This window comes from Hyaloscypha bicolor (genome assembly GCF_002865645.1).
Source record: "Hyaloscypha bicolor E unplaced genomic scaffold K444scaffold_10, whole genome shotgun sequence".
NCBI classification, from domain to species: domain Eukaryota; kingdom Fungi; phylum Ascomycota; class Leotiomycetes; order Helotiales; family Hyaloscyphaceae; genus Hyaloscypha; species Hyaloscypha bicolor.
This window is the reverse complement of record NW_020194512.1, coordinates 3,421,757-3,543,652: the sequence shown is the minus strand read 5'-3', so window position 1 is coordinate 3,543,652 and position 121,896 is coordinate 3,421,757. Positions and strand designations below refer to the sequence as shown.

The window sequence follows — 121,896 nt, the reverse complement described above, 5'->3', positions numbered from 1 at the left end:
TCCGCGATATGGGTATTCCGAAGCACGTGCTCTCCGTACATTACAAATCAGCTAATAAAACAAATGACTATATTAGTGAGCGTAAATAAGCGCCGCAAGTGAAGCATTAGAAATGAGAGTGAAGAAGACTAAATTAGTGGTTGAACCTAGTGCTGGAAGGAATGGTAGGCTAGCCAGGCCAGTATACCACCAATTCAATAATACCTCAGAGTTCAGATGTTCTTGCTTACGGACGCTTCCGTTTGATTTTCAACTGAACTACATCTCTTGCAACCTCAAAATGTCAGAGAAACCAAACAAACAAATGCAAAATAGCTGGGAGGAATCCCATGTGATGTAATCCAAAACTGTTCTTAAACTCCACTGTTCCCGAAAATATTTTTGAACCGAAAAGTCTCGTCCCTGTTGTAGATATAGGGGAGTGCTTTTTGCAGTAACCCATCTATTCTTCTAGTGATACTAATGGTATATATATTCGCATTAATAGTCTGAGGGACTAAATGAGATACCGCTGTTTGACCTGATGCTCAATTATCACGTGGCTCATCGTGACTCCTCGTTCCAACCCGGGCCCGTCAATTTAAGTGTGCGGGAGCTAGTGTTGTAGAACAACCCTCTGTGGCACTAAACACCCACCCGACTGTCTTCGGTTAGAATTTAAACTGCGAACACTGCATTTTTCAACTCTTGAAGTATGTGTTCGCTTAGTATTGTGGTGTGGTGTGAATAGCCCAATTCTTGCTATTGTCGTGAACTATTGTCCCAAACTAAGGACTCGTCGCCATAAATTCGACAACTCCCTACAATTTTGAACCAAACTAAAATCATAACTCTGCACCAAACACCTTCGAAAACCCCGCTGTCTTCTACCTGGTTACTTCCCCGAACACCACGCAGAAACAAGCGAGAGCTTCCCCAGCATTCTACTTCACGGCAAAAGTTTACTCAGATTGCCTGCCCTCGATATCCAATCTACCCATTTTAAGCACCTTTGAGCACTTCGTCTGATCCGCCTTCGCAATCAGACACAATAAACAAGATGGCCAAGCCAAGCAACCCACATCTCCGAACCTTCACTTGCTTCCCGAGGCTCCCACTCGAACTGCAGCGCATGGTCTGGGGCTTCGCACTTCCCGCTCCACGCACAATCACCATAACTTCCACAGACTTCACAATTCGAGACGCCAAAGGCTGGACCGTCCGGAAATATTGCGTCGCCCACAACGCACGGTCCGTTCCCTCCTTGCTACATGCCTGCCAGGAATCTCGAAAAGTAGCCCTGAAGACCTACCATCTTGCATTCGGGCCGCAGCTCCGAGGAAACCCAATCTATTTTGACTTTCAATCCGACACCCTCTGCCTGAAAGATGAGAACGCTCTCCTCTCCTTTTTCGGTGGTTACAGCAATTTCGACGCAACTGGGATGGTTGGAGACGCCAAAGAGAAGGTCTGTCACTTGGCAATTGGTGGGTTCTATGGCAGAGGAAAGACTTGGGACGAACTGGGAGAGCTGGAGGAGGTGAAAAGCTTGATTCTCCAAAAGCCGAGACGAGGAAGCCTCACGATGGAACGGAAGGTGGAAGCGTTGGAGACTAAGTGGTTGTCCCGAATGGAGCAGGAGAATTTCGACCATCAAGGACCAGCAGAAGGAGCAAGCACCATAGGTGTTCAGGCTGAACCCAATAGAGTTTTCAAGAAAGGTTTGCCTGAGATTATGTGGTTCACCGAGGCCAAATTGAGACAGAAGTCAAACCGCGAACGAGTGAGTCGAGCCCCGCCCCTACAACAAAGAACGAGCTAACAAACAGCAGCAACCAAGACCGAAGGGCATGAAGAAAGTTCCAAAGGCACTTGAGCCTGAGCCTTACCAAGCTCCGACTCTGCGAGCGACCGCCCACATCTATTATGTTGAACTAGCTAAAGCAATATAGCTAGGGTCACGTGCTTGCAATGTAAACCAAGTAAACGATACTGAATTGACTGCTGTTCTACAGTGGTAAGTAGCCCGTATATATAGCCCTGAACCCCCTAAGTCACATGTACTAAATCCCTATGCCAGCTGAACCGATTACAGCTATACAGGGTATTCCAGCCGTACAGGGTATTCCAGCTATACAGGGTATTCCAGCTGGACAGGGTATTAAGCTAGTGCACAGCCCCATGGCGTTCGGTTCCAGGGCTTACTAAGCCTATTAGGGGCCTCAGGCCCCTAATTTCAACATATTACGGAGCATGATGCTTTCACGTGACATTTGATGAATTCTTCTGAGAGCAGCATGTACATAGCAGATCACATTTCAAATTCCACAAGGAACTCTACACTGCATAATGATGCCTTCTGGTTGATTTATTGTGTCCTTTATGCAAGATCACCACGCTCCGCCCCTGATCTTCACCAGTGATCAAACTACTTGCCGCCAAATTTGGAGATTAGTTCGCTTGGGAAGTTTTGAAGCATCACTAATTCAATCCATGCTCAAAAGAGCTATTTTTTCGTCAATGGCGAGTTGGTGGGCCCGGTAACACCCATTCTATGCAAACAGAAAACATCAACCTCAGTAGACTCACGGACACCTCGCTTAAGCCCCTTTCCCAGCAGCCCCACACATCAGGTGATTTACAAAGTTGCGGGAGAATTCAGTCACTGCAAAACGAGACCATTGCAATTGAGAGTTATTTGGATTGTCTCGCAGGCAGGAAGCGGAATCGGTCCCTCCACTACCTAGCCTTCGGCCTCCCCTGCTGCAGCGCAGAAATGATATACGAAGGCGGGCGGCATTAAAAATCGTCAATCTGCTAAAACGCCAGGAACACCAAAATCGCTACATTTGGAAAATCGCACCAAATCTCGACGCAACATCCAAAATTCTTTAAAATAGCTTTGTATAATAGAAAAGAAGCAGATCTAACTTTTGTAGAATTTTCTCGATAATTAAGTATAGTGCGGAATTACGAGAATTTCTGTATTGCGAGGATTAATATTGCTCCCGCCCTCGCTTAGCGAATTAGACGAATTTTAATGCCGCCCGCCTTCGTAATTGTCCATGGTATATCCTATCCCTACACATTTCCCTCTCCCTAATCCTCTCCCTCACTCTCCAATCTTACTTCCCTCCTTGGCACGCTACCATGTCGACTGCTTCGGAATTATCCCACGTGCCTCCTTCGTTTGGGGGAGAGGCACAGAGGGGCTAAGAGGAGATAGGTCGACCGACTGCGAAGGGGTTGGTCAAGGAAATATTTGGACTGCAGAAGAAAGCTAAAGAGGAAGAAGAAGGTGAGGATGTGGTATAGTAAATAGGAAAGATCAATGTTACGAATAGAGGACCGCCATTGCAAGAGTCACTACATGCTATTTGGGGTGATTGCTCTGCCTTGCAGAGTATAATTATTGCTATTGAAGCAGCATTTCAGGTAGTCCAAATTCCTCCGGCTATCTTCTCTGGGTAAAAAGATAATGATCTGCGTGACGCCAGTCTAACGGTGCTGAATGTACGGGATACTTTCCATGTACTAACGCTAGCTTGGGGAGTGCAAAAAAGGAAGCCTTTGACTCGGGGAGATGGGAGGTTCGCTAGACTGTGGGATTGTGGGAGGTTGAGGGAGCTCGTCGGAAGTCTAAGAAGGGCGTTGATGCTCAGGGAAGAGAACTAGATCGCCCGTGGAAGTCATTGCTTTTTGCGGCGGAAGAAAGATATGAAATGGTCCGAAGGGGGAAATCTTGATGCAGCTCGAGGAGAACGAGGCCGTTGTCTGGGGATCGAAGTCCTGAAGGTTGTATGGAGTCGGCCGATGCTTGGTTCGGCGACGAAAGGGATTAAGTTCGATCTTGTTGAGTATACAGCAGAACCTTGATATAACGATTCTCGATTTAGCGATATCCTTGACAGTGCGATACAGCCGTGAGGTCCCACTGTTTTTTGGCCCTAGGCTTACGATATACCCCCCATAACGATTATCGTAAGGATTTATGGTCCGGAGATTATTATTTTGGTGTAATATCGTTCTAATCATCGAACCCAATAGATTAATTCCTCTCTTCTATAGGGCCTTCTACCCCCCAAATCCCGGTAATTCGGAGTCGCGGACCATCGATCTCACTATTTCACAGCCTGTAGTATTTACCACTGATTCTACAGGCCCTTAGCAGCCTAAAAAGCGTCGAGGAGCTATTACTGAAGAGATTCTTTATATATCTTTAATTTTTATTATCTTTACGTGGATGCACGTGATTCTTGATACAACGATACCTCGGTGTATCGTTAGAAAAAGGCGCTAAAATCGATATCGTTATATCGAGTTTCTGCTGTAGTTGAAAGTTTGTGGGAACGCGAAGCCAAATTTTTATTGTGCGGTTTCTTCTGTAATTTTTGAAAGTAGATTCCGGTAAAGATGCTTCTTTGAAGATAAATTTTCGTCCTGTGCGGGTGAATTGGGTTTAACTATTCACTTGAGCTTAAGGGTGGAGATCGCCTTGGACCCAAAGTAAAAGTCGAGTGAGGTGAGTAATGCAAAGCCCTATCTGGAAGTGAGTGATGGTTATTGTATGGACTCTTAACACCTTTTTTTTGTTCATTAAGGATCAGTCAATGTTAGCACATTTCACACCTCCCTGGACCCGAAACTTGGGAACTCCCAAAACATTCATTCGTTGAGAAAAACCGAAGACATCGAACTCACAGATCGTCTAACAGCAGCTTAACATAATACTTAGAGGTCTGCCGTCAGAAATTGAACGCGCTACCAGTCCCCAGATGTGTGTGCTGTTACCTCCCGAACCTGGTATTCTGAGAGAATCTGCTAAATTTCATCTCAATGGGGAGGTGTAGAGGGCCCATTGAGGTAACGAATTATTGCCAGCAAATATTGGTGATTGGGTAGGCCAAAGAGGGTATCCACACACACGTGACGAGGAAGGTTTGGACCTGTGTTCTGACCACTTCGAGAAAGAGGAGCTTCTAATGAACAGCAAACCAACATTCAAGCACGATCGATGTGTTCCATTGGTCAGTCATATGACATATCTGCACAGTGGCGATCTCCTGGGTGTGCTGACGGCTGTCCTGGGAAGTAGTGCACCTGACAGGAACACTGACCAGTGAAGTCATCTCAAGGTCCGGAGACTGTTCGCCAAATTTGAGGCCAAAAGTGTAATTGGTTTGCGTCCCGCTTCCCGCGCCTTTGCGCTGCTCAAATCAAGCCCTGTACTTGCATTGGACGCTGTGTTCAGACAGCCACGTTGACCACGTCGAACTCTGCCGCTTTTGCGTTAACGAAACGCGGGAAGCTCGGGGATTCGTTTATGACTTTGCGATCAGCACCTCGAATTTCCAACGCATAATTGTCAGTCATTCAAAGCAGTTTCCTGTTCAGAATACTCAGACTTTCAACCACCGGGTCCTCGATACATACAAAGCTTTCGGCCCAAAGGCCCAGATCATCGTCCGCGATGTCATTTCCATCTAGGTCCAACACGGGAGATCGCTCTAGGGGACTTTCTACTGTCAGTAAAGTTATTCTGTCAAAATTTCATATCACGTCTTTAAAATTTATTCATCGTTTAACAGCTCCCATCCATTTCGCATTATTCTGAAACTTCAATCTAATTTCTCCTGCGCCGAGAAACTCATTATAACAACAACTTTAAAAATAGATCGTGTCCCAAGGCATTGCAGGTCTCCTTGTGAAGATCATCACCCTCCCTTACTACCGCTTCTTCAATTTCAACACCCTTAAGCCAATTCAACAGATAGGACAACAGACCGTACGGCGAGAACACCACACCGCGATCCTTGCGTCGCTTGCTCGATGGCGAGAGCGAAAGATCGAGGAACTGCAATTCATTTCCATCGCCGTGAGTCGCACCCCCCGAGCAAGCGCACTGTTCCCAAACCCCAAATCTTGAAGCCAACTTTAACATTGCCCCAGTGCGTCACAATCACAGCAGTCATCACTGCATCTTTCTCGTGGAACACCGTAGCATCAGCCCACTGGACCGCTCCCGGCTTCTGGTACGCCTCCCTCACCTTCTCCATCTGCGGTATTCTACTCGCAGCCCAACAAGTCGCCGCATTCAGCTTACTTGGCCCCTTTCCTGAGAATCCCTCGGCGGACGGAGCTCGTAAAGCGATTCTGCGGTACTTGCCACATATGTTGCAGAAGACCTCCAGGCAGGTTTCGCAGAATGAGGCGAGAAATTCCGAGTACGATTTGGGAGAGTGGACCGTGAGGTGGAAAATGGTGTTCACGTGGCAAGTGCCCATGATGTTTATGGCCTACTCGTTCTTGTGTTACATCATTGGGTTGACGGTCATGGCTTGCTCGCCGTTGCTTCAGAGGCAGCCGTGGGGGCCGGAGTCGAATGTGAGTGGCTGTGCCTCTTCTTTCCACACCGGAGCAAGAGAATGCTTGATTCATCAGCACAACGAACTGATGTACCTTTCTAGGTTGCGATTGCATACTTGTCTACGTTTGGGGTTGGGTACGGTATCTTTATATACTGTTCGCTCATGGGATATGAACAGATGGACGTGGACGCTGGATTTGGGATAAGAGACGATGATACTCCCCATGTAGTGCCACCGAAAGGAGAAGGGTCTGGAGCTTGGCGTAGTGTGTAAAGCCCCGGATCTTGGGGATGAGACTGACACAAACCTTTTCCACAAATGAAACAGTCGCCACCGTTGCACTGCAGAAAAGCTCAGTACGAAATATCTTCAACCGGATCGATCATCCAGGAATACCATACAAGACATAATTGTAACCCAGAGCGAGCAAACCGTGCCCACAATCTCCAATACCCTGACAACTGTCCCGCACTAATCTGCAAATATGCAGTCGCATGTTGCATAAGGCTGAGGCTGGCAGCCATCAGGATACCGGTACATCAATAAGTAATAAGATATATTAATATTGTTTTTATTAAGTAAATAATTTAATATTATCAAAAGTAGACTGAAAAGCTTTCAATAATGATTTAATATGTCTCGCTCTGTTTAATGAGCTTATTTTCATTCCAAAATTCTCAAGTGTGGCCTGAGCCCTAGGACCTACGATACCACCAGAAAGACCTTTCCACCGAATTGCGACAATTTAGATGACATTTCTGATAACACCCATGATGTAATCCTTAGGACCTTTTTTCTTCTCCGCTTCAAGCATTTCGGCGACGCTAGCGCGTCTCTGCTCCTCCGGGACATCTGCACCACTAATGGATAGCTGATTCTCTCTCATACCAGTGTAGATATCAATATCCTTTATTTTGACGTATAGTGGGCGATCTTCTGGTCGGACGAACCAGCTGTAGACCTTCCAGAGTAAGTATAGGAAGATAAGGAAAGGACCGGCGAGGTATAGTTCGAAGAACGTTTTGGGATCCAAGTTGGGACCCCCGACTGGGTACAGCGCGACATAGAATTGTGCGATAAGGCAGAGGACGTTGATGATCAAGCACACCCAGGAGCCCCAAACACCGAATGCGGCCTTGAAGGGCAGTTCGTCTACGGTATGACCATTGGCGGCCCTACAAGTAGTTAGTCACCGAGTAGCCAGCCGATAGTGCAGTTTGGAGCTTACCAGGCCTGGCGGAAGCGGATATGAGCCATAGCAATACTGCCATAAATAAAGAGTATAGAAAGACCTGACAATGATAAAAGCCAAGTAAAAATAACTCCACCATCCGGCGCCAAGTTGATAAAAGCTAAGCATCCAAAGAGGAGTTGAAGGAGCACCACGGTAACAGGGCGTCCCTTTTTGTCAACATAAGCAAACAACTTGGGACCCATGCCTGTGTACGAAGTTAGCGTTATGTGAAAGTTATGGAATGGTGTATGCACCATTTGCGGCCAGAGCCTGCATCGTACGAGTCGAGCCGAAAGTGCAGGAGTTGGCGACACTCATGACAGAAATCAAGATAACAGCGTTGAAAATCGATGGGAGGACCTTGATGCCAGCGAGCTGAATGGCGATGACGAAAGGTGAGTGACGGGATTCGGAGCCTTCGCCACTATACAATGGACTGTTGGCTGGTACTATCAACCCAATAAGGAAGAGGTTGACGATATAGAAAATGGCGAGACGCCAAACAACCTGCTTGGAAGCTCTTGGAATTTCCTTTCTGGGGTTAGCAGTCTCGGCAGCAGCTAGTCCAGTGAGCTCAGTGCCAGTATACGCGAACGACGCTGTAACGAAAACAGTACAGAAGCCGTGGAAGCCGTTGAGGAATGCAGTGTAAGGCGAGTGCCTGTATTGCGTTATTAGCCTCGCCAATAGCCACACCGAAAGTTTGAGCATACCAGTATCTTGCACCAATATAACCTCTGGTGTCTGTTGGGACGCCGCCGCAGTCAATAATTATTCCGAGAATCATGAAGCCTAGGCAAGCGGTGATCTTAATAACACTGAGGACAAACTCGACCTGTTCCAATTAACTCGGTCCTTATATTAGCTTCGGTAAACTCGCCTCGCCATAGCCCTTCACCCCAAAGATCTGGATAGCAACCAAAGCGACAAGTAGCGGGACGATCCAAGCACTGTTGTTGATGCCCTCCGATCCGGGCCAGTAGTGGATGATGTTGCAAGCAGCTGAGATCTCAAAAGGAAGGACAGTCAGCCAGCTGATAGCATACTGCCAGCCGCAAGCGAAACCCCACGAGGGATCTACGAAGCGGCAGATGTACATAGTGAAGGCTCCGTTGACCGGGTACATGACAGCCATTTCTGCGAGAGCTTGCATCACGAGGTAACTAAATGACTAAGTTAGATGAGGACAAAACCTTTCAGCATCAAAGAAGCATACATCATGCCGCCTAAACTCATGTCAATTACCATGCAATTCTAATAGCATATAACGTACCAACAATCATGAAACCAAGAAGCACAGAAGCGGGTCCACCAGTCTGGAAGGCACCGCCAGAGCTAACAAACAGGCCAGCACCAATTGCACCACCACTACATGCATACGTTAGTATACAGATGACGATTCAGGGTGCTGAACTTGCATGGCAATCATCTGCATGTGTCTGCCTTTCAGGTCTTGGTGAAGCAAGTTCTCGCTTGCCACGACCATATTTTCCGGGTCACTACTGAAGTTCCCATCACGTGTGGGCTCATAGCCCGGAGCAGCGATGGCATGCTTCTCAGCAAGGTCACCATTTTCGGGTTTAAGACTCATTGTTGCGGAGGAGAGAATGAAGAAGCAAGCAAGCAGGCCGTGAGATTTTTTGAATAAATAGCTACGACCCCGTCTTTTAGAGTTTCAAGCACCTCAAGCTTCGACGCTAGTCGTTGGCGCCAAGAATCGCCCGTGTACAGTACGTAAAGTGGTTGCGGCGGGTCGTGGATAAGATAAGCTTCTCGATTTGTGAATGGTTGTGGACGAACAGATCATAATTACATCCCGCACTTGGGGAAGGTGACCTCGTGTCAGCCTACGTTTAATTGGCGAAGCTGACCGGGTTCTCCGGAAAATTGGGGCATTTCTGTGGTGATGCGGCGGCAGGTGACCAATGTGGCGCCACGTTCGTGGTCCCACTGGTCGATCTTTGCCTTCCTTATCGATACTAGTCCGTTACTGTCTAAAGTCATTCACGGCAAGTCCGACCACAACGTACGAAAGGTACGGTCTCTCCGGACGATGATGAGAACGGGAAGGTGGTATGCGCGCCAAATATGGTGACTAGGCTGGCGAGTAGATCAGGCCGTCAGGCCGTCAAGCCTAGCCTGGGAGTTCCTGTAGGCTGGATAGCTTGGTAAAGCATTAGTAAGGCGAGGCTTTGGGTCTTTCGACTTGAATTACTTGCTATCTAACAAGAGGTAGTTGGATTTGAGCTTGAGCAACTGTTATTGAGCTTGAGTTGGCCGTGACGTGTATGAGTAGGGTGCGACGGTGGGATCACTGCAGTGGTTGAAGCACAAAGTTCAGAGAATTTTATGTATTGAAAATACTAAGCTAGAGAGTAAAGGAGAAGGGAATGGCTCGACCTTTAGTAGTCCTTCACCGATCTCTAGCTTACTTGCTCGTTTTAGCCACGTTTCCTTTCATATAATATTTGCGGCAAATCATGCGGGTTTACTAGCCATTGTACTAAGAGTAATTAAAGGGCGAGGTATTACTTGACTTTTGATATAGTATAGCAATATAAGCTTAAGCCTCCAGCTTCTTTTATTTAAGCTTCTTCTTAATAATATTACTTTCCTTTTTCTCAAGTGAGTATTAATAAGCTTATAGCATAGTGCTTTAGTAAGTAAGTCTCTCTTTCCTCCTTCTCTTACTTTGCTACTTTACTAATTACTCTAGATCCTTTTATCTAAGATGCCAAAGAAACCAATTAAGAAGGGTACAAGTTATACGGAATTGCGGATGACGAATACGTATATAACTAACTTTGGAGCTCCCAGAAAAAGGGACCACAAGATATAATTCTTTACCTAACCCTTACAAGTACCGGCTCTCTCGTACGAAACCTTGCACTTTCCCTCCCACGCCGTTACCTTGCAATATATCTTAATGACTACTTCACATCTATACTAGTTTAAGCTAAGAGATATTGGCGCAACTTAAAATTAGGTACCACAAGACTATACAGATTCCATCCAAATTCCAGCCCACAGGCCCAAAGCCATATGTTTCCCCTTGCCATTAAACGTTGCTGTCTAGGGCAAGGCGACTCGTTATCGTATAGCCTGCTGCACTTTTGCCGCCCTTCTCACTGTTAACTTGGACTTGTAATATTGGTAAAACCTCTTCGGATAGTGGACGAGCATTAAACAGGTCGTAACTTCCACCAAGTTCGGGCGCAAACAAGTTGAGCCCTTTCTCTTTGGTATCTTTCCACGCCTCCCTCTCGCTTACAGTTAAGTATATACTCCTCTCGATACATCTAGACAATTCATTAACGCACCTCCTAGTGGCCGCTCTCTGGCACTGGCGTCCAAAACGCATATGTGGTCTTGACGCCTTTTCTTCCAGCTCTGAACTTCTCGCTATCGAGTTGCTGAGGATCCCCCTTTCATCCAGCTAGAGCTCTCTAAGCACTAGCTAACCCATCCCCTCGAAGAGTATTAGTAAAGCTATCTATGGGTTACTATCGTCTAGCAGCAGATGTGGGATTATAATGTGGAGGGCGCTTAAGTGAAAAGATTTATTATGGGAGAGAAGGCTGATTAAAGTTTCGATGAGAAAAGGCTTGCTTTCCAAGAAAGCTGTAGCAGAGATTGCCGCATTTATTTTAGGACTAGTACAGGGCACCAGAGTAAATGCGAATGACTCACTAGCCTTCGACTTGATACCGAGATTACAGGACCTAAATTATTGGCTGTACGTCCTTTCCTATTAGCCGGCCGGAGCTATGGTTCAACCCCCATGCAGAGGATCTCGACGTTTTTTAGGGCGTTTGCGGGCATCCGCAGTGGGTGAAGCAAGTCACGACCACTGGGTACGACAAGAATGTTTTCTGGAACGCGTCACTCGGCTCGATTAAGATGAGCCAAATGCAACTGCCTTCGCGCAGCAATCCGAACTACGAGCTCTTAAATACGTAAGGGGCCCCTGCTCCCCTATTACCTAGACACAGTTCATAGCACGTTCACTTATTTACCATAGACAAGATTACTCTCCCTAAAGCAGTAGCAGAGGAGAATAGTCGTGGATTAATTACGCCAGTCCAGAAGGTTAGCAGGGCATCTGAGACGGCAAAGAAGAGGGCAAGCTATTGAAGAAGCACGTGGGAATAAAGAATAAGCTAATCAAGAGGTTACGATGGCAGCAAAAATGGTTAGGGTGACTATCGAAGCACCTGGATGTAGTGGGAGGCATATGTAGTAAAGCTTGATTTGAGTGAAGTATGCAATATATACTGATTTTGCTATCCCCGAGACCTCAATATTGTCCGATTAACCAATCGGGGCCCAGTGTGGAGCCCGAATCGTAATCCCCTGCGATCGATTAATCGTAGGTCCCGATTTTCAATCGCTCATATTGACGAATGGCGGGGGGAACATATCGACAAAGTTAAGTACGTAGTCGGCAAAATATGTGTTGCAGATAAAGAATCGACTGGATTCAGAAGCTCTCTTTGGCGACACCACCTCTCCGCGATTGCAGTCTCTTGGGCTGAAAGGCTTGAATGTCACTGCAAAATCTATGGAAAAGTTGTTAAACAGGCATCGAAAGAGTCTTCGGGGACTGAGCCTTGAAGTTCGATATCTTACATCCTCTGAGGAAGCAGGCTCAGCCAGGATCTTTACTGAGTCTGCGACTACTACAGCGGATGAGCAAAAACTCTTTGCTCGGTTCCTTAGCGAGCTGGCTAAAAGCCTGGTGGGCGGGATGGAATTGGTGTCGGACATTTACCTAGGAATATCAGACGATGGTATTCATGTGACGTTTATTTGGGGAAATATATTTGGTGCATCCGGATGATATTGAGTTGAGAAATGATGGGTGGACGCTAGATACAAAAACCGCTATCTAATATCATTCTTCTCGTCGGAAGATCTCATGAGCACGACTAGTGCATTCCACACATCTGTTCCCTAGACTGAGTGAGATCTCTTCAAACAGATAAAGCGCTCTCTTTCTCATCCACCAGAACCGTTCTGACCTCAATCTTGTTATTGCAGCAAACATATAAAGTAGTAAGGTTTGCGCCCTCCCATCGTTCATCTTGACGAGCCGTATGAACCCATCCGGAAGCCAATTTGGCAAGTTAAACAAGTACCTTGCAGCAGGAAGCTCAAGATCCAAATTAGCAGACCCGTTGCGGTCAGGGTCTAGGGCCCAGAGGATGGAATTGAGCCTCTCGATCGGATCGAGAAAGTCACTCGGGTTCTCAGGTTGAATATTTGAAATTTTCGTGCAAGAGAGGACGTGTAACAGAACGCCGTCGACCTTGTATGCCGTGCCCGCGATTCTCATACGTTGCTCGATGTGGAGTCGTGGACTGTATGTTAACATTGGAGAGAGGGATCCTTCCCTGACTTCATCTAGACACGAGAGTGTGATAGCCATCAAGCCGCGGTAAAGTCCAGTCAGGCTTTCATCGCGGTTCCAGACTTCGCTATCGAAGTTCCAAGAGTACTGTAGAAGGAGCAACGAGCATGCTATCAGTGCTTCTGCCATCTCCATGGGATATTCTCTGCTGCCAGATAGATTATCGATAGCATTGCGGAAGCCGGGCAGGGCTTGAGAAAGGTTCTGTAGGGCTACAATGCGATGTCTTGTCTCGTGTGGCTGGAGGTGTTGAAGATGTGTCGCTGTAACAAGGAAGATAGTATGCATGAGGAACTCATTCTGTGCGAGATTAGCTCGAAACTTGGGAGAAGAAGTGCAGGAAAGGCTGGCTGAGAGTAATTCTAGATGAAATGGGGATGAAAACTGTAAAAGGGTGTTAGCCATACTTGCAGTGCTAACTTGATAACAGCATGTTTCCAGGTTTCCGGTTCCATGATGAAGGTTTTAGAAGTGAAGGCTTCGAAGTGATGCAATAAGCGCAAATGTTCTTTATTCATTGGGGCTACCTCAAGAGCCAGGCTTGGCGGTGAGCTGTTAGCGACTCTCGGGGGATGTTGGTGTTGGGTATGTATTGACGAGTTCGGTTTTCGCAAGGCCTTACAGCACCGAATACATTCTTGATTTCGCCTCACGCAGCTTCGACATGGCTGTTCCTCATCGCACTGTGAGAAGAGTCACCCGGTGTCCATGGCAGAATGATGTGAAGCCATTATACCTTCACCTTGCGGGCCTTGCACCCGGCACATCCCAATCTGGACTTCGTATGAACTTTGCGTTTTCGAGCAGGCTGTCCATCTTGGCCAACATCAGACAGAAAGACAGTTCCTGCAGGGGAGGCTTGCTGCAAAGTAAAACAGCCGAATTGCGGATTCTCGGCGGGCATATTGTCGAGGAAGGAACGTGATGAAGATGAGAAGCGAAAGGAGAACTCGTTACGTGAGAAGAATTGTGGGAACTGATTTATGCCTGAGCGAGAGAGAGGGATGTGGGAAGTGGGGTGACGCCCAAATGAGGATTCTCGTATTCCAAATCGGGAAATCATGGGAGAATCCTTGCTTGATCTGCTTTCGTTGCATCAACCGTGGCATACCCAGTGGTACCTGGGTCATCTTCCGAGGAGGGTATTTGAGAAAGTATCCCTTGTAGGCACGTGATGCTGTAAGCTGGAGCAACTCTTTCCGAACCTTCACGTCCGAGGAGCGTGATATGCTTTTGCGAAACTGTAACGCGCTTTGAATAGAGTATAGGGTATCTCATTTTATGGTGAAGTGTCTAACTAGAAGGGGATCCAAGTAGCAAACCATCGACTCATGTAGTTGTCCACCGCACTTTCCCCCAAATTTCTCGCGGACTTGGAACTCTCGAAGACAAATTCTGAGTTCTTAGTAGGAGGTTCTTTCTCCATGTGCCTCCACCAAGATCTCTTAACGGTGGTAGTCCCCTAAATGGCCTCCTGACTTTCGAAGAAAAACGCTTGATACTGAGTTTTCCCCGTATATTGCTCCAACTTGGAAGCCGATCGAATGGACGTACCAGTAGAATTCTCAGTCGGTCCGGGAGTGACCTTTTCTCTGAGCTGCTTCTTTCTTCCATCCTCCATTTCACCCCAAACATCCACTGCATCGCTAAAATCGGAGTGACAGCTAATGTCACCATTGCAAAGACCAAAAACACAAACCCGGCATCAAGACGATCAAATAGCAACTGCACAACACCAACGGCCAAAGCACCCATACAGAACCGAACAAGATTAATAACAGCAGTAACAGACGCCAAATTCTCGGGACACAGATCGGAGATCAAAACTCCATTGGCTAGCAAAATAGCAGTTGCGCCAAAGGCAACTAGGAATTGCATGATCAAGGGGATGGCAATATGTTTGGTGGACAGAGAGAAGCCGTACCCAATTGTTGCGCCGATGAAAGAAAAAGTTATCCACCAAATATTCCTGAGCCTTGCGCGCTCGATAGGGAAGTCGGAGTTATGCTTCAAGCTTAAAGTTGTGTCTTCTTTGATGTTGTGGGTTGTCTTGTACCGGGTCTCGATGAATTTATAATCGCGATCCAACAGGTAGCTAATGAAAAAGAACCCCAGAAGGGTACCTGCAGCACTGGGCAGGAACGCAAGACCGACAAGGAGCGTGGAGAGGCGATAGTAAGTTTCCAAACACAATGCTGTGGTGGCAATCACGACAACGGCGGTGGCGAAAGCAATAGCCCCGAAGATAATGGAACCCAGAATGTCCATATGTGAAAGCAAATCCAGAGGCTCAACGAAAGAAATAAATGTAGGTGGCAGTGTGATGGTCTCAGGATTGGAGTTAAAGCGTGCATCCGGGGATGACTTTACACAAGCGAGCAATGGTTGTTGGTAAGTCTTTAATCTGATAGTGCCGTTACCTGCAATGTTCCGAAGAGTCTCGGGAAGAAATAGGGTGACGAGAGCGAGGGAAAGGCCTCCAAGAGCAAGTTGGAACCAGAATATAGACCGGAATTCAAAGAATTGAGTAAGGACTCCTCCAAGAACAGGACTGATCAAATGACCAAGCATAAGTACTACCATTGTTAGCACGTCTCAGTTAGATGCGTTCCTCTTCATCTTACTTGATCCATAGATGCGGATGAGAGCTCCTCTCTCTATGCCGGTCGATATATCACCAATGACAGCGGCCCCTAGATTTCCGATCAGCACATTGAACTTGTTTGATATCAGGGGGGAAAGTGTCTCACCGATTATTGGTAGATCCGCACTTCCAAAAGCTTGAGCAGCTCTCAGAAGCATCAAGGAAAGAAAACTGTTTGAGAAAAGTAACCCTGTGTTGGCGCCCACGAAGATTGCCAATGTGGTAATGAGGGCGAACCTTCTACCAAAGTAGTCTCCAAGCGGCATCCATACAAACGGTGCGATGCCTTGGACCACCATATGGACAGCAATAGTGAGAACGACAAATTCTGAACTTAGGTGAAATGCCTAGAAGGGTCAGTCAAGGTAGAACGACGGCGACGAGGGAATACTTACCCTGGAGATGTCGCCCAATACTGGAAAGTAAATGAAGGTAGATAGTGGTGTCAATACACCTACAATCGCCATCAAATACATTATTCCTTTCTTCTTCCTCTTGTCGAAGGCGTGGTATGGCGGTGGCGGCAAGGACTTGTCGAAAAAGACAGGTCGTTTGTCATGACATATCTCTGGAAACACCGTAGCAAAGTTAAGTAACCCTTTACTTGGAGGGCGTGGGAAGGACTCGTAGAGTTTTTGTTGCTTTGTCGTGGTACTTTTTGAACGCCAGACAGAACAAAAGGAAGTTTGGCGGGGAAGGGTCTGCCTAATATTGACGCTTTGGTCGATAAGTCCATCCGCTGAAGCCTGAACATGGCCATATACCGGCTTGGGAGCCGCCACATCAAACCCAAAGCTGGTAATGCTGTCAATAGAGTCACAACTCCGTCTCTTGAAAGTTATTTCGGGTGTGCTATCCTTCGTGTCAATGTTTGCTTCCTCGGACTTGCTGTGTTGACTGCCGCGACGGCTTGGAAGATCTTTGACGTCTGCGAAGACTGTGATGCTTTGGCTTGAAATCGTAACGAATGAATTCCTCGGTATTCCGGTCGAGGTACGACAACTGATGTAGCTTTTTGGCTTTCCCCAGGATCTCGCCTTCTGTGTTGTAAATTGAGTTGCTGCTTCGGAGATAGGAGACACTGGAGATTGTGGGGCAAAGTTGGGAGGCCCCATGGTGTAGAATATCGCCACGAACTCAAATGCAATGGGTGGGAAATATCATAAGGTCCAGATGTGGAGTTTTCTGCGAGTGGACATCGTATTATAGCCACTGATCAGGAACACCTTGCGGCTAACAGAACAGGAATCCGGACCAACTTCGTCCGCCCAGACCAACCCGGCGTCGATCATCATCTGCACAGGAGGCCTCAAAAGAGGTTTCTGGGGCACCATTTTTTCGGTGTGGTTGCCTGCAGAGCGCACGGCTGGAGCCCTATCTGCCGATCTGCATCCCGAGATGCTTCAGATCAGGGCGCTTGAACTCACGCCTGGACAACAAAGCCCACCCCCATTAGATAGTCCACGAGTTCTTACCATCCGCAAGCACCTGCCGAAGAGGGGGTGGCGGGCGGAAATGTATTAGATCGGGAACGATGAAGTGTTGTTCCTGTAGGGTAAGAATGAGTGCACTCCAGGAGTTCGAGGTTGCATCTGTCAATCGTTTCTTCATGCGTTCGTCAATTATCAACTCACCATTGGAGAGTGAGGGACCAAGAGCGCGCACAGCCGGAGAGTCATACATTCGAAACGTTCTTTGTTCAGATCTCGAATGGCGTTGAAGGTTGAAAACCGTCGCTTAGCCTCTGCACGTACCACAAGATGGACCGTGCCGCTCCTCGTCCCCCCCTTTTTACTCGCCTGACACAGACCAATTCATGCCCTAGATGCAAGAACGACGATGGCGAAAAATACAGAGCTTTTATTGGCACATCTCATTTTGAGATCGGAAGGCTTCCAAAACCTTAGCAAGCCAGACTAGAATCGAGCCTCACTTGAATCAGATCTTGTGATCGATTGTTAGCAAGGAAATCCCGGTACGTCAAACGTCAGTCAAACACAGACTCATCCATTCTAAATCGCTTGAATACTCGGCCATTCTTTTGAATATCCCATAAGATGTCGGCTCAAACGTCTCGCATCAATTCCTCTTGATGAGTTAGTGTCGGTTGGGGAATTTCCTGCGACAAATTAGAGTGGGATTAAGATCTGGGAATGCGCTGTGTAGCAGTTCTGACAACAATACGAAAAGTTTGAGAGAATCCTGACTGAAGGTATCTCCATCTGCAAGGTGGCTTACATAATGGGCTACTTGCCGCAAAACGACGTCAGCTGGTGCTGCAAATTCTCGGAGGAGGTGTTCCCGATCAATATGCGCCTCGACTGACCTCTCCACTTTTCTTGTTTAAGTAGCTAAGTAGCTAACACCTGTATCTCACATCTTCAGGCAACGCGGATGGGACAAGATGCTAAATCCACCAAGGAAGTAAACTACCCGTGCAGTCTCATATGACCTTTTATTTTCTCACTAGTGCTTGCACAAGCCCTCGGAACAACTCCACAGTTTCATTCGCCAGCGCAGTTACTAATACCACAGTAGAAAGATTCTCCTTCCTGATCTTAATTCCTATATTATGAATTATTACAGCCTATCTACTTAGGCCCGTCAAGCAAACTATCCTTTGATTCGTGAGTTCACTCAGCTGACTGTTCCGTTATCTTTCTGCTTCACTTCTCCATTCTCGACAACAGCCGGCTTCTTCCTGACCACCCCCCTCAGGCAATCCCAAATCACCAGCGCAAACCATATGCTCCCAAGAATACCCAGGATCACAAAATTCCTAACCAAAGAATGAGTGTGCACAACTGTTCCAATGCCAACAAGCTGAAACCCAAGGCCCTGGTTTATCATACCAAGTATGATAGCGATTCGCCCAGTCCAGCGATGAATGTAACCATATATGCTCTTCCCACCAGTCTTTCGGAAGTGCAAATGCTGAAGAGCACCCATGGCGGGTTGGATAAGAATGATCATGCTGGTAGCCAGCAAGCCAATAACTACATGTGCCGGGACTGGGACGCTCCCCGAGAGGAAGTCCAGTTCTCTGGCAAGGTTGATACCCAGACACATAGCGCCTATCATCATCGATAAGCCGAGAATCTGGATGGGAACGTGGACTGATGGGACGATTCGGATCTTTTTGAGGAAAGGGGGGAGAGGCAGATGGAGAGATATGGCGCCGAGAGGGTAGAGGACCAGGAACACGATGGACATCATGCATGCATGTGCATTGCGTTTGCGGTTGAAGATCTTGATGGAGTCGTAGAATTCACGTTCTAGCAGCCTGGAGCCCTCCTCCCTCTTCTCAGTGAGGAGGAGTATTGACACTGGATAAGTTAGGTTGGCCATCCTTCGGGAGGGGCTTGCGTACCGAAAGACACAATTGTGAGGATGATTAAGAGGGGGCAAAATCTAGCCATCGTTCTAGAGGGCGAACGTGAGTACGCGCGCCCGGCGGATAGTGGTTTTGTGCAAAAGGTATTTCAGTTCGATGAGTGCCAGTTCAAGTATCCATTTCTTAAAGAGGGCAGCCGTTTTATATTTAGAAGATTCGCTTCGTAATGACTATTTGGAATTTCGGGAAACTGAAACCTGCTTGCTGACAGAAGCTGCACACCGTCGCCACAGCCACCACACGGATCACTCCGTATCATCCTTTCACACGGAATCTTAAGCCAGTGGGAAGCGCTTGAGCAATGTCCTAACCAATCATGTTCAGAAGTAATGTCTGACCTCCACGAATGAGCAATGAGGGAGAGAGTATTATGACGGTCGCCTCAGGGGCGGGAAGCGGCGGGGAAGGTCTCGGATCCTGAGGTCTCCGTTAGTATTTGAAATGTGAGCCTGCAGGAAGTTTACTTCCTGCAGATTTTACGGTGCTCAATTAGTCATGTGCGTATTGGACACGTGACCAACGAATACGTGAACCCACCACACTTGAAACCAGGAATTGACATTAGAGCCTTTTTAATATATAATATTATAAGAGGCGACCCTGCGAAAGGCAAGGCCGTGTTAGGGAACGGCGTAACAAAATCAGACTATTCATATAGCTACAAAAGCGGGTAAGTCCTGCTTTTGTACTCCTTAGTATTAAAAATGACGTCACGTGGTCAGCAATGCAAATCTCTAAGAACGGTACTGAAATGACTGATGTTCTATAGTTGTAAATCCAGGGACCTTAGGCACCTAATTGCAACACTTGCCTATGATTTTGGGATTGATACAACTCTGGGTTCGCTAGGATTGCAGAAAAGTATAACTTGATAAGTTACATAGTGGCGGCTTTCTCTGACTACGATACTGAAATATCTTCTATTCATAGGATTCTTTTAACAGCCCAGGTACGCTCCAAATCTAGCAGGGATGCTGGCGTGATCGCAATATCTTGATTAGTCCCTGCCTCCTCTCAACTAGTGAATACCCTTTCCTAATTCTATGAATAACAGTGGGTGTAATATCCGGCTGCATAGGAGCGCACGAGCGCAAGTGGTGTCGTACGTTGAATCCAACTCCCCAAGCGTCCAATTTCTATTCGTCCAATGCGTAGAATTACAAACCAGATTAACCATTCCACTACTGACCCCCAAATATGTTTCCATACACACAAAAGCACATACATCAGCACAGACTCAAACACCGGTGCCGAAACCCCCAATAATAGCAGATTAGAAGAAAAAAAGAACTCGCTTCTCATCCTCTGCATCATAGGGATAAGTATAATTCGGCTCAATTTTCCCATCCCGGTCAAAAACGTGAAGTTGGTACTCGCTCCCTTCCCCGCTCCTTCTGATACCTTACAAGAAAAGACTTGGCTCCCGTAGAAGAACGTTGGCATTTGCAGCTACTAATGTATGCACTGCATTGTTTCGTGTAGCTCCTAGCCGGGTTAGTAAGGTTGATTTGGACGGTAGCGCTGCTAGCGCCTGCTGTTGCGAGGGGCGCGGGTGTTGAGTATACCGTATTGTCGGCAGTGTGTCAAAAAAGTATTCAAGGTATTCAAGGTATTCATGAATATTCATGAATATCTTGAATAGAATATGAGTAGCGTAATTCTCAAAAAATTAGAGTAGAGTAGAATATATATTCATGAATATTCATGAATACTGGTGATTGTTGGTCACGTGACTATAGAAAATCAAGCTTTACTTAATAATTATTAAATAACTAAGGCGCCTGTTAGTGGCTCTAGCCAAACTAAGCTAAGACTTATATAATACTAGCTAAGTACTAATTTTCTATAATAATAAACTAATTATCCTCCTCGAAATCTTGTGCTTTGGTTCGCTTACCAAGCCTCGCTATCGCATAATTGAGTAGCGAGGTGGAGCTAGAGCGGAAGCGGGCGGGAGCTTTACCTAATATAGCTAGCTTTTCACGTGCTTGCTACTCAAAGTATTCATGAATATTCATGAATACCTTGATTAGAATATGAATAGAATATGAGTAGTGGGTAAATTTTGATGAATAGAATAGAGTAGTGGCCACTACTCTACTCCATTCTATTCATTTGACACACTGATTGTCGGAGTATGTGATGTTGTAAAGTTTGAATATTGGGTGCCTGCTGCAATGAGGTCTGTGGTCGGCGATAGGCGTGGAAAAGGATAAAGTGGCTTGGAGGAGAGCACGGAATGCTTCATTGTTCTGAGTTCGAAATCTGGAGAAAGGAGCCTGGAATGGACCCAGGATATTTGATTGAATACTCTGGTCTATGAGTTCTCTTATTTTGAAGGCATTGGCAAGATTTTTATCGATTTAGAAGTAAGAGCAACTCGCATTATGTCGATCGTTACACAACACCGGTTCGTAGTTCTTCGGGAATTTGCATCTCAGGCGACACAAGGAAATATGAAATCAGTTAGTAGGTTTTGTTAGAATGTGACTTCAACTAACATGACACCGAAAGCGAGAAGTTATGTCGGCGCCCGTTTTGAGGTTGAGGTGAGTTTGAGCCCTAGGATGCCGCCGTGGTTACTCAACCGACAAGCGTCCTTGTAGCGAGACCCAGACCCCAGTCCTACCCGTGTTACAAGATTCGTGCACTCCGAAGCACATGAACAAGTTCCCTTCATTGGGTGGGTGAATCGGCTTGTGCTCCTTTCTTACGTGATAGTATAATCAAGTCTCGACTATCAAACGTAAGATCTTACTACCTGAGCGTCAGTAGTGTCACATCTAAATACCGAGAGCGCCGGCTCTTGATTTCACCCTCTAACCATTTCCAAGTTCTAATATTATCTGTAATGTATAATACGGGCTCTGGTCCAGCAGTGTCCACCTTGCAATGTAGACTGTCGGCCTGAAGAGAAGAATATCTAAGTCAAAATTTAAAACCCGGAATGGCACAGCGTACATGGATGAAGTTTTTACCCACCGTAAATGGAGACTGAGATAAGAGAAAAGGGCTACATCAAACTCTGGAAGCCATCACCCAAGGCTGACGCCAAGTCACGCGGCAGAAACCTACTAGGCCGACTTCACAACACGAAGCAGCTACTAGACGTAACCAATTGTGCTTAACTCTTTTAAGGTAAAGACGACATTGAGGAATGTTAGGGTTTCGCCTGACGCCATGAAGGAAGGCTGTAGCCTCACATTCAGTGGGTTTAGCCTTCCAGGGGGATTGTTTCGGGGGTCTAAGTATGGCTGGAAAAATAGTTGTTCAACTGCAGCCACCAAATATTCGTGGCGTTTGGGGTGTTTCATTTCCATTAGACTTACTTGGGCGTCAGTGTAAAACAACAACGACCGCGCTGCATTATGCATTGCCGACCAAGGGCGCCAATTCAGAATTCGGACCCGTTAACAAGCAAGCCGGCTTATCAGCCAGCTTATAAGCCAAAGTCATAAGCCAGTCGGTTAATAGCTAGGATGTGACTAAATCAGTTAGCTGAGATTTTCTAGCTTATAAGCAACTTATAAGCTAGTTTAGGACTTCTTACCTAAGAAAATAATACAAATTAGCTAAAATTTTAGATTAACTCAAGCTTTCACGTAATAAATAAAGAGGAAGTATAAATTAAATTAAAGTATAATATAAACGTAAAGACTTATACAGCTAAGAAAAGTATGAGAAGGCTTATAATATTAGATTAATTTAAATATAAACTTAATTTTAGACCTCTCTATATACTTGAGTTTTTTGTGTAATAAATTATATATAAATTTTAGCTAGTTAGCAGCTTATTAGCTCTTAAATTAAGTTGATTAGCTGGCAGGTAGGTAATAAGCTAAATAGCTAGGAAATATCTTTAGCTGATGAGTGACTGAACCGTCTTATTGACCAGCCTGTCAGAATTGTTACCAACAGGGCTGGCAATATCCAGAGGCATATTACCACTTTATGTGTCTGAACTTTGCTTGTGCTTCCTCGCTCATCTCACACAAGCTTTGGGCGCTGAAACACAGCACATTGTTGCTTCCATATTAGCCTGAATGTATTGAGAACCACAAGCCGTCCGCCAAATGCCGAAAATATGTCCATCCAGGCTGTGTTAGTAATTTCCCTTGGGAGTAGTACACAAGTTTACACCCGCTTCGACATGGCCTGCACGGTTCCAAGCACCCCTATCAACTTCATGTCTTCTCCAGACATCCGTGGTACACTTGATATCCTCTGGAGTTGTCTGTTCACTATCATCGCATGTACTTGAACTATTCAACATCTCAATATTCCCGAAGAGCGAAACAATCTGTCAGAGAAAATGGAGCACCGCCGATACAGGTTTCTAGTTCGCAAAATGGAGCCTCGCTTCCTTTCTTGACTTTGGTACAACATGAGAAACGGGGCGGGAGAGTTTTGGTCGGACTTTGTGTGGGGTGTCGGGCCCCTTTGGACGAATCTCAAGTGGATGCTTTTTACAACCTTGGCAGCAGAATTCATCCTTGGAAAGGCCATAGGAGACTTCGTTGCCGTGTGGAATTTACAGCAGGAGATGGAACAATATGTCATCGAATATACTGTTGAATGGGGCCTTGGCCATGGATTCTTCGCACTTATGGGAGTTCTGAGGCTCTCGCCCTCGAACAAACCAAGCACAAAACAAAACAATTATTCCCTCCTCCTAGTACACGAAGGATCTGGAACTAGAGAAAAATAGACATAGCCGACAGGTCCCGGGTATAGAGAATGAAATAGAGGATCAACAGCGCCGGCAGTCTCTGAGTCGAGAAAACGAAGGCCGTCCTCCCGCCCCGACCAGTTTCCAGCTACAAAATAGATAGACAGGATAATATTGACTCTTATATTCTTTCCGGGCTGACCATCATTGAGTTCCATGAGTCTGGATCAATCGAGAGACTACGTGGAATCACGACGGGAGAAATTCCCAATAAAGGCCAGAGTAACATATTCGTCGGGGTAGTGGCAGCCGTTTAGGTATTATGGATGGCGGTGCAAGTCGTCGTTCGAGGCGTCAAGTTTCGGCCATTTATCAGCTGGGGCTGATGGCGGCTGCGTTCTCGCTATGCGCCATTATCACGTAACTCTTCTTACTTTAGAAGCCTCGGTGTGTTCAAACTCCAGAGCGACCAAACAAAATCAAGACAAACAAAATCAACGCCTGCTTGTTAAAGCGACGTGGGATTGCTTAATGGATTCCTTTATCCCTACACTAGAAATCCGGTCTATAAAGAACCCACCGAGAGCCAGAGTTGCGAACAACGTTATCGAGGTTGGCGACCAGCAAGCCCAGGTTTTAGGTATGGCTCCAAGGAGTGCGGCTTTCGAAGCAATTCATATTACAGGATGGAATCTGAGCTTTCTAGCCTCAATTCACCGAGAACTATGGCATATTTCAAGCATCCTCACGACATGTTTGTTACCAATTGCTTGTCTTCCACTCATCTTCAATTCCGTCTTCCCGCGCTTTGTCAGTAGACACATTGCACGTTTATGAGACAAAAAGAGGACTATCAATGCCTGGGGATTTATATCGGTCTACTTTACCTAGTTACGTGGCTGGTTCTCCTGGCGGAGACCTTCAGGACATTGATGTTTCTTCCACCGGATGCATTTGTTCCAACTTGGGTTTTCAACATACCAGATGTGAGCAGAATGTCAGGGATGAGGCCAAGCTCTCAAAAGAGGTTCTCATCTTTAAGCTTTGATTTTCACCTCTCTGTGGCATTTGATGAGCTTCTCTGATCGATGGACAGGAGTTTGGAGAAGACATATGAGAACATGCACTTTGGTGGAAACGATACTCAAGATCATTATCTCATGCTTGGAGGAAGGATGATAAATTATGGCTCAGCCTCGAAACTTAACTCGTCAAATTGTTCTAACTTTACAGTTTTGAAGCTTCTCAAATTGCTGCCTCTTTTGAAGGTATCACCAAGTAATCTTATAACTCTTTGGCAAGATTAATTTTGTCCAAGAGATCCCTGCTAAATCCCAAAATTACTTCGCCCACTCGTTCCTATACGTCTCAGAAGCAACATCAACCACAATCTTCCCTCTCGCCCTCCCAGTCTTCAGCTTCGCAAAGGCGTTCGGTGCCTCCTCAAATGGAAACTTTTCGCCAATCACGGCTTTAACCTTCCCCTCCTTCATCCACGTCCCAATCTGCTTCAGGTCCTCAATTTTTGCTGCTGGCCAAAATCCAGAATAGCTCCTCTTCCCGCCTCCCAAGAACCCCGGAAGACTCTTCGCCTTGAATCTCTCAGCCGCAGAACCTACTCCCGGCCCGCTACCCACCATCACATACCCTGCCTCTGGCTTGGTAAACTCTTGACAATGCCAGTAAAACTCCATAGTTGTCCCCACATTATCAACCACATGATCGAACTTGACTTGACTAGCCTTCAAAGCTTCCACCACGCTGCCTTTCTTGTAATCTATAACCTCGTCTGCCCCAAGATTTCGACATAATTCCACATTTGCAGTCGAGCACGAAGTCGCCACATAACAGCCCACCGCCTTCGCGATCTGAATTCCGAACACACCACAACCGCCCGAGCCACCATTGATGAATACACTATCGCCTTTCTTGACATGCGGTACAATGGATTGGTAGGCCGTGACGCCAGCAATACCGATACTCGCAGCGTCGACTGGGTCCACGCCTTCCGGAAGTGCCGCCGAAGTTCCGGCTTCCACGAGGGAAAACTCTCCCAGAGCACCATTTGTCCAGGGTTTTTTCCCTACTAGCCCGTAGATGAGCTGTCCTGGTTTCAACGTTGACCCGGCTGCGGGCGTAACGATACAGCCAGCGAAGTCGACACCCGGAGTCGCTACTCTTGGGTAGAGTAACCGGCGCATGATTGCAACCTCGGCGATTTTGTAGTCGGCGGGGTTTAGTGCGGTGGCGATTATTTGTACTAGGTGTTGGGACCCTTTCGCGACGGGAAGTACTGCTGAGGGGTTGAGTTTGAGGTTCTTTTCGAGCCCGCCAGAGGTGGTCGTGTGTTGCCATGCCTTCATAGTCAGGGGAGGAAAGGTTTTGGTGGCCATTGCCGTTTGGGCCCGCTCCAAGTTTTATGATGAAGTGTTGCTGCTTAGAGATTCAATAGCGTGGAATTCGAGTCAGCGGTTCCGTTCGATGGATTGGTCTGCCCTTATGTGTGCTTTCATCGAGCCAACGGACAAACAAAAAGACCGAACGATTTGGGCGATGCTATCAGTTTCGCGTTGGCGTTTCAAACATGGAAAACATGACGCAGGGTGGGGCTGCCTGGAAGGAGTATGATAGCCGGTTAGCGAGAAAGTTCTTTCTCATGTGAAATTGTATGTGCGGTTGAAATAAATGGCGCACCTGCATTTGGCTATGAAGAAGTCTGTTGCAAAGGGAGACATAAATCGGTAAAGAGTATTCAGGAAGTAGTCGATGTTGAAAAATATTAAGAACTGACAGAATGTTTGACCTCGCAAAAATAAGGTTCGGCCGTGGAATGCCGAGTTTAGCGAATGCGAAGCTCCAATCATCCCCTGGGGAAGACCAAAAATCGCCCCACTAAATGCCATAGGCGCGGCCGATCTTAAGGTGGACCATCCTATGTTGAGGCTTCAACATGTAAATTATTATAATACGAAATTTGCCATATACTAGTATATCTTGCTGACACGAAATAAGTCTTCCCAACTCGGAATTATAGTATGTATCATGCATTGAGGGGGCAACACAAAAGTTCGTCTCCTGAATTAAGCGAAATACAAAAAGGAGGGAGGGGTTCGCTAACAGCATTCCCAAAGTATACTAAAGTATGTACATATCTCAGTTGATTCTTTCAAAGAATACTCTATTGGTTTTCCCCAGCTACCGCGAATGCGCAGCATGCTCCTCAACTGTCGAAGTGTGCCCGCAGCGACCCTCATTCAATACCTTCTTTGCTTTTCCCGCCCCCATCCCGGCCCATGTCTCAGCGGCTCGAGGGGTGATGAAATGATATAGATCCTGACGATAAAATGAAGGAGCTCCGGCCGGCAGGCTACCCTTTCTGTTTAAGAATTATGTCCCTGTTACCTTCTTGTTTCCCGAGATAAATAACTACTTATTATAAAGGGGTAAATAATTATCTAAATATAGGGAGTAAAAGCAAGTATAAATAGCCAAGGAGCTAAAATACTAAGCTAGCTAAAGGGACTAGCTTTACACCGTTGGTTTGGATCACGTGCCGACATCCACGTGATCCCTCCTATACTCTCTATCCCAAGCTCTAGTGCTTGTTTTAACAGTAGAAGGTATAGTAGCAAATGCTTATAGTACTTGAAAAGCCGTGAGTGAAAAAGATTAAACCTTTGCAAGTCTTTGGGCCGCCGCGATATCCTTGGTGAAAGAGGGGCGGATCGTCTAGTTTCGGTGCTGCTGTCCGGGAGGGGTAACAGCTTCGGGCCGACCAAAACTACTAGTCGCCGAGGCCGCCGTGCCCGTTCTTCATCTCCACATTCCGTGTTATTATTATTATTATTATCGCTCAATTGGACCTTTGCAGACTTCAGTGCGTCCCTTGAAACACTGTAGGTGATAAAGCTCAAACGCGCAAACTCCTAACAACCAAATTTCATGACTCAAAGATAATCTCTTTCGGGTGCCGAAACAAAACAAAGAATGGGTTGCTTCGCAAAAGTAGGGCTCGCGGTGGGCACCGAGAGTGTGTCCAATTCCACCCCGCCACGAATCTAATTTACGTCGCACCCCTCGAATATATGTAGAATATCATCAGTTTCTTACCAAAAAAAGGTGCATTAAATTCGAATAACTTTTGATCGAGTTTTCAGAGATCGGGGGTTTTCGGTGGGTGCTCGTGGGCAACCTTACCTGGTAGGCCTGTTACAGCGCAGGTTCCCCAGCCCCCCGACGCTACTCGTTACTAGCCTTGTTAAAAGGCCTGTGCCGATTCTTCTGCGTCATTTTGCTCTCCGCTTTTCTTAAAAGTTAGGTAGTGTGCAGAGTTCTTCTATTATCTCTGTAGCAGCTGGGTGATCACGAACGAGTGCAAGAGGGATTTTCTACTATTCATGATCACAGAAGAATGGCAGCAGCTAATTACCAAGATGACGACTTCAGCGATCCCGGTTATGGAGGCTCACTGTCTGCCCCTCTTTTCCTTCCCCCGCCCAGGCGGGCTGCAAATCTTGCCCTCACACCCTAACAATCTCCAGATCCGACACCACTACGATCGAATCCGCCGCGCTCAACTATCCCTTTGAATATGGGCGCCGCTACCACGCGTACATGGCTGAAAAACGTTCGTTATAAAATAAGTTCGCCCGAGTGCACGACTGACGAACAAAGGGTATGGGCTTCCGAACGATATCGCGCAACAAGATCGCCTTTTGAGGCATCATGACTTGATCAAGACCCGTCTTGGTGGTAGGCTGATACTAGCCCCCATCCAGGAGCATCCGCAGCGGATATTGGATCTGGGGACAGGGATTGGGCTGTGGGCAATCGAGATGGGTAAGAGTGCTTCTTTGATAGATTGGAATCCCTAATTATCTCTCTTTCAATGCACACAGTTTTAGTATATCCGAACCCCTTTTTCCTTCTGTTCCATCGCCGTTGATTCTAGAAGGAGTTTTCATTTGGATGAGAGTAAATTATGGCTTGTTAACTTTATTTTCGTGGTATAGCAGATAAATATCCATCAGCAGAGGTAAGCGGGCCCTTCAACAAGTCTCGGCAGCGCCTTAGTTTATCCGCATTTCTAGGTAACTGGACTAGATCTCAGCCCACCGGAACTGGGTGAGAGTTTTCACAACGAATTCGAGTACATCCCCACCCCCATCTCACCGAAAGCTAACATCGCCCAGTCCTGTCAATGTACGCTACATCGTCGACGACTTCGAGAAAGACTGGGTCGATGCCAACATCGATCTAGTCTTTGGGCGCTTCCTCGCTGGTTCTGTTGAAGACTGGCCGCGTCTGATACAGCAGTCATACAACAATTTAAAGCCCGGCGGTTGGGTGGAGTTTCAAGACTGGGATACCATGATTTATTCAACAGCACTGCCGGCAGAAGATTTTGAGAGGTCGGAATTGTGGACCTTTCACAGGGATACTGTGGCGCTGCAAGAGAGCAGGGGGAGGAATATGCGGCCGGGTCCTGAACTAGAGAAGTGGATTAGGCAATCAGGATTCGAGAATATTCGGGCTGAGAAGTTCTCCCTACCGTTGGGCCCTTGGGTTCAAGACGATAAATTAGAGGTAAGTTGTATTTGAATGTCGGTTTGTGGTGGGTGAGCGAGCTGTCTACTAATGCAAGAGACGAACATAGAAAAAAGTTGGGTACAAGAATCTCTTGCAAATGCTTGAAGATATTTCCGGACTCGGCATGACTTTGGTGTGGGGAGGGAAAGCGAGCCGGGATCAGGTGGAGTTGAGGCTGGTGGATGTGAGAAAAGATATGTGCAATTGCGCTCACTTCAAAGCGCAGTATGACTAGTAAGTGGGGCACACTCCGCCTGCATTTTCGGCTACATCTAGAGGGTGAAATTGTGCGATGGCTAACAGTGTTACTTGTAGTTACGTCGTGTATGGCCAGAAGCCGCTTTAAGATAAAACGACGGAAGAATAATTTCAAATGGAATCGTGAATGGACTAAATTGATTTCCGGAAAGCGGCGAACAGGAGTCTGCCATTTATCTTAAGAGTAACGGTACGAATAGCTAACGAGTGTTGTTGTGCGCTATTTCGTAGATTCTGCGTAATTTATCTCTAATCTTCTTCAGGACTCTAGGACTAACTCCTGTATCTTCTGTACAAGAATATCTAGGTATTCCGCACTAGCCTTCAGTGTGGGGACAATAAAGAAGCAGTGAGGATACCCTTCATAAACTTTCAATTCCACGTGAGCTCCCTGGGCCTCCATCTCATCCCTCAGCATCAAAAGTTCGTCGTGCGTTGGATCTTTCCCGCATGCAACCAGATATGTCCGCGGCAGCTTCCCCAGGTTTGGGTGAAGGAGCACGGAGAAAAGCGGGTCAGTAGGCGGGGCTCCATAGGCTTCTATTTCAACGTTAGCAAACCAAATGCAATGCTAATCGCTCCACGCTCCCCCTGGAGGCCAGAAATCGAAAACGACCTACCAAAGCAAGTCTGCATACATGTCCGATCTAAAAATGCGGAGTCAAGAAACAGTTCCGGATGCCACGCTTCCCGATATTTATCAGGGATAGCAGACGGCTCACAGGAACTGGTGCAGGACGCCAAGACTGCCTTTGGAACCGAAGAGCCTGGTATGGAAGACAGCTTCAGTGCAGTTGCGAGGGCGAGGTTCCCACCTGCGGAGCCGCCGGTTGCGTAGGCCAGCTTGGGGGATGCGGAATAAGTCGATGCGTTTTGAGTCATCTGGATACGGAGCAATGAGATCGGTTACAGGGAAATACAAATTATAGGAGATAGAACTAACCCATTGGAAGGCTAGGATGCAGTCATTGAGGCTGGCGGGAAAAGGGTGCTCGGGAGCAAGCCGGTATTCGGGGCAGACGAGAACGGTAGGGGTGTGTTGTGTCAGGTAGCGGCACATATCTTGGACCTGCGTCAGCAATATTCAAGACTCTATCTATACCAACTTATGGCGTAGGAGCATGGCTGGGGACGAATAAACAAGATATTGGCTGAACCATGACGCACGGTCTTCATAATCGACTCCGCCAGCCACCCAGCCGCCGCTATGCAAACTACTCGAGGTGAGCGACCAAATCATTGCGGCCCCTTTCGATTTTCCTGACTTGTAGAAGGATGGGTACCTACTATAACCCAATCGGCAACATAACTTCACTCTTCACTGTGGGATAGTAGATTCGGACCTTCAAGTCACTATCTGGTAGCTGGAGGTCAATTTTTGAAACTGCATTGTTGGGCGGAGGGAGCATGGCTTTCATGTTGTCGAATAGCCCGAGGAACTGGGCACGGATGGAGGGGATATCTCCCGTGAGCTTGAAGCGGCCGCCGGTCAGCTGCTCGAACTGGACCACGAAGGAAGGTTAGCCTCTCTGGTCAAGGGCAGTTCTCAAGGATTGTTATCTAGATGGGCTAGAGAGGATGGAATTAATCGGCATCATAAGGTTCATACCTGAAGCCATTCTTCTGCGTACGAGTACGGCAAAACTTCAGCAGCCATATTATTAGAGACGATATTACTTTGGACTATGAGAGAGGTTGATACCAAGTTCCACCTTTAGTCGTCTTAAGTGATTGAAAAGTTTTAGAGAGCCATCGCCTTCTTGCGGGGTAATCTAATATCCTCGGCGTTCGGAACTTACCATCTAGTTCTAAGGTTAACGGGCACAAGTAAGACGACCCCCCACCCCTCGGTGTCGATTAGAGGTGTCGATGGCAGAATCTTTTCTCGCTTAGCGCTTGGCATCCCCCCCTCCCCCACCATACTCCCCCCTCACCCCCCAAATATCGAATAGGAGTATTAATAGATTTTAGAGTTTTAATAATGCCTAATTCGTCTTATATATCCTTAAGCCTTTCTCTCAAATTAGATTTCTTAATATAAGTATAAGAAAGTTTACTTCGTATATATCAGAGCTCTCTCTAGTTTTGGAGCGTGAGATAGGCGAGGCAATTATTGCGCATGAGGCAAAAGTTCCAGGTACGTAATCGCTAAATTTTCAGGCTCTCTTAAGGTCGACCCCCCATCGACGCCCCTAATCGACACCCCTAATCGACACCCCTAATCGACACCCCAAATTATTACCCCTAATTGATACCCGGGGAGGTATTATTTTATATTTTCCTATTTTACTACTATCCCCCCCCCTAAATGATTACAGTGGGCCCTTGGGTAACGCCACTCTGAAACCTCGTTTATATCCCCGAGTTAGGGAATATCAGGTGCTTATGAGAAGTGCTATTCGCTGAAGACCCTTGAGATGGCCAGTGCTTGGGTGGTTTTACTTTTTCCCAGGGTTACGTTGTAGCAGGTGACCTATTCAGCTCGCCCTGTGAGGGGTTAGCGTGGCTAGCGGGAGGAGAAAAAAATGGCCGATTTTGACAAATTCAGCGGACACCAGAAAATTAGTATTTACTAGACAGCAAATTAACTTCTTTCTCTTTACGACTTCTTACGGTCATACCAGATCTCGCAAGTCCTATATACGTCTTTTGCACCTTTAATTGACTTGTATTGTCTCGAAAAGAGGGCAGGAAGTTGAGGTTTTGGTGTTGGCACAGGGGCCAATTTCGGCCGCTTACCCTCCGTATTTCTCCTACGCAGAGCGTGGCCCCAAGCGAAGCGCTAGACTTGGACGATTATGTAAGGAACCTGGCCAAACGTAGTTTCTTAGAAATGAAGTCCTCTAGACCCTACCTCTCCTCCAGGCAAAATCAATCGACCGGGCACCAACCTGCACTTATGCATTTTGTGTCACGTGCCTTTATCGCTTAAGCGATAAGGAACTTCCACCTCTCCTTCTTTCCGTCGTCCCCCCCCTCCTATCTCTTCCCCGGCCCGTTCTCTCACCCAACACATAAAGCTTCAATTCTCATCACTAGTCGAAGACGCTCAGTTAGTTTCTCAGCTCGCAAAAGAGCTGAGCTGCTTGATGCTATCCATGGCACCCAAGAGCTCATTTTGGTCACCGAGTAGGTCCACACCAAACAGCAGCGCTGAGCAAGCAACCGGTGCCGGGATTCGTTCTCCGGTCAACAACTCCGCTCCTCTGGGCAACAGCAATGCAGCTTTTACCAGGCGGGATGACAGAAGAGGGGTAATGTGTACCTCTCGCTCGCATTACAGCAACTTTTTTTGTTCTTGTTGTGAGGCACCTCGCTACTTGCTCAGACTCGCAGCACCATTTGCCACTAGCAAACCGCCCGCCCACGCCCAAGAACCGATTGTGTCGGAGTTTCCTTGTCGCCCCCTTGATCTGTTTTTGCAGACATGGTATGTGAAACGGCCGGTGCAGGATCCGAACCGAATGGATCGTTAACGAAGTCTCCGAAGGAGAAGGCCGGGAGTGAAAGATGGATTCCATCGCCTCAGTTCGCTATCTTCAGTGGGGCATAACCGTCGACCAGCGTGAAGGTGCCAGTAAACCACCCCAGAGACGGGAATCTGAGGCTGGATAAACTCACGCTTGCATTATAGTATGATTTTGCAATCATATGTAATCGTTTCGAGATAAATACATAAACGACAACTTTTATTGCTCCAGAGCACGCACCGCCATGATTATGAATGGGAACACGAACATTCACCATCCAGTGAGCATTCACTACAACACAGGCCTCTTTAGCCGGCAGCGCCAAATTGCCAAAGTTGATCGGATGCCCGGGGAGCCCCCACCCTGCTGAGAAAATGAGGCTGACGATATGCAGTTGTACCGAAACGACTGCTTCCATATGCATAAGTTGCCAGTCGTTGCGTAGCGAACCTCAAGACAGCCTGCCACGTGGACCTGTTGGCGCACCTATTTCCCAACGAACTTAGGATTGCTAGAGTTGCATCACAGGCACGTGCTAGTGTAGTGCACATCACGATCGATGGGGCACTTTCGCGCCAATCCCCCATCCCCACGAGTTGATGTGGCTGCTGCTCCTGCCACACTAACCGGACGACCGTTTCAGTGATGGTGGGCAGAGCAGACAAGCTCGGACAACAACTGGCCTGAGGCTTATTCCCAATAATTGTGAGGCTGACTCAAATAGTTCGCTCGCTGGAGTCTCTCTTTTGGTCGACTATCAGGCAAAATGCGCACATGCCTGTCTGTCTCTTCTCTGTTAAACAAAGGGACTCCTCATTGAATTTCGTGTTATATGGCAGTATCACAAGACCTTGATCATCTCAACTTGATACAAACCCGTTAATAAGGATCATATAAATCTCAAAATGGCAGCCAATTCCTCCCAAGTCGTGGAAGCCTTTATCACTGCTGTGCGGAACCTCGCTTCAGATGACAACTACAAGACAATTGAAGGCACATTTGATGAAATTCCCCGATTGGAAAGACTGATTAAATCCAAAGACGACGAACTGGATCGTGTCAAAAGAGAGGTTACTGACCTCAAATCCAAACATGAGGGCCGCCTACAACAAGAGCTGGAACTGTACCGGACACAGCGCAACAAGCAAGAAGAGGAGAAAACCAAGTTGTCCGGCAATATCTCCACTTTGACAGCAACTATCAAGGAGAGAGACAAGGTTGTGGCAAGGCTTAGTCAAGCACAGAGCGGACCTCGGGGACAACTTGATCTGGTCAAGAAGTCTTTGGAGGAGGAGAAGGTGAAGGTGACAAATGCCAATGCGGAAATATCAGAGCTACAAAAAAATATAAAAGCAAAGGATATCGAGATCGATAATCAGAAGGATCGTCTCAGAGACTCGGACACTCAAGCTTCAAAGACCAACAACCAACTCCAAGCTCTCCGAGAGGATAATGCCACTCTACGGCAAAGCTTACAAGCAACACGGGCAAGACTTAGCGAACTCAATGGCTTTGCAAAGGAGTTACATGAAAATGACGCGGAAGTATGGTAGGCTATTCCTTCTCCTATTCGACAATTGGACCAAATTGACCGTATTATAAGGATTATTCGACTGGACGCAATGTGGGAATCTGCTCGCCAATTGGTGACATCACACTTGAAAGAGGATGTCCCAGAAAGTAGCCTTGTAGTAAGTTCGTCTCGCCATGTTATGGAGGTTCTCGCTAAGGACTGAACAACGCAGAGTCTGGACCGTTGGAAGAAGTTTAGAGAGTCTCAAGTTCTTGATCGTCTTCCTCTTCCGCGGTCCAATACGCTAGCAGCAAAGCGAATGCGTATTGTAGCATTGCTGGTAATCCTCGCAAGGTGGATTAACGATCTCATATTCCAACCGATCTATATCCTGGACGATGAGGATGACGAGGTCCGGCTACTTCTAATTCATATGGCAGTAGAAAATAGCAAGAAGGAATCATTTTTCCGCGCTCTCCTACTCTCTATAGACCCTGAAGAACACGAAAAAAAGGCTTTGAAGAGGGTCGAGCAAGTTGTCAGGGAAGTTGTTTGGTATGTTCAGGATATGCTCTCTGACATCAAACGCGAAAGCTTCAAGTCTAGCCTAGAGCAGGTGGTACAGCAAGCTTGCGACGCTTGGAAGATCGCGCAGCGCTCCAGAAAAAAGTTCGAGCCCTATTTTGACCTAATCCCGTCTGACAGCCGGGAATGGCAGCCACTCAGATTCGAGAAGAGTGGTGCCGGTGCTGGAGAACAAGACTCGACGACGCCTTCCGACGGAGATGAGGAGCTGCTTGTGGTTTTCCCTCGCATCTATTCTATAGAGGGTGGCCCTCCAGATCCAATCACTAACGGAGTCGTGCTAATGAAGTCGCAATCAATAGCGGCGAAGGCGGAGATAGAGAGGAGGAAGTCATCGAGTCCCACAGTGGGAAAGACGATGTCAAGGTCGAGGCCAAACAAACCGCGGACTCAGTCCATTTCCTTGAATGCCGGCAATGGGGTTTTATCTCAACCAACCTAGTCAAGCCTAAATTGAGATGGTTCAAGCGGGAGCTAAACCTCTTGGCAGCATAACATCGAATGTCTTGAGACGGGTTCGTGTCACGAAGATAGAGCACAAGACACATGTCAAATTGATGCGCATATAAATCTTTAATGAAACTCAAAAATATGTGCGATGTCAAAAATTTTCAAGTCCACAAAGAACGGAAGCCAAATATGAAGCTGGGCAGTTGATGTCTGAGTCTTAGAAGATCGGGCTCGTGAAAACGATACAAGTAGGAGCAAAGGTATCAGAAACAAAGTTAGATATGTACCAGTGCACCACAACCGAGTCAGTAAGTCGTTATCAATTCAAGCAAAAATCCGCATTAAAATGAATTGATGGTACTACAAGCCCGACGTGAAACGTATTACTATATTCAGCGCCGAACGCTCCAAACACTTCAAAATATGGAGCTAACAAGAACGAATTCTTAATAAGATGTCCATATCTAGAACGTGTATTGTCCCATGATTTTGGGAGTGTTTGTAGGCATAGAAGAACTCCCCTAAGCTGTTCCCATTTGAAGCGTTTGCCCTCCGCCAGCCGTCCTGCTGCTGTTGAAATCTGCTCTTAATTTTCAGGAGACTTGCCGCTTACTTATGGTTGTAAACAGGGAGCCAGTGGACAAAATTCTTAGGGCTGTGTAGCCCTAGTCTGAAACTTCATCCTGTTCGCAAAAGATGATGAGGGCTTGAAGAAAAAAATCACGTGTGCAATTCAAAGTCATGTGAATGGCTGAATGTGAGGCGTTCCCTTAGGCGAAGTGTGATGCAAACTCACATGAGGCTGTGCGAGACAAAAACGTCAACCTGCTCATCTCACGATCTGCTTTTCATGCCATCCCAAATATCGACGGATAATCCTCAATATGGTGCTAGACGCTCTGTCGGCGGTGTCTTTAGCCGCAACCATCGTTCAGTTCGTCGACTTCAGCAGCAAAATCGTCTCCAAAGGCTACCACCTCCACAGATCAGCAGAAGGCGTTCTGCCTGAGAACGCGAGGCTCGGATACGTGATAGCGGATCTGAAAGATCTCAACACCAAACTTCAGTGCCACGAAAGGCTAGGGTGCTTGACGAGAGACGAGCAGGCCCTCGAAGATTTATCGTCGCAGTGTTCAGCGCTTGCGACCGAGTTGCTGGAGCGGCTAGAAAAGCTTAAGGTTGAGCAACATGCTAAGAATCGAAAATGGAAGAGTTTTCGTCAGGCGCTGAAGGTGGTGTGGAGCAAGGAGGCTTTGGATCAGATGGCAGCGACATTGTCAGACTATCGGAGCCAGTTGGAGCTCCATGTCTTACTCTCTTTGCGGTATTTTGAAACGGAAGATCGTCGCTGAGCCGAGCTAATAGTTGCAGTGAAAACCATGATTTTTCTACCGTTGAGCAAGCCAAGGGGTTTGACAAGCTCGAGAGCTCTCAAAAACATATCATTCGGCTGTTACAAGCAAGACAGACCCCATTCAGCGAGGAATTCCGGATTCAGAACGAGATCGTTGCCAGGTTCCACGAAGACAACAAATTTCATATTACTGCCGAGCACGAGAAAACGCGAGCAGAAATTATCAAAGTTGTGAAAGAATCCAGACTCATATCCTGCGAGCCTTGTTTAACCATTCCATCAAGCGAAAAATCGGCTGAGGACGAAAAGCGGTCTCAGATGGAAGACGCGATCTTAGACAGCCTAGGATTTCCGTATATGAACGATCGGTATCACGAAATCGAGGATGCACACAGAAAAACTTTTGAGTGGATTTACAAACTTACCGATCCGGGTATCAATCTTTGGGGCGACTTTTCCCATTGGCTTGCTCATGGAGAAGGCATTTATTGGATTAATGGAAAAGCTGGCTCGGGAAAGTCTACATTAATGAGATACATCTACGACGATAGGCAAACGACATCACTATTAAATGAATGGGCCGGTACACCTGATGGATTGTTATCGGCAGGATTTTTCTTCTGGAAAAGCGGTGTTCCCGAGCAGGCATCCCAGACCGGACTCCTTCGCTCTCTTCTCCATACTCTTCTGTCCCAAAAGCGCCAACTTATCCCCAAGGTCTTGCCGAAAGATTGGAAAGAATGCCAGCGGCTTAAGTCCTTATGCCAATCCACCCATGAATTGAGAGGCTGGCGTCCGATGGAACTCATAAATCTCATCAAAAGCCTTTTCAATTATCTGATGGGCACACGGACCTGCCTGTTCATCGATGGGCTTGACGAATATAATGGGAGCCCGACTGATACTATCCGGCTTTTGAAAGACATATCCTCTTCCAATGTCAAAATTTGTGTGTCCAGCCGCCCGTGGAATGAATTCCATCAAGCTTTTGACGAGTTTCCGGGGCTACGACTGCAAGATTTCACCTTTGACGACATTAGCCTCTATGTTAATGAAACTCTTGCTGCAGATGCAAGAATGAAGACCCTGTCGGATGAGTACCCAACTGAAGCTTCTAAGCTCGTCACTGAGATTATCACCAAAGCAGATGGCGTGTTCCTGTGGGTGAAACTCGTTGTGAGGTCGTTACTAGAAGGAATAGGGAACGGAGATAGCATTTTCGAACTCGGAACCCGATTGCAGGAACTTCCATCTGATTTGGCTAAGCTTTACGCCCATATGCTAACCACCGTCAAAGAGAGATATCGAATCGAAGGTTGGAAGTATTTTCAAATGATGCAAGCCTGGCGGCTCTTGGATATTTTGCCAGCGTTTGAAGGTTCTTATAAGCAACCTATTCGAGCTCTTGTTTTGTCTTTTGGCTTAAAAGAAACTTCCCGGTCACCGAACGATTGGACTCCACCAATATTGACAGAGCCAGAAAAGAAACGACTTATTAGCAGGGTCGACAAACGCTTGAAAGTTTGTTGTGCCGGGCTGCTGGAGCTCTCGGACATTTCGAATTTGGCGCCTACCAACGAAGACCCCAAAGTTGTGGCCTGGAATCCGCAAGTCAAATATGTCCACAGAACCGCTGCCGATTTCCTGGTGGAGGCTCAAACGCGATTCCCAACAAACTCCAGTATCGACTTCGGACCGAACAGTACTTTGCTCCGAGGGTATATATCCCAGCTTAAAAGCCACCGCGTAAGCATTGCCAGATATGATTCCGAGCTGGATATGCGCATTGGGACAATCTTGAGCTTGGCATACATTGTTGAGAAAGAAAATGCTCCACTAAGTGTCGAATATGTAGACGATTTTTTAACGACACTTTTTCGCCACGTACCAGTACCGTCTCGAAAGGCCCACCTAGCCAACTCCAGTGTCATTGAGCACTTCTGGCCACGCGTAAAACTCATATGGGCTGTTCGGGCATCGTTGTTTCGCTACCTCACTGTCAAGCTTGGCCTCCCAAAGCAACTTCCACGGTCCCCATGTGGCAGGTCTTATCTTTACTACGCATTAAGCGCGGAGCATGAGCATGTGAATGCCCACAAGAAAAAATATCTGAACGCGACACTTATGAGCTCTGAGAGGATCGTTGCATTTCTGTTACCTCACAGTAATCGAACCGATATAAAAGAGAGTTGGGAAAGGGTTCTATTTCATGCTGCACGCTATGTGGATGATTATGAACGGTATTTCATGAGATCGACGCGGGATGATGTAGGGAAAATGCTCCTTGCTACTCTGCAACTATTCTTGGAATTCGGTGCCGACCCCTCCACGAAAACGCGAAAAAAAAACTTGTATGGTGGCGATGGAGTTCTTGTTAAAATGTACAACAATTGGCCAGTGGGCCAATCAAAATGGGACGTGGAAAGAGTCCTTTGTTTCCTAGCAGAGGATCATCCAATCGAAGTGGGAAGAATACGAAGTGTCATAAAACGTCAAAGGCGGTGGCCTAGGTTTGGTTTCTTAAAGCACACAACCCGTGTAAAACAGCCAAACGTGGACTGGCAGCAATATCCGGAGCGAACGTGGTGGAAGAGCTGAAGGGGTGACCTAGGTATTCAAATTTACTCAATGCAAGTCAATGAAGTGATGGGTAGAAACTTTCCGCTACTGTGCAAATATCAAAGTCGAACTGAAAACAGCATAACAGGATTGTAAGCCTTGATTTGGAAAGGATCTGGCAACCGTGACGAAAAGTCGCCCCTCTTAACACTTCAAAGTGTGAAAGCAGCAAGCGCTATTTATTTGAAAATAAATTTCTGGTTTTGGAGCGCAGTATTTTGATAAAGAGGTTGAAGGGCTCGTTTGAACCCTTCTTGCCGCTTGAAAATGGAGGAAGTTGAGGTAGAATGCAAACTTACAACATTCCGAAATTTTGGGTTCTGCTTGTGGTCTAGTATATCTCAAATAAAATTATCTAGAGAGATCATGAACTCCATTCTATATTCCTGTTGATGAGACTTTGACCCAACCTCAATCCCAAAGAAAGGCGTGGGATCGGTCAAGTAAAGTGACCCCTGGCCCTGTAAACCTTACGAGTTATGCAGCACCCCCGCGTCGACCCCTCCCTCCTTTACAGATGGCAGTGCCTGCCTGTCACATCAATAACCGTCCACCACATTCATATATGCTCGGATGTATGTGACTTGTGAAGTCATATAGTAAGATGTTCCAACCTCAAACCTTCCACCCCTTCCCGCTCCTATCAACTGAGCTCCAGCTCCGCATCTGGGAGCTTGCCATCGCCGCCCTAGGCTTCCGCGTTTTTGAGCTCTTCAACATCTGATTGGAATATAAACAAACATCTCCGTTCACTGTTCCAGTCCCGCAGCACGTTTGCCGAGCCTCTCGCACCTATCTTTGATGCCCCGACAGCTGTCATTTGCTGCGAAAGGACAAGATGTTGAAAAGAACAATGACGTTATTTACACGAGGGCTGATTCGAGAAAGGGAAGAGGGGAAGCAATATTTGTGGAGAAGGGGGATCATTCGAAAGATCCTCCTTTTCTCTGGCATGAATTAAGTGAAGGGCTTGAGAAACACAAGTTCAATTATGAGCAGGCTGGGAAAACCTGTCCGAAAGTATAACTTGAGGGACTACGGAGCGGCAGTACGCAAATACTTGGTTTGGAGGATAAATTGCTGGGACTTAAAATATGAGAATCAATTTGATTTAAGTCGTTACTGCTTCGAAATCGTAGATCGGCAAGCATGGTAGACTTCACTCTGTACTTGGGCTTTGTCTTTAGTAATCGACAGGGGGAACATGTACACCTTCTTTTGGGGAAATATCGATTCAAAGTGTATCGCATTGACTGTCAATGTCCGATTTAAGGTAACCTTGTGCACTATGCTAATGTCGAAAATCAGGGGCTGTGCGCTCTGTGGTCCACTTTTAAGTGGGGACGTAATTTCCAGAGTTTTAAGGAAGCTGGAGCTTTCCTAGAAAACACAACAATCAAGCTTCATTTCAACAGCTAAGACTGTAATGTCAAAACCAATATCTCTCCCATTTCCAGCAACGGATTTCGTAACTTGGTCTCCACCAGCTCGGTACTCGGTACGCAACACCCCAGGGGAGTGCAAGCTGAAGAACAGGGGGTCGTTTCAGGGGCCAACTCGCAAATGGAACCCTGAAGGTCTACTTCTGTAACGCAGCTTCAAACTACCACCCAACTAGGACTTCCTATTCACATTCCAAAAGACACCAGACCCTATCTCCATTTCTTGACGCTGAACCTCAACTCATAATGGACTTGCCTACTAGCAGCTTCCTCCAGGCCTTCCACCTCTTCACCCACCTCCCCCCAGAATTACAACTCAATATCTGGTAGTACGCAATCTCCTCCACCCCCTCCCTCATCGCCCAAATCACCAACCTTCAAACCCTCCGCTATTCAACACCCACAACCAAACCCCCCTCACCTCCGCCAGTTCCATCCCCACCGGCTTACACGCCTCTCACTTCTCCCGCTCTCGCGCTCCCAACACTAGCAACTTTCCTTCCCTTTCTCCACCGCTAGAGATGGAGCAAACGCCCAGAACCACCCACCAGCAAGCATACTCAACGACTTCTCCAGAGGATGAGATATCTTTTTGCTAGAGCGGCCATCGGGGGCACAGCGCCTGAACTCGGCAGATCTTCATGCGGTAAGAAGGATAGCAACTTGCATTGCGGCGTGGAATGGCACGGGCTTCAACGGCTGACGAGGCTTTGGGGAGGAATTCCACAAAGTTTCTATCTCTCGACGAGATTATAGTTGTTGGTTCGGAACTCAGCTGTTCGGGGTGGAAGAAATATCCGAAGAAGACGCAGATACGGCTTGTGGGGTACCAGAGGGGAAATGGATCGGGGCATATGTATGGTGAGAAGGCGTTGGCGGAGGGGTTTGTAGAGGTGTATAAGGAAAGGGAATTGGGGTTTCCGGTTTTGGCTTATGGTGATTATATCCGCTACCACCCAAGGGCTTCCGTGGTGTCGCCACTAGGAGAGGACGAACAGACTAGGCTATGGAAAGAGTCCAAGTTTTCTGGGCATCCAGTGCAGAAGCTACGGGGTACTATCCCGAGGAATCTTTCTGAGTATCCAAGAGCAAAATAGCCATTTTTGTGTGTGTTTGAGACCCATTCGAGACTCCACATATCCTGATATCTTTTCCTCGGTCGTTGTCTCCATTTGGAAGCTCTGGGTAGTCTCCTTATTGCCCATGTCTAAGTCTAGATACGTAAGTATATCGCAGCTCACGGGCGGGGAAAGGATCATGCGCTGAATGCGACCAAGGACGAGTAACCATGCATTTAAAAGCAATCAAAAAAAGATACAAATGCGCTGCGAGTCATTTGCTGCCCCAGGAGGAGTGACACTTCAAGTAATCACTAGTCCATCCGGGAACTGAAAAGAGACTGCTCAGCTTCGGCCCCGCTCGCTCACAAGACTCATACCCTCTCGCTAGTTCTTTCCCACACTGCGAAAGAAGCACGGGAAAATAATGTCACATACTGATAGGAATCGAGGGCAGAAACAGTTTGGATTCAACGCTACTATGCTACCAGCAATGCTCGCTCCATATACATCCTGTATCCATGCACCCCAACCTTTTATCCTAAGTACCCTCCTATATCCCTCACAATAACGCCAAAATACAAATATTATTCCTACATACACTCAACCCCAAACCAAGATATCCAACACCAAATCTCCATAAACCCCCGTCCCAAAAATAAATCCCAGAAGTCCGTTCTAATCCTACACTCCTTAATCTCCTTCCATTAACGGCCAAACCCTCCAATCCCCAACCCAACAGCCTCATCTTCCCCGGCCGGCTTTTTCCCCTTTCTCCGACTACTCAACCTCCTCCTCGCCTCCACCTCCCGTTCCCTCTCGCCCCAACTCCTCAACAGCAGCGCCCGCTCCCTCGCCTCGTCAACCCTGACCCCCTCAGGAAAATCGCCAAACTCAATGATCCTCCCGCCGTTAACTCTCATCCCACCACTGCCACTTCCGCTTCGTTCCATCCTCTCTGCATCCCCTGCCTCCCCAACGATTTCACTGCGGAAGACGGGTCTGCCTCTATCGTATTCAGCTGCAGTGTCATACGAAGCCGGTGTGTTGGACGGCGGTTGCGGACTCGGATACGACCCTCCCGTGCCAATGCCAGAGTTAAAGGATCGAGGGGAAGAATATGGCTGAGATGATTGAGATAAGAAAGAAGCAGGGCTATTCCTCGGCTGCTGCGGCTGCTTTGCTGACTGCACCCCCCATTGTGGCTGTGGACTCGGGTATTGACTCGGATACGCGGACGTGGAAGTTGAGCTCAGCATTGAGTTCGCAGGCGCAGGTGGCGGTTGTGGAGAGAGCGTGAAGCTCGAGGGTGAAGGGGAGAACGATGGGGCAGTGGGGTTGAATTTCCTTTCTTTTTGTGATTGGGACGGAGGTGGAGGGGAAGACAGGGTAGGAGGGATTGAAGGTGCGTTGCCTCCCCAGTCTTCGAGCTTCTCGACGAGTGCTGCGCGGGCGTAGCCTAGTCGAGGACTGATTTTCTTCTGCGCATCGCGTTCTCGGTCACCGCGCTCCTTCTCTTTCATCCGCTCGTAGACTTGATAGCTTGTTGGTGGTATCCTGGGACTGAAGACGGGAAGCTGCGGAGGGGGCTCGGTTTCTGCAAAGCTTGGCCGGCGTCTTCTTTCTACTTGGCCTGTGGAGCGGGCTGAGTGGTCCGAGTGTGTTGACTGCCCGGAGGGATCGCGGGACATTGGTTGCGAGGTGTAGCCGCCTTCTTGGTTTGAGAGCTCTGGACGGCCTGGGTAGTAGGGGTTGGAGTTTGGGTTTTGACTGTTGACTTGGATATTCGGGGAAGAGAGGGAGAGGAAGGGCGGGTTGGTGACCTCGGTCATGGTTGAATGGGAGAGAAGCATAGAAGCGGGGAGGGATTCAGAGGCGTTGTATTTTTGGTATGTCGGATACTCTGATGCTAGAGGTGACGAAGAAGCAGTTCCGGTTGGCTCGAATGGCGGCATACCTTCCATCCGGGGATACGTGTTAGATGGGTAAGGTTCTGGCCCAAGGTACGGATTATCCTGGCTGTATCGACCTGGAATTTGGTAGAATTCCGTGTCCGAAGATGGACGAAGATATGGCGAGGTCGGATAAGGTACCCTGGGAGTATTTGGCGGATGTGGTGATGGAGAGGGCTGAATCACCTCAATCGGGAATCGTTGTAGCGATGCCATTGCTGAGCTTGAAGGTCGTTGTAGACTCGACGCACTTTCGCTGGAAGGGGGAGGCTCTGTCGAAGGTCGAACAAGTTCCTTCAGTCCAGCAATGGTATCACGAGTTGACCCCAGTACCGCAGAGGCATAAGAGGCAGTCCCAGTCCTCAACCGACTTCTCTCACTTCCCCGTCGCGAAGATGACCTTCGATCTTGAAGCATTCCTCCCCCTCTTGCTGGCGGTGGACTGCTCTGGTTGATATGCGTCAAGGCGACTTCCGCAACAGATTGACCCGACATTCGGCCTCGTGATTGAGCACGAGTCGAAGAGCTTCTGTGCATAAAGCCTTGTGCTGTCTCGTGACTGACACTGACTCTGGGGTCGATGGCAGCCATTGCTCGATACGCGCCCGCATTATCTCGGTACCGCGATTTCTCCATGTTCCTAACAGTTCGGTGAAGTATCAGAGGATCGGGTCTCTGTCTTGGTTTCCGGGATCTAACTTCTTCCCATTGACCACCTGGACTCATGGAAGAATCTCGATGGAGAGTCCGCTGAGATGCCTGGACTGTCATCGCGGTTGAGCCCTCCCTATCGCTTTCATATCCTGGGTCTTCCTGTTGCGGAAGCGGAAACATATTCCTGTACATAGCATCCATGCGTTGAATATAGTCCGTGTCATGTGTCAAGCTAGATGGCGATTCGTGTTGGTCTTTATCAGGTTCAAATCCCCACGTCGAGATACGGGAACGATTGTGATCTCCGGGAGTTTCTGGGCCTGTGTCGGATGAGCTACTCGTACGATCAAAGATCGAGGTTTGGAATGCTTCTGGTCTTCCTCCAGCAATAACATGCGAGGACTCGGGTGTGCGTTGATCAATCTCCGATTTGATGGCCACCAGTCGCGGTTCTAGCATCTGTTGTGCATATTCAAGAATTTCTCTTTGATCACGAGAGAGATGCTTGGATAGATTCTTGACGAGATGCTCTTTCAGTTTATTCCCATGAATCTCATACAGACGATAATCCTCAACGAGTCCGGCATTTGCTTTCCGTGCAATTCTGTCGTTTGCCATATCGTATGAGCAGCAAAATACTCTGATGGCACGATCAAGCCACATTGGAAGAGTACCAGCACCGGACAGAGTATCGAAGAAGAAACCTTGTACCACACTGTGAAGTCTAATAACATCGACGGTGTCTGCAAGCATATCTCGACTGCTCTTAGAGCTTTGAGAAGAATGAATCGAGACATCGTGATGATTCCTGTCAATGAGCGCGAACATGATGAGAATTTTGAACGTGTTATTCAGCGAGCGCCCAATGATCGGCTCTGCGGTCTTGACGGGTACATCGAGCGCCTTGAGACCTAAGGAGATCATTTCCACAGGAACGTGCTGGCTGAAGAAACAAAGGAGGTAGATCAAATTCAAAGCTTCGTGGGCTCCGAGGGCTTTCAATTGATCGACAACAGCCATGTAGGTACCTAGACCTCGCAATCTTGGCTCGGAAACGTATGATCGTGCGAATTTTGAGAGCGGTTCATCAGTGGTCTTGAGCCGTTGAGAAACTGCATGAATGACCACTGGCAAGAATCCCATCGCCTGGACAAGCTCTGTCGAATGCCTCAAATCATCCCTCGAAAAGGGTTCCTTCTTATCAAGCTCGAGTAGAAGCAGTCTTTGAGCCTCACGAGCGGACAAAAGTGGCAACCTGATGATCTGTGGATTCTTGAAATGATAGTTCCCAGCGACGGACCGTTCGGTGGAGGTATAGATGAGACTGGTGTTAGGGCTATCAGGAATAAATTTTTCCAAAGCCTCCGTATCGCCAAAATGGATACCATCCAGAACAAGTAGCCAGTTGTGCCGGTGATTGAGCCACTTCTTGACCATTTTAATGAATTGGTGAGGATCTTTCAACAATTTTGCGTCGTCACCCTCGACATGCTTTAGCGCTGCCTTTCGGGCAATATCCCAGTAACCAGCTGCCAGTTCTGTTAGACTTTTCGCTCGTACCCAAAAGATGCCGCCTGGAAAGTCGTCCTTGTGTTCGTATAGATACTGTCTCGCTAGGTGAGTTTTGCCACCTCCTGGTAGACTTTGGATCAACACCGCGGAAGTGCCTTCTTTTCGTCGCTTCTTATCGAATAGTAACTTGTGCATTTCAGCAAGCTCCGCTTGTCGACCGACAAACAAAGAGTTGGGACGAAAGCCAGAAGGTTTGATGAAATATGCGGTATCTGGTTCGTCGGTCGACGTGTCTGGCTCGATACTGACATTGGATTGGATCATAAGTGTTGGATTATTTACAGAACTTGATGGAGCTACAAGAAAGAGAAGCATCAGCCTATATTCAACAGAGGTATCTTACAACTGAACGAGCCCCCAAAATAAAATAAAAATAAAAATAAACCAAGCTTTTTAAAATCATTGAGATGAATACGTGCAGAGAACTTCAATGCAATCCGCCTCAGTGATGGCCAACCATTTCTTCAACCTCCTCAACCTCGGGTGAGTGGAATCGTGGTTCAGGAGAAAGGCTTCTTGTCAAAGCAGGTTGGCTTGGAGGTTGTGTTGTTTGTGAAATAAATTGTGGACCGTGTGACATACTGGGCGTATTTACAGCACTCGTTGATGGGTGTGGTGTGGATGCCTTTTACAATCAGCAAGCGTTCGATATTCCCAATTGGAGACTGACATAGTATCCCAAAAGATGAGCTGCTTCAGCTTCCTTTTTCTGCCTTCTTTGCACTTTTTCTATCTCCCAATTTGACGCCACAAGTTGGGGAGCTTCTTGAACCTGAAAAAGTCAGTGCGGAGCAGTGAGTAGTATAACAAGGAGCCTACCCATGATTTAAGCGTGACGGATACATTAGTATAACCAGGAGAATTTTTGCTCTCGAACTTGGACATTGATGAATGGGTCGCCTCAATACCAAAATACTGTACATCTGGTAGTAGTGGACCAGCTGAATGTTGGTCCACGACGAAAAGTTTCGAGCCCTTGAAATCTGTCGGGGCAGCTTCATGAACCATGCAGACCTGATGAAGTTAGTTGGCGAAGGCCATAACCCAGAATGTCAAACATACCTTGAAGCGTTGATATATATCCAAGAATTTGAGGTTGATATTCTGAAGTGTTTCGCTATTCGTTTGCAATGTTTGAATCAGTCCTGATTGTGTATCCAGAAACTTCCTCGGAACAAGCGCGTTAACCATTCCTTGAAGCACCAAGCCCCATTTTGCGGGGTCAGCACCGATGTGAGGTGTGCCCAGAAACATGATCCCATATGTTGAGACGAAAATAGAACGTAAGTCGTCTGCATTTTTGCTTTGCAGGTCAGCGGACAGCTCGAGTGCCCGCTTGACCAGTATGCCCCCTAAGCTATGGCACACCCATAAGATGGGATTTTCGACGGTCTCTTCGCTCTTTCGTTCTAAAGCTAGGGATGTAAGGAGGGTTTGTGCGTGTTGGTGGATCTGGTCCGAGCTGCCTAGCGTTAGCAGATGTGTCTTTGGTGCGGAATGTCGAGTCCGCATACCTTGGGCTCTTGTTACTGCCAAACGTCCAAACATCTGCATTGTAACCATATGTCAAGATCCTTGCCTGCGACGACTTCAATGAGGCCGGCAGCAGCTGTGTGGGCCAGAAGGTGCCATTCTTTGCTGTCCAACTCCGCCGTGGATCTCCATTCAAACCATGTACAAACACTATATCGACTTTGGCATCGGGATGTGTGTATAATTCGGTGACCTCGAAGCGTTTGATGTCGTCTAGAATGATAGCGGAGCCCTATGTTTGCGCGTCATCGTCAGCCTTGTCTGTCCTGCACTGTACTAGACGCGAATAGGGTTTGGATGCACTTACCATGCTTGTGCGCTGTTCTCCTTATTCTGCCTACCTCATACGCTGCATCAGACCAGGGACCGGGTAACGGCTCGGCCTCTTTATATACGACTGCAGCTTCGCCCTACTTCTATGTCATGACTGAGGTACACCGGCAGGGAAGGAAGCAGTAGCTCTGTTAAGGACACGAAAACGTCTGCCTGTGTGACCTGGCGTCTGAGGGGAGCTCGTTTCGGTGTACTCCCCTGTGGCACGCGCGAAGCAATTAGTCACACGGAAGACTTGACTCGCAGTGGCCCAAACGGACTCATGGCCGCAGAGACATTTGGGAAGTGAGTACGTGATTTGTGCCCAGTAGGAGGGGTGGCAGAGTCAGCTGCAAACGTGGGTTAGGCGTGTGTCTCATTTCGGAGGATGCGAGGCACAGGGATCTGCGGGAGGCTGCCGGTACCAAACGGGGGATGACAGACAGGGGTTGGCCAATGCCGCGAGTGTAGTACACACAGTAGCAGTCGAGCCTCATGGCGATGAAGTTGGAGAATGACAACGCATTGAGCGAGGCTGAAAGCTTCTGCTCTGAGAGGTCGGGGACAGATCCGGGGTAAGACATCGGTGATGGACGAGCGCTTTATGCAAAATCAAAAGTTGGTGGCTGCAAGGCATACACGTGATTTGAGAGGAAACATTGGTTGAACGGTGTTGCATTCTTGTAGGCTTCCTTCACATGCCCGTCTTTCAGCTGCTATTTTGAGGCTCATGAGAGAGGCTGATCGAGTCGTCGAGGCTCGATGTCCGCAGTTAGCCACTCGGGCAACAAGTCCACGTACTCAAGTGAACATCGTTCAAGCATCTTCGTTCTGTTTCGGAACATTGCAGCCCAGGAATATGCCTGTGACACACTTCAAGCACGTGAACTGCTTGACAACTCCAAAGAGCTGGCTCGTCTCAGGGCGCATGAGTTCGGCAGATTCGGAGAGTAATTCAGTTCTGACGGAGGTTGAAATTGACGATTTCGGTCGGTCCTTGGTGACACCGCCCCACGGTCTCGGTACTTCAGACGAGGCCGTGATACCCACCGCACTCCGTGGTGTGGGGTTGAGACGACTGGAGTGAGAACGTGAAATGGACGTGGTCATTTGTACGACGCGTTCCCCGGATTTTCCAGCACAGTCGTACGGAGGAGCGATTGCCGAGATTCTAAGGAGAGTACGGAGTATAACTGGCATGGTCACCTCGAGGTTGCTTCCCACGCATCACATCTTGTGAGACGTTACGGGCTGCAAATACACATCGCTCAACCCTTTGATAACATCAACACGTACTCCCTTGTGCTATGTCCAAATTGAATCATATCTTTGTCCCGTAACTCCAAATATCGACTCGGCGGGAGCTCCTCCTTGTTGAGTAACGTGCCATTGGCAGATTCGAGATCGATGAGATATGGTTTCACCTTGCCCAGCTTATCCCCAAATTCGTTCTTCTTCTCAATGTAACGAAACTGGATGACGGCATGTTGCTTGCTGATGCTCGGATGTTCTGCTGCCATATCTACAACCGCTAGCTCTCGCCCAATAAGCCAACAACTTCTCTTGCTCAGCTCTATTGTTTCCAGGATATCTGCGCCTTTGAACACAAACAACTTCCAGTCGTCTTTTCCAGGAGGCTTGCGAGCTTCGGCTGGTTCGTGGTACTTGAGAGCAATCGACGTGCCATCAGATTGGGCGACCGAGTTTGATGCGGCAGCTAGAAGACCAGTTGGTGCAAGACTGGGCTTCTGCTTCTCTGGCGGTTCCTCGGCCGCCACAACGGCCATCGATGGGTCTTTGTTGGCCTGGAAAGACGCCGCCTGGGAGGGAAGCGGTCCTTTGGCTTTGCGAGTCATCTGCGATGCAGACCCTTCTCTTGATGATCTAACGTCTTTTTCCTTGCTGCCTCGTCGTGGCGGCGAGCGGTCTCTTGTGCTTCGAGGTTTGGTGTCACGGTCTTCGCGTCTTCGAGAGGATTCGGCAGCAGGACTTCGAGATCTTCGACGCTTCCTGTCTCTGTCGTCGTGCTTGTCTTTTCCACCATCGGCGTAGGACCCTCCACGCCCCTTCTCTCGATCTGCCACCTCGCGGTCCTTTCTCCGCCTTCGTCGCTGCCTCTCCTCCTCGGAGTCGTACGAAGATGACCGAGAGCGGCGGGGTCGACGCTCCTCTTTCTCCCACCGTGACGATCTGGACGACTCCATCCCTTACACGCAGCCTGCTTCGCCAGCTGTTGACGTGTTGCTCGCGGAGGTTGCAGTTGGCCGCAGCGCGGAGGCAGAGCAGAAGTTGATTGATTTTGGGGAGAGACGGTGATCGCCAATGGATTTTTTAACCTTCGTGCCACACAATAAATTTAGCGCCAGGGGGCCATCCTTGTGCGGCCTCTTCTAACTTTGAACTTCTCCAAACCTCCTTTCACGTCCAATTTCCACCACCAACAACAATACGAAGACGAACACGCCGCAATGCTGCATACTTCGTGTTCTCCCAAGGACCCATCGCTTGTGGTGATGGAGCCGAGACAAGGCTTCACGGTCAACAATTGGAGTCCCATTCTCAAGCTGCCGAACCAGCCCACACTTGACAAATCCACGGTTTCACGATTTCCTGTGAAAGAGTCGTTTCGAGCTTGTACCAAGAAATCCCAGCGTAGATAAACACTACGTTACTGTACTGCCCTGAATCGCAAGTCCCTCCCAAGTGGGAAACGGGGCCGAGATAGTGCAGTACATGGCGATCTGAAGATCTGCCCCTCACGTCCGTCCGTGATGGCTTCTGTGATAAATGGGTGGTAGCCCCGCGAAGTTTCACGACCACCCAATGTATGGGCAGCAAGTTGTCCATTGCTCTTTGTTCTTTGTTCATCAGCATGGCCCTTAATCTGCCTCCGACTTAAAGATCGGAGTGTGCGTCGGGGCATTGCTAGCATCTTGATGCGTTGTGACAGCTAGGGAGGGGCCGCATGCCAGGTCCCCATGTTGTAACTTGGGCGGTTCCAACCGCTTTTATGCGTTCTCCCATTCGTGAATAACTTCCCAATAATCATGCCTCTGTCCTAATTTGCTCTGCAGATGGCCAATGGCACAGTTCTGATGGATCCGTCGATCCGTCGTCCCACCTTGCTGGGACGTCGAGCTGCGATGAAGCAGGTGTGGGGTTCTGTTACTCTCCTGTTGCTTCCGTTTTCCATATATCCTGTCCCCCGCACCCAAACTTCTCATTTCTTGATCAGCCTTATGGCCCAAGCCCCGAGTCTATTTTGCTTTTGGAGAAACTTCTCGAGGGCTTCCATCTACTTCCACCGCTCCTTTGCGGAGAATATTCAGCCTTCGTGAAACTTTCTTGGCACGGTTCCCCATGTCAATGATCTGATTACGGCCCCGTGTGCGCCAGTGTTGGAGCGTTTATTCCCAGACTTCACTTCAATATGGAGACGCCGGTTCGCAGAAATGCCATGAGGGCGACAATGACACATGTTGTCACGCAGTGGGAAACGGGACAATGGGCAAGAGAGGGCATCGAGTCAGGACGGGCGAGGGCGAACAGCGAGTCCCTCAGGCCGATTACATTTTCGCCAACCAACAGGCATTCCGGCGGATTGCGGACAAAGAAAGACTTGAACTTTCCTGGAACTCCAGAGAGCGGGCGGTGGGACTTTGGTTCAATCCGTCACATCAAGCAAGGTTCGACCGAAATGCGCACCCCTGTATCTGCTGTCGACTCTGTCTTTGAGTTACCCTGCAACGAGTCTCATGCATCACCCAACTCGTCAGCTCATTCGTCCTTTATGGCGGAGCTCGAAGCTACCTCACCAGTAACGGTTCGTCACTCCGAGCGACTTGTATCACCAGCATCCTCAACACCGTTGGCCACACCTCTATATCCGACTCCTCCAAAAGGTCTGCACTTGCAAAATTACAGCATGGATTTCAAGAGTGCAGGAAATGCCGTGAGTTTGACCATGGCACTCACCGTTGCAATGCTGACCCATAATCTCAGCCTCGTGCCGTAATAAAGGTTGTCGACGAGACAATTGCCGCCATCGAAGATACCAACCGGAAACTTCTTAGCCGCGCGATTGCAGCAGAAGACACAGCCAAGGTCCTTCGGGAACAAAACTCGCAGCTTCAGCTCAAAATCAAACACTGCAGCCAGACTCACCATCGTCCAAAGACCGCATCCTCCCAGCCAACACCGGCCCTTCGGTTTCAACATAGGCATACGGACAGCACTCACGACCCCACTCCTCTCTCTTCCTTCAATTCTACCATCGACCAGCTTGTCCTGGACAAACCGGCTCCCAAGCGGAAGCCTCGTCCACCCCCTCCCTATCCGCCAGCGCGGAATGTTCCTTACACATCTGCGCAGCCCCTTTCGCCTCCTTCTCATGTCGATCTTGCACCAAACCCCTTTACAGATACCGGTTTTGGGCGATCTTCTCCTCGCAGGCCACCACCTCTGACACTCAGGCAAACGCGCTCGAGGTCTAACATCAACGAAATCTCCAGTCCAATTCCAGGCAGCGTGATGAGGCACGAAGTGACCTTTGACGGGACGCCAATCTCATTTTCAGCTCGTGCGAGGAATATTAGCTTAGATGAGGCGAGGAAGAGAGCAAAACCATTGCCGCCACTAGGGCCGATGAGTCCTAGCGTTGTTCGGGGATTTGTAGAGCTCGAGACGGCGTATGGGTTTGATGAGTTCGGAATGGACGCTAGGGATCCTGAGAAGAAGAGGAGGCGGCGGAGAGGATTCAGCGGGCTTTTCAAGCGGGAGAAAAATAAGGATTTCATTTGAGCTTGGATCGATGGATGGAACTCGGATACCCTGCCGTTTTGGGGGCTCATCACGGGATATGCATATCACGCTTTCATGTATATGTTCTTTTGCGTTTTCGATGGAACAGCTCTCTCACACGCTAGACAAATTTTGAATCACCTCGCACTTTCCCTCCGACAGCTTGCTCTTGACACTGCGCTTTGATCTAGTTTCCATGGATGCACCACGAACAATGTAGATTTAGTAAATTCTCCAAGCCTTGTGTTCCCAGTTTCTCTCTAGAGTCACAATGCATGACATAGCGAGGGATCCTTCCCCGCAATATCGTGTAGAATTAGCCCTCGATGAGGGGTCCGTGGGGAGTTACCAGAGGTATGTTTTGGCGGGGCATGCCACCTTGGCAGGGGCGGGGCGGGAGACGGCGCCGCATCGTGTTCCCGATGGGAGGGAAGTCAGGGGAAGCCTGCGCGTGCTTTCATGCACTCTTCTCCAACTCTCATGCTCTGCACGACATCTCCCCCTTCTGGCTTTTCATCCGGCAGGGCAGCATATTGTTTGTTTGTTTGGACGAACAGCTTCTCTATCTCGGCCGCTATCCCGAATCTTGCTGCATATTGATACCCGATTCGGCGCTCAGGGGTCTCTCGATGAATCGCGAATCTTCGGATTCCATGTTCATTTGGCATGATGCCAATTTAACGGACTGTAGTACGATTGCCTCGCAGGAGGGAGCTCAGGGGTAAATCTCCCAGCAGCTGCAGGTGGCTGCTCACCCTCGCCTTAAGACATCCCACTCACATCAGGTGCAGGAGGAAAGGAGTCCAATGCGATGGACAGAAGCCCTCATGTAAACACTGCACCGGTTCAGGGCAAATTTGCCAGGTCTCCAAAGCTCGCCAATTCTTTCATCATTATCAGGCTCATCATCCCTTGCTCTACGATCCCAATTTGTCTCCATAGCCGCTGCGCCATCCACCTCTGCCAAGCTCTTCACTACCCAGACCAAGAACACCGAAGTTTGACTTTCTTTGTCAATATACCGCTCCTCAGATCTCCAGAACATTTGGCGGTGAGTTTGAGAATTGCTTTGTGCTACAGGCTACACATTATAAGCCGGTTGTTCGACGTGCTGCAATCGCGCTCGGCTTTTTGCACGAGAAGTTCACGTTACATGATGGTACTTTGACAAGAAGAAGGGCAACAAGTGAGGACGAGAACTTTGCTCTAAGCCAGTATGTAAAAGTACTAGGAACTCTACTGCAGCCAGCGAAGGCGGAAAGGCAGCAAGCAGCTGATGTGGCCTTGATGACTTGCATCCTAGTCGTCTGATTCGAAGACCTTACACCACGGCGCGGCACTCAAGCATGTCGACGCAGACATCAAGATACTCTTCGAGCTCTCATCAATACCGATGTCTTCCAGCCTCTCTGTATCGCCGAACCCATACACTCCCTCTCAACAATCAACCAGATCTTCATCCGTCTCGAGACACAAGCGGGGACCGTCACCTTCAGCACAAAACGGCAGCTCGTCTCCCCAGATCACGACTTTGGACCGGATGGCTACGACGAAGATATCCCCAGTACATTCACTTCAGCGAAGATGCGCGAAACGCACTAGAATACATCCGTACAGTAGGTTCCCAAGCACCGCGTATATATTCCCTCATAATCGGAGAGGACGAATTACGAAATTTTACAGCGTCCATCCGCACCATCGCCGCACCATTTAGTACCCAACCATTCGTTGAGAAATCATGTCGCGGAGATCGTCGAGCTTGTCGAGGAGTTCGCCAATGCATCTTCCCCCTCACCTCCTCGTGGAAGCAAATCTCCTCACTCCACCCCCCTACAAATAAAGGTAAATGGGTTATCTTCAGTCTAGACATCGGCCTCATCGGCCTCATTGTGCCCTTGTATTTCGTAGTGGGAAAAAGTAGAGATCACGGGATACGCATGAAAGCGATTAAGCTTCTTAGGAGCAGTAAAGATGTTAACAGAAACATTTGCCTGTCTGCACTTGTACTATAAGTATGTCAACCTAGACCAAAGGAAAATACATCCTCACGCCCCGCCTATTTCTCTTCTCAAATCGTCTTATCGACCCATTCCTGACTATGATCAGGCTGCCTCACAACATCCATCTGCGCCCGACTTAACTCCACCCCATTCCTCCTACTCGCCTCCCAAAGCGCAGCCTGCCTATCCCTCTGCATCCTCCACGCCTCTGCATCCGCGCTCGGAATCCGACTCTTCGTCCCATGCACCCAATCAAAGAAGCCCAACGTCCCAAAGTTCACCGCCGTCTTCGGATTAAACGCGCGCTCATGATGCAAATCGTGTTTCCCGGGGTCATTCCACTTGCTCCTATACCCGGTATGAGCGAGGACACTCATTGCGGATGCTGCCATGAGCCACACGTACAGCACTATCAGGTGCGTGCCCCAGATTTGCGACAGCGGAAAGGGGAGAGTGGAGGCGAGGAACTGCGTGAAAAGGGGCCCGATGAGTGCGGGGAAGATGTTGAACAGGATTTGTTCACTGGGCGAGCAGTACCATGCTGCGATTCCTAGATTGGCTTTCGTCTTGTGGTGTAGCTTGTGCGAGCGGTTGAAGTGCGTGTACAGTGCCTTCGCGAGGGTAGGAGGCAGGAGCTTGTAGTAGAAGGCGTCTGAAGAGGGCGAGTGGTGCGCAATCCAGTGGGGGTAAAAGTAGAAGAGGTCGTTGAGAAGATACCAGATTATTCCTTGGAGGGGCGGCACGTAGGATCTTGGTAGTTGGACGATATTCTCGGCTTCGATCTTGGTTTGTAACAGCAGAATCCAGAAGAGGAGGACCATGAGTGTTGAGATGAAGACGTTGGATGCCACGGTCCGTAGGATTTTGAGGAATTCTTCGGAGTCGTTTAGTGCTTTGTGGGTCTGCTTTTGGATGCGATTGTTGATGTATTCTCGGTGGTTATCTTCGTATATGTGAAATGCGAAGTCCAACCATGCTTGCGGAACATAAACTCCAATCTTTGATTCTTTCGCCGACTCGAGATAGTGCCCTAGTAGCTCTGGCTTCCAGTGGTATAACTCGTGCCGTAAGGATAGCAGTGAGACGATGATGTAGGTCGCGCTCGCCAGGGAACTTGGCACGATCCATCCTCGCCAAAGAGAATAGGGGTCGAGGAGCGGCAAGAAGGGGAAAATGCTGTCGCGGGTTTCGGACGACTTTGTGATGAACCATTCCCAGTATCCGAAGTAGTGGAAATTGTTAGAGACAATCAACAAGGCTTCCAATAGACCGAGAATAAGAGGAACAATACCGCATCTGATGACGAAGTTCTCGGGGGCTCGTTTGATTTTGAACATCCATTCCTTCTGTATCTGATCCGCCACTTCCTCGTTACTTGGTCTATCCGAGCGTGCGGAAAGCTTGGGGTCTTGGTTACTCATGTTGCAGAGAATACTGTGGTAATCAAGTGTGTAAATAAATATTTCGAGGTAAAGGTGGGTGGGTGTTCTGTTTAAATCTCCAGCTGTAGCCTTGCCAGAGGTGCAGTGGTGGCGCAGCTCAGGGGCTCAGCCAACCGAATTGGGCGCCTAAAGCGCGCACCAGGCTGCCAGCAAAACAAATAAATGCTCGGATTACAGGCCCAGGCACCTTACGGGTGCATTTATCATCTCTGATTTACTCTTATTATCTGTCCGATATGTCGTATGTTGCCCCTCCCCTTAAGCCTCGAAACTCTTACTCCTAACTTGTCAATTTCCCCCGTCGCTACCTTATTTCTGAGATCACTGGAATCTATCTGCTTCTCAAAACTTATCATGAAAAATTGCAATCTCACACCAAGAATTGGGCAAGCAGCTTCCCCACCATGCAGCATCAGCCATCTAGCGATGACCACTGCCCCTCTCACCCCATACCACCACCCATGACCCATATCCTTCCCAAAGCCTCCCATCATCTACTCAAACTCTTCCCATTTTCTCTCACTAACAATATCTCTTTAATAACCTCGCGGAATCTCTAGTCTTTGTTTTGTTCACCGAGCAGAAACAATGCATCAACCTCCTCTTCACCAATGACCTCTGAAATAAACTGCTTAACTGAAGCTCGATAGTTTGTCTCATCATCTGTAAGGAAAGATGGTGCGGCACCTAGGTCAAGATCTAGTCTGTGTTGAGAAATTTCCAGCATCCCGTCGTGCCTTGTGATAGTCAAAGCTGCCAAACTTGAGCTAGTATATGAAATTGTCAGGGGTGTTTTGATATCGACAGTCCTGAGTTTGTCTCGTCAAAGCAGTCTTCGATGTAATTATAATAAAGTGTTGATCTCGACCCCGATGTATAAGGCAGGACCCTAACCATGTTTGTTGAGCGGCTAGCTGAAATCCGTCACAAGACAGAGAGCTCGAGTATCGGAAAATATCCTGGATCGAAAGAACGATGGAGGGATATCTGATTTGTTCGATCTAGGTGATTGAAGATTGAAGGTCGAGGAACATGTCAGTCAACGCAATTACGTGCGGATCTAAGGGGATGACTGGAGCTGTACGAAATATGGGGACGCTTTTCTGAAGGTGCTCGAGAAGGTAGTGAAAGATGTTTCTTGGTGTCAGGTTTGGGGAAATGGGTATCGGGGTCGTCGGCTCTGCCGGAGGTTGGTATGAAACCTCTAGTCTATAAAGATTAGAACGTGCCTCTGATAGGGGATGGGTTTGTTGTACAGGTTCGAGGAGTACCCTGCTAGCACCACCTTTGCATCTTCGGCAAGGGTTCTCATTGCAATTAGATACTCTGCGGATTCTTTTGATCCTTGTCGCATCAATGGGTGTTCCGTCTCGATATTTTATGGATGCCGTTCTGTAAAACGGTTAGCTTTTCTGTAACGTTTGGAATTGCACGGCAACTGGTCATACCCGTAATGGCATAATCTAAACAATCCCGATTCCTCTCTGGTCAGTGTAACGTCTTGCGAGAAGTTCGAATACCACTAACCTTGGGCAATTTGAAGATCGAGGGGTCTGTATTCTTCCCAAACAACTGTGCTTATTGCAGGTGATACCAAAAGGCAAAGAACGAGATGAATGCAAGAAGACTTCATTTTGTTGATATTGAAAATTGACTGAAGTTGACTGATGAGTTCAATTATATCAAAGCCACTGCTGCCTTGCCCGTCCTCAACTTAAAATTGAAATCTGTTCTTCGCTGTTTATTGCTGGGTTTTTTGGTGATAATCTTCCTGGACTAGGCAGCAGACACTTCCTCCATCCAGATAGAAAACTGCCACTTGGTGATGCGATTCTGCACGCATTGCACTCCGCTCGAAACTCAACGAGAAAGGAGAGACAAGTTTGGAAATTGGAGAATGGACAAGTTCCGGGATGGGCCACGATTCGTACGACCAACTTCGATATCGACTTGGAGAAACGCACCGTGGAGATCAAGTGCCAGCAACGCATATCTGCGGCCTCTGACGAGATTGAGGTCAGGCGGAAGATAGTGGATTGTTATGTTCACACGGGAATAACTTTGGAGCAGGTTGGAGCAGTTATTGCAAGATAGCCTTGAAATATACGTTGAACGAGGTTGATCTAACCACTTGTCATTACCGCGGCGAGAGAATCGGTGGATAAGACTCTTCAACCGTTTGAGGCTCAGCTTTCGGACTTCGCTGCGCCCCTAAGCCTCTGTTGTTACTTTGGAACTCTAAACGATGTGTTAATGCGGAAGAAGCCGTTATGACTTGCAGAGTTGGGAGATCGAGGCGTAATGTGATCTCCCGGCCATCCTCTTTCAGAGCCCGCTGGTCAATCGGGCCATCGAAAACGGTGAAAGGCTTGTCATGAGGGTCCGACAGGAAGTTGACCGCACGCCCTACAAGACGTTCTTCAGCCGCGCTAATTATGATAGAGATATTCGATTGAGGAAATTGGCAGACAAAATCGCCAGGTTTTGCCTCACTCGGTACGAAGCAGATGAAACCTGATTCACAGAGAGCTATGCTGGTATTTTCTGTTGGGTTCTCGGACGTGACACTTCGAGCGTCGAGCAGGATCCGATTTAAAGCTTCGCGGCTTTGATGTGCTTCTCGACGAGGCATATACAAACGGTGGCTCGAGGCTGGGGAACGCCATTGTTTTCTATTTCCAGCTGAGGAGGGTCCAAATGCATCGCGCCAGCCCGAATTTCGCTCGAATGCGACAGCAAGTTCAAAGTCTCTACTCACACATTGACTTCGAAACTTGGCCGCGCCGTACGTTTTGTGGAGGTTGTTAATTTTCAGTAACCGTTCTATACAATTCAGTGACAAAGACCGTGGCCTGAATCCACCTTTGGGCCAATGTCCGCCTTTGTCCTCAAATCCTGCTGGGCTCACGTACGAGATAATCGAAGTGATATATCCCACGGCCTCGGTGACAATGTCAAATTTGCCGCCCGCTACCCTCGTGCACTGGGAATGAGATATCCGCAACTTCTCATGAAACTCTTGGGATGCACTTATGACGCTGTCCCAACGAAAATGGCGCTGCATGCAATGCTCGAGCACCCGACGATATATCTCTGGTAGGCTGAAAGAGTAGTCAACTGAGACTTCTGCCCTACAACAACTTTCCGCAAGAGAGTGAAGTCCGAAAATCTTGTCCCTGGAGTCCTCGCAATTTGCACCCCCATACTTCGAGCAAAGTGCAATCAGAGGACTGAATACCGGATCCGCGTCCAATGTACTCCTCATTCTGACCTGTCTATCCACCCAATCGTTACACAACCTCGCAGCCGTACTGGATCTAATCTCCTCGATGATGGAAGCCTTAAGGTCGAAATGATTTTTTTTCTCGTCTACTTTGGACAGCCAGTCGGTGTCTATGCTTGAAAGAAACCAACATAGTTGCGACCACTGGCACATCTCATCCCCCCACTGGATATCGATGGCTGCAGCCAGAAGGACTTCCTGGATAATCCATAGTCTAGTCCAGTATTTTTGACGGCATAGGGCTCTGACTGCCATCAAATTTAGTAACGTAATCCACGGTGAAGTATCGAAGGGTTTGCGATAGGTGTACGTGGTCTCTGTCTGCGTTGAAAGCAAGTTGATCGCGGACCCGGTTGCTGAATTTCCAACGCCTAACCAGACGATAACGCTTTCGGCCTGACTGTAAATCAACCCCATTTGAGTGACCTGGTGGTTACGCTCCTTGACATCTTTCTGATTGATGCACAAAGCGTCTATCCAAAGCACACGGCCATCAGGCTCAGCTTGTTTACGAAGGTGCTGCAAAGCCAACGAAAGGTTCGTGGGAGTGGTTTTTCTGGAAAAGCTTTTCATCCCGCCAGCTGATCCCAGGTCCCAGACGTACGAAAGAGCTTCATATTGGGGTTTATGACACAGTCTCTCATGCTTAATCCGCCATTTGATGGGTTGATCGTATCCGGGCCGGGCAGGCTGCAGGACGAGAAGTCGTATTTCGTCGGGGAATTGAAGTGGCTTGTAAGTGACCGAAGTGGAAGACATAGGCAGTATGCAATGTCAGCTAGGGGAGGGAATTGTCAGACTTGACTGTCGAAATCATTAAATTGTGAGGAATTGGTGGAAGGACCTCATGATGTTGTCGAAGTTGCTTTAAAAAGGTGGGCGAGGCTGTGGACGCTAGAAAAAGGGGGGCACGCAGGGGTTGAGGCCAATCAACGACGAGAGATTCGGTGAAGTGAGGCTGGCATTGATTGTCCACTCAGAAAAACCATTCAAAAACGATCCGAGGTTAATAGCAAAAGATCGTTTCTCGCTATATATTACATTACATTAATCCGCTGGGAACGAAAAAGCAGGCGATATTAGTGACTCAGTCCATCAGTGAGTCTTTCGTCACCTTACAAGTTATTGTTCGTCGTGTGAGGGCTCGGCCTATGCGTGGAGACTGCCAAAATTGGTGCTGTTGTGGTGGAGGAGCAGCTAATGCACATGCTGATGACATCGGGAAAAACTAAAACGACCCCCCCGGGGTGTCGATTAGGGGTGTCGATTGGGGCAAGGGTATCAACGACTTGTAATTGGCTATCTAAGCTCTTTAAAAATCTTAAGTTATATTTTTTAATATAAGTATAAGCTAGTATATTATAACTCTTGTATTATAATCACGTGCTTTATAACTTGTAATAAAAAGATTTCTTAAAATAGAATTTTAATTTAAGGAAGTTGTGAGGCGCCCACAATAGCAGGATGCTATGCAAGTAGTTAAGGTAAGGGGTGGAATCTAAGGTAAGGTATGGAGTGAAGCGTGCAAGTATAATTGATTCCAAGAACTGGTTCCAATAAACAAACTAATTAATGCCCATTTCCAAAGCTTCGTATGCCTCCCTATATATTACCTAGCTCTCCCCTGGGTGTACGGAAGCACTAGTCCCAATTAGGGAATGCGATCCCACATAAGCACTAGCCCAATTAGGCTACCAAATCCGGCCTGACATTTGCTACTATATGTGCGCATTACAGAAGTTTATATACTAATTAATTAGGTTCTAGTTTTTGAACCCTATAAGGCCCTATAAATTACGGGCTTATAAGGCTCTTATATTTGGTTTTAGGGACTTTTTTGCCAAATTTCTAGACTTTCTTAAGCTTATTTATAGGTGTGACGGCTGGTGTCATATGGTTGGTTTCAGCTAAGGTTCCAAGCTATAGTTCAAACCAAGCTCGCTTTCAAAGCTCGGCATTTCAGTGGTCTTGGCCATACCTACTTATCCACTGCCACACCTTACTCCTTCTCTCCTTAGCTTTAGATTCTGTAGGATATTGGAATTATAGATCTTTGAGCATCGTTCTATTGCTTTATTCCTGCTATTACAAGTATTACTTTATAGCTTATTTATCTTAACTACTTATATATTACTTTACTATTATATATTTTATATTCTAATTAATTCAGCTTTTAGAGAGCGGTTTATTATAAGATAATTAAATTATTATTAATAGATAAAATTACTAATAGCTAGAATATAAATTAGAAAAAGTACCTCTATTATTATTAGAATAACTTAATCGAATATTTAGAGAAGTACCTAGTTAGATACTCTTAGTATTATTTAATTAGAAAAAGGAAATAAAACTTAGATACTTTTAGAATTAGCTAATAAAATAATAATAATAGAAAAGCTAGTAGTGGCTTATTATTATATTACTAAATTAAAAACAAAAATATAATAAAAAGAGAATTTAAAAAAGCTAAAAACTTAGATTTATTATCTTAAAGATATTCGAATATCTAATATAGAGCCTATTATACTTCTAGTAATATCCTTAATTTATAAAGCTTTAAAAACTTAAAAATTACTAATTTATAAAAGAAAAAATATTAAAAAAGCCCAGAACTTCTTTTATTAAATAGAGCTAAAATAATATAAAAATAATAGAATTATTTAGGCTATAAATATAGTAAAAGTTATAAATTATACTTTCTATTTTAAGAATATAGCTAGAAATATCTGGAAATATAAGAAGTAATTAATAGATATTAATATTATAAATTAGGAAACTTTTATTAAGTTTATAAAAAATTCTATTTTAAATTTAAAGAATTATAATAATAATACTTTTATTAAATTTAAAAATTTAAAATAGTAACCAAATTAGAATATTTAAAGCTTTATATCTTATTTAAATAGCCTATTAAATAATTTGAAATATATAAGTTTATTATAAGAATAAAATAATTTATTTAGTAGCTTAAAATAAAAAATTCGAAATAAGATTAATTATTAAAGAAATACTTTATAAGAAAGAAAAAAGCTTATTTTTATAGCTATTAAAGTCGAGAATAATTTAAATATTTTTATTTAATAAGAATATAAAAATAAGCTAATAAAAATAAGAAAATTAAAAATAAGAAAATTAAAAATAAGAAAATTAAAAAAAAGAAATTAAAAAAAAGAAATTAAAAAAAAAGAGAAATAATAAAGAGAAATTAAAAAAAAGAAATTAAAAAAAAAGAGAAATAATAAAGAGAAATTAAAAAAAAGAAATTAAAAAAAAAGAGAAATAATAAAGAGAAATAAAAAAGAAGTATATTTCTATTATAAGATTTATAAAACCGGAATAATAAAGATATAATAATAGAATCTAATATAATACCTATATTAGAATTTATAAAACCGAATATAATTTACTTTATTTACTAAAAAGAATTACTATATTATTATTTATTTAAATCAAAAGAAATCGACTTATTATAACTATAATAAATCTAGCTATAATATATATAAATATTTAGAACTAAAGAAGCCAAAAAAACAAATATATTTTATAATAGTTATATTTATTTATATTATAAAAAGTAAAGCCTCTAAAATAAGAATAATAATTGAAATTATTATTAAAATAAGAAAAGAGAAATATAAAATTATAATAGTAATTAATTCGGGTATAAGAGCCAATTATATAAAAAGAAAACTAGATTTAAATATAGATATTCTATTAATATTAAGAATAATTCCCTTAATTTTATTATAAAAAAAAGATTTATTTATATAAAGATTATATTCTTGAAATTATTATTAAGAATATATTAGAGAACTAAAAAAAAGTTAATATATATTTTATATTATATAATTTTAATCTAAATTATATTAATATAATACTTGAACTCCTATAGCTTTATTAAATTAATTCTCTAATTTTCTTTAAAGAAATAATATAAAAATACTAGATTTAATTATAAAAGATTAAAGTTCTAAATACTAGAAAGTTTACTAAAGTAATAAAATATAAAGTATATATTTTTCTATTAATTTCTTATTCTATAACAAATAACTAAAGAATTACTATTATTATTATAAATAAAATAGCTTTATTTTTTAAGAAATATTAGAATCTTTTTCGAATATTCTTTATAGAGGCTATAGATATATTACCCGACTATTATATAAATCTGAACCTAGAATTCTAATTATTATATAGTTCTATATATATTTTATTAGAAAGAAAATATAAAGTCTTTCGGAAATATTTTAATATTAGCTTAAAAAAAGATAAATCTATTATTTTATTAGCCTAGTTAATACTTTAATTATATTTATTTCAAAAAAAAAGAAAACCTATATTTATATATTAACTATTAGAATCTAAATAAAATTATTATTAAAAACTAGATACTATTACTATTTATTAGTAAAATAATAAATAAACTTTATAAAATAAAGATATATATAAAGCCAAACTTAAAAAATACTTATTATTAGTTATAAGTTTAAAAAGTAATAAATAAAAAATAATATTTCAAATATATTATAAATATTTTAAATATTATATTATATCTTTTAAACTCTTTAATACTTTAGTAATATTTGAGGTATATATTAATTATATAATTTATTTAAATAATATTCTAATTTATTCTAAAGATCTAAAATATTATATACTAATAGTTTAATATATATTTAAATAGTTATAATAATACTAGCTCTTTATAAACTTAATAAAATACGAATTTAATATAAAGAAAATAAAGTTTTTAGAATTTATAATTAGTTTAGATAATATAAAAATAGAAGCTAGTTAAATTATAACTATTAGAAAAGAGCTAACCCCGAAAAATAATATCTAAAAAATTTAAATATTTCTGGATTTTACTAACTTTTATTAAAGATTTATTTATAGATATTTCAGAATAATAAAGAGATTAATTAATTTATTAAAAGCTAATAAAAAACGATAATATTATTTTAACTAAATAAATAAGACAAATAAGGCTTATAAAGAGCTAAAAGTTATATTTATAATAGTACTAATTCTTGATTATTTCGATTTAGCCTTACAGATTTATATAGAAATAAATACTTCCGGATTTATAATTATAGATATAATTTTCTAGCTTTTTAGTAAGAGAATAGAGGCCTAATAGTATTCTATTACTTTCTATTTAAAAAAAATAACTATAATTAAAAGTAAATATAAGATATATAATTTTAAGCTTTTAGCTATTATTCTAATATTTTATATTTAATAATATTATCTAGTTTATATCTAATATATTATTATTATTAAAACAAATTATAATAACTTAAAATAAGTAAAAAAGCTAGCTACTTTTAATTTTATTTTAGAATATTACCCGAAATATAATAATTCTATTAATAGATTATTAAAAAAAGCCAGACTTTATAATAAATATAAATAAAAATACTTTATTATTTATATTTTATAATAAGTTATAGAATATAGAATAAATAGCCTTATAAATAATAGAAAAATACTAGAAATATTATTACTTGAATCTATTTTTAATATAACTAGTTATAAATAATATATATTATAAATTTTAATTATATAAATAGCTAAATCCAAAATAATATATAAGAAAAATAAAGAAATATTACTTGAATTATTATTATAATACTAAAGACTTAATTTCTTAATATAATATTAGTAATATAAATAATTCTTAAAGAAAACTTTTATTAAAGCTATTAAAACTTAGGAATTTAATATATCTAAGTTATTAAAATATTAGAATATTATTTATATATTAAATAAGCCGGCTTTTAAAAAAGAATTACTATAAATAAACTATAATAATCTTATAAATAGATATTTTAATACTAGTAAAATATAAGAGATTTTCTAAAAAAAAAAATACTTTTAATAAAATATAAGAAACTATATTAAAACTTGTTTTATATATTAATAAACTAAAATAAAGAAATATTTACTATATAATATATTTAATATATTTCTTATTTATTTTAAGCTATAATAAGAAATTACTATAAACTTTATTATAGAACTATTTTCTTTTAGATTTTATAATAAAATATATAATTCTATATTTATTATTATTAATAAATATATAAAAATAATATAATATATTTCAATTATTAAAAAGATTTCGATTTTTGAGCTAATAAAGCTATTTATATATTATATTATTAAAGACTTTAATATATTTATAAATATAATCTCTAATAAGAAATTTGTTTTTATAAATAAATTTTAGTTAAGTTTATACTTTTATTTAAAGATTTAGTAATAACTAAATATAATATTTTATTTATAAACTAATAAATAAATAAAGAATTCAAATCAAACTATAAAATAATTTTAAAATACTATACTAGTTATTAGTAAAATAATTAAATAATAAAGCTTCTTCTTATAAAGTTTATATATAATAATTTTATATATTTAATAATAGAAATAGAAATATTTTATATATTTTATAAATTCTATTTTAGTATAATATATTAAATAATTAGATTAATTTAATTAATAAAGTATATAACTAGATATATAATAGTACTAGCTATATTAGAAATATACTTTACTATATTAGAATTATAGTTATTTAGTAGTAGCCTGGCCTATAGTTTATTAAATTAAGTAAAATATTTAGAACCTCTTTAATTTTTCGGTATTTTTTTATTTTTATAAATTATATTAATTATAAATAAAATAATTAGAAATTAACCTTTATTAATAATAAATACTTTGAAATTAATAAATAATTTCTACTTAGAACAAATATTAAAAACACTTTAGAATTAAAAATTTCTCTATATAAGAAGCTTATTTTCTTTAATAATTTTTCTAATATCTAAACTTTAAATAGTAATATTAAACTAATTACTATATCTATTAAAAAGCTTTCAATTATAAATTTATTTTATTTTACTCGATATATTCGAAAATATCTTAGTAATCCTCAATTAAAATTAACTTAATTTAGAATCGAGATTATTTTAAACTTGAACTATTTAAAGAATAATTTCCTCTCTTTTAATTTAAATATTTCTAAAAGATATTAAACCTCTCTTAAGAAGATCTCGAAGATATTCGAATATATATATATACTATTAAGTACTTAGTTTAAAGATATAAATAAGTAATTATTATAATTTAATTATAAATTTTAAATAATTTTATATTAGAAAAATCTGGCTTAAATAACGAATTTATTTCTCTATAAGTAATTATTATATTTATTTTCGATATTTCTATAAATATATAAGCCTTTCAAGCTTAAAGACTAGTAAGATTAATAATAAGTTAATTAATATTAATTTTTAATTAATTTAATTAATATATTATTAGTTAAATATTGCCTTTATTTACTAAGGTTCTTATAAATAAATTAGAATTAAGATATATTAAAAAAAGCTTATTAATTAAAGAAGAATTACTTAAGAATATAAAGATTTAAGAAATCTTTTCTATTATTTTAAATACTTGAATAAATATAAATTAAAAGGCCTTTCTTAGAATTATTATATAAGTTAATATTTTTTTAATTATTTAGATATTTTATAAATAATAATTTTAAATTAAAATCTTATTTACTAGCTATTAGAAATTTAAATAATATTTATTTAAGTATTTATATACTTTCTATTCTTTTAAATATTTTAAAAGAATATAATATTAAATATAATATAACTAGATAAGTAATTTTAATTTTTTATAAATTATTATTAACTAACTTTAAAATAATACTATTAGAATAGCTATATTACAAATTTCTTAATTATATAACTAGTTATATAATATTATATTATAGATATAACTTGACTAGTAGACTAGTTTCTATTAGGCTTAGCAAATTTAGGAATTATATATTAATACTATAATACTGCAATTCTTATTTCTAAATAATAACTATTTTACTAATTTATATAAATAGTATTTTATAATTATATAATAGTATTATATATTTCTAGTAAACTAATAGATATCTTATTAAAGGCTTTTATTAAGTATTATAATAAAAAAGGTATTGAATTTCAAGAAGATATTTCTTATATATTTTATATTTTAAAAGCTTTTATTAAAAATAATTATAATATCTTTTATTTTATAGATTTATATAAATAAGAAATAGAAGAACTTAAAAATAGAGAAGAAGAAATAAGAGAACAAGTAATAAGTAAGTTTCCTATATAATTTATAAGAGTTTTATTAATAAATTATAGATTTATTAATTTAAAAAAAGAATTAAAAAACTATTATAGGTTTTAAATATAACTAGAGCTGTACGGAATATGGGGACGCTGTTCTGAAGGTGCTCGAGAAGGTAGTGAAGATGTTTCTTGGTGTCAGGTTTGGGGAAATAGGTGTTCTGTCTCGATATTTTATGGATACCGTTCTGTAAAACGGTTAGCTTTTCTGTAATATTTGGAATTATACGGTAACTGATTATATCCGTAATGGCATAATCTAAATAATCCCGACTCCTCTCTAGTTAGTGTAACGTTTCAGGAGAAGTTCAAACGCCACTAACCTTAGGAAATTTGAAGATCGAGGGGTATGTATTCCTCCCAAACAACTGTGCTTATTGCAGGTGATACCAAAAGTTCTCATCCTGTTCAGGTATCAGCCGGTGCTGGTGTGAAAAATGGGTTCGAGAGAGCGGGGAGTGTGTTTGCTATTGGGATGGCTATGTTTGTTGCTCTCTAAGCGCTTTGAATCGATAGTCTCCGTTGTTGCTATGGCTATGTATCCCATGCCTTGAATAGAGAAAAGACCTTGCTTCCCAACTGATAATCCACTTACCTCCAAAGTTTCTTCTCACGTTGAGTTTCTCCCCTGTGATTTTCGTGGATATTGCTTAATATATGAAAGTCTCAATGAAGGAAAAAGGTGGTTGGATGCAGCCTTCCTGCAAGCTGCAAGCCACAGCAACTGTCGCCTCAAGCGAGACCACTTCATCCCATTGCCTGCCCGGAGCTGCACTCACACCTCCTCTCTCACCAATCTCCACGACCATGATGGGAGTCTGCAATTCATGCAAGAGATTAAAGATCCGACTGCTACCCGATCCAGTCGACAACAGTTCGCAAGGGATCTACTCAGGCTTCTCCCATTCCACCGCTGGCGAGCTGCTCGTCAGCGCGCAAAGTTGTTCCTTCTGCGCGCTCATCAAGGAATCTTTCCTGCGAGTAGGCCATTACCATATCCCTGAAGCTGTCGTCGACGAGAAGTTGAGGCTTGATCCTTCTTCGCCCGTTCTTCTGCGGACTAGAAGGAAGGAGGAGGATGAACCCTCTGCCGGTATGTCGGAAGCGGGAGCAGGCGCTAGATTGAATTCCATTGAAGTGCTTGTTGGTTATGGACGGAACTTCATGAGAGGGAGGATCCATTTATATGCACCTAAAGGTTAGATCTCAGTTCGCGGTGCTGGTTGATGCTGATGGTAGAAGAGAGCCCTGCGATTCTCTCTGGAGATGTTGTTCAAAAGCCAATGTTGGTCGATGATACAATGAGACCAAGTGAATTGGTTCAAGAGTGGCTGAGCAGTTGCGTCTCGCACCATGATCTTTGCCGAAAAGCCTTTTCTGGGGATCTTGTCAATGAGGAAACGATATATCCTGGAGCACCTCACCGCCTTATAGAAGTATATGAAAAAAGCGACGGAGCCTCTCAGCCAAGTGCACGGTTGATCGAGCGCCGGCCACGAGTTGATACTAGGCCTTACATGTATGTGGCTCTCAGTCATTGTTGGGGTCCTCCCAATGAACGTCCTTTGTGCACAACGAGAGCCTCTCTCGGACAACACATGCTTCAGATTCCTTGGGGTCAGCTCCCGCAAACATTCCAAGATTCAATTCTGCTTTGTAAGGAGCTCTCGATTCAATATCTCTGGATCGATTCTTTGTGTATTATTCAAGATGACGAAGAAGACTGGAGTATTCAGTCGAGATTTATGGGGCAGATATATGAGCGTGCTCTTTTCACTATCGCTGCCTCCTCGGCCAAAAGCTCCACTGAAGGGCTTTTCAGGGTGAGGAACTCCTTAGATCTTGTCAGAATCCCGTATTACGACCCGAAGAGCGGGAAAGCAGACCGAGTACTTGCCTACATCGAACCAGACCTAGAGAAATGTATTTCTTCATCCCCGTTAAACCAGCGAGCATGGGTCATGCAAGAATACTTCCTTTCTCGCCGAATCGTGCACTTCACCATTCATGGCCTCCTATGGTCGTGCAAGAACGGCAAAGGGTCCGAAACGCAGTATATGATGAGTGAGTTCGGGTCCAGCTGGGAGGCAGTGTCTGAAGATGACTGGAGGGCTTTAGTCCAGAGCTATACCCGGCGACAACTCACATACAAATCCGATAAACTCGTTGCGATAGAAGGCCTCTCACGTCAATTTTCATATCGGTATAAAATTGACAGATCATTTCAATATCGTCACGGCCTCTGGCTGGAAAATATGCCGCATGATTTGATGTGGTATGGTGAGGAGAGACTTGTGAGAGACAGGGGTAACTACATTCCTTCTTGGAGTTGGGCCTCGACGACCGGTCCGATCTCTTTCAAGGCATCCGTGTTCGGAAACCCGGAAGTATTTCATGCACATGTTACTGGAGGAAACTTGACCTTCATCCTAGGCATGGAAGCGCTGGTGAGAAGAATCGACGACTTGGAAGGTCCGGTTCGATGCCAAGCTTTCTGCTTCGAGGATGTTCAAGATATGGGTTCCACGGGTCGAATGCATGAAGAATACAGGGACAGTAGTGTCCATGTGGCTCCTACATTTGTCTTTCGGTCTGGGGGAAAGAAGGTGGGCTGGGGAGTTTTCGATCAGCATGAGGAGCCAAGCGAGGATGTCTTTTGCTTACCGCTCATAAAGCAGAAGGTTTGGGAAGGCTTCGCTTCGTCCAAAGAGCAGCACTTTTTGTGGGTTTTACTCGTGAGTTCGGTGGCCCCGGGGAAGTTCGAACGGGTCGGGTGGGGTCTGCATTTCGTTCCTTCGTGGTTTGATGGACTCATTGCGAGACTTATCAGCCTTGCCTGACAGCGGGGTGCAACTGTTGGGTGCGGTGCGCGGTTTTCGGTTTGAAGAAAGAAGACAAAGAAGAGAGAGAAGTAGAAGAAGCCAAAATGGAACTCCTAGGTTGTTGTCACAAAGAGGAAAGACGTGAGCAAGGTATCAACTCGCTCGCAAATGCAGGAGCAAAGAAGCAAATGAAGTCACTCTTCTTCGTGAGGGAAGGAGCGAGATACAAAAGAACGAGCACGCCAGTTGGATAAGGGGCACGTACATACATTTGTATTTCCTACACACTCAGTACATTCTTGATTCTCCAGCCAGCCGATACCCAATAACCTCTCCTGATATATCAATACATCTGATCAAATGTCCCTCGAAAATTCAAAGGAGACGAAATATGCAGAGCTCCGAGGCTCTCTTCTGATCTAAACTCTAGATTATCACTTGTTCAAGTATCTAACTGATCCCTCCGCGTCACCCACCCCGCTATTGATATTCGATATTCCTTCACTAATGTGACCTCTCACTGATAAAGATAATCTTGTAGAGATTTTGCCTCAAAGATTAGTCGAGTCAGCATTTTGGGAAACTGACCATTTTCACTCCTTGATGTCTACTAGAAACAGATAAACCTATCCCACAAGAATTGCTGCATTCGACACCTCGAGGAGGCGGTGACAAGAGTCCAAAAGAGTCCTCTGGAGGGACTCCCGAGATACAGTACTAGGACATTGAAATTAGCCCGAATGCTCTTTTACAGCCAAAACTCACTGAGCCACTTCAAAAGAAAACTATAACCCCGCCTTCTGATTAAGAATCGCAATTAGCAGATCTCTTAAATCGAACTAGCCCTTTAAATTACTCAATTCAGTATTTTAATTTAACTCGTTCTCGTGAAATAGTTCATTAGATTATAAGAGACTTCCTTGATTTTCGTCATTTTACACCAAAATTAAGCGAAGATTTGGGAAAATCAAACCTCTAAATTTTTAAAGCTATATAACTTAATGCGCGCTTTAAATGTATTAAATTATATTTAAAAGTGGGGTTCCCAGGCTTTGATTCTCTACCGAAAATAAGTGCTAAGTTTGCACCGGGTGTGGTTGTAAAGTTTCCGCTTGGTGAAAAGGGTGAAAAATAGCTGATTTTGGTAGGGTTTTAGTAAACGGGCTAATTTCAATGTCCCCTCACTGTACCCGGCCTCCAAGCCCATATCCATTTCCTCCAGATCTAGAACCACCAGCTGAGAATGACGTGTGTCGTCCTTCGAGACTTGAAGGTGAAAATTCACCTGATCGACCATGTGCCGAGAACGTTGAATGACGTGCTTGAAGACTTTGAGATTGTCTCTCAAAGGATTGATAGTATTCGTAGTCATGAACAAACCCATCAAGCAATGGCAGAGTTGGTTTAGCGTACGACCGACTTCGAATGTGCTGGCTGTAGCATTCTGATATGGGAGCCCTCTCGTCACCCGGCTCCGAAGCCCAGAGCTGCAAGAAAGCACAAAACTGATTGGACTTCTTCCAAATCTCCTCGTCCATCAGATTCGACCGACGTTTGAAGTAACCCAACCATCAGGAAAGAATGGCGGAGTTTAAGTGAACTTGAAAAGGGAGATTATATTACTGCCGTAAAGTACATGACTGTGACGCAGTCAAAATTAAGCAAAGTCAAGGGAGACACGTTGTACAACGACTTTCCATACTTGCATACAACAATCGGAGGGTATTGTGAGTATAGAGAGGAAGATCCCAACATATATTATAGCTGCTGATATTGTGTGTACAAGCTCATCGCTCGGCGGCATTTCTGGCCTGGCACCGGTTACTTCTTTACAACTATGAAGCAGAGCTGAAGACAACTTGTGGTTATAGTGGCAGTTTAACGTGAGAGTTGGGCCACCGTTTTCGCAGATCAGGCAAACCTAACCCACCCTACAGATACTGGGACTGGAGTCTAGATTGGCATGCATATATCAAAAATGGCGAAACGGCAGAACTAACAGCAGTAGGGAATATCTAGGAAACGCTCCAGTATTTCCAAACACCATTGGATTTGGTAGAAATGGAGATACAAATGGTCTTGAATCGGTCTCTGACGGTCACTGTGTCACCGATGCCCTTTTGCTGATCTCCAGCTTCCCTTTTATGATGGCGATGATCACGTTCATTGTTTTTCTCGAGGGTTCAAATTTAATGAGAAAATGCTTCATGGCCGTATCCCGGGAGAAGGTGTTCGGCCCTCTGCCATTGAAAAGATCCTGAGTCTACCAGACTTTGAGAGCTTTTTCTTGGCGCTTGAGAACGGTCCGCACAATGCTATTCCCACTGGTATTCATGGAGACTTTATGGGTTTCACTGCTCCAAATGATCCGATTTCTTCTTGCATCATAGGTAACTCCACCAAGACCCATCTCGAAATGCGTAGAAAATGTTAACAGCCTGGATCTAGCCAACTGGATCGCCTCTGGTGGAAGTGGCAACATAAAAACCCGCTTGAGAGATTGAGTGAATATACAGGGACAGCAAAAGGTGGCTCGAAAGATGCTGCATCCTTGAGTGATGTGCTTCCCATGGGTGGACTTGCGCCTGATATGTGTGCATCGGATGTGATGAACACAGAGTCGGACCTCCTTTGTTATAGATATGCATGACGCCATGTCGGCACGAGCGTAGAATCAGTCATTGTGAATAATGTGAGCGAAGGGTGAAGGGCTGGGAAATTATGCTCCTTGGATCTACACCAGATCTAGAAATTCAAATACTAGGTCCTCGTCTGACCTCACCCTATCCTGCAAAACCTCTCTAGCTAGGGATCGGTGAGGATAATACCACCTGATTGAATTCTGTGACTAAAATTCTGGCAACGTCAAAACCGACTGTAAATGGCGCTGGTCGTCGATTCTGAGCTCATTCTGCTTTACTTGAGCTTTAGGTCACATGCCTAGTATGCAACAACAAATACCAAGAAAGAAGACAGCGCCTTTTATTGGCTCAAGAGTTGTAATCTTAGTGAAGCAAGAGAGAAGACTAAATGACACTTTTTGGTTCCTCATGTCAGCTACTCAGGATATTTTGACCACCGGCAGTAGCCGGGGTGAGGGAAAGGGATTTGGTCACATGGGAGTGGGTGGCTCCCTTCCCCGATCTATCCTTGTCAAGGCTCTCCTACTCCACATTGAAAGTAAGATCCATGCCATTTGCTACTGTTTGATTGCTCAGGGACCACTTAATGCTTTCAATCACTAACTGATCCCACCGACGACTGGATGGAAGGTCAACAAATCTCCTAAATCCATGTGGAAGTCCAGCGAAGACATGAACTTTAACAGGAACCCTAATAATATTGGTTACCAGGCTCTGGGGTAGAATGTGTATAGAAAATGGGGGGGGATTCTCACCCGTTGTGGTGCAAATTTTGCGCAAAGAGGAGACCTTCGTCTCTGAGCGGATCGCTACCAGCGACCATAATCGTAGTACTTGGCAGTCCTCTCAGCTTCTTTCCACTAAGCAATCCAACATCAGGGTTGACATCGTGGCCTTCGTGAACTCCTTCTCCCATGCAAGCAACGAAGAAATCAAGAACCTTGCTGGAAACCACGGGTGCGTTGAGGCACTGAAGTCGAGATGCCTTCTCTTTCGCCACAAACTCTTCATAAGATATATGTTCCTCATTGATGATCAACCACGGTGTAACGAGAACAAGACCCTTTATGATTGCGCCCTCGTGGTTTTCATAATCGCGTACGAGCGCGGCGTTTCTGGCCAGGACGACATGGCATGCGAGGTTTGCGCCAGCGGAAACTCCGCCAACGATGACATTTCCCAGATCTCCTCCGAACCCCTCCGCATTCTCAATGATCCAGTTGAATGCATCGAGAGCATCATTATGGGCATCCGGAAATGGATGTCGTGGCGCATGTCGGTACGATATGTGGAACACAATGACATCCATCGCCGCAACGATCCGACTGCAAGCTGCATCCTCAGAGTCTAATGTTCCATAGACAAAACCACCACCATGATAGAAGACATAGATTGGTAGGTTTGACAAGGAAGACCCTGTCTCTTTCGGCGTGTAGACTCTGGTGGGGATTAAGAAGTTGTCACGTGCGTGGATGAGAAGAGTCTGAACTGCGACCTTGGAGGAGAGACCTGAGCTCTATGTCAGTTCTGAAATCTAGGGTGTAATTTAGAATAGCCCAATTTCTACCTTCGGCCTTCATCTGCTGTGCAGACATTTCTTCTCTGCCGGCATTGGTTGACCTCTGGATAGCCAGTGCAGACATCTTGCCAACCGGCGTTTCTGGTGCAGGACCAAACTTCTCGATGTGCTCTTGCCATTCCCTTGAAGGAATTCCAAATCTTGAAAAGTCCGCCATCTTGTCGTAATGTTCATTGTTTGTAGAGTTATCACAGTTGAGATCCGAAGTCATTGACGATAAGTGGGGACCAGCGGGGCGATTCAATAACTAAGACGTAATTGGCGAATGGGTGCAGAAAGTCGGGACCTATGACTCGTTGATATATGCACAGTGGATTACTAATTTAAAAAGGCGGTGTTGTGATTTTCCCATGAAATTTGCACATCTTCAGAAATTTGGGGGTTTTATTTACTTCTCAGCCATTGCCGAAGCCCCCCGAGGTGACCACGATGGTGCATCGCCTGATCTCTGTCGTGCCCACAAAAGTGGGAAAGCAGAGTCTAAGTACCTAAATCGTTGAGCGGTCTATTAAAAACTGTTTAAAAGCGCGTGGTTCAATGAAATATTTTCAGTCGCACGAAGTTGGAGGCTCTTTGATGGAGTTTCCGCCGGGCGCAGTAGCTTGAAGGAGGTTTTCGCTTCGCAGCAAGATTCACTTTGAACACTTCAAAGTTCAAGGCTACCTTATAACATCAAATTTATTTCACTTGAAGGAATCAAGAGAATCTTCAGCAGTTCTCAGGATTCGATTACTTTAGTCTTGTCTAAATGAAATGCAGGAGTGCCTTAAACTTCTTAAATGTTCCGCACGGAATGGTTTTCCGGCGAAAGCGACCATGTTCGACAGCAGGGACACTGCGATTTAGCACAATGGGCGGACAGCAAAGTATTGGTCTTTTGGTATAGAAACTTCAACCCCATTGGAGGGAAGCTCTAGCAAAATAAGCAGTAAAAACGGCAAGGGAAAACGAGTTCAGAACGATTGGTGCTTGCATTAGAAACGATATACAACTTTTGACGTTGGGAATACATACCAAAAAGCGTTCATGTGTCAGTTCGAAGATCTAGGTAGCTGAGCTTCGTAAACTCTTTGAGGTGTTGGTCCTCTGAACAGAAGGCTGAAATCGATACTACTCTTCGCATCCCCAAAGCGTTGTCTATTCAAGGAGCAATAATACCAGAAACAGGAGGTGAGACCATGACTCGATTAAAGCCGCCATGGAATGGGTGGATTCCATTCCCCAAAACAGAGGCTTTCGCTTGCGGTTGAATATTTCTCACAACACTTCAAAGCTTCACATCTTAACACAAGTCCAAAGTCTTCAACCCAAACGTAATTATATACCAGAGATTGGACTCGTTTCGGAGAGTTACTGATTAATTATAAACACATTTGTGATTGAGAACACTTGAAATGTTTGAAGTGTAACTGGAGAAAATTATGTTTCCCCGCGCCAACTCCAGCCCGCGGAGGAGGTCTAGCTAGCCGATGGTGATTCGTCACCACATCTCCAGGCCAGGTGGTGCTTATCAGATCTGAAGTTACACGACAGACGCAAATTTTCTCTGCGCCATGCTTAGGCAAATCCCCCCTTGCGCAGCCCAAGAAAAGTGTGCGGGGTTCGGAATGACCGGTGCTTACCACCCACCCACATAGTCTACGTTGACGAAACGGCTGATTGAAAGTATTCCAGACCCTCAATTTAAGACCTCAAGTTATTAATATGCCTGGCCAAGGACGTCATAGTTAAGAGATATGTCAGAAAACTCCCTGGTTCTCCTCTAGTTCCCTCTGGATGATAAATATAAATCCTTCCCAAGATTATCTTCGGGGGACAATTCCACATCAAGTTGGTCCACAAAAGATTCATAGTCGCTGCAACCAAGTAACCTTCTCGCCCAAACTCAAGACGCCCAGGAAACTTTCTCAAATACGAACTCGTGAACAATACAACATGCCAGCAACCTAGGTTCTCGAAATAAATGCCCCAGTCTCAAGAATATTCGACGTGGTTATTGACCTTCTAGCCCAGGCTTGGCGATATTCCGGACCAATCGGTTTCTGCCGATTCGTTCCAGGGGTCTGGAACGGGCTGTAATGGAACGTTCCAATCGTTCCTAAGCAAGCTAATCCCTATAGATTCTCGTTATTTTGCAAAGACTTCTATTAATTATACTATTAAGAGGCTAAAAACTATTATATAACCTCAGAAAGGCCTTTATTAAGCCATAATACTACTATAAGTAACTTTATTACTATAAGAAGTCTTTCTTATTCTACTATATTATATAATTCGTCCTTATTTTATATAGCTATCTCTACTACTTTTACTATATCTATTATATTTACTATATTCTCTATAATCTCCTATACTAATCTCTATATTACTATTATTATTACTACTATTATTCTCTTTCTAGTAATAGCTTATAGTATAATTTAGCCACTTATAATTACTAGAATAACTATAAGATATATAATATAATAGGGTATTATATAAGTAGTTAAAATAAGAAATAGAATTCAAAATAAAATATAAAATAAAGTATAGAAGTATAATTAATTTCAAGAACTAGTTTCTATTAAAAAACTAATTAATATTTATTTCTAAAGCTTATAAACTTCTATATATATTTCTATAATAGCTAGTATAAGAATATAATCTACTAAATATAGGATATTAGAAATAGATATAAAATAAAGCTAAGCCGGAATTACTTGAGTGAAATAATACTAAAAATTAAAATATTTTCTCTATTTTATTCTATAGCTTAGTATTTTCTAATATATAAGATTCTTTAAACTTTAAACCTTTAATTATTATATTAATTCCGCTATTATAATTTCCTAGAGTTTTATTAGATATATAGAAATACTAGTTCTAATTAAAGAATATAATTCTATATAAGTACTAGCCTAATTAGGCTACTAAATCCAGCTAGATACTTGCTATTAATATATATATTATAAGGCTATATAGGGGAACTACTACTATAATAGCTAGTATTATATAATTAGTTTTAGCTAAAGAAATTGGTTTTAGTTAAAGTTTTAAGCTATAGTTTAAATCAAGCTTATTTCTAAAGCTCGGCATTTTAATAATCTTAGCTATATCTACTTATTTACTGCTATACCTCACTCCTCCTCTTTAGCTTTAAATTCTCAAGATATAGGAAATTATTAATCTTTAAGCCTTATTTTATTACTCTATTTCTGCTATTATAATTACTAGAAGCAAGAAACTATATAGGGGAATTATTACTAGAGGCTGGATTATTTAATATATTATTATTATATAGTATAATTATAAGGAATAGAAAGTAATAAAAGGCTCTTATATAAGTAGTAGTATTAATAAAGAAACAAGAAGGAAGTTAAGGCAAGATAAGTAGAGTAAATCTACCCCTATTATTTTTGCTCTACCTTTATTATTTTGAAATAATTAGAACATTCCATTACTAATATTACCTAATATCTATTAATACCGGCTGGAACGTTTTATAGAACATTCCAGAATAGAATATTACTAAGCCTATTCTAGCTTATAATAAGTGGCTCCCTAATTCTACCTCCTTTTCCGATATAATAGCCAGTGCCCCTTCTATATACTTTGCTTATAGTCAGAATAAGTAAGTGTCTCATTTAACTAAATATCTTATTGAGAAAATACAGGCCCTAAAATTTGTATATAATTCTTACTAAAAACATATCTTGTAATTATATATTTGGCTTAACTTATTAACTAATTCATTATTTAATTCATATATAAAGATTCCAAAAATAGATATATCTTTATTTAATTCTACTAGAATTAGAGAAATATTCTAGAAGTATTTTTATTATTTATATACTATAGAAGCTAATTACTACTTTATCTTTAATAAGGCCTATAAATAGTATTTTGAGAATAATAATAATTCAATAATTACTATTATAAGAATCTATTATATTAAAAAAGCTTCTTTGCGAAAATCGGTATTCTATAAGTATAATAGAAAGAGGAACTTCTAAGAACTTTATAATATATATAGTAGTAATAATAAGATTCTAAACGAGATATAGAAAGAAGTAATTAGGTAGTATTATTACAAGTAATAGGAAGCTAGTTTAGAGGCTATATATTAGATAGTTTAAGCTATAAATATATCTTCTAAATTGAACTATTTAGCTAATATAAATAGGCTAAATCTCCTCTAAAACTACTGCTTTTAGCTAGCTGGTTTAGTATATAGATATAGAATTATAAGACACTTTATATAATTAAAATAAAGCTAATTATATATATATAACTCGAATTTTATATAGAAAAGATATTAGAATATAGTTTTAGAAATATTATAATATTCTAGAAAAGCTTTATATTATAAAAGAGAAGAATATTTTAAATATAAATAAATTAGAAATATATATTAATTACTTTACTAGTAAGTATATAATTATATTTATAGAAATAAAAGAGCTATATATAGCCAGCCTTAAGAATTACAAATTAGTTATAATAATTGAGACTATTTATATAAATAGTTATAAATCTTTTCTACTATTTATAATTACTTCTAGAAAAAAGATTATAGATAATTAGATATTAGAAAACCTAATTAGAATAGAGTATATTAAGTATATATTTACTAGATATTATAGGAAAGAAACTATAATATAACAAAAACCTATATAAAGTATATTAAAATATAAAATATAACTTAATAGTAAAATAATAAAATTAAAAGTATAAATAGTAAAGTATAATAGTAAAGTATAAATAGTAAAGTATAAATAGTAAAGTATAAATAGTAAAGTATAATAGTAAAGTATAAATAGTAAAGTATAAATAGTAAAGTATAAATAGTAAAGTATAAATAGTAAAGTATAAATAGTAAAGTATAAATAGTAAAGTATAAATAGTATATAGTATATAAAAGCTTAATTAATTAAATATTTAGAAGGAATTATTCTCTAGAACTATAGAAAAACTAGCTTTTTTATATAATTTCTATAAGTTATATATAAAAGGCTATAGACTTTACTATATAACTAAAACTTCAAAACCGCTAAAATAATATAATTTTTGGAAAGTATAGCCTGCTATATTATAATATATAAATAATAATATAGCTATAAAATACCTCGATTATTTAATTAAGTATTTAAGAACTAGGTTAGATAAACTTTAGAAAATCCTTTTTCTAGATAGTTACAAATTATATATCTATAAATTATTTTAATTAAAGGCCGGGAAATATAATATTAAACTATTCTAGTTTCCCTTTTACTTAATATATATCTTTTAACTACTTAATATTAATATATTCCGCTCCTGAAAGTATTATTATAAAATAGCAATTTATATAGTTCTCTATTTCCTCGATTTTAAATATATAATTACCTTTTTTTTCTATAATCTTATTCTAATTTATATATAAATAATATAAAAATATATAATTAAGAACGCTTTTAAGAATTCTAGTATATAGTCTATTAGTTATAAAGTTAGAATTAAAAGAATATAATTATACGAAAAGAAAAAGAGATTAATTAAGGAGGTTAAAATAGAAGAAAGCTTAGATCTTTTCTCTTTATTATCTATTTACTCTAATAAAATATAGAATATAGCTATAATTCTTAAAGTACTTATAGATTATAATTCTATTATATTTTCAGAAAATTTAAAGGAAACTTAAATACCTATAGTTTAAAAAGTTAATATTTAATTATAAAAGAATTATCTTTAAATAATAGAATACCAGGTTTTCTAAATAAAGCTTTATAAGAAGTATAATTATAAGACAAAGTTTTATAAAAGCTTATATAAGAAAGGGCTATCTATTAGTATAATAGAGCTTTATATAGAGATTAAAGAGAAGAAGGAGAAAGATAATAGAGAAGCTTTTTATAAAGCTAAAAAGAAGCTTATTACTATTATAAATCGAGCTAAAAATTAGCTTAAGAATACCGGGATTTAAGCTTATAAGAATAAGAAAGCTAGACTAACTAGAATTATAGAGTATTAACTAAAGAATAAGCTAATTCTAGTAGAGGATATAATACTAATTTATAAACCTAATAAATACCCTATAATTATTAAATAAGCTTATTATAAAAAGAACTTTTACCCTAATTTATAGCTTATAATTTACTAGCTTATAGTATTTCTTAGTAATCTAGTTCCCGATTAGCTAAAGGCACTAAATACCTTTATTAATATTAATAGAAATAAGGATATAGTAATTAATATAATTAAACGGAAGTATTAAAAGAAGAAAATGAAAAAATATATAGACTCAAGTTTATCTCTCTTTATTATTTCAGACTCTTTAGATATAGAAAGTAATATAGACTCAATTAATAATATATAAGCAAATACTAATTTTAGATAGTTCTAGATAGCTTTTTATTTTTTATAACTAGTATCCTTAAATTCTATTATAAATATACTTGATTTTATATATAATATATATTAAAAATCAAGAATCGGCTAAAATCTTAATAGAATATTTAATTAAATAAGATACTTACTTATTCCGACTATAAGTAAAGTATATAAAAGAAGCACCGGCTATTATATATTAAATAAAACTTTAATATTAGTTTCTAATTATTATTTTATATTAGGCTTAGATATTAATATAAAATAGACTTAAAAAAGAAATTAATTATAAGAAACTATATTTTAAATATAAAATAAAATAATTATTAAAATAAAAATAACTAATGAATTTTATTTTATTTTTTATATAATATTAAATAAAAAAAAGAATCTGAAATCCTTAATTATTTATTTATATTAAACTTTAATAAAAATAATTATTATTATTAGATATAAACTTATATATAAGAGATTTAATTATTTTAAATTAAATAAATTATATTATTTTTGTAAAGTTATAATTATTAATAAAGTAATTTAGATTTTATATAATATTAAGCTTTATAAAATCTATTTTCTAATACAAATAAAAATAAAATCTTAAAAATATTTAGTTTATAAAAGATTATAATTTTAGTTCTAATCTAATTTAATATAATAGGCCTGTTTTTAATCTTTATTAATAGCTATAATTATTTCTTTTTAATTCTTAGTAATATAATATAAAAGAAATAAGTTTTATAAATAAAATTAAAAAATATAATTATATAATATTTATAAATTTATAAGCTTAATATTAAATATAAAATAAAGAAACTAATTAAAGAAATATAATTAAATAATATTCCTAAATTATTTAAGGTAATATAAGTCTAGAAAACCTATAAAAATATAAAAATATAAAATATAATAGTAATATTATTATATTAGAATAAACTAGCTAAGAAAAATATATAAATTATAGAAAATAAACTTATTACTAGAATTCTAAAATAAAGCTATTAAAATAAACTATTATATTTAAAATTATATATATAATAAATTAAAGCTAAATAATGAAATGATTTATTTTAAATAAATATTCTTTAATAAAGAGCCAAGAATTAGTTATATTTAAATATAGAAATATAAATGCTTTTTTTTTATAAAAATAAACTTATTAATTCTAAATAAATAAATAAATTTTTAAAATATAAATAAGTAATTAAATATTATATTATATAAATTAATTAACTTATAATTATAAAACTTAAATAGGTTATATAATATATTAAATATAATAGTAAATTAATTAATAATTAAATAATTAAAGAAAAATATTTCTTTAATAAAAATATTTATAAAAAAGCTAAGTTTAATTTTATAAGTAATTATTTTACTATATTAGAATCTAATAAATATTTTAAGGTTTATAAAAGCAAATATAAAAAATAGTAATACTAAATTAATAAATTATAAAAAATAGAATAATAATAAATAAAATTCTAATTCTTATAAATAGCTTATTAATAAATTATAAAATTATTTTATTTTATTTTTTATTTTTAGTAATATAAATTAAATTATAATAATACTTATATTTCGGGCCTTTATATATAAAAAGGTAATTATATAATTATTAGTAATAAATATTAAATTTAATAATTTTATTTTAGATATTCTAGAAAATATACTAATTAATTAATTAGATATAAATATAATTTATTAATATTTTATTAGATATTTTAAATAAAAAAAGAAAATACTAAAGAAAATAAATATTTAATATAATATAATAAGCTATATTTTATTAAAATTGCCTTATTTTAATTATATAAAAAAGACTAGAGCCTTTTATATATAACTTATAGAAATTATAAAAAGAAGCTAGCTTTTTTATAATTTTAAATAATAATTTCTTATTTATATTTAATTAATTAAACTTTTATATATTATATATTATTTATATTTATATTTTTATTATTTTATTATTAAATTATATTTTATATTCTAGTATATTATATATAGATTTTTATTTTATTATAGTTTTTCTTTTATATATTTTATAATAAATAATATAAGATAAATTAAAGCTTTATAATTAAAATAATACTTTTATAATATTTTAAGAAATTTTTATAAAACAAATTATTAGCTTAATAAATTTAGATAAAAAAGAACTATTATAATATTTTAAGCTTAAAGCTAAAATATTAGTTTTAATATCTTATATTAATTTCTAATATATTTAATAATTTAAATATAAATTAATTATAAAATAGAATTACTAATATAATATATAGAAATAATAAAAATTAGATTTTAATTAAAAATAAACTTTAATATATAAAAATAAAGTTATATTATTAATTTATATATTATTTTTAGTTATTATTTATATAGCTATAACTATTAATAATTATATAATATAATTATATAACTTTACATTATATAAATAATTTAATAAATAAAGTAGATCTTATTAGATTTAATAAATTTAGGAATTATATATTAATATTATAATATTATATTTCTTATTTCTAAATAATAATATTTTATATTATTATTAGTTTACTAGTAATATATAATACTATTATATAGATATAAAATACTATTTATATAAGATTAGTAAAATTATTATTATTTAAAAATAAGAATTATAGTATTATAGTATTAATATATAATTCTTAAATTTACTAAACTTAAAGAGATCTAGTTTACTAATCGAGTTATCTATAGAATATAAGATTATATAACTTTATTTTATATTTCATATCCCGTATTCTATAACTATATATATAACTCTTAAAAAAATAGCTATACTAATACTAGAAACTCTCTAAAAAATATAAAAAATAGTACTTTTTTCTAATTATATATAAATTCTCTAATTCGGCTTAATACTAGATTTTTTTTAAATATTCTATATATATATATTACTTTTAAGGTTTTAGTTATATATTAAAGGCTATAGCCTTTTATATATAACTTTCTCTTTTATAATATTATTTTATTTTATATATCTATTTCTTATTTTATTTATATTTAATCTATTTCTTTATATCTAATTATATAATATTTATATTAATTAGATATTTAAAAGTATTTATTAGTTTTGATTTTATTATAGAATTCATAGAATTCGATTCTTTTTTAATTTATTTAACTTCTATAATCTCTTATTATTTATATATCTAATAGAAATATATTATATTAACTATTAGATACTTTTCTTAAATAATTTCTAATTTAATAAAGTATTTATATAATAATTTCGAATTTATATAAACTACTACTAATAGTTCTATTTTTAGTATTTTATTAATTATAAATTTAATTAGAATACCTATATTAAAGCTATAAGCTATATTATAAAGTATTAAAGCTAGAATACTTTTAGTAATTCTCTTATATTTAATAAAAAACTAATAAATAATATTAGTATATCTAGTTCTATTTATTAGAATTAGAATATATCTAATTTAGAAAAAGAGATTTCTATTATTTATAAATAAAGTATTTGTAAAAATAATTAAATATAAAGACTTCTTTACTAGCTTTATAAATATTAGTTCTTTAATAGTATTTTTAATTTACTATTAAATATATTTATTAAATAGTTTTATATTAGTTTCCGAAAGGTTAATAACTTAAATAATAATTAATAGATTATATAAAGCTTCTAGTTAATAGACTAATATAATATCTACTTTTCTAGTATATTAGATAATATATTAGTTTTTAATAGAAAGATTTTAATAAATAGTACCTCTACTATTTATAATAGTAGTATTTTTATAAAAATAGTTTAAAGGTTTTTATAGTAGTATTTCTATATAAAAATAATTCTAGTAATATCTATATAAATAATACTTCTATTAAATTTGAAATTATAGTTAAAAATAAGGCATTTATATTTCTTAGCTAAAAACTTAGTTTTTTAGAGTTTTAGTTATTTTATTTTTATAAAATTATTAGTTCTAATAAATAGAATATTACTAGTTTAAAAGCTAATAATTCTAAAGAATTATTTATTATAAAAGAGATAAGAGTTATAAGTTAACTATTTTATAGAAAGCTTATTAATATAATAGAAATAATAAGTTTTAAACTAGTAATTTCTAGTTTCTAATATATTATATAATAATTTTATAATTTTTAGAATAGAATGATTTTTTATATTTAGTTTTTTAGTAAATTTATAAAATAGATTAATATAAAAGTTATAATTAAATAAGGTTATTAATTAGATATAAGCTTATAAGATATTATATAAATATAATTCTATAGTATCTATTATTATAATAGTAATACTAAGAATAATTCTCTAGTTAATATATTAAATAATAAGTAATTATATTAATATTATATATATTTTATTATTATTATAAGCTTAAATAACTAGTTTTAACTTTTTAAATACTCTTTTTATATTTTTATTCTTAATCTTATTAATAAACCGGGAATTAAAAATATATATTTCTTTTAATATCTGAAATCTAAAAATAATTTTAAATATATTTTTTTCTAAAAAACTAATAATTTTAATTTAATAGAAGTTCTTATATAGGTTATTATCTTATAGAAATACTATAAAATCCGGGTTCTTATAAGAATATTCTCTATTATACTTTAGTAAAATAATAGAAATAATAGAAGAAATTATATTTATATTACTTTTAGTTTTATTATAAAGTTTAAAAATAGTTTCAGATTTAGAACTATTAATAATAACCTTAATATTCTTTATATAAAAGAACTTTATAAAAGTTAAATAGAAAATAGTATTACTATATAATAGAGCTAGTATATAGTTCTTTCTATTAATAGCTACTAGCTTATATAGTTTATCTTAATTACTAGATTAACTAGTATTTTTTTTATATTATATAAAAATATTCGAATTTAAGAAAAGTTTATAAATATTAGTAATACTAGAACTATTTCGGATATTTAGAATATTTGTAATTTAGTATCTAGCTTAAAGCTTCTGAATTTCTACTATTACCTTTTTAAATATTATTAATTACTAGAATATAATTAGTAATAAAATATTATATTTGGTTATTCGAAATAAAATACTATAAATTAAAAGAGTTAGAATAATATTATTAAGTCTAGTAGAATTATTAATAGCCTTAAAAGCTATTTGAAATATAATATCCTTATTAATTCTATTAATTTCGGCTATAATAATAAAATAAATATATTAAATTAGGCTATAATAGTATTTTATAATTCTAATAAAATTATAAACTTTTATAGAAATAATTTTAATCTTGATTTTTATAGTATTTATAAGTTAAATAAATTTCTTACTAGTAAACTACTTTCTAGTATTTACTATAATCTAATTAGAAGGGTCTAAATAGATATTAATCCAATATTACTTTAGGATATCTCAAGTATATAATATACTAATATTTTAAAGCTATTAGCCGGCTTAATATTAAATATCTTTATTAATAATATAGAATATAGAAAATATTAATAATAATAGAATAATTAAAGCTAATATTATCTCTTAGATTAAACTTGAATTATTTTAATAATTATCCGAATTTCTAATATTATTTATAGTATTTTATAAGGTATTTAAAGGCTTTTATATTAATATTATAACCTGTTTATTCTAATATATTTCGGAGATTATTAATAACTAAATAACTAAAACGGTAATATAGATATTATAATTTAATTTTTATAAAAAAGCAAGAGTTATAAATAAAGAATTTGGAAATAAAGCTTTATAATATAATATTTTAAAATAGAAAAAAGTATTTAAAATATTATATTATAAATATATAATATTTAGTAAAAATAATAAAATTATTAATAGAATTATTAAAGTAAACTTTTAGCTTATTTATATTAGTTAAGCTAAATAGAAATAGAGTTTTTATAAATATAATATAAAATTATATTTATCTAATTAGTATTTTTATTATTATAGATCTAATAAAAAATATAAATCTAATATTAAATTAAATATTAAATTAATCTATTATAAAGTATTACGTGATACCAGTCACGTGGTGCCACTACACGTGACTTAGTATATAGCCAGTGCTTTTAGCCTGGCAGATAGCCTTTAGCTTAATTCAAGCTCTTTACTACTACTATAATAATACCTTATTATAATATAAAGCTTGAAATTAGTTAGAACTAGTAATTGAAAATCTAGAGACTAATATTAATTATAATTTTATAATAGTAATAAGTATTATATTTTAATATACTATTAACTATAAATATCTAAGTATCTTTTATTTATTTAATAGATTCTAAAATATAGTTTTTATTTATTATATAATATATAAAAGAGAGAGAAATAAGGTTATTTATAAAATTATTAGTTATAGAAATAGTAAAAATAGAAGTAAAATAGAAATCTAAATAATATTTCTTTCTTTTATTTATTTCTATTAATAAAGCTTTAAAAGTATTATTCTCTAGTTTATTTTTATTATTTTTATTATTTACTTTCTTTTTAATTTTAGTAATATACTATATATAGATATTATTAAAGTATTTATTAAAGTTATAAGAGTTTCGAGATCTAAATTAATAAATATTTTTATTTTTAAATCGAATCTTTTTAGTCTTTTATTCTTTTAATATATATTTCTATAAATAGTATTCGGGTTTCTTATATATAAAATATAACTTTAGAATATAATTATTATAATTATAGAACTTGAAATAGTTATTATAAGTTTTAAAGTTATAATTAGGTCTATATTAATAATCTCCAGATAAATAATAGCTTAAAAGATTTTAAAAATAGTATTATTAATTAGTAAAATAGATTTTAGTATTAATTTATTACTTTTTCTTATAAGTAGTAAGAGATAATTAGAGCTTATTAATAAGCTAGCCGAGTTTATTAGAAGAATCTAAAACTATATATTAGTATACTAGTAAGCCTTAATAAAAAATAATAATTTTATTATATAAAAATTCGATATTTTATAAAATAGAAATAAGGCTATATTATAATTTATATAGATTATTAATTAGTATTTAACTAAGCTCGAATATTGTTTTTAGAGTCTCTTATTATTATAATTACTAAAGTAATAGTATTTTATTTATTTAAATTTCAATAATAGAAACCGGATTCTTTAAAAAAGCTATAAATATTTATATAAGCTTTTTTATATATATAGTTCGAAAACTAGTTATTATAAAAGTAGTCTTATACCAGTTCCTTTAATATAATAGAAAAAGCTCTTACTAGTATTTTTTCTAAAAGCTTTATATATTAATAGATATTAAAAGAAATAATAAGTTTATAATTAAAACTACTATTAGTTCTATTATATTTTTATTATTTCTCTAATAAGTTTCCTGATAATAATAATAATAGATATTAATTAATAGAAGTTCGGATTTAGTAATAATACTAGTAATAATTAAAATAGAAATAGTAAATAGCTTTAATTTAGAAAAAATAGATAAATAGTTTGATTTCTTAATTAAAAATATCTGGTTTTTTTATATTTAGTTTTATCTAAAATAAAATAAACTAATATAATAGGTCCTTAAAAAAGATTTATTCTAATTAGATTATTATTAATAATATTAGTTTTATTCTATATTTTTTTAATTTTTTTTTAAATAAAATTAATAAAGAATTATATAATAATAAGGTTTTTATAGTTTTATTTAATATAAATATTATTATATTAAAGTTAGATTTAAAGGTTTTATAAGAATATATAGTTAATTAGACTATATATTATAATATTAAAATTCTTAAAATTATTTTAAAATAGATTATATAAATTATTATTACTCTTTTTATATAAAATATACTAATATATTTTAGTAATTAAATATTTCTAAAAATTACTTTTTATATTATAATTATTAAATTAATACTATTTTTCTATTTTTTAATTAATTTCTTTCTTTTATTAGTATTTATATTAAATCGAGTTTAGGTTCTTTCTAGTATATATATATAGTTTATAATAAAAGAAATTTAAAGATAAAGTAGTTTATAGTAGGTTTATAGAAAAGATTTAGTAGTAAAAGTATTTAGATATCTAGATATCTAATTCAGATATCTAATTAAGATACTAGATATCTGATTTAGATACTAGATATTTAAATATCTAGTAAAGATATTAAAATAAATATTTTACTTTTAAATATTTTGTCTATAACAAGAAATTTAGGAAATAAAATATTATAACTCCGGGAATAGCTAAAGCTCGAAAAGCTCGATTTAATAATAAAATCGATCTTATAATTAAAGAGTTTTAAAAATATATATAAAATATATATTTCGAAAAGAGAATTCTATAAATATAAATATTATATAAATAGAAAAAATAGTTTCTAAGAAAGTAGTTTTAGAATTAAAAGAAATTAGTTTTAAAAAATAATAAAAGTTAAATAAATAATTAATTAAATAGCTAATTATTTATTAATTAGTAAAAGCTAGATATTTTTTTATAAATTATTAAATACTTTTATAAAATTAATAAATAGTTTTCTTCTTTAATATAAAATAGACTAGATTTGTTTTAGGCTATTAAATACTTTTAGAATTAATCTAAAATCTTTTCTAATTTATAGATATAAAGTAAATTAGTATTAGTTTACTAGTAATATATAGTACTATTATATAAAATTAGTAAAATTATTATTATTTAAAAGTAAGAATTATAGTATTATAATATTAATATATAACTCCTAAATTTGCTAAACCTAAAGAAGTCTAGTTTATTAATCGAGTTATTTATAAAATATAAGGTTATATAATTCTATTTTATATCTTATATACTATTACTTATATCTTGTATTTTATATCTTATAATAATATATATAACTTTTAAGGAAATAGCTATACTAATAATTACTAGTAAACTAATACTAATTAGCTAATATTTATAAATTAAAGAAAAATCTAGCTAGTTAGAAAAATATTTAATAATCTAAAATAAATAATTTATTTCTAATTAAAGAAGAAAATTACTATTTATTTCAGAAAAGTATTTAATAATTTAAAAAGAAAATAGTAGCTCTTATTAATTAATAAATAATTAACTATTTAATTAATTAATTAATTATTTAATTTCTATTATTTTTTAGAACTAATTTCTTTTAGTTTCTAAACTACTTCTTTAAGACCTATTTCTTCTATTTATATAATACCTATATTTATAGAATTCTTTCTCCGGAATATATATTCTATATATATTCTTAAAGCTCTTTAATTATAAGTTTAATTTTTTTATTAAATTAAGTCTTTTAAGCTTTAGATCCTCTCGGAATTATAATATTTTGCTTCTTAAATTTCTTATTATAAATGAAATATTTAAAAATAAAATATTTATTTTAATATTTTTAATATCTAATATTTAAATTAAATATCTAGATATTTAATTATTTTTACTATTAAATTATTTTTATAAATCTATTATAAACTATTTTATTTTTAAATACTTCTTATTATAAATTATATATATATATTAAAAAAACTAAACTTGATTTAGTATAAATAATAAAAAGAAAAAAAAAGCTAATTAAAAAATAAAAAAATAAAATTAATACTAATAAAATTATAAAAATAGATTTTTAGAAATATTTAAATACTAAACTATATTAGTATATTTTATATAAAACTTCTAATAAGAGCTTATAAGATCTATTTAAGAATAATTTTAAGAACTTTAATAATATAACCTTTAGTTAATATAGTTATACTAAACTATAAATTCTTTAAAAATACTTTTAATATAATAATATTTATATTAAATAGAACTATATATTTCTTATTATAATATAGTTTCTATTTAAAATTATTTAGAAGAAAATAATATATATTTAATATAAAACTAATATTATTAAAAATAGACTAATTAAAATAGATTTTCTGAAAAAAACCTATTATATTAGTTTATTTCATTTTAAAAGAAACTGAATAAAAAGAAATCAAGTATTTTTAGTTAACTAGCTAATTAAATTAAAATATTTATTTATTTTTTCTAAATTAAAATTATTTATTACTTTTATTTTTATTATTATTACTAGATTTATTATATTCGAAAAACTTTTAATTAATATCTTTTATTATTACTAGAAAGCTTATTAGAAAAATAATTAAAATATATTTTAAAATATAGAAATATAATAGAATTAATAATAGTTTTAATTATAAATTTACTATTTTCTTTAATATTTATTAATATATAAAGCTTCTAGAAAAGATACTAGTAAAAGCTTTTTCTATTATATTAAAAAAAACTAGTATAAAACTACTTTTATAATAACTAGCTCTTTTAATATATAAAGCTTATATAAATATTTATAGTTTCTTTAAAAGTTATAGTTTCTATTATTAAAATTTAAATAAATAAAATATTATTATCTTAGTAATTATAATAGTAAAAGACCCTTAAAAACAATATTCGAGCTTATTTAAATACTAATTAATAACTTATATAAACTATAATATAGCCTTATTTCTATTTTATAAAATACTAAATTTCTATATAATAAAATTATTATTTTTTATTAAGGTTTACTAATATATTAATATATAGTTTCAGACTTTTATAATAAACTTAACTGGCTTATTAATAAGCTCTAATTATTTATTACTAATTAATATTAAAACCTATTTTACTAATTAATAATATTATTTTTAAAACTTTCTAAGCTATTATTTATTCGAAAATTATTAATATAGATCTAATTATAACTTTAGAACCTATAATAATTATTCTAAATTCTATAATTATAATAATTATATTTTATATATAAGAAATCTAAATATCATTTATAGAAATATTTACTAATTTAGATTTCGAAATTCCTATAACTTTAATAAATACTTTAATAATATTTATATATAATATATTACTAGAATTTAAAATAATAATAATTAGAATAATAGAAATAAATGAAAGAAATATTATTTAGATTTCTATTTTATTTTTATTAAAAGCTTTTTAGTTATTTTTATTACTTTTATTTTTATTTTTTCTATAACTAATATTTTTATAAATAACCTTATTTCTCTTTTTCTTATATATTAGATAATAAATAAAAATTATATTTTAGAGCCTATTAAATAAATAAAAAATATCTAGATATTTATAATTAATAATATATTAAAATATAATATTTATTATTTTTATAAAATTATAATTCATATTAGAATTTCTAGATTTTTAATTACTAATTCTAAATAATTTCAAGCTTTATAATAAACTAATAATAATAATAAACTTAATAAAACTACTAAAGATTAAATTAATGTTTAGTTTAATATTAGATCTATATTTTTATAAGATTTATAATAATGAAAACACTAATTAAATAAATACAACTTTATATTATATTTATAAAAACATTATTTCTATTTAGCTTAACTAATATAAATAAACTAAAGATTTACTTTAATAATTTTACTAATTATCTTATTACTTCTATTAGATATTATATATTTATAATATAATATTTTAGATATTTTTTCTTATTTTAAAATATTATATTATAGAGTTTTATTTCTGAATTCTTTATTTATAATTCCTGCTTTTTTATAAAAATTAAATTATAATATTTATATTACTATTTTATTTATTTATTTATTAGTAAGCTTTAAAATATACTAGAATAAATAGACTATAATATTAATATAAAAGCTTTTAAATATCTTATAAAATATTATAAATAATTATTAGAATAATTCAAGTTTAATTTAGGAAATAATATTAGCTTTAATTACTTTATTATTATTAATATTTTCTATATTTCTAATAGATTTATATTTTGTATTATTAATAAAGGCACTTAATATTAAACTATCTAATAGTTCTAAAATATTAATATTTTATATATTTGAAATACCCTAAAATAATATTAAATTAATATTTATTTAGGTTTTTTTAATTAGATTATAATAAATACCGGAAAGTAGTTTATTAATAAAATTTTTATTTAATTTATAAATATTATAAAAACTAAGATTAAAATTATTTCTATAAAAGTTCATAATTATATTAGAATTATAAAATATTATTATAGCCTAATTTAATATATTTATCTTATTATTATAATAAAAATTAATAGTATTAATAAAGGTATTATATTTTAAATAGCTTTTAAAGCTACTAATAATTTTATAAAATCCAATAATATTATTTTAATTATTTTAATTTATAATACTTTACTTTAAATAACTAAATATAGTATTTTATTATTAATTATTATTAGTTTACTAGTAATATATAATACTATTATATAATTATAAAAATATTATTATATTAAAATTAGTAAAGTTATTATTCAGAAATAGAGAATATAATATTATAATATTAATATATAATCCTTAAATTTACTAAGCCTAATAATGTCTAATCTACTAGTTGAGTTATTTATAGAATATAGAATTATATAACTATATCTTATATTTTATATTCTATTATTTATATCCTATATTTTATATCTTATAATTATATATATAACTTCTAAAGAAATAGTTATACTAATACTAGAAACTCTCTAAAAAATAAAAAATAAAAAACTTTTCTCTAATTATATATAAATTCTCTAATTTAGTCTAGTACTAGATTTCCTAAATATTCTATATATCTATATTATTTCTAAGGTTTTAGTTATATACTAAAAGCTATTAAGCCTTTTATATATAACTTTCTCTTCTATAATATTCCTCTATTTTATATATCTATTTCCTGTTTTATTAATACTCGATCTATTTCTCTATATCTAATTATATAGTATTCGTATTAATTAGATACTTAAAGGTATTTATTAGCTTTAATTTCATTATAGAATCGGTAGAATTCAATTCTTCTTTAATTTATTTAACTATTATAATCTTTCATTATTTATATATCTAGTAAAGATATATTATATTAATTATTAGATATTTTTCTCGAGTAGTTTCTAATTTAATAAGGCATTTATATAATAATTTCGAATCTATATAGATTACTAGTAATAGTTCTATTTCTAATATTCTATTAATTATAGATTTAACTAAAGTATCTATATTAAAGCTATAAGCTATATTATAAAGTTCTAAAGCTAGAATACTTCTAGTAATTCTTTTATATTTAGTAAAGAACTAGTAAATAATATTAATATATCTAGTTCTATTTACTAGAACTAGAATATATCTAATTTAAAAAAGAGATCTCTATTATTTATAGATAAAGTAGCTATAAAAATAATTAAATATAAAAACTTCTTTACTAGCTTTATAAATTTCAGTTCTCTAGTAATATTTTTAATTTACTATTAAATACTTTTATATTAGTTTCCGAGAATTTAATAGCTTAAGTAATAATTAATAAATTATATAAAGTTTCTAGTTAATAGACTAATATAATATATACTTCTTTAGTATATTAGGTAATATATTAGTTCTTAATAGCGAAATCTTAATAAATAGTACTTCTATTATTTATAATAGTAATATTCTTTATAGAAATAATTTAGAGGTTCTTATACTAGTATTTTTATATAAGAATAATTCCAGTAGTATCTATATAGATAATACCTCTATTAAACTTAAGATTATAGTTAGAAATAAAGTATTTATACTTTTTAGCTAAAAACTTAGTTTCTTAAAACTTTAGTTATTTTATTTTTATAAAATTATTAGTTCTAATAAATAGAATATTACTAGTTTAAAAGCTAATAATTCCAAAGAATTACTTATTATAAAGAAAGTAAGAGTTATAAGTTAATTATTTTATAGAAAGCTTATTAATATAATAGAAATAATAAGTCTTAAACTAGTAGTTTCTAGTTTCTAATATATTATATAATAGTTTTATAACTTTTAAAATAGAATTATTTTTCAGATTTAGCTTTCTAGTAAGCTTATAAAGTAGGTTAATATAAAAGTTATAGTTAAATAAAGTTATTAATTAGATATAAGCTTATAAGATATTATATAAATATAATTCTATAATATTTATTATTATAATAATAATATAGAAAATAATTCTCTAGTTAATATATTAAATAATAGGTAATTATATTAATACTATATATTTCTTACTATTATTATAAATTTAGATAACTAGTTTCGACTTTTTAAACTCTTTTTTTATATTTTTATTTTTAATTTTATTAATAAATTAGAAGTTAAAAATATATATTTTCTTTAGTATCTAAAATCTAAAAATAACTTTAAATATATTCTTTTCTAAAAGGCTAGTAATTTTAATTTAATAGAAGTTCTTATATAGATTATTATTCTAAAGAAATACTATAATATCCGGGGTTTTATAAAAATATTCTCTATTATACTTTAGTAGAATAGTAGAAATAGTAAAAGAAATTATATCTATATTACTTTTAGCTTTATTATAGAATTCGGAAATAGATTCAGATTCGGGGCTATTAGTAATAACTATAATATCCCCTATATAAAAGGGTTTTATAAAGATTAAATAGAAAATAGTATTACTATATAATAGAACTTATATATAGTTTTCTCTATTAATAGCTACTAGTTTATATAGTCTATTTTAATTACTAGATTAACTAGTATTTTCTTTATATTATATAAAAATATTCGAATTTAAGATAAGTTTATAAATATTAGTAATATTAGAATTATTTCGGGTATTTAGGGTATTTATAATCTAGTATCTAGCTTAAAGCTTCTGAATTTCTACTATTACCTTCTTAAATACTACTAATTATTATAATATAGTTAGTAATAAGATATTATATTTAGTTATTTAAGATAAAGTACTATAAATTAAAAGAATTAAAATAATATTATTAGATCTAATAGAATTATTAATAGCTTTAAAAGCTATTTAAAATATGGTATTCTTATTAATTCTATTAATTTCGGCTATAATAATAAAATAAATATATTAAATTAGGCTATAGTAATATTCTATAACTTTAATAAAATTATAAGCTTCTATAGAAATAATTTTAATTTTAGTTCCTATAATATTTATAAGCTAAATAAACTTCTTACTAGTAAACTACTTTCCGGTATCTATTATAATCTAATTAAAAGAGCCTAAATAAATATTAATTTAATAGTACTTTAAACTATCCCAAATATATAATATACTAATATTTTAGAGCTATTAGTCGGCTTAATATTAAATATCTTTATTAATAATATAAAATATAAACTTACCGGAAATATAGAAAATATTAATAATAATAGAATAATTAAAGCTAATATTATTTTTTAGATTAAACTTGAATTATTTTAGTAATTACTCGAATTTCTAGTATTATTTATAGTACTTTATATAAATATTATAGCCTGCTTATTCTAATATATTTTGGAGCTTACTAATAAATAAATAACTAAAATAATAATATAGATATTATAATTTAATCTCTATAAGAAAGCAGGAATTATAAATAAAGAATTCGGATATAAAGCTTTATAATATAATATTTAAAGCAGGAAAAAGTATCTAAAATATTATATTATAAATATAAAATATCTAGTAAAAGTAATAAAATAATTAGTAAGATTATTAAAATAGATCTCTAGCTTATTTATATTAGCTAATATAAGAAAGAAACTATAATAAGACAAAAACCCATATAAAGTATACTAGAGTATAAAATATAATTTAATAGTAAAATAATAAATTAAAAGTATAAATAGTAAAGTATAAATAGTATATAATATATAAAAGCTTAATTAATTAAATACTTATAAAGAATTTTTCTCTAAGTCTATAGAAAAACTAGCTTTCTTATATAATTTCTATAAGTTATATATAAAAGGCTATAGTCTTTATTATATAACCTAAATCTTAAAACTATTAAAATAATATAATTTTTAATAAGTATAGCCTGCTATATTATATCCGACTTCTTATTTATTTATACTTATTTCCTAAATACTAAAAATAATAGAAAAATTCTATTTAGAATCTAAAATAATAAAATATTTAGAATTCTCTATTATTAGTTAATCTAATTTCTTTTTTATATATCTAAAATAAGACTTATTACTCTTAAATAATCTTATTTTATATTCCCGAACTTACTTAAAAATAATTCGAACCTGCTTAGCTATATTCTTATACTAAATCCAATATAGTTCTCTATATTAATTAGTATTTGCCTTTAACTATTACTTAATTTCTGTCTTTACTATAGGATATTAAAAAAGCTTATTATAGCAAATTATATTATAAATTATACTAATATACTCTAAATAAATAGCTTCTTCAAATTTCGTATTATTTATAGTATTCTTAAATCGACTTTTAATAAGAGAGGAAAGCTCTAGATAAGAGGTTTTAATAATCTTATAGAATACTTCATTTTTATATATTCTATTCTTAATAATAACTAGACTTATTAGAATTATAGTAAAAGGCCTATTAAGTAGCAAATTATTATTAAGCTATTTTTTAACTTATATATTATCTGAGAATTAATACTTTTCTATAATTTTAGACTTATAGATTACCTAGCTAAAGGTATTTATTTATCTAGTTATATAGACTATATTCGAAGTCTTTTCTCTTATTACCTTTAATAGATACTTGCTTAATTTCTTAGCTACTTATAGCTTAAATTTATTAGAAATAGAAAAGTAATTAATATCTTTAAAAAACTTTTTACTAAAGGTAATAGCCTTCTTATAATTTATAAGGAAAATATAGCCAATATTCTAATACTCTTTATTAAAATAAAATTCGCTACTTAAAGCTTTAGTAATAGCCAGATCTTTAGTATTACCTTTATACTAATTATAATTAATATTTCCAGAAATAAAGTATTAGGCTAGCTAAAAGTAAATAACTAAATAAATAGAATACTTACTTAATACCTTATAAAATCCAAGCTATATTAATAGATCTGCTATTAAAAATTAAGAGGCTAAGATAAAATAGCTATTACTAAAATCTTTATATATTAATATATTATTTTAGAAATAAAACTATAGTATTTCTATTTCTTTTATTAAGAGTTCTCGAATATTAAGCTTCTTAATTTACTTTAGGTAATTTTTCTTATAAATATAGTTATTTATATCTAAATTAATAGTACTAGACTCAGAAATAAGAACTATAATATTGAATTAAAGCTATAAATTAAGGCAGAATTAATTAGAAATATGGTACTTATATTTATATTATTTAATTTCCTAGATTTTAAAAAAGAAATCCCGTATTTTCTTATTTATCTAAATAATAGAAATATACTTCTTGCCTTTAGTAACTTTATAGATTTTAGTAACTTTATAGATTTTAGTAACTTTATAGACTTTAGTAACTTTATAGATTTTAGTAACTTTATAGATTTCAGTAACTAGCTTTAAAGTATCCTTAATTTCTTATATATTAATAGAAAGAGTATTAGCAAATTACTAAGTATATATTATATAGAAAGCTTTAAGGAATTTATCTTTAATTCTGTAATATTCTTATTTATAAATAGATTCTATAATATTACTATATATCTTTTTAAAAATATACTTATTTTACTAAGTAAGTATTAATTTCTATTTAGCTAGTATCTTATAAGTATACTAAATATCTTTATTAAGTTCTCTAAACTTAATATTTCTAGTTTTCTATTTCTTAGTTCTAGATATAGTTAAAGAAGTCTTTTTAGATAGTATCTTTTTCTTTAGTATAAAGAGCTTTCTTTTACTTTCTTCTATTTTACTAATCTTATATTTAGTCTAGTACTTAGATCTCTATTATTTATTAGAAGTTTTAGGCTTAGCTTATTTTCTATTCTTACTAGGTTCTTCTTATCTAATTATACTAGTTCTACTAGTCTTACTAGTTCTACTAGCTTTACTAGTAGTTTTCTTACTAGATTTTATTAAATTAGCTCTATTTTTCTTAGCTAGATCCGGTTAAATTAAAGCTAAAATTATAATAGGAGCCTATTTTTTAGGCTTATTTCGGAAAGTAGAAAAAGGCTTATTACTATAAGTTTCCTTAATTAGAATTCCAGAAGTATTAAAGATATACTTTCTAGCTTTAAGATTATTAGCTAATAGTAGCTTAAACTCTAATTTTCCAGGTTCCGAAATAGCTTTAATATATTTAAATACCTTAGTAATATCTAATTTAATAAATATACTAGTATTCTAATATTTCTTATTCTTAATATATTCTAAAATAGCTTTATTAATTAACTAAATAGCTTTATATACTAAAGCTTTTATTTTAAAAAAAAAATATAACTTCTTATAAATATTCTTACTAAAATTATTATAGATATTATTAATATATTAGCTAAAAGCTTTATTATATAATATAATTCTATTCTAATTTTTAGTATTAAGACTATTTACTATAGTCTTAATCTTATTAAGCTTCTTTTATCTACTTTTAGAAATGCCTTTAATAATATTCTCGAATTTCCTATTATTAGCTTAGTAGTTCTTTAGCTTTTCCTTAGTTAATTCTAGTCTAGTTCCGTTTCTAATAAAGGTTTTCTATTTTAAGAGCTTATTATATATATTACTTAGCTTATCTAAAATATTTATATTAAATTTAGTAATTATAACTATTTTTTCTAGTATTAATAGGTCTTTTATAACTGCCTAAGTTTTTTTAATATTCTAAACTTTAATACTATAGCTTATAAGAACTAGTTATTATACTTTACTAACTTAAGAAATGTATTTTTTAGCTATTTTATTATTCTTGAAAATATTATAAAGATATTATTAGTATAATTATTATAATTCAGCTTTTAATCTTATTAGCTAATATAGTTACCTATATTCTATTACTTATATCCCGTTACCTATATTCTATTACCTTCTAGATATATATAATATAGCTACTTTACTAAAGAAATATACTTGAAATATACTAGAGATATTTAGAAAGCTAAGCCTTTTATAAACTAGTATACTATAGAATATATATATTTCTTTATAGCTTCCTATATTCTAGTTTTCTTTTCTTTAGCTTTAAATTGTTTTTATAAGAAATCTTTTATTTTACTTTCCAAGCCTTAAATACTATACCTATAATAGTATTTAAAGCTTTCTTTTTTTAATCTTATAAAGGATTTTAAATAAACTAATTTAGAACTATTAGTAATATAGGTATTACTAAGATAATAGAATCTCAGAAATACAAGTAATAGACTCTAGAATAATAAAAGCAAAAAGCTTTAGAATTCTTAAAGAAATCAGGTATTTATATCTTTATAAATATATACTAGTAATATATTAGAAATTCTTCCGAAAACCATAAAATTAAAGAACCTCGAATAAAGGCTATTATTTAATTAAGTTCTAAAGTAATAGGTATATATAGGCTAGTAATCTAACTATTACTTTTAAGCCCTATCCTATAACTTTATAGGCCCTATATATATACTAGTAATAATATTACTAGAGAGAATATAGTAAAGGAAAAATATAATAGATTAATTTCCTAAAATACTATATAACTAGAAACTATATTAACTTCTACTAAGGCTTCCGGTAAAGCTTCTACTAGTTCAGGTTATTCCGTTAATAGCCTTTCCCGAACCGAATATCTTATTAGTATTTCTGGAAAATTTATAAATAAATCTATAGAAATAGAATCCTCTATTTTTATTATAAAGCTCTTAGAGACTAATAACTATATTACTACTAGAAAGTTATATAAATAGGCTAAGAAACCTAATATCTTATTCTCAGATATTAATATTATTATAAAAAGCTATTAGAAGAATATCTAAAAAGCTATTTTATATAAAAATACCTATAATTATAATAAAGCTATTCTCGAGAATACTAAGCTCTATAATACTAAGCTCGAGAACAAAATCAAATACTATATAGCTATAGTAAATTGGCTTATAGTAATTCTAACTACTTTTATTCTATTTGCTTTAACGATTCTAAACCTTTCTTAAAAGAATTCCGAACTATCTCTTACTTGTTTCTATTTAGAATCTCTTATATCTTATACTTTCTTTAGAAATACTAGAATTACTAAGCTTCTAGATCTAATTCTCTTTACTAGAGATTATACTATTTTTAATAACTAGCTAGTTTAGATTAAGAATAAGCTATAAGGAAATACTAATTTATATTTTTTAAAGGATCTTAAGATTATTTATATTTCTAGTAAACTTACTAGTAATACTCTTGCCCTAACTAATTCTTATATAAATAAAGATAATCCGAATTAGTATTATTAGCTCTTAGAGTTCTACTTTTACCTAAAGAAGCTATTATCTAACCTTAATAAGATATAGAATACTTGCTATAATTTTAGTAAGCTTTAAATATACTCTAGTTAAGTATTTCAGGAATTCTATACTTTTTTCTTATAATTATCTATAGAAAGCAGTATTAGTCTTTAAGATATTAAATATAAACTAAATAAGAAGCTCTTACTAAAACTCTAGAAATTAGTATATATATACTATAATAATTCTTCTATTAATACTACTTGCTTTATTTAGTACTATATTATTAATAATTAGTAAATTAAGGCTATATATAAGAAGACTAAGAAGTATAAGAAAGTAAAAACTATTCTAGCTAAGTTTATTTCTAGTACTATATTTCTATATATTTCTAAGAAATATATTTCTAAAAAGAAGCCTATATTAATTACTTTTATTAAGTATATACTTCCTTATAAGTATAAGTAATATACTATAAAAACCGAGAATCTCTTAACTATTAAGTATTTTAACTATAATAAGTTTGGCTACTATACTAGATACTATCCGCTTTTATATAGTAAGGAAACTAAAATAGCTCTTTCTAGAATTAAGCCGGGCTTAGTTTCTATTTTACTAGAGTATATTATTTTAGTAAAGTATTTAGAGAATTTGAGCTCTAATTCTAATATAAAACTAGAAAATAATTATCTCTAAAGAAAGTTTCTACTTTAGGGACTTATAATATAAATTTAGTAAAAATTAACTTAACTTATCTAATAAGAAGAAATATTCTTATAATATCCTATATTATTAGTATAAATAAATTAGAAATTAAGTTTTTTTCCCTTATTAATACTAGAGCTAATAGTTATACTTTTATTAATATAAAGCTTATTTAGCTTATAAAGTAATTTTTAGAAATAAAACTATAATTCTTTCTCTTACCCTATACTATATGCGGTTTTAATAGAAAGTTAGCTAAGTTTACTAAGAAATATATAAAAGTCTTATTTCTAATTAATAGATAAAGTATTAATATACCTATAATTATTCTAAATCTTAGAGATTATAATATTATCTTTAGTAAAAAATAAGTAGTATATATTAATATTCTAGTTAATTATAGAAGATATAAGCTTATATAACTAAAGAATAAGCCTAAATCTATATAATTCAATTATATTATTAGTACTTTATAGTAATAGCTAGAGAAGTAATCTAATAAGAAATATTAAAAGAATACTAATTAATAAGATTCTATTATAAGCTATTTCTAGAAATCTTCTATTCTAAAGTAGTCTTTTTTCTTTTAAACTAATTAGAGGAAATTATATAAGACTATATAAAAGAAGCTTTTATAGCCTGAGCAAAATATAATATCTAAGTAAAAGCTAAAAAAGCAAAAAGAAGTTCTTAATAAAGAGTAAATATTAGACTTAGCTATTCTTATCTCTATAGTATTTAATTATATAACTAAGAGAAAAGATAATATTATTAGTCGAATCTCTATTTATAAGATTAATAAAGAGCTTAAAGCTCGGAAAAAAGAAGCTATCTCTAGTCTAGAAAATTAATAACTAGAAGAAATAGAGCTTTAGTAATTATAGAAGATATTATTTCCGGAACTTAAAAAATATATCTCAGTTTTCTTTAAAAAGAAATCTAATATCCTTTCTTTCTATAGACTATATAATTATAAGATCTAGATTAAAGGCCTAAAAGAAACTAAAAGTATTAGATATTAATTCCTTTAGTAGTAGTTTATTTAAGAGCTTCTAGAAATTAAATATTTTTTAAAAGAGAATCTGGCTAAAAGCTTTATTAAAGCTAGTTAGACTCTTTTTACTTTACTAGTTCTTTTTATAAAGAAAACAAATAGAGGTTTATACTTCTATATTAATTTCTGCTATTTAAATAATATTATCTAAAAGAATTAATATCTTTTTCTACTTATTAATAAGACTTTAAATTAATTATCTAAAGCTAAAATCTATACTAAATTAGATATTTACTAAGCTTTCTATTATATAGCTATAGACCCGAACTTTTAGGAGCTAATAATATTCCGTACTTACTATAGAATATATAAATATAATGTTTTCTAGGAAGACCTTATAAATAGCCCGGCTATATATTAATATTATATAAATAATATATTTTTTAAGTATCTAAATAACTTTTATATAATATATTTTAATAATATTCTTATTTATTTAGAAGATCTAATAAAGTATAAATAGTATATATAAAAAGTACTAGACTATTTATATCTTACTAGCCTCTAAATAAATATTAAGAAATCGGAATTTAAAGTTATATATATAAAATATCTAGGCTTTATTATTTCTATATCTGGTATTAAAGTAAATCCTAATAAAATCGAGATAATATATAACTAGTAACTCTTAAAAATAATTAAAAATATATAGTTCTTTCTCGGCTTCTATAACTTTTATAAATACTTTATTAGAGAATATAAATAGATTATTAGATCTCTTATTTTACTTATAAAAAAGAGTATTTTCTTTAAATAATTCGAGTAATATTAAAAGGCTTTTACTTATCTAAAAAAAGCTATAATTTCTATTCTAGTTCTATAATACTATAATCTAGATCTGCTTATAATAGTAGAAATAAATATATCTAAAGAAGTAATTACTGGCCTATTCTCTTAATAAGACCCGGAAATAGGCCTTTAGTATCTTATAGCTTATTTTTCCAAAACTATATTTCTAATAAAGCTTAATTATAATATATATAATAAAGAAATACTTGCTATAGTACAAGTACTAGAGAAATAGAGAACTAAGCTAAAGGGCCTTTAGAATGCTTTTTTTAAGGTCTACTCTAATTACTATATCTTAGAATACTTTATAACTACTAAGAAGCTCTTTTTTTAATAAGCTAGATAAGCTAAGCTTTTATCTTACTATTATTTTAAGCTTATATATTATTCTAGAAAATTAAATAAATAAGTAGATATTTTATTATAAAAATAAAATAAAATAGATATTTAGGGCTAGATTAAAGAAATACTATAAACTCAAGTACTTTTCCCTAAAAATAAAATTAATCCGGAGATTATCTATAACTTATAGCTTATAGTAATACTTTATAAAGTCGGTTTATTTAATCCGGAATTCGGCCCTAAAAACCAAATATATATTAAAGACTTTCCGGAAAAAAATATTTTTATTAAAAGTATAATTTCCCTAAAAGAAGGTATTTTCTTAGAAGCTTTACTAGTAGACTTTATTATAGTAATTATTATAAAAGTATTATTAGAAGCTTCTGCCAAGTATAGTAGTTTATAACTTATAAATAAGATCTTATAGAATAATTATATATTACTAAATCTAAAAGAATTATATATAATAGCCTAAGCTAAAAGTAATATCTAGATATTATAAAACGGCCTTCTTTTATATTATAGAAGACAAAATATTATAGAAGACAAAATAATTCCCGGATTATTTTTATAAACTATTCTAATCTATAAAGTATATAATAAATTTCTTTCTAGATATCTTGGATATATAAAGCTCTATTAGCTATTAAAAGAGTAATATTACTAGCTATCTATAAGTAAGGATATTAATTAATATTATAGTAATTATTATACTTATAGGAAATTATATATATCTAGAAATAAGAAGCCTAATTTACTTTATTTCTTTCTAGTTTCTAATTATTTCAAGTAATATATTACTATAAATTTTAAGAGCTATCTAGAAAGTAAATTAGGCTATAATATAGTTACTATATTCGTAAATTACTTATCTAAGTATTTAATTACAATTCCTATATAAGATATAATTATAGCTAAATAGCTAGTATTTCTGTTTTTACTTTATATAATATATTAAGTAAATATTCCAGAAATAATTATATTAGATTAGAGACTCTAATTTATATCCGATTTTTGAAGCGAATTTTATACGAGAATTAGTATAAAGCTTAAGCTTTTAATAGCTAATTATTCCTAAATAAACAGATAAATAGAAATTATTAATTAGTATTTTAATTAGAGATTATATTTATATATTAACTATTATTATAATAACTAGAATAAATGAATTACTATAATTAATTATTAATAAGCCTTCCTTTAGTATAAAATTATTAGCTAGTTCCTATTTATAACTAAAAAGGGCTATAAGCCTTATATTTCTCTAAACTAGAACTTCTCTATTAAAGCTAACTTATCTAAAGAGAAGTTAAATAGAAATAAAGCTAAAGTATTAGTAAATTAATTATATAAATTATAATAACTTGCCTAAGATAATATAAAGTAAATACAAGAATAATATATAATATAAGCTAATAAATACTACTATTTAATTAATTTCAAAGTCGGGAATAAAATATAAATTACTATAAAGTATTAGAAATCCGATTATTTGAGCTAGAAGCTAGGAAACTAAATAAAAGACCCGTTTAAGATTCTAGAATAGTATAACTACTTGTTTTTCCTAAAATTACTAGAAACTATAAAGATATATCTAGTTTTTTATATAAAGAAGCTATAAAAAGATTCCTGAAATCCTTTACTAAATTAAGTAAATCCGGAACTACTTCTATTAATACTAGAGAATAGTAAATAAAAGTATAGTATTAAACGGGTTATTATAATTAGGCTAGTAAGAAATAAGCTAAAATATAGAATTTATTAGATTAGTTAAAATAAGAATCTAGTATAATATCTAGCTTTAGTACTAAATAATAGCTCCCTAATTTTATAGAATTTCTATAATAAAAATATTAATATATTAGAATCTTTATAAAACCTATAATATTAGCTAGATTATATAAAAAAATAATACTTATCTAGAACTATATAGAAATAATAATAAATTCTCCTAAGTTATATAATAAAGATATTAGCCTTTTATATATAATATTTATATTCGAGATATTAGTTTATTTTAGAAAGGAAAATAATATAAAATTAGATAGATTAATAGCTTTTATAAAGCTCGGAAATAAGCTTATTCTAAAAAGGAAAATAATATTATAATTTAGCTTTTAATTTTATAAGATCTGGGCTACTTTACTAAAATTAAAGCCTGGCGGCCCTATATAAGCTTCGGAGCTAGGTTTTAATTTTGCCCTGATCTTGATTCGAGATTAATTAGATATCTCAGGTATTTATTTAAAGAATATTAGCTTTACTAACTTTAAATTCACTTTGAAAATTCACTTTTTAAAGGCTAAAAATTTCCAGGTAAGCTAAATAAGATAGGTTTTAATTTCGAATTCCAAAGCTTCTTTTCTTTAATAAATATCTTTATATATATACTTATATAAGTTAATCTCTATATCCGCTATAGGCCTGCCTCTGGCCTATAATACTTCTTATAGTCTATAGAATATCTTCTCTACTATTTACTACTACTACTACTACTATTACTATTACTACTATTATAGTAGTAAACTTTACTACTGGCCTGCCGCCGCTACCGCTATCTGCCCCTCCCGCCCTGCCCGCCCTCCTGCCCTGCCCTACCCGTATTATAGCTTCCCTCTCCCTCCTTACTATCCGCTATATACCTGTCTTACGGCCCGGCCATACTACTAACCCTGCCTGGCCTACTAACCTAGAGGCTAAGCTTGGCTAATTTATTAGTTAAGTTTACTTTACCGGATATATATATTATACTAGTAGGTCGGATATATAGATAATATATATAGTTATAGCTAGTATTTTTAGTAAAAGCTATATTAATTATTATTATAGTAGTAAGGATATCTGCTACTTCTTTTATAAGTACTTTTATATAATATTTTACAAACTATAACTAATTTAATAGATACTTTCAGGTACTACTATTACTACTACTACTACTACTATTACTACTACTATTACTACTACTACTACTACTTTTACTTCTACTAGCCCTGCTTCCACTAATCTTTTCTTACTTCCCCGAATTACTACCGGTAGTTATATAGTTAATCGGGCCACTTCTAGTAATCTATTTTTATATATATATATTTACTACGGATTACTATAGACTATAACTAATATATAAATAGCCTACTATATTATTATTACTTGCTATTATTACTTATTTACTTTCTTTTAAAGGATATACTATTTTACTAAGCTTTATAGGGAGCTAGTAGCTCTTTATAAAAAAGAGGTAGAAGTACTAGAGGAAAATAAGGAAACGAATTATTTAGTACCGGAAATAGAAAGTAAGGAATTATAAATCCTATAAAGAATTATTTAGAAAAAATATATATTTTTAATACCTAATAATATAGTATTTTTAGTTTATTTAAGCCCTAAAACATTTAAAGTAATAATTATAAATTACTTATAAATAGATATAAATACTTATAGATAGTTATAGATAGTTATAGACCCCCAAATTCTTTAACCCGACCTATAAGGCTACTTAATACCTATAAGATACCTATAAGAAATAAAGTACTAAAGTAAATTAGCTAAGACTTTAGAATAAGTTATATTAAGTATTCTAGATAGGTTCTTATATAATAGAAGAATACTTAAATCTTCTATAAATAATATATAGGAAACCCCTATATAAAACTGCTTATAAATAAATATAGGCATTTATAGGTCTAAACTAATAATATAAAAGAACTAATCTTATAACTTATTAATAGTTATTATAAAGTATAAACAGACCGGGAACTACTTCCGGAAAAGGGTAATCTCTAGGCTAGTATCTATAGCAAATAGCTTAATTCGTGAAATTACCTATAACTGGCTATTAAAATTCCCTTTAAGTAAATAGGCCTTAATATAATATACCTATAAGCTTATAATTACTATTCGGGTTCTATTATATAAACCCTCTTATATATATAGTTCTATAAAAGTAGTACTAGAGCCTTAATCTTAAAAGTAAACTGAGATAGTAATAAGAAAGAGAGATTAATACTTTATAGCTATTTTATAAATAGCTTATATAAGTTATTACCTAAAGACTTGTCTATATTTAGGAAATCTATTAATTAGTATATTTGTAATTAGCTTAGTAAATATCTAAAGATATAGGTATTAAGCTTTAAAACTATAATATTTAATATAATTAAAAGATATTACCTATAGAAGGTTAATGGATCTATAGTAGCCCAGAAGAGAAGATCTGGGAAGTAAATATAGCTAATTAGATCCGTAATTAATATTAGCTAGTTTATATAGTTCGGAATTATTACTATTTTATTAGAGTCTAAATTATTAGGTAATTTACTAATCTAGTAGACAAATTTCTAGCTATTCTTGTTTTTATAGACCTATATATTATTCTATAAGTAGAGCTATTTAAGCTATAACTAAATAAATAATTATTAAAGATATATAGTAATAATATCTACCTATAAATTATATAATATAACTAGAAGAATCTAAATAAAGTTTCTATCAAGAATTATAAGTACTTCTCTAAAGAGAATATTATTCGTTATAGACTATAAATTTACTAAAAGCTAATAAATAACTTTAAAGTAGTACTTATATTATATTAGTACCTTATTCTAGATAATAAGATCTATAGATTAGAAGATCTATCTAAAGGTACTTTACTTTATAATAGAACTTATAGATAATTTATAAAGCTTAATTAAAATCTTGAACTAGAAGTAAGATATATATCTATTTAATAATAAGAGAACTATAATATCTATAGATACTATATAAAGAACTATTTGCCTTTATTTATAAAAGTAATAATAAAGTACCTTATATAAGAATATCTTATCTATATCTCCTGGCTTTTATAAATAGAAGTAAGCTATTTATAGATCTGATTTAATAGCTATAATAATCTCTATAAAGTATAATTACTAATTAGAATTAAGCTAGGCCTATATTATAACTACAAGTAATATCTAGTTCTTAAAAATATATAATATAGATAAGAAATAGTATCTACTAGTCTAATTCCAGATAAAAGACAGGAGCTTATAGCCTATAAGTAATTACTACTAGTTCGTAAGCCTATATATAAGTAAGAAGAGGCCATAATTATAATATAAATTAAGAAGTAAAAATAGAAAACTACTATTACAGGTAAGCTAGTACTAGAGATTATTATAGAAATAGTACTTATACCGGTTTTAGATTACTAATAGATCTGTAATTAGCTATTAGTAAAGGCTAGTTAAGAATAATATCTATAAATTACCTATAAATATAAATATAATAGCTTTATTAAAATACTAGTACTATTTCTAGTTATTCTCTACTAAGCTACAGGTAATATAAATAGCCTAATATATTAGGTAATAGATGCCTTTAACTAAATATAGATTTATAAAGAACTATAGGCTATAAATAACTATAAATAAAAGCTATAAGTAGTATTATTTACTTGAAATAGGGCTATAGTAATATATATAGCCAATCCGGTTATTATTACTTTACTAGTAGCGCTTCTATATATAAGTCTTTAAAATCTATATAAAGTAGGCTAGAAACTCTAAAGATAAATATTATTAGCTATTCTTATATATAGTATTATATTTAAAGAAAGCTATTAAGGTTAAATAGATATTTGCGGTCTTTATAGCTAGAACTATAAAAGAAATATTATCCCGAAAGTAAACTATTTATTTCTTTTTAAAATAAACTATAAGATACTAAATAAAAGAGAATTTCTAGTATATAGGAAATTTGAATAGCTATTAAATAGCCTTATATGAACTTATATAATAGATATATATATACCGGGTAATCTTATTATTTATAGCTATAATTATAACTATTATATAATTTGTTTTTTTATATATATATTTATAAATATATTTAATTATTTAAACTAAAGTATATACTTCTATATTAATATATAAGCGGAACTTCTAAAGGAAATACAGGTTATATAAAATAACCTAGTAATTATTACAAATAACTTATTAGTCCCAAATACCGGGTATATAAACTATAAATATTTGTCTATTATTCCGGTAATAGTATTTAGAATAGCTATTTTTATAAATTATAATATAGTTTATAAAAGCTTTTAGGAATCTCTTAAAATATACTAATAGGCTATAAGCTTCTTTATAGACTATATATAAGGCCCGTATATAATTCTCTCTATATAAACTATAAGATATATTACTTGTAACTAAGGCTAGAAGCTTATTTATAGAATTCTATAATAGATCCGATAGCTTAGTATATATAACCTTATTTATATATTTAGATATATTAAACTTTATAGATACTTATAAGAATAAAAGCAAGTATAAATATAAAAGCCCTTACTTCTAGTATTTAATTATATAAACATAGCCTATATATAATCCAAAAAGGCTATTTTTGAGATCTATAAGAAGCTCTTAAATCTTGAGTTAAAATATATAAGTAATTAGATCTGGCTAGTTTATAGATTATAAGCTATATAGCTTTTAGATAATCTCTAGCTATTATAAATTAGTTATAAAAGTAATAAAAAAATAGGCTTTCTAAAATAATAAATAATAGCTATTAAATCTTGAAAAAGCTATTATATAAACCGATCTCTGCCTATAAAAGAGGATAGAAGAATAAACTACTAATTTAGATTAGCTACTAAGATATTCTTATAAATAAGAGTATTTATTAAATTATTATATATATTTATATAGATCTTATCTTAATATAAATAGAGCTAGTTAAGAGATATAGTTTTATAAGTAATAAAAGCATCTATAATATATTACTAAAAGAGCTAGTAAGTATAAAAGAGAGATAATATCTTGTAATTACAGATATATAAACGGAACTAGTAAAAGGGCTATTACTTTAAACAGATCCGTTAACGGATATAATAGATATTCTATAAGATTATTCTATAGTACTACTTATATTTACTATATAGAAAGAGAAGTATATAATAAAGTAGTATATATATTATATAAGTAATAGCTACCTAATAAAGTTATGGACCTTAATAGCTAGGCTTATAGACTATAAAAAGAATATTATATTAACTCTTATTTATAAACTTATCTAAAAGGATTTCTGCTAGCTCTATAGCTATAAGAAGGTTCTTATAGTAATAATCTGCTTTAGACTAGAGAATCAGATATATTTATAGGCTAAGAAGAATCCGGAAGTAACCTATTTGGCTAGCTAATTACTTCCGGGCTATCTTATAGATCTATATAAAGGAATTACTATAATCCACAAGTATCTCGTAAAAGCTATAGAGAATAGCTTAATTGAGTTATAGATAGTATTATAACCAGAAATTAGTTATATAGTCTGGATTATAAAAAAATAACTAGATAAAGGCTAGAACCTATTATAAGCCTAGCTCTAAGAGTCTCTAGTAATAAAATAGCTCCCTATAGATCTAAAAGTAGTAAAGACTATAAGAAAGGTTAGTATATATATCTTTAGTATAGCTTACGGATATAAAAGCAAATATAGAGTTATATACTCTTATATTTTAATAAAAGCTATAGGCTTATAGATTTTTTTTTTTAAGAAGTACCTATAAAAAGAATAGAGATACCTATAACTTATCTATTACTATATCTCCTTTCTTATAATAGAGCTTAAATTTCTGATTTATACCTATAATTACCTCTAATATCTAGTACTATATACTATAATTCTTGTACTTAATATTTATCGGGCCAAGATTATAAATAGGCCGATTCCGGAACCGTAAATAAAAGCTAATAGGTAAGACAAGAGAAGAAAAAGGAAAAGGAAGAGATAGTAGTAAAGTAGCCTCTATTAGCTAGCTATAAGCTATATCTAGCTTATTATGGGTTTAACGGATCCGTTTTCGAGGCCGAGAGTTATTCTTATTTATAGAAAGCTATATAGGTCCGGTACAGGTCTATTAAAGGGTATTCGGATTAATATCTATAAAAGGAAGGTGCCTTGCAGCCTGTTTGGCCTAAAGAAGGTTAGTAACCAAGTATATAAGTCTGGATATATAAGGGAAAAGAGACCTTATATTATAAATATGTCTTATATAAGTTCCCTTTAAGATTTAGGGAAAACCTACTATATTAAAAGTACTATTTATAACCGGAATAATAGTATAATAGGGAAGAATTCATATTTGTATAATTATAGGCTAAATAAAAGGCCAAGGGACATATGGGGTATAATAGAGAGCTTTGGTATTTCCGGAGCAAGTAATATATAAGGAGCTTAGGGTCAAGTTTTAGTATTCCTTATATGACCCGTTTTTTAACTAGGTAATCTGACTATATAATAGTATTATATAGATTAGCTAATATAGTTACCTATATTCTATTACTTATATCCTATTACTTATATTTCATTGCTTCCTAAACATATATAATGCGGCTGCTTTACTAAGAAAGTATACTTGAAATATACTAGAAATATTTAGAAAACTAAGCCTTTTATAAACTAATATATTATAAGATATATATTTTCTCTTATAGCCTTTTATATTCTAGTTTTCCTTTCTTTAGCTTTGAATTATCTTTATAAGAGACTTTCTATTTTGCTTTCTAAGCTCTAAATATTATACTTGTAATAATAATAGTTATTAGTTATAGAATTAAAGGTTCTTAAGATTATAAGAATTTCTTTTAAATATATTTTAAAATAAAAAGTAAATTAGAATAGATTTAAATTATATAAAAATATTATATATATTCGAGTTTTTTCTTTTTTTCTAGTAAGAAAATAAAGCTAAAATAGTAGTATATATAATAGAGAAAGTAAATATAATAATTAGATATATTTAAGGTAATATAATTGCGAATTAGAAATAATTATAGAAAGTAAAATATAAGATTAGGCTTTTACTATAGAAAAAAATATAAATATATATACCTAAAAAAGTATAATTAAGGAAATAATTAAGGCAAGTTAAACTAAATAGTAATAGTAAGAAAATAAGAAAATAATATAATATAAATATAGATATAGTAATAATAATATCTGAAATACTAATATATAGAAAGAAATAATAAAAATTTCATAATATAAATATATTCTAATTTCCTATTTATTTAGAGATATTTCTATTAACTTAAGAAATAATATAAAAGAAGAGAAATAATATAGAGAATATATAAAAGATAAAATATATAAATATACTAAAGATATTAGAAAAATATAAAGTAAATATTAATAAAAAAGAAATTAGAATAATAAAATTAAGAAATAACTTAGAATAAGATATTATTTCTTCTGAAACTAATTTATATTTCTTTTAAAAGCTAATTATATTTATTTAGTATTTATTAAAGTTGACTTTATATAATATAAAACTATTTAGTTAATTAGAACTTTAAAGTAATATCTATATTTATAAAAGTAATATTAAATATTTCAGAGGTTATAGAAAAAAGAACTATAAGATAATATAAATAAAGTTTATAATACTATTATTAAGTTTGAAATAATTAATATTAAAGTTAATATAGAATATAAAGAGATTAAGTATTCTAAATTAGTATTAAAAATATAGAAATTATTTAGATAATATTTAATAATAAGAAATAAATTAATAGTAAGAATTAGTAAATTATACTAGCTTTTTAAAGAAGTTATTAGTTTCTAGTAATAAAATAATATTATAGTTAAAGAATAAATTTTATACTAGAGAAGTTCTTTATAGAAATAAAAATATATAATATATTAACTAAGCCTTAATATAAGTTTTAAGAGTAACTATAAATATATAAAAGGGAAAGTAGGTTCTTTAATTTAAGGTAAGCTAGATATAAAATAGGCTTTAAATAGATAAATCTAGTTTATCTAATATCTAAGAGATTCCTAAAATTATATATTATTAAGTAATTTCGGAAATAACTATTAGATTTAATAAGGCTTTCTTTTTTCTTATAGGGCTTCTAGTTTAGCTATTTTATTTATATATAATTTCTAATTAAGAAGTTTATTTAAATATTATAAGAAGACTTATAATAGTAGTTTAAGTTAAAGTTAAGATCTATAAATATTATAGTTAAGCTTTAGACTAGTATAAGCCGTAAAAATAGCTAGTTAAAAAGGTAAGTAAAGCTTCTAAAAGATTCTTATCTTAGTAAGATATATATAAAAGGCTATATTTCTTTTTTTTTTCTTTAATTCTAAATATAATTATTATCTATTATTATAATTCGGAATTAAAAGTTTATAAAATAATTTTTTAATTCCCTATTTATTTTTATATTAAAAGAAATTCTTTATATTTAATTCCTAAGATCTAGTAATAGAATTTTATATATTAAGAATATTATCTAGTAATAATAATTAGATAATAATAAAAAATAAGTAATAGTAAAGCTTATTTAATTTCTAGAATAATAATCTAATAATAATATTCTCTAAAAGTTATAAATAATAATCGGAAGAAAGAAATAAAAGATATATAAAGAATTAAAAGTAATAAGCTTTATTCTAGATTAAGAAAAGTTCCTATTATTAGATACTTTTTTTTACTTTTTTATAAAGAAAATATACTTTACTTTCTCTAATTCTAGTAACTCTAGAATATATATAATAATACTAGTAGCTTTCTTAATCTTCTAAGTACTATTTTGCTTATAGTACTCTATAACTACTTTCTTTTCTAGTTCTATATCTATTTTAAAATATTTATTTATAAATATATATTTATTATTAACTTTATTTTTAGGGAAATACTAGAATCTATTTCTTTTAATAAATTACTTATATTAATTCCCGATATATATTCTTTAAAATATAGTACTATTAAGCTTTTCTAGTATATAGTAATCTTTTAGTTAATTTATATATCTTACTTTATATAGGCCAAGCTAGTAATATAGTAGCTTTATATTTCTTAACTTATTTTAATTTATTAATTTAGTATTATATATAAGAACTAGATTCTTTTCAGAAATAGGCTTTATATAAATCTAGTAAATAGTATTAAATTACTTCTTTTTCTCTTAATATCTTCTATTCTTTTTTATTCTAGCTTTTTTAATATCTTTATCTCTTATCTATATATATTTTATATATATTTTTAGAAGTATTTCTTTATTATAAACTTTATTTTATCTAAATATTCTCTAAATTAGAAAGTATATTTCTATAAATAGTATAGCCTCTTTATTATAGACTATATAAAAGAAAATAAATCCAGTCGGTTTATATATAGTAACTTAATTAGTAAATAGAATATATAATAGTAAATCTATTTAAAGCTTCTTTCTATATATTATAAATATAATAAATACTTAAATAATTAGTTAATATCTTCTTTTAATTATATTATTTCCTTTAAAATTATAGGCCAAAATAATAATTCTATTAATTTCTAGCTTATTAAGTTCCTAAATTACTACTTCTTTAAATTCCGATCTGCTATTTATTTTAAGTTACCTAAATAAACTATATTTATAAATAATTTCTTCTTAAATAAACTTAGTAATTTTCTTACTAGTTAGATTCTTTAAAGATCTAGCTTTAACTTATTTTAAGAAGTTATCTCTAGTAATAACTAATAAGTTATATCTTTTATAGTCTAGTAGTTTAATTATATTAATTCTAATATAATAGAAAATAGATATAGCTTTTTCTTATTTTCTTTTATTCTTATATTAATAGATTTTATAAGTATTAATATACTTCTATATATAGTTATAGTAATCTTTCTAGTAATAGTAGCTAGTTACTAAATAAAAAGTACTCTTTTTTCTAATATATCTAATTTTATTATAAAGTTCCTTAATAATAATTTCCTTTTACTTTTAGTTATTAATAATAAGTTAAAATAAGTATATATTAAATATAACTCTCTAGAGTAATTAATCTTTTATATTATAATTTAAAGCTTTTCTATTTAATTTTCGAAACTCGGCTCTAGATATTTCTTCTAGTTTAGAAAATATTATAAGATATTATATAATATTCTGGTATTATTTAAAATAGCTATTATCTAAAGAATCTAATAAAATAGTCGAATTATTAAATAAAATATAGAAGTTAGTATTATTATTTACTATTTAACTAAAAGTTATATATAAAAGACTATAGTCTTTACTATATAACTTCCGGATTTTAATATTTTTTAATATTACTAATTTGCTTCTAGATATAGTAAGGCTTTAATTATTAATTTCTAGTAACTAAATACTATTATTTAAATATCTAGTAAAGGTTTTAGAAGTTTAATTTCTTAAAATAATATTATATAACTAAATTAGAACTATTTTCTTTAATTAAACTTTCTGTCTAATAAGTACTATTCTAATAGTATTAAGCTCTATTATTAACTATTTATTAATATTCTTATTATTTTTAGTATTGCTTTCTTACTATAATTGTCTTAATAATCTATTAGTAGTAATATATTTAGTTTCTTTAATATACTTGACTTTAAAATCAAATAATTAAATTTATACTAGTTAGTAAGTAACTAGAGCTTTAGGAAAATCTATAGCTACTTTACTTAGCTATATAACAAGTGTATTAGTATCTAGTTCAAGAATAAAGTAAACTTTATATAGCCAGACTTATATTTTCTATAAATACTTTACTAGCTCTCAATTTTTTTTTTAGTAATATTATATCTTTATTTAGTATTATTTTAATTTCTAGACTTATATTATATAACTTTCTTTTTCTCTTTATTATTATATTAATTAAGAGTTCTGCTCTATTTATCTAGGCTAGTATTTATTACTAATATAATTATTTCCTAACTTTCTAATAGATTATAATATAACTTATAAAGTATTAGAGTAATAATAAGCTTTTCTTAAAGGATTTATATAACTAGTATTTATTTATTACTCTAGTTATATATTATATCTTTTTTTATTAATTAGTAAATAGATTTAGTAATAATTATAAAGCCTTTAATTCAAATATAATAGTAAATAATAATTCTAATAAATACCTTATCTTTAGTTATATTATTATAATATTTCTATCTTAAAATCTTAGTAATTCCTGAACTTAAAAGGCTTCTTCTAAATACTTTATAAATAAAGCTAATAATAATTATACTATTATAATAGAACTATAATTTTTCTCTAATATTAGCTCTAGCTTATTTAACTTTATCTAAGATTATATTTAGGTTTTAAATGTATTTAAATATAAAATACCGAATTCTAGATAAAATAAGCTACTTATTATAGTCTATATAAAGTTTCTTAACTTTAATATTATTAATAAATAATATAGCGATTTTGGGAAATAGATTCTCTAGAATAGTTATAATAACCTATATAAATTATATAATAGAATTAGTAGCTTCTTAAAGTAATATAGTTATTTTTAATAGCTCTAAAAGTATTATAAATATAGTTAAATCTCTATTATAAGTATCTAGTATAAGTTAATTATATTTAGAAAAGAAATTAATTAGAAAGATATAAATATATCTAGTAAATTTCTTTAAGATCTTATTAGTAAATAGAAATAAATTAGTATTTTATAGAATTACTAAATTTATCTTTATAGTAGTATTAATTAGTCTATAAGTTCTAGTAATTTTTTTTATAACTAAAAACTATAGATTTTAGTAAAGTCTATTATATTTCTTAAAAATTCTATAATCTAAATATTTTAATAGTATTTTTATTATTACTAGTACTAGAGCTTTAGAATATAGGAAATTCTTTTCTTACTAGGCTTTATACTTAATAGTCTTAATTAAAATAAAAGAGCTAATATTTTTATAAACTTTTCCTATTTCTTTCTAATTAAATAAAATAGTATTTTCTTAATTAATTATTAATTCTCGAAATATAACTAGTTTCTTTTCCTAAAGCCAGTTAGTAATATCTAATTATTTAAGGCATTTCGAAGTAAGTTATAAATCTCTTAAAATAGCCAATATTTTTAATAAAAAGTAGTTCTTATATTTTCTAATATATTTCTATAAATATTTTCTAGCTTTAGATCTCTTAAATTAGTTCGGATATCTATTAGTACTTTCTCTAGTTCTATTATTAGTATCTATTAGTTAAATCTTCTTATTCTTTATTTTATATATGTCTATAACTAGAAATAGACTATAATTATTATCTTTTTTTTAAAAGCTATAGCTATTTTCTCTAGTATTCTTTTTATCTAATCTTTAAAGTTTATAACCTTTTTACTTAGCTTCTTTCTAATTAGATATAGAAAGTGCCTTTTTATCTAGTATTTTAATATATCTTTCTTAAGCTTTTATATATTTCAGAATTCTTTCTAGTCTTGAATTTAATATTTTTTAGTTTCAGAAATATATTTCTTTATTATTAGAAGATATTATTTTACTTTTTCTTTAGAAATATCTTTATTTAATATTCTTTTTACTTCTTTTTCTATTAAATCCGGAACTATTCTTAATAATATTCTAATTAGAGTCTTTTTTATTTTAGTTTCTCTAAAAATATTATTAATTTCCTAAATTCTTAAACCTAAAATAAAAGAATTTATAGGAAATTCTAGTATTTTTCTATTTCCTCTAATATTACTACTAATTATAATACTAGGCTCTATTTTTTCTTTTTCTTTTTAGTTTCCTGTTCTATATTACTTAATTTCTTAATTCTAGAAGCTTAATACTTTTAAATTATTACTTTTTTCTACTTTCCGGTATTCTTTAAAGATAAAATAATTATAATAATATAAATATTCTAGTTATTTTTAGGATTAGTAATTTTTCTATTTTATAAACTATTACTTTTATATATAATATTTATCTTTATTTCTATTAAGAATAGTTAACTAAGTAAAATCTTTAAAGTTTTATTTACTAAGAAAAATATTTTTTTATATTTTACTTTATTTATAACTTTAGCTCTAAGCTTTACTATTCTAGCAAATTTAAATTTAGTTCTAGTAATAATAGATATTTAATAATCTATAGTATTATATACTATTTTATTAATATTTCTAGAGATCTTTTCGGGAAAAATATTAACTTTAGCTCTAGTATTAATTATTTCTTTATATTCGATATTTCCTTAAGGTTCTTAAAATATAAATTAGAGATATAGAGATTATATAATATATTTATAAGCTAGTAATATCCGAATATTAATACTATTGCCTTTAAATTAAATAATTCTATTAGTATTAAATATCTGAGCTAGTATTTCTAGTTCCTTAAATATTTTATTTATTATATAAGCTATAGCTACTAGTTTTATAAATCTTCTAGTATATTTAATTATACTTAATATAATAGTATTTCCTATTTATAAAATAATAAAATAAAAAGTATTATTCTTAATTTATTAGTTCTAAAATATAGTAGCTAAATCTGGTATTTTTAAGATATTAATAAGTATTCTTATTTCTTTCTAAGTTTTTAGAAGTAAAATAGTTACTTTTTTTAGTAATCTTATTAGAATATTATTAATTTTAGAAGTTCTATACTTATTATAATTAAGTATATATTTGGTTTCTAATTTATCTTATTTATCTATAGAACTATTAATATTTATATTTTTAGTTAAGCCATTTCCTTATCTATTACTTTTCGAAATAGTATTTTTCTGGCCTCTTATATAAAGTAGTTTTTCTTTTATTCTAGCTTATTTTTAGAAAACTTCTTTAGTTATTTCTATTTCTTTTTTCTTTTTCTTTAATAAAGAATCTATTATAGTATTAATAGAAATACTATTTAGAGCCAAATCTTAATATTATTTATTAATTTCAGAACCTAAAGTATTAGTAATTCTAATATAATTTCCTTTAAAGTAAAGTAGCTATTTAGATTCCCTAGATATAACTTATTTATTTCTATATATAGATTCCGGTTAGCTAGTTTCCTTTTCTTTCTTTTACCTAGTAAACTAGATATCTTCTATTAATTTCTAAATATTTTTAGGTTAAGTATTTAAGTTATAGTTAAATTTTTCTTTTCTAACTTAAGAAATAATTTAGTTAAACTACTAGTATTTACTAGTAAGAAAAAAGGAAATACTTTTTTATCTAAGCTTAAATAGCCCTTTATATTATCTTTTATTAAATTAGTAAATATATCTATAATTTATAAGTTCTTTATTAGTAAATAATAAAACTAAGAAATATAAATATATTCTAAATTAATATTATTATTCTTATTTCTATTATAATACTTATAGTAAATTTATTTTTTTAGTTCTAGATCTATATTATAGGCTATATTAATTTAAGTAATATTTTCTAATTATACTTAAAACTAACTTTCTCTAGAATATAGTTATTTAAACTCTTTATTTAATTTAGCTTAACTATTATAACTATTATAAATTCTAGTATATTTTCTCTAAAAACCCGAATTATATTTACTAAGCTATTAATATTATTATACTAGCTATATTTACTATAGTTAACTAGATTATATAAATAGGCTATAGATATTTTCTCGAATTATAATAATAGCTATATTAAGTTATCTTTATAGGTTCTTTTAAATTATAGTAATAATAAATAGTTCTTTTAGATTTCTTACTAACTAGTTAATATTATTTCCTTTAGGTTTATTATTTTTAGTAGGTTTTATATAATTAGCTATAGGCTAGATTTTCTTTTTACTTATATTTATAATAGCTTTAGGAAATATAATAGAAGAAACTAGTAAAAAATAGTTATTTTCTAGTTTAGGAATTATATTATAGACTATTATATTTAAGTATTCTTATCTAAATCTAAATATATCTAAATTATTAGTAATATTAAAATAGTATTTCTTTTTTTTATACTAATAAAATATTATTATTTTTTATATATTTTACTATATTTATAAGTAGAAATATTTATAGATTCGAAGTTTATATTCTTAAAAATATAATCTTTTATTAGAATAAATAATTCTCTTATAAATTCTTAATACTAAATAATTTTATCTATTTCTTTTCTCTTTAATAACTTCTTTAATACTTTATTAAATATATTAATATAAGACTTAGAAAAGATCTCTTTATTCTAAGCTTATATAATAATCTAATTAAGAAAGTTATAGCTAATTTTAAGTTTTTCCCAGTTATATTCTGGGAATTTCTTTAGTAAAGCTTTAAAAAACTTAATTTTCTAGTAATTTCCCGGATTATTAGTATAATATTCTAATATAGCCTTAATCTAATTCTTATAAATAAGTAAGATATAATAAATAATTCTCTTTCTTTTAGTATTATTAGAAATATAATAGTTCTTATATATATTTATATATTATTTCAAGAATATAAAGATATTATTTCTCTGAAACTATAGTATTTTAGGAGCTTCTATAAGTAGTAGATTTAAATCTAGTATTAGTATATATTTATTCTTAGCTATATTAATTTAATAATTTCTTCTATAACTAATTATAGAATTTCTATATCTAAAACTTCTATTAATAATATTACTAAAAAGCTAATTTCCTATTTAAGTATATCTTTTAATTTAGAAATCAGAATTAGAAAGAAACTAGTTAATAATAATAAATATAGTCGGAATTTAAGTTTTAGTATTAGTAATAATAAAATAATAGCTTTTCTAGTCTTATTTCTATTATTTATACTCTCTTTTCTATTTCTTTAGTTTAATATCTATTATATTTTCTCTTAATTTCACTAAACTAGATATATTTAATAATATTATTAAAGATAATAATAAATATAATAAATATAATTTCGCTAATTTTTCTAATTTTTCTAAATTCTTTTTCTTTTCTTTATTTAGTATTTTTTCCTTTCTCTAGAAACTTCTCTAGTTTATTTATATAATTTCTTATTTCTG

At 35.0% G+C, this 121,896-nt stretch overlaps 21 protein-coding genes across 21 annotated transcripts; 10 read left to right on the top strand and 11 right to left on the bottom strand.

The window, feature by feature from the left end:
• Positions 1 to 926: 926 nt before the first annotated feature.
• Positions 927 to 2,221, top strand: K444DRAFT_17913 (uncharacterized protein). Its single transcript, XM_024870803.1, has 2 exons — positions 927 to 1,996; positions 2,060 to 2,221. Exon 1 carries the CDS (start codon positions 1,040 to 1,042, stop codon positions 1,799 to 1,801), a length of 762 nt encoding a protein of 253 aa, XP_024744451.1. The 5' UTR covers positions 927 to 1,039; the 3' UTR covers positions 1,802 to 1,996; positions 2,060 to 2,221.
• A 3,228-nt stretch (positions 2,222 to 5,449) lies between these two features.
• On the top strand, positions 5,450 to 6,699 carry K444DRAFT_658563 (uncharacterized protein; the record flags this gene model as incomplete). Its single annotated transcript, XM_024886271.1, has 4 exons — positions 5,450 to 5,503; positions 5,654 to 5,854; positions 5,929 to 6,363; positions 6,447 to 6,699. The coding sequence occupies 4 exons, from the start codon at positions 5,450 to 5,452 to the stop codon at positions 6,618 to 6,620; spliced, it is 864 nt and encodes a 287-aa protein (XP_024744450.1). The 3' UTR covers positions 6,621 to 6,699.
• A 393-nt stretch (positions 6,700 to 7,092) lies between these two features.
• K444DRAFT_623700 (uncharacterized protein) lies at positions 7,093 to 9,172 on the bottom strand (the record flags this gene model as incomplete). The annotated part of the gene is made up of 8 exons (XM_024882309.1): positions 7,093 to 7,522; positions 7,576 to 7,786; positions 7,863 to 8,242; positions 8,295 to 8,416; positions 8,480 to 8,744; positions 8,798 to 8,807; positions 8,855 to 8,949; positions 8,979 to 9,172. 8 exons carry the CDS (start codon positions 9,170 to 9,172, stop codon positions 7,093 to 7,095), a joined length of 1,707 nt encoding a protein of 568 aa, XP_024744449.1.
• A 3,212-nt stretch (positions 9,173 to 12,384) lies between these two features.
• On the bottom strand, positions 12,385 to 13,953 carry K444DRAFT_606480 (uncharacterized protein). The gene is made up of 3 exons (XM_024879002.1): positions 13,728 to 13,953; positions 13,399 to 13,674; positions 12,385 to 13,291 (listed from the first exon to the last, which is right to left on the bottom strand). The coding sequence occupies exons 1-3, from the start codon at positions 13,893 to 13,895 to the stop codon at positions 12,476 to 12,478; spliced, it is 1,260 nt and encodes a 419-aa protein (XP_024744448.1). The 5' UTR covers positions 13,896 to 13,953; the 3' UTR covers positions 12,385 to 12,475.
• A 305-nt stretch (positions 13,954 to 14,258) lies between these two features.
• K444DRAFT_551004 (MFS general substrate transporter) lies at positions 14,259 to 16,153 on the bottom strand. The gene is made up of 4 exons (XM_024876526.1): positions 16,031 to 16,153; positions 15,742 to 15,982; positions 15,616 to 15,684; positions 14,259 to 15,567 (listed from the first exon to the last, which is right to left on the bottom strand). The coding sequence occupies exons 1-4, from the start codon at positions 16,109 to 16,111 to the stop codon at positions 14,321 to 14,323; spliced, it is 1,638 nt and encodes a 545-aa protein (XP_024744447.1). The 5' UTR covers positions 16,112 to 16,153; the 3' UTR covers positions 14,259 to 14,320.
• Positions 16,154 to 18,048: 1,895 nt separating this feature from the next.
• K444DRAFT_551000 (uncharacterized protein) lies at positions 18,049 to 19,131 on the bottom strand. The gene is made up of 2 exons (XM_024876525.1): positions 19,006 to 19,131; positions 18,049 to 18,961 (listed from the first exon to the last, which is right to left on the bottom strand). The coding sequence occupies exons 1-2, from the start codon at positions 19,052 to 19,054 to the stop codon at positions 18,273 to 18,275; spliced, it is 738 nt and encodes a 245-aa protein (XP_024744446.1). The 5' UTR covers positions 19,055 to 19,131; the 3' UTR covers positions 18,049 to 18,272.
• A 4,282-nt stretch (positions 19,132 to 23,413) lies between these two features.
• K444DRAFT_623696 (uncharacterized protein) lies at positions 23,414 to 23,737 on the top strand (the record flags this gene model as incomplete). Its single annotated transcript, XM_024882308.1, has 1 exon — positions 23,414 to 23,737. The coding sequence occupies one exon, from the start codon at positions 23,414 to 23,416 to the stop codon at positions 23,735 to 23,737; it is 324 nt and encodes a 107-aa protein (XP_024744445.1).
• Positions 23,738 to 24,867: 1,130 nt separating this feature from the next.
• K444DRAFT_649449 (putative zinc-type alcohol dehydrogenase-like protein C16A3.02c) lies at positions 24,868 to 26,436 on the bottom strand. The gene is made up of 2 exons (XM_024885569.1): positions 26,393 to 26,436; positions 24,868 to 26,311 (listed from the first exon to the last, which is right to left on the bottom strand). Exon 2 carries the CDS (start codon positions 26,089 to 26,091, stop codon positions 25,039 to 25,041), a length of 1,053 nt encoding a protein of 350 aa, XP_024744444.1. The 5' UTR covers positions 26,092 to 26,311; positions 26,393 to 26,436; the 3' UTR covers positions 24,868 to 25,038.
• Positions 26,437 to 28,019: 1,583 nt separating this feature from the next.
• K444DRAFT_17648 (S-adenosyl-L-methionine-dependent methyltransferase) lies at positions 28,020 to 29,336 on the top strand. Its single transcript, XM_024870777.1, has 6 exons — positions 28,020 to 28,168; positions 28,240 to 28,325; positions 28,373 to 28,537; positions 28,711 to 28,733; positions 28,789 to 28,847; positions 28,891 to 29,336. Exons 1-6 carry the CDS (start codon positions 28,110 to 28,112, stop codon positions 29,297 to 29,299), a joined length of 801 nt encoding a protein of 266 aa, XP_024744443.1. The 5' UTR covers positions 28,020 to 28,109; the 3' UTR covers positions 29,300 to 29,336.
• Positions 29,337 to 29,804: 468 nt separating this feature from the next.
• Positions 29,805 to 31,053, bottom strand: K444DRAFT_515382 (alpha/beta-hydrolase; the record flags this gene model as incomplete). The annotated part of the gene is made up of 5 exons (XM_024873595.1): positions 29,805 to 30,085; positions 30,166 to 30,427; positions 30,489 to 30,607; positions 30,713 to 30,759; positions 30,833 to 31,053. Coding segments are annotated over 5 exons (930 nt in total), but the record flags the coding sequence as incomplete, so codon positions are not given.
• Positions 31,054 to 33,605: 2,552 nt separating this feature from the next.
• K444DRAFT_658556 (uncharacterized protein) lies at positions 33,606 to 35,706 on the top strand. The gene is made up of 3 exons (XM_024886270.1): positions 33,606 to 34,564; positions 34,619 to 34,706; positions 34,761 to 35,706. The coding sequence occupies exons 1-3, from the start codon at positions 33,921 to 33,923 to the stop codon at positions 35,553 to 35,555; spliced, it is 1,527 nt and encodes a 508-aa protein (XP_024744441.1). The 5' UTR covers positions 33,606 to 33,920; the 3' UTR covers positions 35,556 to 35,706.
• A 700-nt stretch (positions 35,707 to 36,406) lies between these two features.
• K444DRAFT_579188 (uncharacterized protein) lies at positions 36,407 to 39,772 on the top strand. Its single transcript, XM_024877647.1, has 2 exons — positions 36,407 to 36,887; positions 36,935 to 39,772. The coding sequence occupies exons 1-2, from the start codon at positions 36,448 to 36,450 to the stop codon at positions 39,513 to 39,515; spliced, it is 3,021 nt and encodes a 1,006-aa protein (XP_024744440.1). The 5' UTR covers positions 36,407 to 36,447; the 3' UTR covers positions 39,516 to 39,772.
• Positions 39,773 to 42,473: 2,701 nt separating this feature from the next.
• K444DRAFT_17529 (uncharacterized protein) lies at positions 42,474 to 48,423 on the bottom strand. Its single transcript, XM_024870769.1, has 8 exons — positions 48,055 to 48,423; positions 47,729 to 47,979; positions 47,277 to 47,676; positions 47,034 to 47,228; positions 46,885 to 46,986; positions 46,797 to 46,839; positions 46,634 to 46,726; positions 42,474 to 46,510 (listed from the first exon to the last, which is right to left on the bottom strand). Exons 1-8 carry the CDS (start codon positions 48,055 to 48,057, stop codon positions 42,744 to 42,746), a joined length of 4,854 nt encoding a protein of 1,617 aa, XP_024744439.1. The 5' UTR covers positions 48,058 to 48,423; the 3' UTR covers positions 42,474 to 42,743.
• Positions 48,424 to 49,336: 913 nt separating this feature from the next.
• K444DRAFT_507825 (SMAD/FHA domain-containing protein) lies at positions 49,337 to 49,993 on the bottom strand (the record flags this gene model as incomplete). Its single annotated transcript, XM_024873406.1, has 1 exon — positions 49,337 to 49,993. A coding segment is annotated over one exon (657 nt), but the record flags the coding sequence as incomplete, so codon positions are not given.
• A 1,117-nt stretch (positions 49,994 to 51,110) lies between these two features.
• K444DRAFT_658553 (uncharacterized protein) lies at positions 51,111 to 53,012 on the top strand. Its single transcript, XM_024886269.1, has 2 exons — positions 51,111 to 52,011; positions 52,062 to 53,012. The coding sequence occupies exons 1-2, from the start codon at positions 51,490 to 51,492 to the stop codon at positions 52,857 to 52,859; spliced, it is 1,320 nt and encodes a 439-aa protein (XP_024744437.1). The 5' UTR covers positions 51,111 to 51,489; the 3' UTR covers positions 52,860 to 53,012.
• An 846-nt stretch (positions 53,013 to 53,858) lies between these two features.
• On the top strand, positions 53,859 to 54,170 carry K444DRAFT_515241 (uncharacterized protein; the record flags this gene model as incomplete). The annotated part of the gene is made up of 1 exon (XM_024873580.1): positions 53,859 to 54,170. A coding segment is annotated over one exon (312 nt), but the record flags the coding sequence as incomplete, so codon positions are not given.
• On the top strand, positions 53,859 to 54,899 carry K444DRAFT_690313 (uncharacterized protein). The gene has a single exon (XM_024887763.1). The coding sequence runs from the start codon at positions 54,206 to 54,208 to the stop codon at positions 54,869 to 54,871; it is 666 nt and encodes a 221-aa protein (XP_024744435.1). The 5' UTR covers positions 53,859 to 54,205; the 3' UTR covers positions 54,872 to 54,899.
• On the bottom strand, positions 54,823 to 56,312 carry K444DRAFT_606462 (uncharacterized protein). Its single transcript, XM_024879001.1, has one exon. The coding sequence runs from the start codon at positions 56,278 to 56,280 to the stop codon at positions 54,928 to 54,930; it is 1,353 nt and encodes a 450-aa protein (XP_024744434.1). The 5' UTR covers positions 56,281 to 56,312; the 3' UTR covers positions 54,823 to 54,927.
• Positions 56,313 to 59,944: 3,632 nt separating this feature from the next.
• Positions 59,945 to 60,343, bottom strand: K444DRAFT_516014 (HET-domain-containing protein; the record flags this gene model as incomplete). Its single annotated transcript, XM_024873642.1, has 1 exon — positions 59,945 to 60,343. A coding segment is annotated over one exon (399 nt), but the record flags the coding sequence as incomplete, so codon positions are not given.
• An 8,470-nt stretch (positions 60,344 to 68,813) lies between these two features.
• K444DRAFT_579173 (HET-domain-containing protein) lies at positions 68,814 to 70,923 on the top strand. Its single transcript, XM_024877646.1, has 3 exons — positions 68,814 to 68,968; positions 69,013 to 69,593; positions 69,642 to 70,923. The coding sequence occupies exons 1-3, from the start codon at positions 68,866 to 68,868 to the stop codon at positions 70,608 to 70,610; spliced, it is 1,653 nt and encodes a 550-aa protein (XP_024744432.1). The 5' UTR covers positions 68,814 to 68,865; the 3' UTR covers positions 70,611 to 70,923.
• A 2,640-nt stretch (positions 70,924 to 73,563) lies between these two features.
• On the bottom strand, positions 73,564 to 74,852 carry K444DRAFT_606459 (putative lipase/esterase). Its single transcript, XM_024879000.1, has 3 exons — positions 74,802 to 74,852; positions 73,990 to 74,743; positions 73,564 to 73,925 (listed from the first exon to the last, which is right to left on the bottom strand). Exons 1-3 carry the CDS (start codon positions 74,827 to 74,829, stop codon positions 73,757 to 73,759), a joined length of 951 nt encoding a protein of 316 aa, XP_024744431.1. The 5' UTR covers positions 74,830 to 74,852; the 3' UTR covers positions 73,564 to 73,756.
• Positions 74,853 to 121,896: the final 47,044 nt, after the last annotated feature.

Excerpts from the sequence above, each read along its gene's own strand:
- K444DRAFT_17913 (XM_024870803.1), top strand. The coding sequence starts at position 1,040 with ATGGCCAAGCCAAGCAACCCACATCTCCGAACCTTCACTTGCTTCCCG.
- K444DRAFT_606480 (XM_024879002.1), bottom strand. The coding sequence starts at position 13,895 with ATGCCCGCCGAGAATCCGCAATTCGGCTGTTTTACTTTGCAGCAAGCC. Across the intron at positions 13,675-13,727 it reads GCAAGGCCCGCAAGGTGAAG|TGCGATGAGGAACAGCCATG; the intron begins GTATAATGGCTT and ends CTCTTCTCACAG. Across the intron at positions 13,292-13,398 it reads TTATCAAGTTAGCACTGCAA|AATGAGTTCCTCATGCATAC; the intron begins GTATGGCTAACA and ends AATCTCGCACAG.
- K444DRAFT_551004 (XM_024876526.1), bottom strand. The coding sequence starts at position 16,111 with ATGTATTTGATGGCGATTGTAGGTGTATTGACACCACTATCTACCTTC. Across the intron at positions 15,685-15,741 it reads TGCGGATCTACCAATAATCG|GGGCCGCTGTCATTGGTGAT; the intron begins GTGAGACACTTT and ends TCGGAAATCTAG. Across the intron at positions 15,568-15,615 it reads CATCCGCATCTATGGATCAA|TACTTATGCTTGGTCATTTG; the intron begins GTAAGATGAAGA and ends TAACAATGGTAG.
- K444DRAFT_551000 (XM_024876525.1), bottom strand. The coding sequence starts at position 19,054 with ATGGCTAGATTTTGCCCCCTCTTAATCATCCTCACAATTGTGTCTTTC. Across the intron at positions 18,962-19,005 it reads CCTCACAATTGTGTCTTTCG|TGTCAATACTCCTCCTCACT; the intron begins GTACGCAAGCCC and ends TAACTTATCCAG.
- K444DRAFT_649449 (XM_024885569.1), bottom strand. The coding sequence starts at position 26,091 with ATGGCCACCAAAACCTTTCCTCCCCTGACTATGAAGGCATGGCAACAC.
- K444DRAFT_17648 (XM_024870777.1), top strand. The coding sequence starts at position 28,110 with ATGGCAGCAGCTAATTACCAAGATGACGACTTCAGCGATCCCGGTTAT. Across the intron at positions 28,538-28,710 it reads GCTGTGGGCAATCGAGATGG|CAGATAAATATCCATCAGCA; the intron begins GTAAGAGTGCTT and ends TTCGTGGTATAG. Across the intron at positions 28,734-28,788 it reads ATAAATATCCATCAGCAGAG|GTAACTGGACTAGATCTCAG; the intron begins GTAAGCGGGCCC and ends CCGCATTTCTAG.
- K444DRAFT_658556 (XM_024886270.1), top strand. The coding sequence starts at position 33,921 with ATGGCAGCCAATTCCTCCCAAGTCGTGGAAGCCTTTATCACTGCTGTG. Across the intron at positions 34,565-34,618 it reads GAAAATGACGCGGAAGTATG|GATTATTCGACTGGACGCAA; the intron begins GTAGGCTATTCC and ends CCGTATTATAAG. Across the intron at positions 34,707-34,760 it reads TCCCAGAAAGTAGCCTTGTA|AGTCTGGACCGTTGGAAGAA; the intron begins GTAAGTTCGTCT and ends TGAACAACGCAG.
- K444DRAFT_579188 (XM_024877647.1), top strand. The coding sequence starts at position 36,448 with ATGGTGCTAGACGCTCTGTCGGCGGTGTCTTTAGCCGCAACCATCGTT. Across the intron at positions 36,888-36,934 it reads CATGTCTTACTCTCTTTGCG|TGAAAACCATGATTTTTCTA; the intron begins GTATTTTGAAAC and ends TAATAGTTGCAG.
- K444DRAFT_17529 (XM_024870769.1), bottom strand. Across the intron at positions 47,677-47,728 it reads GGCAGTAACAAGAGCCCAAG|CTCGGACCAGATCCACCAAC; the intron begins GTATGCGGACTC and ends AACGCTAGGCAG. Across the intron at positions 46,987-47,033 it reads CCGTCACGCTTAAATCATGG|GTTCAAGAAGCTCCCCAACT; the intron begins GTAGGCTCCTTG and ends TGACTTTTTCAG.
- K444DRAFT_658553 (XM_024886269.1), top strand. The coding sequence starts at position 51,490 with ATGGAGACGCCGGTTCGCAGAAATGCCATGAGGGCGACAATGACACAT. Across the intron at positions 52,012-52,061 it reads TCAAGAGTGCAGGAAATGCC|CCTCGTGCCGTAATAAAGGT; the intron begins GTGAGTTTGACC and ends CCATAATCTCAG.
- K444DRAFT_690313 (XM_024887763.1), top strand. The coding sequence starts at position 54,206 with ATGTCGACGCAGACATCAAGATACTCTTCGAGCTCTCATCAATACCGA.
- K444DRAFT_606462 (XM_024879001.1), bottom strand. The coding sequence starts at position 56,280 with ATGAGTAACCAAGACCCCAAGCTTTCCGCACGCTCGGATAGACCAAGT.
- K444DRAFT_579173 (XM_024877646.1), top strand. The coding sequence starts at position 68,866 with ATGTCGGAAGCGGGAGCAGGCGCTAGATTGAATTCCATTGAAGTGCTT. Across the intron at positions 68,969-69,012 it reads CCATTTATATGCACCTAAAG|AGAGCCCTGCGATTCTCTCT; the intron begins GTTAGATCTCAG and ends TGATGGTAGAAG. Across the intron at positions 69,594-69,641 it reads CCACTGAAGGGCTTTTCAGG|AGCGGGAAAGCAGACCGAGT; the intron begins GTGAGGAACTCC and ends TACGACCCGAAG.
- K444DRAFT_606459 (XM_024879000.1), bottom strand. The coding sequence starts at position 74,829 with ATGTCTGCACAGCAGATGAAGGCCGAAG. Across the intron at positions 74,744-74,801 it reads ACAGCAGATGAAGGCCGAAG|GTCTCTCCTCCAAGGTCGCA; the intron begins GTAGAAATTGGG and ends CATAGAGCTCAG. Across the intron at positions 73,926-73,989 it reads CAAAATTTGCACCACAACGG|GGTTCCTGTTAAAGTTCATG; the intron begins GTGAGAATCCCC and ends CAATATTATTAG.